Consider the following 144,179-nt stretch of genomic DNA (forward strand, 5'->3'; position numbering starts at 1 on the left):
ATTCCCGCCAGTGGCTGTGCAATGACGTCAGCCAGTGCCTTCAGTACCCTCAGATGGAGCTCATCCAGGCCTGCCGACTTAAACGCATCCAGTTCCTCCAAGTGCCTCTGCACCATCTCAAGGTCAATGCTTGGTAGTCTGGTGCCCTGCTGCTGCCTCGCTACAATCCCATGGTGAGACTTGTCTTGCGCCTCGTTTAGGAACACTGAGGCAAAGAACTCATTGAAGAGTTCAGTCTTGTCCCCCCTGTCTGCCACCAATTGCTTTTGCTCATTCAGTAGTGGTCCTATGCTGCCCTGGGCCTTCCTTTTACTCCCTATATATCTAGAAAACAACTTTTTGTTATCCTTAACTTGGGATGCCATCCTCAGCTCCTTGGTAGCTTTGGCCTTTCTAACTGCCTCCCTACAACTGCGAGCTGAGGAGGTATACTCCTCTTTAGTAATCTCTCCCTGCTTCCACTGCTTATATGCCCCCCTTTTTGCCCTTAGGCTGCTCTGGATTTCTCTGGTGATCCAAGGAAACCTCTTGGCCCCTTTCCCTCTTTCCCCCCGCATCGGGATCGTCTCCCTCCATCTCCCGTGGCAACCCCACTTTCCAAAAGGAGTATTTCTGGGGGGCAAGGGGAGAGACTTCTGGTGGCAAAGGTCAGGGGCTGGGGGTGGGAGGGTGGGGTGGGATTTCTGGTCCCACAATGGCAACCAGGGGGTCAGGGAAAATGTCAAGGGGAGGGGGGGGCGCTACCCCACACAGCCCTTGACAGCTCACCAAAACTTGCTAAGCAGCCCTCCACCCAAAATAATTGCACCCCCTTGTCCTAAAATCAGCTCTAATTTATATTGGCCACCTGATTGTCTTATGCAGAGTCCTATGACTGAGGGAACACATACACATAGGGGAAGTGGCAGTTAGGATGCCTTTAAAAATAATGTAGAAACTGTAGCTCAGTGGTATCATACAGTGAGAAAAGGCTGTCTTAGTCGTAATGGCTTATTTACTGTTCTATATTTTTTCATGATAATACTTCTTTGAAGATGTAACACTGACAGCTTCTCTGTTGTATTTTTTTGTGTGTTTTTGTATTATTACATCAATCAGTTATTCTAATAACATAACAAACCTTTGAACATGACAGCTAGATTGCACCCTGTAACACAGTTTCTGTATGCAGTTGGAGTAGTAATTGGTAAATAAATGACAGGATAATATAACTAAGAACCCAGCCAAGTCACATGTTATATTGTAGCTGGTATTCTTCAGCATTTTATGGAGAGCTAAAGAAAAATACCTGCTTTATTAAATATGATCATTTGGTTCTCCTGGAGGTTAATGTTGCTAGAACTGGAAAATTAATGTAACCATTTTAACTCATATAAAACTCTCCATACAAACATTATCTTTCTTTCCCACCTTATATGATAGGAACAGAATGTCAAAGATTGTATATTTATGAATAATGCATTTGTTGTGATGAATATAAGAAATCAATTAGTGAGGAAGAGCTTGACAAAAACAGGAAGAGAATTGTCACTAATTCTATTCATACTGCATTTTCTCACATAGCCCACCTGGCTTTGGGAAGGCAAAAGGTAGAATAAAAGGTTCTTTCCAAGTTATGGCTGACTGTGACATAGAGTAAGTCCTTCTAGAAACACAGAATGTCCAAGAACTATGGCATCCCAGATAGCAGTCCGGGTGAGGCTGCAGAAACGTCCTGATGCAGCGGGACAGCAACAAAATCAGGCCCTAGATCAGGGGTGGGCAAAATATGGCCCACAGGCTGGATCTAGGCTGCCAAGGGATTCCAAGGGGTCCCTCAGCCCTGCTCAGTCCAGGTGCAGGGAGCAGCCCAGACTGTGGCGTGTGTGGCCAGTCCTGTCAACTCTGGGCATGGAGGTGCTGCTGGGCACAGCCTGCCCCATTCCCATGTGTGGCTCCTGGGCATGCTAGGAGCTGTAGTCTTTGGGGTTGGGCAGCGGGACTACGGGGTTGGGGCAGTACAGCAGTCAGACTTGGTTTCCTGGCAGCCCCCACTGCCCCCATCTGGGAGCAGGTGCATGCTTCGCTATTGCTGCCAGCCCCAGCCCCACTCCTTGGGCATCCCTGGCCATCCGCCCCATAACCATCACTGGGGGCACTAGATGGAGCAGGCAGGTGGGCAGGGACTCCATGGAGATTGGCCTGGGACTCCCGTGGGCAGGGCATACTCAGGCAGGTGGATGGGATGGGGCCACATGTGGGTGAGAAGCAGCATCTGGGAGCAGAAAAGGTGGGTGGGGCTGGGATTCACAGGGAATTGACAGAGCAAGGCCAGGGCCTGGGACAGAGCCACGATTGCCCCCCATCTTGCAGTTGCATTGGGCCAGGTCAGCACCTCCCCCTCAGCCCACAACAGCTTACCCAAACTTCTTAAGTGGCCCTCCAGCCCAAGTAGTTGCCCACCCCTACCTTAGATCCTTGCAAAGGCAGTAGCAAGACTCATTTACTGTATTTATATGAATCCCTGCAAATAATAAATTGGTGTTTCCAGGCTACAAGCCTCATCAAGATATTATAGACTGCATGCAGCAGTTCATTTGCCCTGAATCATCTCAATTTGGTCATGTAGGCACAACATACAGTGCTGAAAGGGTTAATGTAGGACTTTACTCCTTCTGCTTGCTGGGGCCATAGAAAGGTTCCAGTCATGTTGGCAGCATTACTGAACAGTGTCTGCATACTTCTATTGCAGTATAGAAAAATCAGCTTTCCTGCTTAAGACACAAAGCCCAATTCTACAGGGCTGATTTTGGGAGGAAAGGGTATGTGTGTGGTATGCAAGTAAATAAGATAGTAATTAAGTGTACTGAAATAAAGGCAAATAAAGTTGTATGTATCTAATAGCATCCTCCTTCCCTCAAACTCTAAATGCTAACTGTCTTGTCTTGTAAGCATTCTGGATAAAGAGCAAGTTTTCATATGCTTGTGTAGCACTTATTACCTTGGGGCCCAGGTTCTCACTGGTGCCTCCAGAATATGTAAAATAAATAATATAATGAGTTGCTGTAGGACAACCATAGTAAAAATCAATACCCAATGTTTCAGTACAGTTTAAACACTTAATTTTTATTGTACATTAAATAAAACACTTTAATTTCAGTTGAGAGACTTGATTTATGGGCGAGTCATAACAAATGAATTTTTTTTCAACTGAAATGACCATTAAGTACATGTATATTAAACACTTTATAATGAAACAGTATTCTGTTAAGCTACTGTTAGATGATTAAGTTCCATTATCAAAAGAGGTATATGTCAAGGCCCTATTGCATTGCCATTGGTTGCTCAGTATACTGTCACTCTAACAACAATATGCCTTGCACTATTGAGAATAAACTATGATTGTCTTCTCATGCTTATTACAAAGCTTTTCTCTTTCCTCATTAAAAAACAAACATAATATCAAACAGGAAACAATGCTGAACATTACAAAGTGTGTGTTGGCTTTAGTTATTTAATTTCAACCCAGAAACAACCCATGCATAATTTTTCTCTTTACTGCAGCAGGTAGGGAAAACAAACGCAACATCAAAAACAACCGCCCACTTGTGCTGCCATTGCAAGAATTAAAATGTTGTAATGCTGGCTACCAGTCTCCAGTGCAGCGGCAGGGAAGCACTGTGGGTGGACTCTCACTGTCACTCAGGTTTGCCTGCTTGCACTTCTCGCATATATGAATCAATGATATGCGGTGGCACCCCATCCATTAACAGCTTGAAGAATGAAAGTCCACCTGTGGACAAGAAATTATAACATTTTTAAAATTAAAGCTTTTTTTTTTTTTTTAAATACTTTTAAAGTATTTCCTGGCCCTCTGCAAAATATGGACAATGACATAGATTTAGTCCATACCTACGCTATGTTTATTCTTGACATAGGAAGAAATTCACCCCTATGCCAAAGGCCAATACAAGAGTTATTCACTACATAAGCCTTCTAATGAGAATTGAAGCACAGGGCTTAATTTCACACTTCGTAGGCCAAATCTGGTCATCTGTTGAACTCAACAAAACCCCCTTCATAATTCTTTACGTAACCTTCTCAGCACTGAAACTGATTTTAATGGGGCTCCATGAGGCATAGCTCAGATGAAACTTAGACCAGAAAGTTAACTGTAGAAAACAGCTGATGTTCTTAGAAATAAGAAAACTTGTAAAGAACAGACAGGGAGAGTCTTAATGAGACCTACAGTGACCTAGTGTCACCAGGCATGAACCGTGATGGCAACACTACTGCACAGTAGCATCTGAAAAAAAAATGGTGATGGGACCGCGCAGTAACACCCATTACCTTGCAGTCATTTAGTACTTGGTCAAGCAAGTACTAAGTGACTGCACAGTTACAACTGTGCAGTCAGCCACTTATGTAGACATGGCCACAAAGATTATTATTATAAAGCTGTATTTTATATTCCCCAATATGTAGCAAAGTATTTACTATGTCTCTTGAAATATTTGATGACAGTGTATGTTACTTAAGCATGGGGAAGAAGTGTATAAAAAACCCATGATTTTCAAAAATAGCTGCTTCAATTTAGGTTCTGAAGTAGACATAATGAATGTAAAAAAAAAAATTAATTCTGTGAGAAATTCTGAAAAATGTCCATTCCATTTTGAAATAGAAAGAAACTGTGGAAACCCCTGTGAAAATGTTTTGAAGTAGCATTTAACTTTAAAATTTACTAACTTAAATTTAATTAGTGGACCTGAGCTTTAAAGTTCCTGAATCAGCTGTGGCTGCTACAGACTCTATGCCCCTGCTTCTTGGCTGCTCTCAAGGGCTAGGGAAAGACATTCAAAAAGCCTGAGCCTAAATTGATTCAATCTTTGTAGTTTAGTCTAAGCTGGCTAGGCTAAATCACTTTGTAACTGTACAGACATCCCAGCACATGCCTGCAGTGGCTCAAGCTAGAAGCTGGGGGGAGGGTGCTACAGCAGCCCTCCCTTCCCTTGTACAGTGCTGAGCTGAGAAGGGTGTGGCCAGGCCCCAACAGGTTTAGGGAGAGGTTCCCCCCCCCCCTTGATAACAGAGATAACAGAGCATTTATCAGCATTTATCACCCCATCAGAAAACAAAACAGACTCTCATTAATTCAAGCTCTTCTTAAACAAAGAAGGAACAGAGGGACATTACTAGCTGAGCTGTTGATTATCTCCAAAAAGCCTTAAGTTGACACTGCTGTCTGACACAGCACAGACCGTAACCACCATGTGGTCTGCTAGCTAATGCTGAGGTGTCTGTGTAAGGCAGAGGGAACAGGGGATCCCTGCTTAGCAGGGAGTGGTGAGGGGAGGGGGAAAGCAGGAAGAAGCAAGGCAGATGCTGCTGTGCCTGCAAGTCTCTGTCAGAACTGCAGCCAGGGAGCAGAGTGGAGAGACCAGCCCTGCTGTGGAGCAGAGAGCCCCACCCAGCCTGGACAGCATGCCAGGATGCTGGGGGAGTCTGGTTTATGTTAAACCAGCAAGGAGTCTGGGACAGACATTGCATAAACTGGTTTGACCCAAATCAATTAAGTCTGATATTACATTCAACCAGGTTCATCTCAAACCGGTTTCAGCCATTTTCAAACCGGTTTATGTGCGCTGGACATCTGTTCTATTACAGGTTTAAAGCAGCTTCTGATCTCTTAAACTAGTTTATGTGTAATGTCTGTCCCTAGCCAAGGAATGACAGAAAAAAGAAAAGAAATCCAGGCACTACACCTGAATCATGAGCCTTTGAGCTAGGAACCTGGGGCTTTCTCGCTTCAATTTTTGGAATGGAGAGCATGGAAGCCCTGAAATTTCACCTTAAGCTGCTGTTTTTAGGCCTTTCTGCCCCCAGCCATGGATTCCACTCCTTCAGTCCTGGGATTATCCTCATGGCAGGACTGCCTTGAAGTTGGGTACCTGGTAGATCTGAAGCCTCTCAGGGCTTTCAGATTTCCTGCTGCAGAACATGGAAATCCTAGGATGGGTTTCCAGTTCTAGAGCTGTGGGTCAGCCCTGCCATGTAGCAGGGTTCCCTGTTATAGAGCCACAAGCCAAGAAGATCTGGCTGTAAGTTCCTCGCTCCACAGAAAAAAGCCAAAAAAACAGAGATTTTTGGCTTGAGTTGGGCTTCTCAGGGTTTCAGGGCACCAAGTTGCAGCATCTCAGCTATAGCCAGGCTCCCAGGACAACTGGTCTGAGAGTCTGAAAGCTGTGAGGCCCCTGGCCTTCAAGCAGTCTGTATGGCAGGGCTCTGAAGTCTCTTGACTGGGAAAAGGCTTCATTTTGGGGCTTCCCCAAAGTGTTGGATGATGGGTTGGCATGTAACCAACAGTCTTACTGTCCTGAAATTAGCCTGGATTTCATCAGAAGATCGTTCAAACTGCTATGGTTTATAAAACATTTATGTTTGACAAAGTTGGCAGCATCCAATGAAACCCTGTTTTGTAGGCCTGCGCAAGTAGGCAACTATTTGATCGGGCTTCAGATCTGGCCACTTTGGATGCCAGCGATCCGATCTGGAGCTCCGGACTGGGTTTCCGCTTTGATCCGGCCGAAGTGGCTCCGAAGCTTTGGAGCCACCTCAGAGATCTATAGGGTATAATGGGGAATCAATGAAATATCTATAACTTTGTTGTTTTTTGAATGATTTGCAGGGATGGTAGCCTCTGCTGAGAGCATGAAGCCTGCCAAGTTTCAAGAAGATTGGTGTAGAGGTTCGGGGGGAACTGCACCCCAAATTCTTGAAAGTAGAACTCATGTCACGTCTATGTGTTATACCACAGGGCAGTGAAACCTGCAGGGGTGGTAGCCCCTGGTGAGGCTACAAAGCCTGCCAAGTTTCAAGGAGATAGGTGCAGGGGTTTGGGGGAAACTGCACCTCAAGCTGCGGACAAGCAAAACTTGTGACATGGGTGACACTGTGTGTGATGAGGCGCAGCAGGGTGAAAGCTGCAGACCTGATAGCCCCTGCTGAGGCCACGAAGCTTGCCAGCTGTCAAGGAGATAAGTGCAGGGGGGTTCTGGGGCCCTGCACCCCTAGCAGCTGACAGGCAAAGCTTGTGACATGGGTGCTTGTGCAACGGACTGTCTCTGTCTTGGGGCAGTTGATTGTCTGTATTGGTTATTTTCTCTCCTTAGCCTGTGGTTCTATGAGTGTTAATCCTTGCTAACTAAGGTGATTACGAGTTAATTAGCAAGGATTAACACCTACAAAACCACCGACTAAGGAGAGGAAATAATCAATATAGATACTCAACTGCCCCAAGACAGAGACAGTCAGTTGCATAAACACCCATGTCACGCGTTTTGCCTCGTGGCCTCAGCAGGGGCTAGCAGTCCTGCAGCTTTCACCCTGCTGCACCTTAACATGCACAGTGTCACCCATAACACGAGTTTTGCTTGTCCGCAGCTTGAGGTGCAATTCCCCCCAAACCCCTGCACCTATCTCCTTAAAACTTGGCAGGATTTGCGGCCTCACCAGGGGCTACCAACCTTGCAGTTTTCACCCCCATGTGGTGTAACACATACACATGACATGAGTTTTGCTTTAAAAAATTTGGGCTGCAGTTCCCCCCAAACCCCTGCACCTATCTTCTTGAAACGTGGCAGGCTTTGTGGCCTTACCAGGGGCTACCATCCCTGCAAGTTTCATCCAAATCAGACAAAAAACAACAAAGTTATAGATATTTCATTGATTCCCCATTATACCCTATGTCCGGATCTCCAAAGCCGCTCTGAAGCTTTTCCGAAGGGGTTTGCAAGCTCTGAACTGCTTCAGAAAGCCTAACAAAGCCAGCACTTTGATCTGGACATGCTGCTTCAGACTCCGAAGCGTCCAAAGCTTCTCTGGATCTGAAGCACAGTCCAAAGCCTCGCACAGACCTACTGTTTTGCTAGATAATTCTCAACCAGCCCATATTTAGTCACCTATATATATATAGCCTGATTTTAGAAAGTCCTGTGGAAATCTGGCCAGAAATTCAAAATCAATGAAGTTGTAATAAAAATGTTCTTATCTGTGTTAAAAGTCTCCTCTACTAAAATTCAGTAGTGACATTTCATTTTAGCTTTAGAAGCTTTAATGGGGAGAGGGGCTTCTCTAGCACTATGACTAAAGAGTAGGAGCAAACAACCTGAGATCTCAATGTGTTTCCAACACATTGTCCTTAAGGAAATCCCAGAGGTCACATGCTCTCCTTCTGCATTGTATGAAGGGGAGCAAACACGCAGGGAAATAATCATGGGGTAATTCTGGAAGGAAGCTGTGTTTACTATTCATGCCCTTCCAGCACTGGCAGCTACTTTCCTCAAGTAAACAGCAACAGCTGTCCTAAAAACCAAAGATATTATTGTCAGAGCTGCTCTTTGAGATCTCTGGAGCCCAATTTTGGGGAAAAAACTGAAATGGTAAGATCAATTTTAGGTTTTTATCCTAAGAGGAGTTATGGTTAGCACCCTCTGTGTGTATCTACACATACAATTAATACAAAGAAATAAACTCTGGTGCAGTTCACACTGGACTCAGCTACTCCTGGGCACAGCATCTGCATGTGTACTTGGGACCACAGCACTTTGAACCAGGGCAGAACAGCCTGGGAGACCCAGGGGGTCAGCCCTGGGCTCTGGATGGTGGCTCTGGGTGGTGGAGGGACTGGCTGGGACACAAAGGTGGTCCAGTGTGAGGCTAAGTGACTGGTAGCCCACACCCTTTAGCACCCTTGTGACCCAGTCATCCCTGTCACAGTGTACACATGCATTTGATCACATGTAATTACTCCACAGTAAGATAGTACTAGTTCATTAATTTACTGCACCCTAATACTGGTGCACATGTAGACTATGACACTTTATCACAGAGCTAATTAGTCAACTCCACAGTAAAATATATGTGTAGATGCACCTTCTGTTGCTGACAGCACTTTGAAAATGTAAGTCAAGCAGCAAACAGAAGAGCAGCTCCCCATTGTCCCCATTTGCAGGAAGGTGTCATGAGTCGCAATGGTCCCCCGGACCCAACCAAAGTTTGCTGTTGAGTCTGGGAGGTTGGGGAATCCAGCTTTTGTGAGCGGGCAGCCACCTTCCCTAGCAATGCCTCTCCCCATTCCCAGCCCCAGTGCTATTTTCAGAATGGGAGTGGGGAAAAGGAGTGGAGGGAACTCATAACCCACTCCACTCTCCAGCACCCACTAAAAAAAATCCCAGACTGAAATCCTACTTCTCCCTTTCCACTCTCCCATTCTAAAAACAGTGCTGGGTCTGGGAGGCAGTACAGACACAAGTTACTGAAGATGCTTCATTTTGGAGCATCTTTATCTGAATCCTCATGCAATAAGGGTTCAGATTTTCATGGGATTGGGCCCTTTTGAAGTGCTCTGCAGCTGTGCACTTCTGTTTGGTCACAGCTGTAAAGTGCTTTCAGGGGCCAGAAAACTTGGGTGAAAACTCACTTCTGTTTGCACTTTCACTTACTACAGTTCATTTTGTCACAGTGCTTCCTCCCACCATAGATTAAGACACATTTATGTTCTCCACTACAGACATCTAGTGCTAGCCACTGGAGCTAATGAAATCCATAGTTGAAGACACCCCAGACCAATTCACAAGAAGGAGCTGCCATGGATGAACAGATGGCGGGGTAAATTTGCACCCTACAGACTAATCAAAGTAGATTAATTGATCGCTTGATCTATCTACCTACCTACTTTGGTTAGTCTATAAAGGTACACATCTACCCTGCCTTCTGCTTGACTTCAGAGTAATGCAGCTCACTATATTGCTCTGCCATTGATTGGGTCAGGTTAGTTGGTCAGCTGCCTGTAGTGCCCACAAGCCCCAAGGAAAACCAGGGTTTACTAGTGCAGGGCATTTCTTTGCCCTCTCAAATCCCTGTAAAGTTGTTTCTTTTCTCTGTGAATTTGAACTTTGTTTGGAGCTCACTGGCAAGCTACATTATCTGTTGAACAGCTATCCAGGGGCAGAGTTGGCATCTTCCACTATCTCAGGCTTACACGGTTTGGAAGGCATGTTGTTTTATATCCAGTACTGTATGGGAACAAATCTGCTTTTAGTTACACAAGCAAAATATATCTGGGATTACCATGAAACCAGCAGAGCTTTTTAGGATTTAACTGTGTGTAATGGAGAGTGGAATTTGGCCCATGATCTTTCAAGTAGATTTTACTCTATTGAAAAGACAAGAAAATTTTCCTTTTCCTATTGTACTTTAGAAAGTAAATGTGGTTGTGCTATGCCTAGCACAGTGAAGTGTACCTATTTCTGTTGCATCCTGTAAGCACTACTATAATTAAATAATACAAGTAATGAACAACATATCTAGAACAATAACTGACATTTGAAAATAAGTGAGGAGAATTTGTAAAGGAAAAAATGATGAGTGTATCTTCTAACTGTAGTGAAGTAAACTAGATTAGGAGAGGAGTTTGGAAGGACAGTGGAGCACTGATAAATATTTTGCTAAAAATGTTAGGAGGTCCTCCCTCAGTGAAGAGGATTGATGTGTGTGATACTATAGCTTTTATAAGCCTACAAGGATATTCATTTCTACAAGGTGCAAAAGCAACCACTAAACTCTCACTTACCTTCTGTAACTCTTCTGAAGTACACCAAGAGTTTTAAAGCATACATACATTTTCAGATTGAATTTATTGTTATCTCCAATTGAGAAAAATGTGCTTCAGCTATATATAGCCACGGGATCTGATATTTGTATAAATTTTATTCTGCTTATACATTTTTGGTCAATCTGCTATATCTATTATTAACATTATTATTGTTATCATCCAGCTAAAGCAACATTATTTAATTGTAATTTTAAGCAACTGAGCTACCTTGTCCAACACTGTCGGTTTTTCAGAGCTGTGCTTTTCCCATCTTAGGTAAATGCACAATACAGACAAAAATGGCATGCTTTTTAGCATTCTTTAAAACGTGTAGTACAGATTTTGAAAAGAATCATTCATTTTAAAGTAAAATTAAGTGATAAAGAAATGTAATGTATTTAGGCGTCTATCCCTAGATGCAAATAACTGACTGTAGATGCAGAATGCTCTGAGGTTACTTGCATTTTTATCAATATTAAGTAATTAACCTAACTCATGCTATTTAAATACAATTGAGGCATTTGCGCTGTTAGAAAATAAGTAGATGTTCTCCTAAAGGGAGTTACTGTAGCAAGCAATTATTTGAAAGATTAGATGTTAGCTGTTAGTTGAGGGATACTGTAGAATAAATAAATGTTACTAGGTGTTATTGAGATAAAAAACATTTTCATTAAGTGACATAATGAAAATTAAGCCATACTTGGAAGGCATTGTATGACATGAAAACAGACATAAGCTTCATATGCAAGGACCATATGAAAGCTTACCTTAGATGACTATATACATTCAAAAATCCTTACTGTGCAACTAAGGGAGAGAGAGAAAGAGAAATAACCATTTAATTGCCAACACAAAAGTAGAGAGAACTTTTTGTGTGAAATGATGTTCACAATTATGACAAGATGATGTTTTAATCCTTAGTCATGTAAAATATGTAGGAATAGAAACACATGGAAAGTAGAAGGCAGGGATCCAGTACCACTTCAAAATTATCATTAATAAGTGAAATCGTTATTCAGACGTACAAATATGACTGGCTCTGTAATTAATCTACTGGAGCCAAACAATGCAACTTACTTTTATGATAGATGTTTCCAAACTTAGCTTCAGAAGAAGCTAAAACATATATACATATATATATATAGCATTCTTCACCAGAGGAAAATGCCACACACAAAGCACAGAATTATATATATAAATATATATATATATATGTTGAAACTGTAAAAGGCAAAATTATCAAGTACAGATCAGTTATATACCTGTACCCTATCATATACCTTGCACGGATCCATATTTATATTATTTAAGGCATGCCATTTACTCCATAGGAACCCTTACCTTTAATTATTCGTATTAACTATGCAGTACATACATATGAGCACTATACAGGTGGAATTCTAGCAGCCATTTAATGCTTAAAATGGTAAGACCATGTTCTAGCCTAATAGTTTAGCAGATTTTAATTTTGACGATGCAAGTCTGCAAAACTGTAATATTAGAAACTTCAATGTTTGGGCATCCTTGTATTTTAAATAGGCTATATTTTTTCCGCAATTTTAGTGAGGTCAAATAAAGCCAAGTTCTCTGCTAGTGTAAGTACACTAAAGCTAAGAGTAGAATCCTGTAAGATTCGATGTAACAGAAAAATCCTAGTTTTGCTAAAGTCAATAGCAAAACTCCCATTGACTTAAGTAAGACTGAGATTTCCTCTTTAGGCTTTGTGTATTAAGCACCAGCACAGATTGACATTCTCAGCACCAATTCTGAATAGAAATCTCGTCTATAAAGACGGATGATTTTAAAAATAAATGGAGACCTGGGTGATACTTCTTTTTTCCAGTAAGTGTACAGGCCACATAAAACTATTGCATATATTAAATAAATTCTTTACCTATATATGTATTATTATGCCTAGTGACAGAGTAGAAATATGTCAAGATCTTTTATAAGTCTGAAGTTAGTTCCTGCTTTCTTGATTAATTTGGCCTTCTTTGCTCATATGACATAGCCAATCTATGCCATGAGACACTATACAATCTAAAAAAATAAATTCACACTTTACATGCAAATGCATTTTTATGTAAAAAAAAAAAAAAGAGGAATGGAATGGAATGGAATGTCCAGTGGAGAATGCTGTATTGTAAACCTGTTTCTTCCCCGCCAAGAAGAATGGTTCTCCTGGGTTAATTATTCCATGATATATCACTGCAGAATTAGAATATTTGTAGTGGTATTTATTCTCATATGAAATTTTTGGCAGTTAACTGTTAACAACTTATTTTTTTTCAACACAACACCAATTGTAACTTTTCTCATAATTCATTACGATCTATTAAGTTACAAGTGGTAAGCATCCTTGGCTTCATTCTTAAAACCTCTCTCTAAAGCAATCAATTATCTCATGACAACAGGATCACACAAAATATCTTCTTGAGGCAAATCCAGTCTTTCCATTGGCTTCAGTGAGCTTTGAATCATGTTCTTATTGCTTAAAAACACAGCATTTACAGAAAGCAAAACACGGAACCGATTACAAAGTCTAATGACAAATCAGCAACCATTTGAAATCATGCTCCAGGAATTTTAAATATATATATAATTTATTTTCCTTAGGAAGAGGAAATATTATCTTTTTATATAATAGTTTAAATTGAATTTTGTGTTTGTATAGTCTGTGCTTTTCCAAAACAGTTCAGGTAGATCTATTTTTCTTAAAAACCATCTAGTACAAACTACAAGGTGAACTTTTTAGCATACTTGTGGAGAAAGACAGCTTGTTATGCTATTGTAGTAAATAGCTTATATGTTCACAATTTTAAGTACATCTAATTGACCAGGAAAAGATTAGTTTAGTACTAGCTGTTATCAGGAATAAAGATTACTGATCAAAAAACATTTCAATGAGAGTAAAGGAAGATTTTAAAATGAGACAGTTATTTTATCTATTGTGTCTATTATTGTCAATAAAAGAGTAAAGAAATGAAAGGTTAGTTTGTAAGAGCTGATAGTTTGGATTTGAAATGTAATACATTTAAGCAAAGTGGCAAAAAAACTTTAAAAAGTTCAGTGTAATACAAGTGCACATTACTTTCAAACTGTGGCATTTAAAGAAGTAAAAAGTAATAGTTATAGTAAGAGACTATATCCAAAATACTTTTGTGACATTCCTAAAAATAATGTTATGTATATATTATAAAAGAGATTGCCCACAGCTCAGAAACAGGTAGATAAAATTCTGGCCTATTTGAAAAAACCCCATCATTTAGTGTATATATACTTTTGTATAAGGTAACCTGAATTGTTATCCAAAGACCTACAGCTATAGTAGTGCAACTGTGAAGCTTACCAGTTTGATTGTAAGATCAGTCCCTAATTTTTACTAATTGGAGTAAAGCTGAAGTATAGTGTTAAATTCACACACGTGCATATATGCACACACACAAGTCTGTTTCCAGTGATTCTGAACACCATCCCTCCAAAAATCACCTTTTTTCTGTGTGTGATTGAGCTGCTTAGACATCTCTTGCTAATGCAGCATACAGGCTGGGTGAGTTAACAGAGTGGCACAAGCCAATGGAGAAAGGCATTGTAAATGAATGGGGGGGAATGGATTAAGTTACTTTTTAAAATCTGGCTGTGTGATATCTATTTGCATTTGTTTATATTTCACATAGTAAATCTAAACTGGGCATTGGTTTGCATATAGTACAATGGCTAAAAGTAGGCTTGATCCTACAACCATTGTATGAACTAGTTAAACTCTCACTGATTTTAGCAGCAGCAAGCATAAGCCTTCATAGGACACCTACTATATTTGAGCCTAACAAGATAAAAGTTCAAAAATCCTTTTGAAAGGTAGATAAATAAGTGATCAAATATGCTGAATTCAGGACAGGAATATAAATAAAGGAGAGGATTCATAGCTCAGAGTTGTCGGGAATTAGGAACGAAATAGGAGTCACATACCAAATAAGTTTGGCAAGAAAGGCCTGGACACTACTACCCATTAAATAAATGTACAACTTTATGAACAGAGCAGTTAATACGCTCTAAATTTACACCCTAGGTTGCCTCATACTAACTTGCTCATGCAGCCATACTCTTAACTGCAGTTCAAAACAAATAGAATGAGCTCTATAAGAATATACAAATATTAAATGTTTGCTTCATTACCTACAAAACCATGACACAAACAGAATAAACCTTTTTATTAATAGACACTCTTCTAAACATATGCTTTTCGTACTATTTGCTACTGGATCCCATTGACTTCAACAGGTGTTGGGTTGGGCCTTAGGAGCATTTCAAGATACACCAGCCCATGGTAAGCTATCTAGCATTCATGTTTATGAATGAAATGTTCATGAATGAAAGTAAAGGAATGCCCTCAAGTTTGCAAATGACTAGCCTACTACTCTTTCATAGCTTTTTCAAAGTCTGTATGGAGTCGTAAGGTTGAAAGAGACCTCAAAGAACAACTAAATCCAACTCCCTGAACAAATAGGATGTTGCACAAATACTACCTATCCAACTTTTGCTTGAAAACCTCCTGTGAAGGAGATTCGACTATTTCCCTAGACAGCTTGTTCCACTGTCCTACTATTTTTGCAGTTAGGCAGTTCTTGATGTTTAATCTAAACATGCTTTGCTGTACAGTAAAATCATTGTTATCCGGCATTTAAGTAACCGGAAATTCTTTTAACTGGAATTTCTGGCCGGTTGGCCAGACATGGCGGGGAGGCCAGGGGAAAGTTTGCATGCGGCAGCCTTCACCATCACCCACCACCCTGCACTGTTGCTGCTCCACGTGCGGCTGCCGTCACACAGCCCCCTACCCACTCCATGTGTGGCCGCCATTGCCCCTTCCCCCCACCACTCTGCATTACCTGAAAACCTCTGGCAGGTTATTTCAGATAACTGGATTTTTTACATAACCAGCAATCCCCTTACCCTGGGTAGGGATGCCAGATAACAAAGATTTTACTGTATTTTAAGCCCACTGCCTCTTATTTTGCTCTCTGGCAAGGAACAATACATTTTCTCCTCCTTTTGTATGGCAAGAATTCCTTCTACAGTATTTACTCTCATACAGCACACACTTAAATACCATGCACTTTGTTTTTTTGGAAGGCAGTATGTGGGAGGAAAAGTGTTTTTTGTAAAAAAGATTTCATGAGGCTTCAGATGAAGGCGCTCCAAAGCGAAGCGCCTTCATTAACTTGTGTCAGCAAGTGCTGGGAGCAGGGCTGGCCTGATATAGCCCAGCCCTACCCCTAGTGCCCAGCCTGAGGTGGGGGGCTCCAACCCACTGCCTCACCCTCCAGTGCAGGATGGGCAAACCCAAGATTGAGCCCCCTCTGTTCCCTTCCCCTGCTCCCATTCTGAACACAGCACCAGAGCTGTGAGGGGCAGGGGGGAACAGGACTAGACACACAGTGGCCTTGATTTCCCAACCCCCCAAACCCAACAGTGAACATCTGTTGGATCTGGGGAAACGCTGTAACTCATGGCTCTTTCTACGAAATGGCATGAGTTACAGCAGGGAGTGTATGTCTGTCAGCACCCTCTATATTCCCAGGAGGACTTCCTCTGTGTTTCACAAGGCCAGGCCCCAGACCCTTGCAAGGGCAGTAGCATGACTATTAATTCTTTCCTGTAAGTAGTGTTTTTTTAATAAGTTCCTATAAATATAGTGTTATTTACACATCAGAAGATACTACCAGCTGCTCACTTGCTGCTTCAGGCACTGCCAATAGCTACAGCTGTGGGAGAGTTAACACAGGACTCCAGCCCTTCATCCTTCTGAGAACAACACAAGTGGCAGCTACTTTGGTAGCTGCATGGCATGCATGGTGTTTCTTTTCCAGGAAAGAAAACAGCTTCCCTTCTTAACACATAAACCTCAATTTGGGTGGACTGATTCTTGTGGGAAAGGTGTGTGTTATATGTGAGAAAAAAGTGGTATGTATTCTTTTTAAAACAAACGCAGCAATTAGATCTCCTAGCCTATGGGAGACTCTCCTTCAGGAAGAAGTCGTAGAAGTCCCCATTACAAGAGGTTTTAATAGCAGATTGGGCAAAACACGGGGAATATACTATAGGAGAAAAGTGACAACTGGAAGAACTATGTAGATGCAGATAGGTCCTTTCCATCTCTAACTTAAGCAATTCAACACATTTATTTTCATAATAAACATTAGTGTACTTTAGCTAAGGCATGATTGCTGTATAACTAATTTTAGATAAGTCTAATGAATCATGGTTTCTAGCACAAAAATCATAATAATCTTACCTGTCACCCTTTCAGATGCCAAAACTCCTATATATTTCAGAGGAAATTCTACAAGCTGAAGCTCTGCACAGATAGGCTAAGTGTACTCATACTTTTCCTATAGTACATCTTTCCTTGAATAAGTACAGATCACATTTGAAGTCCTTTGTACCAGGGAACAGTATTGCTAGATTTGGTCTGATCTCACAAACAGCTAAAATACTATCAACTTCTGTATTAAATTAGATTCTCTACTGCACTGTAATGTGGTTGGTGCAGGAAAGCAAAGTGATCTACATGGAAGTGATTAATGCTCCACAATTCTATGGACCAGTCTGTGCTTTTATTGGCTGGGCCCCTGCCCAAAGTTAAGACTAGATTCCCATAAAGGCTCATTAACAGGAAATTACAGATTAAGGGCTCAGTATCATCTTTGTATAATATCTTAACACAATTTTAGCTGATGGTATAGACAAGGTTCTGGGGAGCATGCTTATTAGGTATTACATAAAGAGTAATTTTATTTTCCTTTTGACAAAATAATAGGGTTTTTAGCAGAATATCAGGGTTCTGAGACATCCCAATAGGTGAGAGCCATTGTAAAGCAGATACCATTTTCTCTTTCCTTTTTTTTCCCCTTTTAACACTGACAAATTTTATTGACATGTTTAATTTGATTCCTTTTAAGTTTGTTTTAGAAACACGCCTGTCCTCCGGACCTCCTTTGTCTAATCCTGAATGTATTTTACAGTACATCTATGAAGCTTGCCACAATAGCAGTACCTTCTGGTCCCAAAAGGGCATATCTTGTCACTGCTCCACTCATGAAACAACTCTTGAAGTCAATGATTATTCGAATAAAACAAGTAGATTATATATTATAGACCTGAGAGCACAAATATGCTGACATTCAATAATAAATCCACCAATATGGTTTACTTTCTCTTATGCAGTAAACCAAATTCTTGTCTTTGTTTGATGAGAAAAAGAAAGTTTCTATGCTTCCCTCTTATCTTGCTTTGTACATAATTGAATCATACATATTAGATACCTCAACAAGCAGTGTATTTGAACTGATTGAAACAACTTACCTTTCACTTCCAGTTTGCAATCAACTTCTGCTTCCCCAAGTTGATTGACTGCTTTGCAAGTGTAAGTGCCTCCATCATAAGGGCTAGGTTTGCGGATATCCAAGGTACAGACACCTTGGTTACTAAACATTCTGTATCTTGGGTCATTCAGTATAACCACTTTGTTTTTCATCCAGCTTATTTTAGGCTGAGGTAAAAAACACACACACAAATATATTCACTGAAATGTTGTCTTTTTGGTGACCTTGCGTTCAAGTTGAATGATACATTAAAATGATATGCAATGAAAAAATGTTGACAAAAAGAAAGCTGCAGCCCATATCCAAGAATCAACTGAGGCCATATCATGCCACAGGTCTTGCCTTGTAGCCTTTATTCTTTAATCTAATTGAAGCAAGATAATTATTTAGGTAGTATACAAATGTGGATCAGTTATCAATATGATACATGTGCCATATAAGAAAGAGCTGAATAGTAACTTCCAAGATTCAGTCATTCTAAATTGGTCAATAAAGTATTTTTTTAAAATCATAATCTTTCTATAGAACATAATCAGAATCCCTGAAAGTGAAGAGTGGACTAGAAACCCTTTCTTAAAAAAGCAGAAATTATTAGTCATTATTTTACAGGGTCAGTTCAATTTTCTACTCTGTAAAATGGATCAAAGAATGTCAAATGGATCAAAGAATGAGCAGTTGGAATGTCTAGTGCAATGGGACTGGGATCCTGAGCCAGGCTTCTAGGTGATACTCTAATGTAAATAGTCTAAAAAGGTTGAAAACTACTGCCAGGGACTCAGGAAACATATTATCCATGCTGCAAGTGGGTAAATTGTGGGGTGGAAGGAAGTAGGACTTCCCGTGAATATGGCAAAGCAGGGAGGAATTCTGACTCCTACTCCTAATTGTTCATTTTCCTTAGACCAAGTCTGTGAATTATAAAAAGGTGAAAAAATAATAGAAAATATTTGTGCCTGGTTAACCATACCTTAGGGTTTCCTCTGACACTGCAGTTCAAAGTAGCATTATAACCAGCTACAGCATATGTGTTAATTAAAGGCTGAGTAAACATAGGTGCTTCCGTGAAATCAAAGTCTTCATAAACTGGATTTTTGTAGACTTTACCTATAAAATAAATATGTGATTTCAGTCAATGTTAGAACAAAGCCAAATGTTTACGTGTTTTTCAAGGGAAGCCTGAACCTACACTGATATGAGCTGCTTTAAATACCACTGCAACCCTGTTTTATTGCACTAATTGTTACTGATGTGAGAGCAGAATCAAGCCTGAAGAGGTACTGTAATCTTTGTTTATGTTATATAGATTGTGCATCCTGAATGTAAAATTATTTAAAATCATTATGGAAACAATTTTTACTTATTCTGTCCAGGTGTAAGTGACTACATCAGATGCAAATAGTGGAGAATCAAGCACAAATTCTCTTTGCCTTTTATCTTTCATATTCTGAAACCACCCTTTCCCTTCAGATAAATAATAGCTAGCTAACCATCCTTTGCAATCACAGCACTCTCTCTGGTCATTGTTGCATCATCACTGAGGCCACACATGTTTTCAGAGAAGATCCGGAAATAGTATTCATTTCCTATGATGAGTTCAGTAATGGTGGCATTGGTTCGGTTCCAGTGTTCAATTACAGTAAACCATTCCTGGAAGACACAAACACCGAGTAAGTTTTTCTACAGTGCAGTCCATTTGTCAGCAGTGACCCATTTGGAATGGCCTCCATACATATGGAAGTGTAAGATGATTTTTAAAGAAATTTATATGAATAATAATAAAATAACTAAGCTACTTCCTGGGGATCATTCCACAATAACAGGATGATTTAAGATGCCACATTCTGTTTATAACTGAGCAGTGACGGCTAAATGGAAAGTGGACCCTATGAAATTGTCACTTTCTCTTTGTTATCCAGGTGGCATCACCCTAGGAAATACAATAATACAAAGGTCATCTTGTGCAAGAGAGGAAAGGCAGGATCTGTTATTTAGGTTTCATACTGATGATAACATTTAACTGCAAATATGAAAGCTAGTGACCGAGCTGGGAGGGGAAGTGGGGAAGCAAATAACTTTTCAGTGTGTCACAGGCCAGTACCCTCTTTTACTAATGTTCTCCTCCTCTAACAGCTTACATAACCAATTGATTATGGGGAACAATCACTGGATGTAATCACAGGTGATTTCCTGTGATTCAGTAAGAGTTTATAGAGTAGGAAGAAGTGTGCATAAACCCAAAGTACAGATCAAGGGCCAGGTCTTTGAGGCTGTCTCATAGCAGCAGCACCAGTACAATCTAGCAAGAATAACGCATAAAGTTCACCCAGTAGCCAGTTGATATGTCTTCCAGTTAATTGTTAATTACAGTTATGAAATAATTTGCAAGAGTACAATGAGAAGCTGACAAAACTTAGTGTAGTGGCTTGCTAAAACAGTGGCTGACAACTCTAGCAGGCAAAGTTGGACAGAAACATGCTTTTACTGTACAGTATGGCTTTTCCCCTCTGCTAACAAAAGTCCTGCAAATGTGACTTCATCCACTCTGAATTCCTGTGATTTCTGGCAGGGCACTCCTCCCTTGGGAGGTCTTAAGTGCACCAGTGCATATTGCTTCAGGCATCTCTCTGCATAGCTCTCAAGAGACCCATGTTTAGATGAAAGCCATCTCTTTAAATAGCAAATTTGAATTTGATCTTGGTAAGCAATGTCTACATAGCAAACTGAGAATAAGGGGCCTAATGCTAAAAATGTAGTTAATATTAAGAAGAATATGACCATTAATCATTCTCTTAAATTTCTGCTGCTCTTCCATGTCTTCTCCATTTCTCACAGTGTATATTTGTGCAAGCATCTTGTGTTGGTGTTTGTACTGGAATTTACTAATCATTAAGAGCCACACCAGTTTAGACTTCCCAGAATTAGTGCTCAGAAATGATTTTCCTCTCCAGAGAAAATGGGAGTTTTCTCTACTCCTCAGAACAACCGGTTTTAAATTAACATTTGGAAATTGCTGTTATGTAGCAATCCATCTGTGCTGCAAGAGTAGAGTTCCTGCCTAGTAGCATAACTAGGCTTGGTGATAGGGCCACCAGCCCCTGGTGCCAATTCTGAGGGGCACAAGAATAGCTGTTGCTAGGGCTGTGGAAAGCTTCGGGTGGTGATTTGGAGGCTTCAATTCGGAGGAGATTGGGCCCAATTCGGTGGTTGAATCTCTGAATCTGAATCAAATAAGGGGACCAATTAAAAGGCCTGAATCAATTTGAAGCTCTCTGGATCTTTGCAAAAGCCCCCTGCCACCCCGCCGACCCCCGTCCACTCCCTCAGCCCCCCTCGCAAAGCTGCCTCCATCCTCCCCAGCTCAGTACTTTAAAAAAAAAGCCCCGGTGCTCACGGGGTGCTGCTGGCCAGGGGGGGTTATCTCTGCTGTCCCCCACTGCCCCACGCGGCATGGGGGGGTTCTGCCATGAGCCCCCTGCCTCCCCTGTTCCCCCAGACCCCCCATGGGTGCCCCACCCAGGCCAGCTCCAGCCCTTTAAGAAAAAAAAAGCCGAGAAAAGCCCTGGGACTCACTGCTCCTGCAGTGGTCTCGGGGCTTTGGGGGCTCATGCAGAGCATGGCACAGGGCAGCGGGTGGCAGTGGGGATCACCCCCTGCCAGCAGGAGTGGTGAGTCTGGGGAGTTTTTCGTTTTGTTTTTTTTTTCTTAAAGGGCCAGAGCTGGCCTGCACAGGTCACCCGTGGGGGGGCTGGGGGAGCGGGGGGGGGCGGTCAGGGGACTCATGCAGAGCCCCGCATGCAGTGGGGGGCAGCAGGGATCACCCCCCACCTGGCAGTACCCACTGAGTCAGGGCTTTTTTTTTAACAAGTGCCAGGAGTTGGGGAAGCCATTACTGGGCTGGGAGAGTGGGCAGGGGATGGTCCTGGCCTGGCTGATTCAGAGATTCGGCAGCAGCCAAATCTTCGAATCAGATTCAGCCGAATCAAATTGGGACAGTGATTCAAACCACTGAATCAAATCACTGTCCCCCAAATTGGCCGAATCTGAATCCAAAGCAAATACTAGCCGCTTCGCGCAGGCCCAGCTGCTTCCTCTGTCTTCCTGGCTGCTCTGGCTGCCCCTGCTACCACCAAGGGCATGGAAGCTGCTTGTTATGTCTCTGTTCCTGCACAGACAATGCAAAGGTAGCACGGAGTGGCTGTCCCACAATCCCCAAGAGGACACTGGTCAGTTGTTCATAGATTCATAGATGTTAGGGTCGGAAGGGACCTCAATAGATTATCGAGTCCGACCCCCTGCATAAGCAGGAAAGAGTGCTGGGTCTAGATGACCCCAGCTAGATACTCATCTAACCTCCTCTTGAAGACCCCCAGGGTAGGGGAGAGCACCACCTCCCTTGGGAGCCCGTTCCAGACCTTGGCCACTCGAACTGTGAAGAAGTTCTTCCTAATGTCCAATCTAAATCTGCTCTCTGCTAGCTTGTGGCCATTGTTTCTCGTAACCCCCGGGGGCAGCTTGGTGAATAAATACTCACCAATTCCCTTCTGTGCCCCCGTGATGAACTTAAAGGCAGCCACAAGGTCGCCTCTCAACCTTCTCTTGCGGAGGCTGAAAAGGTCCAGTTTCTCTAGTCTCTACTCGTAGGGCTTGGTCTGCAGGCCCTTGACCATACGAGTTGCCCTTCTCTGGACCCTCTCCAGGTTATCTGCATCCTTCTTGAAGTGTGGCGCCCAGAATTGCACGCAGTACTCCAACTGCGGTCTGACCAGTGCCCTATAGAGGGGAAATATTACCTCCCTGGACCTATTCGTCATGCATCTGCTGATGCACGATAAAGTGCCATTGGCTTTTCTGATGGCTTCGTCACACTGCCGGCTCATGTTCATCTTGGAGTCCACTAGGACTCCAAGATCCCTTTCCACCTCTGTGCCACCTAGCAGGTCATTCCCTAGGCTGTAGGTGTGCTGGACATTTTTCCTCCCTAGGTGCAGCACTTTGCATTTCTCCTTGTTGAACTGCAGCCTGTTGTTTTCTGCCCACTTGTCCAACCTATCCAGGTCTGCCTGCAGCTGTTCCCTGCCCTCCGGCGTGTCCACTTCTCCCCATAGCTTTGTGTCATCTGCAAACTTGGACAGAGTACATTTGACTCCCTCGTCCAAGTCACTGATGAAGACATTAAAGAGTATCGGTCCAAGGACCGAGCCCTGCGGGACCCCACTGCCCACACCCTTCCAGGTCGAGACTGACCCATCCACCACGACTCTTTGGGTGCGACCCTCTAGCCAATTCGCCACCCACCGGACTGTGTAGTCATCCACATCACAGCCTCTTAACTTGTTCACCAGTATGGGGTGGGATACCGTATCGAAGGCCTTCCTGAAGTCTAAGTATACGACATCCACCCCTCCTCCTGTGTCCAGGCGTTTCGTAACCTGGTCATAGAAAGAGACTAGATTGGTCAGGCACGATCTGCCTGCCACGAACCCGTGCTGGTTTCCCCTCAGCATAATTTGCCCTGCCGGGCTCTCACAAATGTGAGCCTTGATAATTTTTTCAAAGACTTTACCAAGGATGGAGGTGAGACTGACTGGCCTATAGTTGCCTGGGTCCTCCTTCCTCCCCTTTTTGAAAATGGGGACCACATTAGCCCTTTTCCAGTCCTCCGGGACTTGGCCCATGTGCCACGAGCGTTCGAATATTCCCGCCAGTGGCTCTGCAATGATGTCAGCCAGTGCTTTCAGCACCCTCGGATGGAGCTCATCTGGGCCTGCTGACTTAAAGGCATCCAGTTCCTCCAAGTGACTCTGCACCACCTCAGGATCTACGTATGGAAGTCTGGCGCCTTGCTGCTGCCTCTCTACAACCCCAGTGAGAGACTTGTCGTGCCCCTCACTTAGGAACACTGAGGCAAAGAACTCATTGAGGAGTTCAGCCTTGTCCCCCCTGTCTGTCACCAATTGTTTCTGCCCATTTAGCAGTGGTCCTATTCCTCCCTGGGCCTTCCTTTTACTCCCAATATATCTAAAAAACAGTTTCTTGTTGTCTTTTACTTGGGCTGCCATCCTCAGCTCCATGGTAGCTTTGGCCCGCCTAACTGCCTCCCTACAAGCACGAGCAGAGGAGGTATATTCATCTTTAGTGATCTCACCCTGTTTCCACTTTTTATGTGCTCCCCTTTTGGCCCTTAGGCTGCCCTGGATTTCTCTGGTCAGCCATGGAAGCCTCCTGGCCCCTTTCCCTCTTTTGCCTCGCTCGGGGATCGTCTTGCTTTGTGCCCGAAGGATCGTTTCCTTAAGGCACAGCCACCCTTCTTGGGCTCCCATCCCTTCAAAACTCCTACTCTGCAGTGCGTCCTTGACTAATCGCCTGAGTGCATTGAGATCAGCTTTCCTAAAGTCTAGCACTTTCACGCTATTAGTTACCTTACCCACTCGCCGTCTTATGTTGAATTCTATTATAAGGTGATCACTGTCTCCCAAATGGCTACCGATCTGGAGGTCCCCTATCATGTCATCTCCTGTTGCCAATACCAGATCCAGTATGGCATTCCCCCTAGTGGGACCATGCACCTCCTGTGTCAGGTGGAGGTCCTGTATACAGGTTAGAAACTTGCGTGAGCGATGGGACCTTGCTGTCTGCGTCTCCCAGCAGATGTCCGGGTAGTTTAGGTCCCCCATGACTACCGCCTCTTTAGCTTTTATGGTCTCCGAGAGTTGCCTCAGGAGCCCCGCATCTATTTCTTCCCCTTGGTGTGGGGGTCTGTAGCAGACCCCTACCACCAAATCCCTTTCTCCTTGCCCCCCATGTAGCCTAACCCACAATCCTTCTACTTCCTCAATAAGAATGTTCCTCACATTCTTATTACACCAATACGTAGAAGCCTCAAAAGAGACTGGGAAGTGCACAAACAAATAGTAGAGACTATTCCTGGCCCAAATAGCTTACAGTAGAGCTGTCCAACTTCAGAGCAGATGGGGGCCACAGATTATGGGTCTTGGGCTGCACACTGTGCAGGCTGCATGCCACAGGGCCACATGGGTTTCCTGGGACCCCTGCCATGTGTAGCCCCCCCCTCCACATGAGCATCACAAGCCCTCCACTGCCACATTAGTATCCCCAATGCTATCACCGTGTGAGCAAGCCCCCATCCACAGCTACCACCACATGGGCATACCCCACCTCACGGCTCTCCTGCGGTGTGAGCCCCCTGCTGCCACTACAAGGTAGGCCATCCCCTCCATCCCACTACTGGCACATGAGCAATATGAGCCGCCTGCCTGAGACCCTCTGTTAGTGCTGCCAAATGGGCACCAAGCTCACCAGGGCTCTTGTCACGCTATCCTGCCCCAGAGACCCAAGCCTCTGCCTGCCACAGTAGCCAGAGCAGTGGGGGAGTGGCAGCCAGGTGGGAGCCCACAGGCTGCACATTAACCCCTCGCAAGCCAGATGTAGTCTGCTGGGCACAGGGATCTGGTACAGAAGTTCGATAGACCAGTATAACCTAAACATTAAATCTGATACTACATCCATCCAGGTCTATCTTAAACTGGGTTCTGCCATGTTAAACCAGTCTATGTGCATTAAACTTCTCTTCTGTTACAGGTCTAGACTGGTTTTCAGTCACTTATATTGGTTTATGTGTAATGTTTGTACCTGACCTAGGTGAACAACACTGGCCTTCAATGTAGAAAGAGACAAGAGACACAGGATTGGAGGTGAAACAGAATAGCAGAGAAAGGCAAACTGACCTGTCCACCGTCACATGGCAGGTCTGTGTATTGGTATTCTTGCCATGCAAACTGGTTCACATCTCAAATTCACAATCTGAATTTGCAGTACATATTCAATATAGGTACCCAATCATTGTTTCTTACAGAGCGTAAAATAGGTGGTTGCTTTATGAAAGAATGATGTTTTGCTCTATATAGCACTTTTCATCTGTAAATCTGAAAGCACTTTGCAAATGAGGTAAGTGTCATTTATTCCTATTGTCATGACCCAAAGGGCTGATTTTGTGTGTGCTTCGGCACTAGAATTATCCCCGTGGGATTACAGCTTCATTGCACGGTGGAGTTTTGCTGCACAGAGAACCCGCGTGCAAAGGAGAGAGTTCCCGCCACTTTGCAGCGGTCTTTGCAGGGTGCATTTTCTTTGCAACACAGAAATGCACGGTGCAAAGAGTTCCCGCTCTTCAAATGCAAATTTGTTTCCCACTATTGGCTAGTGCTAAATTATTCCCACGTGGCGGCTAGCGATTGGCCTGCTAGCCGTATAAGAGGCTTGAGCAGTTTCCGCCCAAGCCGAAGAGGACTCCACATCCATCTCGTGGGGACTTTGGGTGCGCGGCAGGGTAATAGAAACCCTGTGTGTTATTCAGAGGAGTTTGGCGGCCTGATCTACCACCCACCTCTTCCCGTCTTTGAGCGGTAACCTTTTATAAGACGTATCGACGAGTTTTGAGGCGCGCTTGTCCTAGACATCCAGAGTTCTGTCTGCGTGGAGCCTAGCAAACTCCACGTGATTGTTCGTGTTCTTTCTGTTTGTAACCGCAACTCAAGCAAGTTTTCAGCCTGCATCACGACCATCTCGGCGTAAGTAAACAATCTTAAAATCAACCATTAAGCGTTTGTGCCTAATTCTAGCTCGGCGCCCGCCCTCTCTGGCCCGGCATGCCCGGGCTGCCGGCCACAGCCCGCGTGCAGCGCGACAAAGGGCCACGGGTTCACACCCGGCCCGCACACCTATAAGTAGCAGTGACATGAAACGATTTGCCAAAGGTCACACAACAGACCTATAACATGGCTAAGAAGAAAATCTGGGATTCTTGACTTTCATCCAGTGGTTTAGCTCCTATATCTCTAAAATCCAACTCTGTTCTGGTGCCCCTCATTCTCCCAACTCTAATCTGACTGAAAAATTATAAATATGCAAGTATCCATTTATAAATTGTAGGATTTTCAGGAGACTTTTTCAGATTTTCTGAGCAGTGGTGTTGTTCTGTAAGAATGCCATGCCTTGCCCATCTATATTTATGTAAATTATTAGGGCTTTTTATATTGAAAAGGATTATCTTTGTGGTCACCATGTGAGGATATATATATATATATATATATATATATATATATATATATATATATAATACTTACCATGCTCTTCTTATCTGCTTTTTGAATTGTATATCCAGTAATGGCAGCATTGCCATTATCTTTTGGCGGCTGCCAAGATAAGGCAACATTTTCTCCCCACACATCATCAATCTTTACAATCTCTGGTGGTCCTGGGCGATCTGTAAAGATAATATGGCAATGTCATCTGTCATTTCTTTTGTTCTTTCTCTAGTTTTAATATAATCTATATTATAACATATATACATGTACACACACAAATAAAAACACTGAAAGGACACTGAAGTTGCCAAGTCAAGGATTCAAAAGTTAGGAAATATCAGGATTAAGGTGGTTCAGGCAAACTTAATATGACCCCTTTTTGCCTATGCATTACAATGCCATTTTTGATCGCATGATCATATGTTACCTTGCAGAAAGCAGGGCAGCATGGCACCTTAAAGACTAACTCATTCAGAGAGGCATAAGCTTTTGTAGGCAGCAGCCTACTTCATCTGATGACTATGTTATCTTGGCAATGTTAAAAGCGACTGATAATATGGGCTTAAAATAGGAAGATTCAGGCAACCTTAAATATATGCTGTGCTTCTATCTCTGCCTATAATATATAAAGATAGTAGAAATACAGATTAATAGTATTTGAGATTTCCCAGATCTCTCTTTGTTCCATCATAGCCTTTTAAACACTGGAGGAAAACGGTAACTCTTATTACACAGAGTTATGCCAGATCTGACCATTTAACAACCATAATAAAGACCGTTAGTGACTAAAATAACTACTAACAGAAAAAGCAACCTAAACAACTGAAACAGGACATGATTCTGATGTAGGACTGTGATGTTCAGTTTGAGTACTGACATCTTATTAGAAGATTCCTATTTACACCAGCTGAAACCTGGACCAGAAGATTTGGCCAAGTGGGCTGGAGGAGATATGTATAAAGGAGGAAGTTCTTACAAGGAATCTCTAATTATCCTGCTACTGAGTAATATGTTTTGGGAATCTGTGTGGCCACGGTGCCCTTATTTATTTTAACGTACCAACTATTTGAATATCTATTGTAGCTTTGTCCACCAAGTTTTCTACTTTCACTTTCAGAACGTAAATTCCAGAATGGCATCTCTCTGCCTTTCGGATAAAGATGATAGTGTCGTTTTCACTGTTGCGGATATTGATATCATTCTTGTCTACGGAAGCACCATTTTTCTTCCAAGATACCCTTGCCTTTGGTTTTCCCTGTAAAAAATATTATTTTTGGATGGAGTGACAGTCACAAAGAGAAAATAAATATCTCAATGAATAAGAATGGTAGAAATTTAATAAAATAAACAACCCCCCAAACAATTCAGAGGCTACCAAATATAAAGCTGGAAGCATTTTTTTCCCCAGCAAACAGTATATTTATCCAACACTGTCTTTTTGGAGGAGACTAGTAGTATCTATACATTCAGGATGGCTGCAACAAATAGTTTCAGTTGAAAGAAAGTAAAGAAAAGGATACAAAGACATAGAAACAAATTGTTTTCCATTTTTAAACAAAGATCTTTGACTTTTCATTTTGAAACAGTTTTTTTTCATTTCAAAGTTGATTTTTTTTTTTTAAATAAAGGAAGCTATAAGAAAAAGGGGGAAAATCAGTGTTTTGGAGTGACCCAAAATACTACTTTTGTTTTCTTCATTTTGCTTAACAGTTTGAAACATTTCTGTATTGGTTTGACCCAAACTGATTTTCTTTTTAAAAATTTTGATAATACAAAATACAAATAGAAAAATCTATATTTGTACATATCTAGTCTGGTCTTTTTCTTGTCTCATTGTTAAAATTAAAAGGTTGTTGTCTTGTAATTTCTCAGGAGCAGTAATACATAGAAAGCACATCTACACATGCAATTAATGTGACTGAATATACTCTGGCTCAATTTAAGATGGAGTAAACTAATTCCAATGTCACCATCTACACATGTGTTTAAGCACAGTAATTTACTGTGCTGCCAGATACCATTTGTATCTGATGGGACTACTCAGCAGTGCAATAAATTAGTCTACTGCACCCTAAGTGCCATGCACATGTAGACAGTGATGCTTTACTGTACAGCAAATTATCCTGCTGTGCAGTAAAGTGTCTTGTGTAAGCGTGCCCAGAGTGTACTAACTGAAAAACTCTCATTTGGCTTCCCAGTGACTCCTAGAAGCCTGGCTGCACTTTATATCTGTATGTGTGCACAAGGGATTGAACAGGCTGGATGCAGGAGTTCTCAAAGAGCAAAGCAAGTTACTGGTAGCATATGCCTCTTCAAAAGCTGCAGGGACAAGGACAGGGTTCAGCCCCACCACTATCCAGTCACAATAGAAAGTACCTGTTACACCCTCAGATGTGGTAATATAGTAGCTTTGCTCCTGAGAAGTATACAGAGGCTCCGTAGCATAAAGTAAGGGTGGGTGAGTGGGACACCAGTCTGAGCACTGATTTAGAGGGGGTTCAGAATGATGTTGGGCCCTGGGAAACCTAGTCTGTGGTGGTAATAGGAATAGCCTGTACAGGGACCCTGTGTGGCGGCTACAGCAGTAGCCGCCACTAGAATGCAGGGAGCCCATGCATCAGTGGTGGCAGAAACAGCACCCAGTCTGGGGGAAGATAGCACTGTAGCAGCAGAAGTAGTAGCAGCTGGGGTCACCCTCTGTCCTTCACCCTCTGGCCCTTGGCATGTAACCCTACAACCCAGAGCACCAAAATTTCAAGTGACACCTCCACAGGTGTACTGCTGCACACAATTGCTGCCTGGATAATTTCACTTCATATTGCCTCCCAGAAGCAGGACAAGCTATTAAATATTACAATCCAACCTTAGAAACTGTCTCATTAAAGTCAATGTCTGTTTGTTGCAATAACCAAGTGCTGTATGATCATTGTGTGTAAGGTTGGTCCATTGTAAGGGTTTCTGGGCATTCTGTGTACAACAAACAATGGATCAGCAGCTGTATGATAGCTACAAACATTTGTCATTGGTGAAAAATAGCTTCATTCAGAAGGCAGGAAAAGCCTGTACCTGTAGTGACTCTCCAAGTATTTCCATTTCTGCTTAATTTAACTCAAAGCCCCAAAATTATAACACATGCAGTTCAAAAACTTGCAATATAACATAAATGAGCTTTAATATCTCTGTCTTTATTTCTTACCTGGAAAGGAATAACAAGATTCACAGCTTCTCCAACCCTTCGAATATAAGTTTGCTTTAAGTGCCTTGGTAGACGAATCTTTGGAGGTTCTAAGAAAAGAAAAGAAAAGCTTGTATGTATGCATGTGTTTAATGAAACAGGAATACTGTACGCAAGACACAGAAGGTGATAATACAACTGTACTTTGTTAAGGCCTGAGCTGGAGTAGTGTGTGCAGTTGTGTGTGGCTCTCAGTGTTTTAAAAAGGTTATAGAGAAACTAGAGTGGCTCCAGAGCTGAACAATAAAGATGATGAAATGATTCTGAGGGCAAGTCATACAAGGAAAGGTTGAGAGTACACTTAGTACATTTAGTTTTGAGAAAATGAGATTAAGTGGGGACATGACTGCTACCATCAAGAAGAGAGAGAACAACTATTCTCTCTTGCTACAGGACAAGACATGAAGTAGTGGGTTTAAATTACAGGAAAGAAGATTTTGAGTAAATCTCAGGGGAAAAAAATGCCTACTTGATTATCAGAACAGCAGGACAGTGGAAAAAAACTGCCCTGGAAGGTATAGAATCTCAAACTGAAGACTTGATAGGAATGGTTTTGGCATAATGTATCCTCCATTTGTTCAGGGGCTTGGACTAGATGATGTTGGAGGTCACTTCTAAGCTTAAAATTCTATGGTTTTAATTTCAGCACTGAATTTTACAGGATTGGTAAGCACCATCAGCAGTACTGGAATGTATCTTAATATGTTTTTCAAAAGTGACAAACAGATTGGGATGTCTCAGATTTTGGGTTCCTAGCCTGGGACACCTTAAAGAGGCCTTTTTTCAGAAAAAAAATTCACAACCATACACAAGCTTTAGCAGATGATAGTGCATTGCAGTTTCCAGTTACAAGCAGGTATTAGTCACATGAAAGGAGGAGGCAGGAATGGGTCTAGAATATAGGTGAGAGATGAGAAACCCTTGAGGAGCTTACCTATAACTTGTTTGACTAAAATGGGCTGTGGGTGTAACCTAGGGTCACTTTCACCAGCAGCATTCACCGCTTTTACTCTTACAAAGATCTTCGATTCAGTTGGCAGGTCAGTGATGGTGAACCTTGTTTTGTCTGTCATTTCTGGGTTGGCAACTATCCACTCTTCCGCTGGTTTTGGGAAAAGAAAAGAGAGAAAGAGAGAGAGAAAAATAGAGAATAATATATGTAACTAATGCTCCAACAAGAAAACTTACACTACAGTGAATAATTGTTCTGAAACTGCTGTTGATTGACTCTAATTTATTTTTCTAATTACACTATCACATGGAAATGATTCAGATTAATCACTGAAGGAATATGTAGGGCAGTGCTTTTCAACCCTTTTAGACTCAAGGCACCCCCTCCATAACTTAATTGAATTTAGCAGCACCTTCAGCAGATGCAGGCAGAGGCAGTCCTTCCTTTTCCCCTGCTCCTTCACACCTTTCTCTAGATTAATGAAGCCCAGGGGCACTCCAGGTAAGAACTGCTACTCCGAGTGCTCCAGTTTTTTCAGGGTTCATCTGAGACCCTTTGAAGTGGCCTGATTTTCCAGAAGTGTTCAGCTTCTGCTCTTTGACCATCAGGGCCCCTGTCTACAAGTGGGGATGATCCTGCCTAAATCACTCCTTTTACTCCCTACTACATGAGCTCTTGTTACCTCTCCCTTTCTCTCTCTCTTGCTCTCCTCCAGCCAGTCCCAGTCCGAGTCCCAGGTATTGATTAAATTAGATAACACAGAGCAGCAAGGAGGGGGGAGGGATGGGGCAGGAGGTTTTCTCAAGTGACCTTCTGCCCTAAGTGTTCCTGGTCCTTAGGAGCCCTGTGTCCCTTTGGGGGCTTTGACTGATGAAAGAGGAGGCTGCCTTTCAGCAGAGTCCTGCTGTTGGGACTCTTCACCGCCGTTCCACCAAGGGCTGTTTCCCCATTTGCTTAACGCTAGTCAGGGCAGCACCATTTAGAGAGGGATTTTTCAAAAGCACTCAGCATTGGTCTAAATGGGGAATTTTAAGGTTGACTTCAAGGGTGCTCAGTACTATTCACCCAGTAAAAATGCTGCCTGTTTGATATAGATGTGCTCTTTATGAAGCACCAATTTTCTTCCTTTGCAGGTAACTTAGTCCATGGATAGATTCCCCCCCCCCACCAAATTGGGCATTAGGACATCAGGAGATCTGGGTTCTACTGATGTGTTGGCTGCTGACTTCCTAAGGCTAGTCACAAAAGCTCCTTGCACACATGCAAAATGGAGATAATGATCTTCCCCAGTCTTTGTAGAGTGCTCTGAGATCTCAGCATGGTAAAGGTGCTCTATATGCTGTTTTTAGTTCTAATGCTAATTATTAAGGCGTGTGTAGACAAAATGGGGGCCCTAAATTGAAGCGGTGGGTTTAAAAAACACCACTTCAATTTAGGGCCGATTAAACCCCTGTGTTGTGCACACACCCTGCTGACTTACCTGCCTCTCCGGCGGGGAGGGAAGGGTGAGCTGCTGGCTGGCAGAGCAGTCCCTGGGCTGCAGAAGGGGCTGGTGTTTCCCTCTGCGGCTGTGGCGGTTCCCCACCAGGCAGCACCCGCACACAGGCACCTGGCTCAGGTGGCCTCTGGGGGCACCACAGCCACAGAGGGAAGCACTGGGCCTCCGTGCAGCTCAGGAAGGCAGGCAGGTTCGGAGTTGGGGGGGGAGATCAGGCTTGCCAGTTTTCTTGGGTGGAGCTTGCTTTCCCAGGCTGCCTGCAGGGCTTCCTGCAGAGCCACAAAGTTGCATGGAGCCCAGTGTTTTGCTCCACAGCTGTAGGGGCAGCAAACTAAAACTCCTTGAGGGAGTTTTAGTTTGCTGTGCCCCATGTTATTTAAGATGCATTACACTGCCAAATTTCCTATGGTGGCTGGAATTAATGCGCAATACCCCTCCGAGGCGTGCAAACACCAACACCATTAAAGTGGTGCAAAAGCATTTAGCCTGCTTTAAAGTGTCGTGTACACACGCCCCTTGTTTCATCTACATATGGCCCTATTTGCTAATTTAGCTCTTTTAGAATGGTAAGAAATAGGAATGAAATGAAAAAAAGACTCCCTCCTAGTCCCTTTTAAAAAGACAAGGTTTATCAAAATCCTTCAAATGACTCCAGTTTTCCTATTTTTTTTTCCATCACTGTAATGCAATTACATATCATTTGTGGATCCAATACTAAAAGACAGACTTTTAGAAAAGTCCTGATTAGAAATGGTGCAGTGTTTCCTATCAAGCCCTGCCTGTCCTCTAAATCTGGATCACTTAAAAACCTCTGGCATTATGACATTCAGAGTCAGATTTCTACAGTGACAAGTCAATAGTTAACAGCGCATTCCATGTCTAATAAAGATAAAAAATATTGCACTATAATATTGGCACTGAATATTAGTAACAATTCTAAAAACTTTTGTGAACTGCAGAGTTATTGCACAATACCATGACACAATTTTACACATGTGGATCCCACTCTTAGGAAGACATTAAACACAGTTATGTTTAAAGCTTGTTCTTCTAGGGCATTTATACATGTACTCCAGGAGTTGCGGGGGGGGAGTGCTTTAATTAGAGGGACTCCAAGAGCTGCTCTAATTAAAGCGCCCAGAGCAGCTCGTGTATCAGCATCCCTGCACTTAAAAATGGCAGCGGAGGCACTTTATCTAAAGCTTTTTGAACAAGCTATAGATAAAGCGCCGCTGCTGCCATTTTTAAGTGCAGGGATGCTGATACACAAGATGTTGGAGTCTGCTGGAGCATGGTAATTATCACTGTCCAGTGGACTTGATTAATCGAGCGCATTGGAACAGTCTCGCTGTTTATATATAGGTGCCCCTAGTTTCTAACACAAGTTGTGGTCAAAGGCTCAGTTTCCTGAACCCCTTTCCACTCAAGTGAATAATGCATCTACAACTTCCTAAAGGTAAGTAATATAGCAGGTTTTATAGACTGTTGCCCCCCAAACCCAGTTCTGCTTTCAAGAATATGTCCCTGTACATGAAAAGGTTATAATCTTGATTGAATGCCATACCTTCCAGGTTATAAGTTGTCTCCGCCATGTCATCAGAGAGATCTGCTGATATACCTTGTGAGAGTCCATCATTACAATTAATCAGAGACACCCACTTTCACACAGAAGGAGCGTTGTGTCAGTAGTTAGCATTCCCTGTTAGTATGCAAAGATATATACTGCAGCTTGGAGATGGAGAGAAACTATTTGGAGTGGTTGGAGAGCTAACAGACAAACTGCTTCTGGGTGCTGGCAGTAGGATAAAGCTATGCCTATTCATCTAGGTAAGCAGAGCAGCTTACCTCATTTCTTGTGTGGTTTACTTAAACTGCAATGCCAACCACATGATGAGAGGAAAGAATAGAATAAAGAAGGAAGAGACATGAGTTGACTGAACCAAAAAAGGACAATTCAAGAAAGTGATTATTGTGCTCTCTTCTCTTGGTCAGATATCTGTCTTGTTTTGTTTTTCTTTACAGACCACAGCCTTGCTTTTCCCCTGGACTATGTAGTTACTAACTAAAACTCTTAGGCCATTTGTAGATGTGCTCCCTATTTTCTAAACTGTGTTAACTGACTCACATCACACAGACTGTTTTTCCTAAAAGCAACACTGTATATGCATGTTAAATAATATATTATTTAATATATTAGGAACTGCCCTAGTCTGCATTAATTTTAATTCTCATTCAATGAGGATTAGTTAATTTGGACTGGAGTCAGTTTTAATTCGGACTGCAGATGTCCATGTGTATATAGTGATGGCTGTAGTTTGGATCAAACTTAGAAAAACATAATGTCTATACATGGCCTTAGAAGGCTAGAAAGTGCCAGCGAGTATGTGGACCTATGCACAGCAAGGCATTTACTTCACTTCATTTGAACATCTACACCAAAAATCTCACAGCAGTTCAGGAAAGAGTCTCAATTCCTAATAATGATCAGTTTGTGCTCAGGAACAGAAATGATGTCCTCTCTCAACTTAGATGAACACCTTGGCTTTAGGTGAGAGAAACAACCTGTTCTTTTGATTAGCTACAACTTTGAGTGTGGGTGCAAGCTACCCAGGCTGCAGTGTTATTATACTTGAAGAGTCAGAAGATGAGAGGTATTCATGGTGCTGAAACAGAAGACATAGGATAGTTTTTGGTCTGATCATAGTTCAGAAAAGGGAGAGGACAAAGGAGACTTTGAGAGAGACAATAATAAAATAAAAGGTGAGGGAGTAAGGATGAGAGAAAAAAGGAAATATAGTATATGGGGGGAAAAAAAGAAGGAAACTGAGAAGAGAGAAGTACTGAAAGAAAGGAAACAATGAGAGTCTATACAAGGCATGAGAAAGGTCTGAGGGAAAGAATACACTTAACTAAAGTAGATAGAAGGGAAACCTTTTACTAATGCTGACTTGACACAAGGAAGCAGGTCAATAAAGTAAGGTATATGTTCTCCAGGGTTGATGAGGCTTCTCTCTCCTTTGAGGGAGGAAGAGGAGAAGGAGGAAGTAGAAGGAGAAGATGACCACAAAATATCTTTAAAAGAGAATCAAGTTAGATATTAAAAATGGGTTTTAGTATGAGATCTACTGTGTTAAAATTTCTTTCATATTATCATAGTGCAAGTTCAGTTCCAGATAGTCATACCAAATAGATGGTATGGTGGGAGCATGCTTATATCTACAGGGGCTCTAATTGAAGCCAATGAGTCTTTGAACAGGTACAGGGGCTCACCTGTGCATATCCAATTGTAAGATTCAGGAAAAGGGAAAACAGATGGTGGGAAACAATTTGAGATCTACACCACCTGACAATTCTAAATGATATATTACTATGAATTTTGCCCTGCTCCCCTTGACCACCTAATGACTTTTTCTAAAATTCCTATGATTAAAAAAAATCCTTGTGTTCAAAGGCAAAAAGAGAGACTGAGTGAGACAACACAACCGAAGAAATTAGCAAGAGTCTAGAAAGTCAGAACTGGAAAATAAAAGAACAGATGAAAGAGATGGTCATATGAAACTTGAAATACAAGGAATTATTAAACATAGAAAAAATTAGTCTGAGAGAATAAAATGATATTGGAAAAAGACTGAAGAAGAGAGACATGAAAATACTGAAAAGAAAGCAAAAAGACAGAATGAAGAAAAATGTATGCATAGTTAGTTCAATTCCTATATTTTTTTATTTTCTATTAGCTGGCTTCCTAAATGTTACTAATATATATTATATATATATACATAAGTAATACTGATTGTGTATATATAGATGCATATGTATATATGTGAGGCATATATAGATATACATAAACACAAAAAGCTATGTAAAATACATTATATATATTGTATTTTATCTGAGGTGGGTAACACCAAAATGACAGATTCAACTGTTATTTTGTTGTATCTTCTTATGTTTTAAACCTATCTGAAAAAAAAGTAAAGAATTTGTTCTGTTTAACAGGCATACAACGATATTTTTTTTTGCTGCACCTTTAAATATAGACTTGGAAGATTCCTGTTAGTATTATAGTTGGTAATATCATAAACAATGTATTGACCCTCTAACTTGGTTCCAGAGAATTTCTTGTCTTGTTATACAGTGTGGCTACACAACATCATAGAGGTTTTTTTTTCACAACACTTGAAAGGACTTTAATGGGAGCTATGTTTACAGGCCAAGGACATCATATACAATGTCCCATAATATAATTAAATCACCAATTGACTTCTTATCCCAGTATATTTCAAAAAGCTTTTTAAAAATATCCATGATTGTTCAATGGAACTGTTATAGGAATATATGAGTATTGTATGTATTTGCTGCATCTGGACCTAGTATTGTGTTTTTCCTCTTTCCAAATCTTTCCCATCTCTCTCCTACCATATAAGAAGGAAAACTGCTCCAGTTATGCCTGTTTTATGTTATCTGCAGCAGGCCTGTGAGCATCTTTCACTCTGTTCCTGTTCCTTATGGATAATGACTTCAAGGTGCTGAGTACTTTCAGAAAGGTGCTGATGTTCCTCTCTTTTCATTGAGTTGCATGAGAATTGAACGCACTCTGCTTCTCGCTGAATCAGGCTGCTTTCTTTGTACTCTTGTTTTCCTCTGATACTTGAAACCTAAATGTCGGGCCACAATTTCTGTTCTGTATTATCTCTTGTGTTCAGGCTGCATCCCATAGAGTGCATCCATGGAAACTTTCTGTTAATTTAAATGTCCTCTCTGTCCTTGATTTATAGAAACTTGCACAATACATTTGAACCAGCATTTAGATTTACAATATAGTTAATATCAACAAATGGTCAAAGTGAACATATTTGCATCCCACTCCTTTAAATATTCAAATATTTCTGGAAGAACTTCTTTTAGATCACGTTTCTCAACCCGTGGGCAGCGACCCAACAGTGGGTCACAAGAATATTTTAAAGCAGGGGTTTTAAACCTTTTTGGATCAATGTACCCCTGGTAGCTGGGGTATCGCCCTGCCGGACATCGAGCGGGGGGCGGTGTGGCGTGCAGGTGAACGTGGAGCGGTGGTCACCACTCCATGTGATCTTCCCCTGCATCTGGCTGGGCAGGCGGCACCCGTGCAGCAGCGTGGGATAGTGTGTGGCAGTGCTCTGTATCCAGCCGCCTGCATGTACCCCCTAGGACCTTCTCAAGTACCCCCATGGGTATGCGTACCCCTGGTTGACAACCCCTATTTTAAAGGATTGTGAGTTGTGGCAAGGCAGAGGAGGAGCGAGAAGTTGCCTGCCCCTTCCAGCAGGTGAAGGGGGTGGGGGAGAGCTGCTTGGCTGGGCTGGTGCCACCAAGGCCAGTGCCTGTGCTCGCAGGGGTGGGGTGGCTGGGAGACATTGCTTGCGGGTGGGAGGAGCCAGGACCAGGGTACCTGGTGTGGTGCTGCAGCCCCAGTCCAGGGCAGGGCGGGGGGTGCCACAGGCCTCTCCTCCCCCTCCCTCCAGCCCGTGCCAGGGCTGGATTTGCTCAACTGCTGCTCCGGCCTGAGCAGGATTGGGGTAGCTGGGGATCCTATCCGCTGAGCTGGGTTGGGATTGAGGGACACCAGCATGGCCCAGGTGGCAGGGGACTGGGGGTTGGGCACCGACAGGGCCAGTGGGGTGTAGGTTGGGACAAGCCATGGATCTTTGTCAATGGTTCCTGGTAGGAAAAAGGTTGAGAACCACTGTTTTAGTGGCTCCACAATTAATCATCTTAGATGCACATGGTAATGAAATTTTCTGTATTCCATTATATCAGCTGTTGCTTACCTGTCCAAATGACATTGGTCTTAGTTTCTTTTTGAACCCACACTCCAGCTTTGTATTAGTGGAAAGATTCCTCTAAGTATGTAGCTGGGAAGTGTGTATATAAAGGTTCTACTATGTGAACACTTGATACACTAATACTGCTACTTGTATGGTACAAATTGTTTGCATTTCTCCTTCTCACATTACATTTCTTGACTGAGCTTTTTTTCCCCTTTGCACACTTACATTGTTCTTATCCATGTGTTCACCTCTGTTTTCAAGACAGACTGAACAAAAAATCCTGGACCCCAAGCCCTTTGAATGTTGAGGGAACTCTAAATCCAGATCTGAATTTGGTGGCTTCAGACCTTTTCCATTTTATAGCATAGCAGAACCACAGGGCATAGCATAGCCCTTCGAATGTTGAGGGAACTCTAAATCCAGATCTGAATGTGGTGGCTTCAGACCTTTTCCATTTTATAGCATAGCAGAACCTCTGTATCTTGATGTGGCATTTGAGGACATCCCATGATTGTTTTCAAACATAGGGAAACCCTTTGGTGGGCATTTCAAACAGGTTTGTTTACTGCAGGCTATACTATCTCCATATGACTGGCCTTCATGCAGAATTAGTCCCAATGGGGGTTTTTAATTTCCTCTACTCTCCAGATTAGAGGATCATTTTTTAAAATTTCCCTTTCCACTTATTTTAAGTGCTAGGAGCATACTATAGCTGTTGTCACTTACTTCCTTCAAAGCAGTACTCTACAATATAGCCATCTAAACCTGCTGCTCCAATATGGTCTGGTGGCCGCCATTTCATTGTCACTGTAGAATCAGTTACTCCATCAACAGCCAGCATCGTTGGTGGACTGGTAACAGCTAAAAATAAGGAAACAATGTATTAGCATTAAAGTTGGCATTTATGATGTACAGTAAATGGTAATCTTCTAACTCCTTCCCCAAATGACACCATAGGTTCTAGGGCATCGATATCTCAGAGGTTAAGTCTGTATGTCTCTCTTTTGTGAAATGTTCAGGTTTTATTCGGTCCTATTAAGGAGTAAGATGCCCCTGCCCAATAGATGAAGTCTGTCTCCCTACCAAGTACACCACCTGACAGACTCTGCAGCACTGCAGTATATTTGGACAGACATGAAATTCCCCATTATATCATATTTCTCCTCTCAGAAAAACAGAAGGCACTGCTGCACCAGCACTCTCTCCTTACTATTTCACAGGGTTTTGATTGTCCTTTGCATCAGGCAGAAATCTCCTCCTGGACTATGGTGCTTATAATAATAGGATTTTGTGTTTCGTCAGAACCATTTGATAACCTGCTTCTATGTAAAGAGGCAAGCTTGCCTTTCTGTATCAATAACCTTTAGCTCTACTGAGATTAGGCTAAAATAAGCCCCTTATCCATGACTAGGGTCCCTAGATGTTAAACTACTGCATAAAAAAAAGTTTGCAAGACTATTTACTGTACGGTTAGACACAATTTACACTTTGAAAGTATGTTGAAATCAGGTTACACCTCCTTAGTAAGAAATCTGAGTATGCCTATACTTCTGCTGTGGGGAGAATTGAAAGCTCACCCTAAACTACCCTGAAACAAAAAGGTATCCTTCCCTCACCCCTATTATTCTGCTGCTCTCCATACATGAAGCACAGAGGGAAAGACAAGTAGTGAGCAGAATGATTCCTAGAAGGGCTTCACTGGAGAGGAACAGGATATTCGAGCAGTCACTTTCTAGAAGTCATGCCTATGACTTGTCTCTCCTGGGATTGGCTCTAATCATGGGCACTAAAGCCAGGAAGAGGGGTGGAGGAGGTCCACTGGGGGGCCTGGCTGTAGCACTTGGATAATTACTGAACATGACTCAGAGAGTGGCAGGCTTAGAGGAAGCTTAGCCTTGGTCTGTGATTCTCAGGAGGGCTACTGGGAACAGACTGGCATGCTCCCCAGGTGTGGGGAGACTGAGGTGGTCAGTATGTTAGGGCTAGAAAGCAGGCCTGTGAGCTGGCTCAAGTAGTATAGATATAGCAAGCTTTCTTAGCAGGAGTGGTGAACAAAGCATGAACTAGAATCCAGAAGATCTTTAATTCCTGATCCTAATTCTGCTGCTTAGTTTATTGTGTGATTTTAGGTGAATCACTTAACTTGTTTGCCCTTTGGAGTTAACTCCCGTTTGTATCAAAAGGTGTTGTGAGAATTATTTGGTAATGCTTGCATACATTTCTTGTAATTGAATAGCATTATACAAGAATTAAGGATAAACATTAAAGGGGTAAGCTTGAACGAAACTCAGATCTTCACATGCCATGAAACACAAGCCATTGAGCTACTCAGCGTACTTTGTTTTCCCCCTGACTTCTCATTTGTTTCCAGAGTCTGGTTGTTTCTAAAATGTAAAAGTTTTCTAAAGAACATACCTAGAAATGAACGCTGTGTCTGATCTATAATTCTGTAAGCTGTATGTCACAAGTTTGACCTACCGCCGAAAGCACTCTAAAGCTTTATAAAGAATACATTGGACGCATAAAGTTAGGACTTTTGGCTGTTGCTCTTTAAAGTTCATAAACCACTGCTTTTCATGTGGATCAATATTATTTTACTGTTTCCTTGTATTTGCCCATCTTAACTATTTGTTGTCTTTTGTATTAGACCAGTGGTTTTCAACCTTTATACATTTGCAGACCCCTACAAATTTTGAATGGAGGTGTGGATCCCTTTTTAAATTTCAAATAGAGGTGTGGACCCCTATGAATTATAAATGTATTTATAATTCACATTCTTTTGATTGATCATAGTCATATTTCATGGGCCTCTTAGAAATAATCTGTGGACCCCCAGGGGTTCACAGACTACAGGCTGAAAATTGCTGTCTTGGACTGTAAACTCTTTGAGACAGAGACAGTCCTTTTGCTCTGTGTTTGTACAGTAACTAGCACAGTGGTATCATGGTCCATAACTAGGTCTCTACAGTCGTAAAATAATCATAATATGATACATACACTAATTTTCTAAATACATAGATATTTCTATATTCACATTTACTCACCTAAGGGAGTAAAAGGCTTTGAAGGCAGACTTGGTTTGGAAGTTCCAACTGCATTAACAGCAAATACACGGACCTCATAAGCAACACCTTCAATCATCTTCTTTGGTTCAAAAGTTGTTTCTTTAATTAGTTCAAAATTAAGTCTCATCCACCTGGAGCTTTGTTTCTTTTTCCTTTCAATGAAATATCCTATTGACCAAACAAAGTGGTATAAGATTAAATAAAGAACTAGCCAGTAGCTCAGTGTTTATAAAATCAGCTACAAATCAATGTCATCTTTCTAGGTGGCCACTAACCCTTTTTCTATATACAAATCTATATCACTTTCTGATCCCTGGGTGACTTACATGTAACTGTCTTAGTTTTTTACAAATGAAGGCTTTCTGATTGTAAAATTAGGTTTTCTTCCCCACCTCCCCTCAAAAACATTAAACTTAGCTTTGTAACACAGCAGTATTTAACTCAAAATTAGTAAGGGGTTAGCCCTACCAGCTTCCGAGCTCTCCTAACTCCCATGTGCTTTAATATACTCCAAGATGCTTAGGAACTCATCACCTACTTTCCTGTGTCTCCGTGCTAACACACAAAAAGAATAGTCTTCAGATTTGGTGTTTATGCTAAAAAATATGCAAGTTTCTCACTAAACTCAGTCATCTAAGAGAGGGGTTTTCAACATTTTTAACAAGTGTACCCCTCCTGTCTCAAAGCTTTTTTTCTTCTTTTTAAGGGGGGGGGGCAGATCAAGGCCCCTGCGGTGAGGGAGCAAATGGGGGAATGGGGTTGAGGCTGGAGCAGCGGCAGGTGCTGCTTAGGCAGGGGGAGAAAAAGTTATTTCAGGGGGCTGAGTGTGCGCATGCATTTGCCTCCCCCCCGCCTGCAGGTAAGTCTGTGGGGGAGGGGAAAGTGCCGTGTGCAGGGTGCAGATCAAGGCCCCTACAGTGAAGGAGGGAGCGGGACACAGGCAGGAGCAGGGACTGGGTGAGTGGGACCCCAGCTGGGCTAAGTGGTGCCCCTTAGGCCTCTGCCTATCCCATCACCCATCCCAGCTGGGGCCCCACTCACCCCTGCCTCACTCCCTCCCTCACCGCAGGGGACTCAATTTCCCCCCCACCCCCACAGTGGTGAGGGAGGGAGGGAGTGGGGCTGGGGCTGGGGATCGAGACCCTCACAGTGCAGGAGGGAGTGGGGCAGAGGCAAATCATTCACCACTGCCCCTGCCCCTCTCCCTCCTGCACTGTGGGACAATCGGAGCCCAGCAGCTTGTCCAGGGGTGTGGTGCAGGGGAGCCAAGGGGTGGGGCCCATGCCTCTCCCCCTTGGCTCCCCCACGGTGCATCCAGCAGTGGGAACCACCCACCCATGTCCCTGGATGAGTTGCTGAACTCTGATTGTCCCACGACCCAGCCCAGCCAGGGTTCCATTCATGGTGAATGGGGCCCTGGCCAAACCAGGTCATGGTACAATCCCCACAGTGCAGGAGTGAGTATGTCAGGGACAGGGGTGAATAATTCCTGCTGCTATGCACACCTCTAGGAGGGCATAGGGGCATGTGCCCCCCCGATATGTGCAGGAGACGGAGCGGGCTGTGGCTGCAGGCTGGGGCTGGGGCTGCACTGGGCTCTTCCTGGTGGGGGCTGGGCTGGGCTGCACTGAGGGCGGGCAGCAGTGGTACTGGGAGCAGGGCTACGGGACGGGCTGCAGCCACCCCAAAATTTGCCATAGTCCCCCAACATCCTCCTCCCAGCACATCCTGGCCCAACACCCCTGCCAGGAACAGCCCAGCACTACCCCTGCCACAGCCCGCTGCAGCCCGCACGTGCCCCCCATACCCTCCCAGGGGTGTGCGTATTGGTGGCGCTGGGAGGGGGTGCTGAATGGGAGAGCTTGCACAAGGCGGCTGCCACCACCACCAGCACTGCCGCCCTGCTTGGCTTCAGGCCACACTGCTTTCCCATGGCTGGTCACAGCCCTACGGGTTGCAGATGATCCAATTGTGTGCTGCTGGGGGCAGGCACAAAGCACACTTCCTGCCCCACACTGCCTCCCCCTCCCCCCTGCCATTCAGACCCTTGCAGCTCTGCTATAAAGGGGTAGCAGCCAATCAGGATAGCGGGCTGGGGTGGGAGGCGGGGAAGAACCACAGTGTGCTGTGTGGGGCTGGCAACTCCCAATGCCTCTCTCCCCCTCCCCCTGCCCTGGGTAAGAGGCAAATGCAACAGGGGAGATGCCACCACTGTGCCCCAGGGTACACACCATCCCCACCCACCTACTCATATGTACCCCCTACAACCTTTCTAAGTACCCTTGGGGGTACACATACCCCCAGTTTATAACAACTGATCTAAGGTAGGAAGGACATTCTTTTGAGCCTCAAAGGCCTATAATCCAGATATATAAGGAAATGCTTCATGGAAACTAAGATATGGGAGGGTGCACCTGGTGTTGATTTTAAGTTTCCAAAACCAGAGACCAAGCATCTTAGTAAAGGGTCCCACTCCTTTTGCATTCATTTCCCTTGGCCATATTACAGGGTCACCAAACAAAAGAAGAGCATTTACCTAAGATAGGAGAGCCTCCATCATAGGCTGGAGGTTCCCAATTCATAACACACCAATCTTCACCTATTTCAGTCACATCTGGTGCTTGTGGAGGGTCAGGTATATCTGTTGCAAACAAAGTAAATATATGCTGAACCAAATAAAGTTAAACTAAATAAAAAAGGGTTTTTTAAAAATTAAAATATAACAGAGGACAAAGTGCTGAATAAGTAGGGACCTACCTAATTTACAGAAGCTGCCCCCCAATTTCATGGTCCAAGTATAGTGCTGGTCACCATTTTTGCAGGGGAGTACAGTGCCCCACCTACACCTCTGATTGGCTGGGGGGGTCCCAGAAATCCTACCCCTCCCCAGATATTGACAGATGGTCAGTTGTCAATCTCTAGGGATGGGTGGGTCTTCCAGGGCTCCACAGCCAATCAGAGGAGGGGGCAGATGCTATATTCTACCGTGAAAATTAGATTTGGTAGGCCCATGTTCATAAGATACAAACCAAAAAATCCTATTTTTAAAGTGCACCTGTGATAGAAAAGGAGCACTCAAAAATAAGTACATCATAGTAATCAAATATGGAGGAAATCCCCTTCCTTTTCTCTCCCAGATTGGCTTATAACTTAGTAATTAGGGGCCTTGTTGTTGGAGGTGGAAAACATGTTTCCATCCATTTGGGCAGAGGAAGATACTGAATTCAGTATTTGGGTGAGTACTGTAGCCAGTGAACTGCTGCATAATAGGGGAGTTCCCCCCATTGGTTTTAAAAAAGCTAACTGTTTTTGTATAGATTTTGTCTGTATCCTCATTAGGGCTGTACAAAATTTCACTGGGTGTTTCGTTTCAATGCTGTTTCGACTCATTTCAAGCTTGAAACAGTGAAATTGAAACAAAATGAAAGGCCTCGAAACAGCCTTGAAACTAAATGAGGGCACTTGAAATGTTTTTAAAGTTTTGAAACATTTTGAGTTTCAAAGTTGGGCTTGCTTGCAGGGAAACAGAAAGTAAGGAGGGGGAGAGGGAAGACGGGGGAAGGACTGCTCTGATATTGACGGTGTAGCTGGCCAGTGGCTGTGATCCTTCCCTGAGGTCTCTTCCAATCCCAGTGCTCTTGGGGAGGGACAGAAAAACAGCTGCGCCTTGACACACACAAACAGTCACACATGAAATGAAACGGAACGGTGCTTTGAAACAAAACGAAACTCGAAACGAAACACTGTCCTGTCAAAACATCAAAATGGAAGTAAAAACAAAACAGTGCTGTTTTGCACAGCCCTAATCCTCATGTGGGAGGCATTCTCTGTGAATGTCTGCAGGATCAAGTGGATGGGGAATCCTTTACAAAACCTGCCACGATTTAAGCTGAGATAGATATCAAATTATTGAGCCTTGCTAAGACTGAGGCACCGCTGGGCATGTGGAGAAGCAGATCTTTAGACACTTAGGAACAGGACTGTGAAAAACAGAGGTATGTATAGTCTTGGCATCTCTAGGGTGAGGTGTGAACTGAAAGAAGGTTTTGAGGATTGCAATTTTAGCCTTAAACCCTTTAACCCACTTTAAGCATCAAAACCCTTTTGTGGACTTAGCTTGTGCATACCACAGTTCTTAAAATGGGGATGATAGAACTTTCCAATCTTGTAATGGTATTATGAGGATGAATACATTAAAGATTGTTACTTGCCCAGATACCACAATGCTGGGATCAGTGATGAGAACTTAAACAGATTTCATTGATGGTTTTGATGATTACAGAGGACAGCCACTACATAGGAGGCTCTTCAGATATGGGGAAAAGAAGCTGATCTAGGCTAGGAGCTTCTTTAATAAATATTTATTAAAAAAGAGAAGAACGTGATAAATGTGTCAGTGTGACAGAGTGGTCTCGTGACTTACCAACCACTTTGATGTTGATTAGAGCGCTGTCTTCTCCAGCCTCATTCTTTAGCGTTATTCTGTAGGGACCTGAGTCATCCCTCTCAGCTATATCAATTACCAAACAGCTGTTATCTGGATAAGTTTCTGATCGTATTCTGCCACTGTCTGTGATCCACTAGGAATTAAAGTTGGGGAGGGAAAAGTAGCATTATGATTTGAGAACCAGAATGGACAAAGAGTGAAAAAGCAAAATGCAATATAGTACTTGCCAAAAATAAGTACAGGCACTATTTTGAACATTATATAAAAGCCCAAAGTTTCTACCACTTACTGTGCATAAGAATGACAAAACAAAAAAAGGGATAGGCAAATGAATAATTATTTGATGCTGCATCATTTCAAAGATTTTTATGGTTTATCTAAATTTTAAAAATAATTCAATTTAAGGTACGGTATGAATTTAATTCTGGAATAAGTGTCCAAATAATTATATATGTGGACACTTATTTCAGAATAAGAGCTATTCTTGAACAATTCCCAGTATAGAGAAGCCCTTGGTCTTGACACATTATACATTAAAACAGCAAACAATGATTTGACCATGTAGTTCCTTCTGAAGTTAATGAGAGCTGCATAGCCCAATCTCTGCAGGCAGGGCTGGAAATTAGCCCTCAATTAATGAAGGTTCAGATAAAGGTGCTCCAAAACAGAGCACCTTCATTAACTTCTGTTTCTTCCTGTGTATGAGCAGGGCTGGGCTATGTCACCCCAGCCCCACCCCCATATCTGAAGAGCTAGGGGGGGGTCCCCCATGCACCGCCAGCTCAGCAATTGGCCACAGGAGGACCCCATGTGCCCCCTCAGACCCAAGAGGCACCAGTCGCTGAGCCGGGGGGTGGGGGAGGGGTCCTCCACATTCTCTGCGGCAGGCCCGGAAGTGGACCAAAAGTGCTTCTGGTCCACTTCCAGGTCCACTGCTGAGCATGCTGGGGACTCCCCCATACTCCTGTGGGATGCTCCATCTGCCCCAGCATCTCAGCATTCACTCACCTCCTGGTACCTTGAGGTATGTAGAAAAAACATTTAAGGCTGTGTCTATGTCCAAATCATGGAATCTCTCTGAATCAATTCAGAGAGATTAAATGGTCTCCTGATTCGATTCAGATTCAGAGATTTGGCCACTGAATCGGGCTGAATCTCCACCAAATCGAATCAACAACCGAAGTTTCACACATCCCTATCCCTCACCCATTCTTTCAGCACTGAGAGCTACTCACCTCCTCCCTAAACTGTATGGCCTGGTGCAGTAGTCTGGGAGCTGAAATGTAACACCTGGCCATACCCAGATAGATAAAATATACGTATAATTGCCTTTCTTTGAACAAGAAGTTATGGAGACAAAATGTAATTCAGTAAATGGCTCCTTATAATATTTTCCCAGGGCCAGAGCCACAAAAAACAATTAAAACTTACTGATTCATCAAGCCAAAGTCTGTTTGAGAAGAAAAGTTTTTATATCAGGTTGCAGAAATAAGGATATAGAAGCATTAACTGCCATACCTTTTCCCCTTTACTCCACATAACTTTTGGAGTTGGCTCTCCAGAGACTGGGATCTCAAGTCGTAATTTATTTCCTGCTACAACTGTTACTGTGTTATTTTCACCAAGACCTTCCAGATGGAGTTTAGGTGGATCTGAAAATGAAGATTTTACCAAGTCCATTATAGTGCTGTCACACTAAGAGAACATTTTGATGAAGACAGTGACATGGATGTAGTTCTGCAATACTAACCTTTTAGACTGTAGATAGGAACTTAAAGACTAGTCCTCATTTATGTGCTTTTCTGATGCTTTCAATTCAACTGTATTTTCTTTGCAAAAAAAATCTCTGACTTCCCAGCATGGTCCTTGAGCCACCAAGCCACAGGTTAGGCATTATCCAATCCATTCTCCAGCCCTCCTTTAAAAGCTGTCCTCCTGGGCAGCCAAGAGAGGGAGATATGTGGGTGCAGGAGATGGATGCCCTTGTAGAAGAGATAAGGTCCTGAGTCCTAGCCTGGACATTGCTACCAATGGGGTAGAAACTTCCTCACTGCTCTCCATCCATTCATCCTGAATATTAAATACAATGTGCAGTGGCTCAGTTTCAAGAGGAAGGTCGGATAATACCTAACCTGTGGCCCAGTGATTATAAACTGTGTACCTTTTTTATGATATTTTACTTCTGTTTGAAAAGCTAAGCTAAGTAATACACGTATTTTTTCTGATTGACTGAATTTGGATTAACCGAGTTTCATACATTAAATGAATGTTGATTTAAAAAATAACCAAATGAATGGTGCTTCATATACTTAGTATGTGGGGTAGAGTGTAACAGTATCACTATTCTTGTTAAAAATAAAACAAGTCATTTTTTGAAATACCATATTTACTCAAATACCAGATGAGTTTTTTTCAGCTCAGTGGGGAGGGGGGAAAAGCCCCTCTTCTTATAGTTTCACACAAGGAAACTTCACCTGTGCTAAAACTTGTAGCAGTGTTTTCAAATTTGCTTCTCACTTCCATGTGTTCAGGGTAAGCAGGGAGTTGGATTTTCACCCAACTGGCCATTTTTAAGTTGTCTGCAGCCATGCACTTGTGTTTGGTCATGGCTATAAACTACTTTCTGTGGCCAGGTCAGGCAAAAATTGTCACTTCTGTCTGCCCCCAGGGTCTGGCAGTAAAGAGACAGCAGAAGCAGCTGCAGAGGGAAGAAACTTGGGGGGGGGGGTAGAAGTCAAGACGGTTACTTAACCGCCCCCCCTCCCCCAGATCTATTTTCCATCCTGTACAAGTGGTAGGGGGACAAATTCATGGCAAACCTCTGATAATTATTTATATGCCTGGAAAATTATAACAAATTTATAAATTTTCCATATATGCAGTAAATATAGTAAGTCAGAATTCAAATGGGTTGGTAAGTCAGCTTTTCAAAGAACACTATGCTGCATTCAGCTATCATAACACGTTGCAAAGAGAGTCAGCAGAAGATGTTTTAAAAATATCTTAATGCTTGCATTTAATTCAGTGGGAGCCTTTCTTGTAGTTTGAAGGGGCTCTGAATCAAACCTTTAAACCGTAAGGTATCCATGATTTGTGATAAAATATTTTCTATTTTACTTGAACATTGTCTAATTGTTAGACTGAATAAGTATTTGAAGACTTCCTGATGAAAATCTAGCTATTTCATATGGTATTCATTTTTCATTTTCCAAACGTCAAAGAAAATAAAACATTATAATTTGATGCACCATACACTTACCTACAATATGAACTTTACATGGTATGTCAATTTTATAGGCATCTGGTACAAAAGTGTATTCACCCTCATCTTCAACAAGGGAGTTTGATACAGTCAACCTGTGGATTCTGTGAAAAATAAAGAAGAAATCCATTGAATTATATTGAGTAGACTGTAGGCAGATATAAGGAAGATATTATTATATCTTAAGTTACAAGTTCATGAAATCTGGGGTTAGTTTTGAGATTTCTGGCTAAAAATTCCAGATTTCATGATTATGCTTGAGGAAGTTTCCCTTCATTTTTTAAGATGGTGAAAATAATATACAGGCTCCCTAGAAAATCATGAGGACTAGCATTGACCAATTTCAAATGCATACACAACTCACATAGGCAGGGATGCAAATTCTGTGCATAGTACATGGAAATGGTGCAGAAATGACCCAAGAAACAGAAAGATTAAAATTGCATTTTTTCTACCAGTTCTAATACTTGTTTTAACCTTGTACTCCATTTCCCACAGTAAGTGAAATAGAAACTTCAAGCGATATGAATCTCTTAAATGGAGCTACATTATGAGACTCCATTATGGCTCATTACCAACTTGAATACACTGACCAAAATGGAAGACAAAAAGTAAACTGATAGCCAATAAATCCTGCTCTGCAATAGCATATTTTCATATATATGGCACACTCCAAAATAAGATATGCACCTTGTTTTTAAAAGTAGAATGAAATAAAAACATCTTTTGTTGTAGCAACTCAGTAGTAGGGGTGTGCAAAGTGGGTGCTATTCGATTTGGATTCGGCCAGAATCAGGGACAGTGAATCAATTTGTTGATTCGGATCACTGTCCCTGATTCGATTCAGCCAAATCCAAATCTGAAGATTCGATGCTGATTTGGAGAATCAGCGATTTGGACATAGACACAGCTTTAAATGTTTTTTCTTTGAGGTACCAGCACGGTACCAGTGCGGCTTGTGATTGCTGCTTTGCTGGGGCAGATGGAGCGTCCCACAAGAGTACTTCTGGTCCACTTCTGGGTTTCCCGGGGAGCGCGCCAGGCCCCATGCCCCTCCTGGCTCAGCAATTGGCTGTGGGGGTACCCTGGGTGCCCCCCCAGACCCAGGAGGCACCAGTCACTGAGGTGGATGGATGCAGGGTGGCCCCCTCACGCGCTCCCCGGTGGACCCACAGGTGGACCAGAAGTGCTTCTGGTCCACTTCTGGGTCTGCTGCCAAGTGCGCTCAATGCGCCCCAGCATCGCAGCATTCATGAGCCACCTGGTACCTAGAGGTATGTAGAAAAAACATTTAAAGCTGTGTCTATATCCAAATCTCTCCGAATTGATTTGGAGGGTTCTGATTTGATTTGGAGAGACTAAAGGATCCTCTGATTTGATCCAGATTCAGAGATCTGGCCATTGAATCAGGCTGAATCTCTATCGAATCAGGGACCGAAGCTTTGTACAGCCCTACTCAGCAGCAGTAGCTAGGGAGATAACTCTGCTTATTATTCTGCTTCTTGGGGATTGTGTGCACAATTACTTTCATTTTTGCCTGACAGAATTTTAGCAGCATAAACTGCTGTTACCATATTTCCTCACCCAGCACAGCTGCATTTTTGGGGGAGAAGGTATGTGTTGTATGCAAGAAAAATATGGAAATAAATATAAATATAACTGAGTGATAAAGGGGAAGAGTGGAAAGATATCAGATGACAATTCACAGAAAATATATCTTGATGATGCCCTCCTATTACAAACCAGTCCATTCTAAGTAACATGCCTACCTTCCCTTGTGATATATTTTTACACGGTCACTAGGTTGAAGAGGTTGACCATTTCTGTACCACTTCCCTGGTATGTTCTCAGATATTTCACACTTCATGTTGATATCTTGCCCAAGCCTTACAGTCTGGTCTTCTAGTGGATGTATTATTTTCAGTGGTCTCACTTAGGAAAACAAAACCATAAAAATTATTGCTGATGTTGAATAACAATTCATGATTCTATCTGTGAGCGGCTACTAACCATTGTAATGAGTTGCCTGACTTGAGGCTGCAGATCAAATGCTATGCTATTCATTAAACAGAATCCTTTCCAAGTGGTTAGAGTACTCAAAGAGGAAGTGGGCAGTCTTAGTTTGAGGTCTTCCTTAGTCTGAGCGGATTCAAACCCACAACCCTTATGTCTTGACAGAGTGCCCAAACCATCAAGCTATAGAATAAGTTAGAATAGAGCCTTCATTGGAGCCTTTCCACTATGCAACCAATAGAGCAAGTGTCACCAACATTTTGTATGAAAATGACTATGGGCATGTCTACATGTCACCCTACGGTGACATAGTGATGTGTTATGTCACTATACAGTGTGCTACAGTGATGTAGTCATCACATGGGTCTACATATTGCTGTCACATGCGTGGCAAAGTAACCACCCATACTGCACCAAGCTTTAGTACTTTCAAAAGGAAGTACTAAAGCACAGCAATGTGTAGACGCACCCTATGGCTGCTGCATTTTTGTTGAACTCAGTGCTGTGTGTTACATGTGTTCAGACCATGCTTCCTAGAACAGGCTCCCCCTGGGACTTAGGAAACACTTTGCCTCGTGCTTCTATTGCAACAGAGTTTAGGTACTTAGCTGCTCAGACTGAGATACACCTGAACATATGCAGAAACCTAAATTCAGGTGCATAGAGAATTTTCCAGGCCAAAATATGCTTCCTCCAAAATGTGTCAGTAAGAAACCAACTCTATGGGACAGTTCAGTTTCAAGGTCTATTTATCCCTTGTCCTCCCTAACAAAAAGAGCAATTGATGACCGCCTTTTTGTCACATTTGTTCACTTAAATTTGTGTTCTTAATATAATTCTATTTCATGTATAACAGTGACTGCTTATAAGACAGATAGCTTGTAAAGTTACTTCCTCTCAGTTGAAGCTTAGACCAGATTCAGACTGGTGAAAAATGTCAGCAATTCCCACAGCTACCCATACTAATGCAAGCTAGCATCTTGATTTATTGAAATAGACTCATCAGAAAATGCAAATACTGCAGATCTGAATGTATTTCAACATGTCCACAAAAAAGGCAGTGAACTTTGTTGAGTTGAAGTTTATAATAAATGCACTACATTTACAAAATAAGTAAAAGTAGTTTGTAATACCTTCTGCCCTGACCCTCACTGCAATAAAATTTTATGCATACATTTGGCTAAAAAGTATAAATACTCTCCATTTAAAAATATGTATTCTACAAATCCCCAAATGTTAATTATATCTATTTCTTGGAAATATGCCAACATTGTTTTTATGTTGTTTGATGGTGACAAGTGTATGGGTTCAGGACAAGGAGCATTAGTGCCTTTAGCAATACTTACAACTTAATTACAGAGTTGGTTGGAACATTTTAACTTTTTTTTTTAAAAAAATGAAAACAAAAACCTTCTCTGGTTTTGACTGAAAACCTTTTCCTTTGGTTTTCCAAATAACTGAAAAAGTTTTAAGGTAAGCAGAAACTTTCCCTGTAGAATTTTATTTTCTTGAAAATTTCATGCTCCAGTGAGCAAGCATTTAGATAGAAAAAAAGTGATGTGACCTACTTAATTACCTATTAATTAAAATAATGCCCAGAAGAAAGACATGCAATATATTCATCTTAGATACGAGCAACAGAAAAATCAGTATGTTAAGATTTCCCCACAGACTCCTAGGAATAGGCAAATAGTAATACTCTACTAGGAAAACCAGTAGATGATGGTAAATCTGTTATCAGGAGTAAAATTTCACATATAGAAAAGATGTACAGTACTTACAATCAACTGAAAGCTTAGCAGCTGATTGTCCTCCAGTTGTCATTACTGAATAAGTTGCAGTGTCAGCTTTTGTAGCTTCTTCTATGATCAGAGTGTGTTTTTTACCCTCAACTTTAAGTCGGTAGCGAGATCTAGGTTCATTGCCCAGCTCCACTCCATTCTTAAACCTGATCAAAGATAACAAATCTTATTTTCCCCCAAAATGTACCATTCTAATACTGGATTGGGTAACTTCAATATGAATGGACATCCTCTGAACTGAAAAGATCTAGAGAAGCTTTTGGAGGAGGTAGAGCAAACAGGAAAGATTTAAATGAACTAATTCATTAATGCAGTCATTACACTAAAAGCATGTTATTGTTGTCTCAATATTTTGGAAAACATTATTTTTATGATATTTTAAACTACATTTCAGTTTTGGTTACATAGGAGATGGCCTCCCCTGTTTGCCCTAAGCCACTACACTCTTCATTTTTAGGAAACCAATATTTACTCTAGGGCAGCCAGAAGTGGCTTACCATTTCACATTTGCATCTTCTTCAGATACTTCACAGACTAATTCTACTCTTTCACCAACATAGGTATTCGTATCTTCCAGGGATCTGGTCACCAATATTGGCGGCTCTATGGTGAGGAAAGATATGGTTTTACAATTTCAGAAACAAAGTTATATGAAAAAGAATAATTTTTCCTCATAACACATTTTTTTTCTAAGAAAGAAATTCTAACTAAGATCAGTTGTCTTCATAAGAGTATTGGTGAATACTACAGTTACTGCAGGTTTTTTTTCTACTTGAAATCAGAAAGAAGCTGGCCTATGCACAAACAGCAGGCACACTTACTGCAAAATCTTGAATTGGTTTGAATAAAACTCTCTCTCTCAATCCCTTTGACTGGCAGTTTGCCAATATAAGTTGCTTATGGACAGACACCAAAATCTGCGATGTACTGTCTTCTCCCAGCACAACATTTTCCTCAGGTGGCACACTGGACATGACATGATGATGAGCATTATAATACTATATCCTTATAGGGTTTAACCCATCCATTTTAAGAGTAAGAGAAAATTCTGCCTGTTCAGTGCATACATTTTAAAAGACACTGGGCACATCTACACATGAAATTAGTATGCATGAATAAACTCTGGTGCATTTCATGCTGAAGTTTATTACTTCTGGGCACAATGTTTATATGTACACCTGGGACTGCAGCATGTTGAGCCAGGATGGCACAGCCCTGGCTGGCAGGGGGCTCAAGGAGTCAGTCTGCCAGCCCAAGGCTGTTCCACCCCAGCTCAACATGCTTTGGAGGGGCTAGCTGGGGCATGTGGGTGCTACAGTGTGCAGCTAGCCAGCAGGCAGCCCCACACTGTAGCACCCTCATGCCCCAGCCACCCCATTCACCATCCACATGTGCATTGCCTGTGCAAAGTGGCTAGTATTTGCATTGGATTTAGATTCGGCTGATTTGGGGGACAGTGATTCGGTAATTCAAATCACTGTCCCGAATCGATTTGGCTGAATCTGATTCGGAGATTTGGCCACTGCCAAATCAGCCGAATCTCCGAATCGGACAGGCCCCATCCCCTGCCTGCTCTCCCAGCCCTGTTAAAGGCTGCCCCTCCCGGCCCCAGCTCCCAGGTCTTTGAAAAAAAAAAACAACCCACTCACCAGCAGCTGCCAGGTAGGGGGCAATCCCTGCTACACCCCACTGCCCCGTGCTGCATGGGGGGCTCTGTCATGAGCCCCCATCCCCCAATCTCTCTCTTGGCCCCAGCTCTTTAAAAAAAAAAAGCCCTACTCACTGGCTCCTGCTGGGCAGGGGGGAATCTCTGCTGCCCCCCACTCCCCCATGCTGCATGGAGGGCTCTGTCATGAGCCCCCAGAAGCCCTGAGGCCAGTGCAGCAGCTGGTAAGTGTGGAGCTTTTTTTTTTTTTTAAAGAGGCAGGAGCTGGGCCAGGTCGGGCAGCCATGGGGGTGGGAGAGTGGGTGGGGGTCAGGGGGCACTCAGGGGGGCTGGGGGAGCAGGCAGTGGATGGGGCCTGGTGGGGGTCCCCCTATGGTCCCCTTCCCTCTCCTCCAGCACCCCCTCCCCTGTCCCTTACTTACCAGCACGGAGTCCGGGTCCAGCTCCCTGCAGCAGCGAGCAAAGGCTTCCTGAATCTCTGAAGCTCTCCAAATCTTTTCTGAATCAGTTTGGAGAGCTTCGAATCATTTTGGACCTTTTAATTTGTCTCCTGATTTGATTCGGATTCGGAGATTCAGCCGCCAAATCAGGCCAAATCTCCTCCGAATTGAATCAGCACCTGAAGCTTCACATAGCCCTACTAAATAACTCCGCTGTAGGATAGTACTTGTGTCAGGCGGTGTTATCCCATGGCAGAGGTAATTAGTTTACTCCAGCTTAATAGCGCCACCCTTGTAGATGGTGATGCTTTACTGTGGAGGTAATTAGTCAGCTCCTCAGTGAAGCACATGTGTAGATACACCCACTTCATATACATGAGATGCTGACTGCACAGTTTTTATTGTGCAGTCATTTATTACTTGCATACACAAGTACTAAATGAGTGCACGGTAACGAAATTTACTGTGCAGTAGCATCCCCAAATAGCTTTTTGGTGATGTTGACTGCATAGTAACTTGTTACTACTGTGCAGCAACATTTTATCATGCTTCAGGCCACACAACACTACTGCGCAGTAGTAATAAGCTATTGTGCAGTAGTAACGAGCTACTGTGCAGTAGTAACGAGCTAATGGGCAGTAAACTTCACTAGGCAGCTGTGCTGGTATACTACACAGTAACACCGGTTACTGCATAGTAATTTAGTACTTGGTTATGCAAGTACTAAATGACTGAGCAGCAACAACTGTGCAGTCAGCATCTCATGTAGACATGGCCACAGAGATTTGAAGAAGTACGCACTAGTCCATGGTTTTGACAGAAGTTTGTCATAAAACTAACAGCTGGAAGATTAATTTGTGACTATTTTCAAAAGATCAGTTGTCTCGAACATACTGATATTGTCAAGCCTGTGCACTGTTAGGGAAGGCTAACAAATTACTCAGTGTTCCCCCAAAATGGATTGTAATCACAGACTCATGATGTTCCAGTGTGCTGTACCTCATGAACTATATTTACATTTCAAAATGCGTCATGAAACCAATGGAGGTATGAAGAAAGGAACCAGCAGCCTGCCACAGAAATACAGAGGAATCCTTTGGTGGTACATACACATAAACCTAGACTGGACCAAATCTTCAGCAGCTATAAATCTACATGGTTTATGAAAACCAGTGGAGCTACATCATTTTACAGTGGCTGAAGATCTGGCTCACTGTTTAGAAACAAAAGCAATCTGATGTGCACTACCTCGTACAAACAGTTCTGTAGAACATTTCTCATCACCGGCTGTCACGTGGTAGCGGGCGTCATCAGTCAGTGAGCAGTTATTGATGAATAAAATTCTCTCGTTACCTTTGTGCTCAAAAATATATCTGTAGACACAGAGCAAACTTATGTTAGCAAAATTGTTGGCCTTTGTTCTTGTTTTTCTCGTTTTTGTTGCAACTATGAAATTCTGTAGGGATTATTCTGGGGAATATCACTGTCTGTGTAGAGAGTTGGAGTAGACAGCTTGCAAGATCTTTCTGGAGAAGGATGGAGAAGAACTGTTAATGCTCAGTAGCAAGAAAGAACAGAGATTAGTTTGGCACCAAACTCCCTTAGGCTTCTCTGAAAATCCCAGACATGATTATGTGGGGAAAAAAATGTAAACTGATTCTTGAAGACAGCTGAAGAAAATGCTGGCTGAAATCCTAGACCAGTTAAGACAAAAATAAGCACTGACAGGAGTTGAAGCATCCTTCTAATGCTCTTAATATTTTTACATGTACAATAATAGCTGAGATACACTGATGTTAATGGTAAGCTAAATGCCTCAGGGGATTGGTAACTGTATACGGAGCTTTGGTAAAGGGAGCCTTTCACCTTTATATCACTGGTTCAAAGTGGCTCCAAGTTTGTCATGACCAATGCTTATTAACATTTCATGATTGTTCAGCAGCTTGTGAAATAAACCAAGGCACTCAGCTGAATTTCTACTCTGTAGGAGTCCACGCTTCAGTTTATGGAGGACCCCACTGAACATTCACAGCAGATTAAAATTATTACGCATTTTCTTTTGCCCATTAATGCTGGGCTAAAGCAAGGGCCGGCCTGTCCTATCCTGTGGAACCTGTGGCCACAGAGGGCCCTGCAGCCAAGGGGCCGTGCCCTGCTCACCCCCCACTGCCTGCATCACATTTAAAGGGCTCAGTGCAGGCAGGGAGCCTCTTCCTGGCTGGAGGGGGGTGGGGGGAGTTCTTGGCTCCACTCCTGCCCCAGCCCCAGCCCTGGCCCCTGGGAGGAAACCCAGGAGTCCCCAGCATGTGCTTCCCCCACCCCGTGCCCCCCGCAGCACAGCCCACATGTGCATAGCCCAGCCTCAACTATTTTATTTCAGTGACTTTATATTGCAATTAACTGTAATTTTGATTTTTCGATGGCTCCGGGGGCCCCAAAAACTATATCTTGCAGGAGGCCCTAAAAAATTGTGGGCCAGCCCTGACTAAAGTTTGCATTGGTTGGTGCAGTAAAGGAGATGAAGGAAGTTGCTCACTGGCCACGTCTACATGAGTTGCTACTGTGCAGTCCCGGCACTGTACAGATTGTTTCCGACCCTACTGTGCAGTAGCTCATTGTTACTGTGTAGTAGTGGTGGTGTGTCACAGTTTGTGCCTGCTGATGCTATGTCACTATAGTGATGAGCTACATTGCTACAGCGACATAGCATTTCATGTAGACATGCCCAGTGAATCCTCTAGTAGCAGGCTGGCTTGCCACCATCTGCATGGCAAAACAAGCAGTGCCATGGTGCAGGGATTTTAATCTGCCAAGTGCACTTTGCTATTCTTTAGAGCAGGAGCACTATGTGACAGTACTCCTGATGGTTAATGAATGTAGCTGATCCAAATATGAACATTAAATGGATAAAACACCCCTTTCCTCCCTTCCTTGCCAACCACAGCTCCATGCTCTTTTAGAGGCACAATGAATGAGCTAATATACAAAGTAATGGGACCAAGCAGGTAAAGCCAATGGTATTTCTGATGATTCTGCTATGGAAAGAGTCTGGTTTTCTGCCTGTACAGGGCTAGAAAAAACTAGCTCATTTTCAGACCAGGGCAGAGCTAATAGTACCATATTTATTCACATGCCACACACCTCCAAATAAAACATGCACCTTGTTTGGGAAAGGCAAAATTAAGACCTTTTTTTTTCTTTTTAACCAAACTACAGGTTTCCCTTGCTATATATGGGTTCTGTATATGCGAATTTGCTCTTATGTGATAACCCTTTTTATACCAAAATTAGTTATATGCAAAGTAAAATCACTCTTATACAATTGGTGTGGTGGAAGCCCATAGTCAGCTGCTTTGTGTGGTGCATTGTGGGAGTGACACGCAGCAAAATATAGTCTCCTGTGTGTATCTGTGCTCCTCACTTGTTGTCTGCAATACGTGTTTCTGTAGTTGCCATCCCCATTGCAGTAACATTCACCACCCCCTGTGCTTGTGTGTACTGTCTGCTGTTGGTGAGTACCAAAATTGTCTTGTAAAAGTGGTAGAAATGGGTCTGGAGGTCAGTACAGTTGAGGTCTTGGAACACATCCCTATTTGTTACATTGTAAAGTGGGTTCCCTTTATGTAAATTCGAGTTATGCACCCTTTTCCAGGAATGCATGTACAGCATAAATCGAGGGAAACCTGTATTTGGAACCAGCTGCCCCATTTAAGACACACACCCCAATTTGTGATTTCTAGTTTCCATGAAAAAGATGAGCATGATATGTGAATAAAAATAGTATATTTGGTTGGGAATACTGGCGTCTTTCATTTACCTCTCTGTGCTGGGGGGTGCAGAGCACATTCTAAATTAAGATTAGCATCCATATTATAATGTGACTTTTTCTTTTAAAAATATAAATCAATATTACCATTAGTATGTGTATAACTTGTTTCTGGTTTCAATATAATAAAATGTCTGGAAAGAAAATTGGTGTAAACTTGTTCAGAGAGAGAGACAAACAAACACAAACCCCTTCTCAAGGGAACAAATGGTATTTTGCTTCACTGAGAGTATAGGAGAAGAGGGTTTTTATCACTATTCATATTCAGTTATATCACTTACTTTGTACTTGGTCGGATTTCTTGGCCGTTTTTATACCACTTCAGCTCCACTGTTGGATCTGCCAGCTCCACAACAAACCTTACTCTACCTCCTTTGTCCACTTGATATGCGGGATCTAGAACTTTGGCAAAAGCTGTTATGGGGTAGTGGTGTTATTTAAAAAGAAAGAAAGGAAAGAAAGAAAAAAGGATAATGAGAAAGAAATGAGAATGTGAATGTTATCTCCACAAAGCAAAACTGAACAAACATTGTAAAAAACCCATTATTGCTTCAGACAAAAAATTATTAATATACTATAGGTATTATAATCAAATCACTGGCAGTGAAACTCTTTATTACTGTTACTTCTAGGTTTGCCAACTAGGAAACCCTTACCAAGGTAAAATTCTTAATGAATATCTGTTTGCCTGAGTAGCCGCTCTGTGATTTAGCTAAAAGTTAATGATATCCCAAATTGTTTCATTAGATTGGAATATGCAAACTGGCATTCCATTTGTAATTAGAACTGTATTTGCAAAACATTTGTAAAAATATGATGTCGGGCAAAATTAGCCAAGTTTCAGATCCCAGTATAAGCTCAAAATGCCAATGAGGTTTGTCAAAATGAGTCATTAAGGTATGTAAGCCTGCTCAAGTGAAAACTAAGCTATAACCCTGGGGTGACTTTTTGCAGAGATCATGTGAAATTTATGGTTCAGTTAATTTAAACCTAAAGCCAAGTAAAACTTGGGGATTTCAAGAGTTTCACTTTGAGTTTTCAGTTGTTTTTGAACACAAAAGAAAGGCCCAAGAGAGCATATACATAGTAGATTGAAAAGTAAATGCACTGTTCTCACAACTAATTGCCCATCTCTAATTTATCAATTTAGGAAAGGAATTAATGATGTGGTTGTCTCTGCTAGCAGGTGACAGGATTCAGTGACCTAGGAGGTTCTTTAGGGAATGTCTATATTGCTATTTATCCTGTATCCTGTAGCCTCGCCTTTAGCTCAAGGCCACCAACTCTCTGCATTAAAAGACCCTTAGCTTGTTTGCCAATGGCAATCCAGACTGCCCCCAAAGGTTTTCCTGTGTTCAAAGCCAGAGATCAACCCTGGGCCTATTTTATCAGAACTCACCCAGCCATACAATCTTATTTGAATCATAGAAAAATAAGGCTGGAAGAGACCAGAGAAGGTCATCTGATACAACTACCTGCTCAGGACAGAGTCCCTGTTCAAACTATCACAGCCAAGTGTTTGTCTAAACTGCACTCAAAACTTCCACAAAGAAGGAAATTTGCGCCCAGCTGTCCCACAGCTTTCTACCATCTTCTTACCCTTGTGTGTCCCACTTCCTGCTTCTATTACCTACAATTAGAGCGAAGTAAGGAAGCACAGACAACCAGTGGGCAGACTGATTCCTAGAAAGGTTCTGCCCAAGACAACTCTCTATTCCTCAAGTGGAGCTCTTCAAGGAATCAGTCTGCCCACTATTTGTCTTTGCTTCTGTGCTTGATGTGTAGCCACAACAAGATAATATAGATGGATAGGGTAGGCTAATGTGTCTTAGGCCAGATGAGAGTGACCCAGGGTCATTCCTAAATATCACTTGTAGGCATCTCCTTGCAATTCTGTTTCTATATGTTCCTAACTACTGTGCAGCCAACCTCAGTTTATAGTGTAGCTGGGGGAAGATGCTGCTCCTCCCTGTTCTAGCCCTTAAAAGATTTCCACAGGAAGAAAGGAACAGCCATGTTGGCTCACATTAAATTCCCATAAACAATCAATTGTGCAATTACATGCCTATGGCAATGGAGACACAGGTAATTTCTTCATAACCCAAAGCAGTTGATAATTGTCTTATTTCTAACAAAGTTTGCTCTTCTATGTGCATGTTTTGTCCTAACTCAGAGCAAGTTTAGCTATTATATTACTCAACTACATGCCTAATCTTTTTATGAATCATCTTTTTTGAATTATCAACTTCTTTGTCCCAACGACATCATTTGGACAGGGTTCCTTAAAGGCTTTGTTTAATTAAAAAATGCAAAATACTTCCTTTCCTTTTGTCTTTAATTTTGCTGCTTTTCATTTATTTTGAATGTCTCTCTTTTTCTTGTTTAATGGGAAGGTAAATAGAAGGGAGAGAGTGAATTTTTCTACACTATTGGAGTTTGTTGTAACTGAAAAAGTGACACTGTGGTATGGTGGGAGAGGTTTTAACAGCAAAGACAAATGATGGACTTCTGACTGCCCAAATGACTGCAAGTAATTTTAATTTTCCAAATGAGACAGCAACAAGCATAGCTATGTATTTTGATTCTAGTTGCGACTGGCAGAGTTAAATAAATAACTATACATAGCTTCTGGGTTTTCTGGACCTGGGGAATCTGGTATGGGTAAACCGGGTTGAGAGCAGATTATTTATTATCCCTGGATACTAGAACCTGGCTCTAGCCCCTGACATAACCAATCTAGCTAGGGAGAAAGAGTCTGAATCAGCCTACCCCGAACAGAACTGAATGTACTGGCATCCACAGGGGTTACAGTGAACCTGCATGTAACTTTAAAATTCTTGTTTTTATAACATGCCTTAATAGGCTTAATAGCATGGTCTCTAAATTCTACAGTCCTTAATCAGGCAACACTCCCTTTGAAATCAGTGCCAGTTTTGCTGAAATAAGCACTGCAAGTTAGCCAACTGAAACAGAGATGTTTTTAAAAATACTGAACAGGGCACAGCTTTACGTGAAGCAAAATCTGCCCCTGCTTAGTCTCTTTCAGTACCTCTGCACAAAATCAAGGTAGTTTTTGTCCCTGTATATTTCATGGTACTTCCAATCATATTCTTTCTCTTGAGCTGACAACTCCTGTTTGACCATTAGATGTAAGAATACTCTGCCTTCCTCATACCTGCACTCTTCTTCACTTCCCTCTTCATGCGCTTCAGACGTTTTAGCATGCCTCTCAGATCAGTGATACCATACTGAAACGCAATCTTCTCATACTCATTGGGATTGGCATTCTTCAGGAGCTCCCACACATCTATCTCAGGCTCTTCCTCTTGTTTAATCTCCCTAACAGTAGCAAAAAAAAAATGTTGTAGCATATTTAGTGAGACGTCACTGAATTAGAAATAAGGGACCAGAGGGACATTAAAGTGCAATGTTATGCTAGAAAGGTTTTGGCCAAGTTTGTAGATTTAAATCAAAATTTGATTTCACTTAAGAATGGGCCTGAGCAACCAAGGTCTACTCTGAATTCACACTTCTTCAGGGAAATAAAATCCAGGAATGCAGTTTGGTCCTTTCTAGACAGAACGGAAATTCTAACTTCTCAAAAGCGTAGGAAGAGTTTGGGTCTTGGGCTTTAGTATGGGCAACAGGGAAGTGGCAGCACTTTGTGGGAGTTTTTATATTTCTTCATGAAAAAATCCATTTAAAAATACTCCAGAAACATAAGGGCTAATTTTGAACTCATTTAAGCAGGTCTAACTTCACTGATTTTGTTGGAGTCTGATTCACAAGAACATAACTAAGATCAAAGCCTAAGCTCGAGATTCCTTAATTATCATAAAAGAAGACCATGATTCTATGAATGCAGACTCTGGTCCTGCAACTGGTTGCTGAGATCAGGACATGCAGATCCTCTTTCTCAACCAGAGCCTGATTTAAAGGGCAGACATTACCATTATTAGCACTAATGAGAGTTGCACAAAAACGTCCATGTAAAGATGGTAATGTCTGCCCTTTAAATCAGGCTCTGGTTGAGAAAGAGGATCTGCATGTCCTGATCTCAGCTGTTTAAAACAGTCTTTCTATTCCCCTTGCATAAATGGAGAACAAATTTTGACACTGAGCAAACAAACCTTGTTCCAAGACTGTAATATTTGTACCTGTGCATAGTGGGCAAACAATATTTATTATTTTCTTGATAGGCTTGCTGTAAATCATTTGGGCCACAAAATCTCATCCCATTTTTTTTCAAAGATGTGCATTGTGTTGAAAAAAGTTTTTTTTAAGCTGTAACGTTTGAGTTTCTATGGGTGCGTCTACATGTTGCCCTACATCGCTGTAGCAACTTGCTGTATAACTGTAGCAGGTCGCTATGACAATGTAGAGTGAAGTGGGTCTACACATGACCAGCAGCAACTTTGCTGGAGCAGCACGCTTCCCCGTTTTAGCGTGCCTCTATGGCAAAGTAGAGGCAAAATCTAACCGTGTGCTGTGCACACAGCACAATATGGCAATTATGACGCAGTAGCATCATTGCCATACGGCGACGTGTAGCTGTGCCCTGTGAGATCTTATGCTTTTGGGACTTAACAGCATTACTGATGCATTGACAGTCATGAGACATACCCAGTCACACAGTATGTCATTAAGATAACTAACTCATTTGTCTTCCAATAAGACCAGCACAAAGCTAAAAAGCAGGCAAGATTCAGGTTTTAGGCATTTTAGACTTTGGGTAAAATATATATACACAATGTACTTATGCACCCACTGGTAAAAAAGACCTAGCTTGTTTTCTTAAGTACTGTAGCAAGCCAGTAGACTAGGAACACATCTGAATACTGCTTCCAAACATACTGAAACATGTATGTTTAATTGTCCTATCAGTAGTAATGGTTGGTTAAATCTGACTGGGAAGTAAGTAGCAATCATACTTCTCAGTCAGTTAAACTCATAAATGTAAGATTGCATTTCACCAATTTAAACATGGGGGGGGGGGGGCAAAACAGTCAATATACCTTTTTTAAATTACAACATTTAAAAACAGGTTCAATGAAAAGTTTGGTTTGCCCATTAAACACAACAGTTTTACTATGTTTCAATGGATATATCATTTTATCATAAAAATAATGAATTTATGTCAGTAGAATGATAAAAGATACTGTTTCACATTACCACAGAAACACTGAAACTTCTTCACATGCCATCCATATATTAGTAATAAAAAACCCCACACAGAAAGTCATTAGAACCGTTACATTATTCTTGTATTAGTATGATAAATAAATGAACATCTTTAAAATAAAAGATTCTAGTTAGGGATGAGAAGAGAGTAAAAATAGAGACCTGGTGGATATGAATTTGTTCAAAATTCTTTTGCTTTCAGTTATTACTATAAGATTGATGGTTGGTTCAATATTCTGGTCCCAGCACGTTTTTTTTTCCTTTGTATGAAACAACTTAGATAATTCAATAGCTAAGTTACTTATACAGTCTCTATTATCATACTACTTAAGCACCTCAACTTTTTTTTCTCATTCAGGGGTAAATAATAGTGGAGATGAAGGCCCAAATTCTGCTTCCAGGAATGCATACCCAGCTCCCATTGAATTCAATAAAAGTTGTACTGTTGTATCAATAGCCAAACAGGTCTGAAGGTTTACAACCCCAGTAGGGTATAGTTGTCTTAATAGTGCTCAGATCTTAAATGAGCTATTGAAATAATGATGCATAGTTATTTAACTGTCATCATATAAGGGGAAATTGAATATACCAACACTTCTATCCAGGTGTTCTTGTACTGGAACAAACAGGTGGACATAAACTCTTCCTTATATACTAGAATTGCAAAGCCATATCATAAGCCACCTGAAAGCAATTTTCCCCTAATTTTGTAAGCTGGTATCAAATTTTAGGTACATTTTCAGCATCCCATAAAGATATCCAACTGTTCTTTGTTTTTTAAGTCACATCATAAAAGAACACATAGTTAGTGTAGGCCAGGGGTGCTCAACCTATGGCCCACAGTCTAGTTTTGCCCACAGAGCTGTGTCATGCTGCCTGTTGTGCTCTCTACAGGTCTGGAAATTTGGCAGTGGGGGACTGGTAGCAGTGTTACTTGCTGCTCACCTGCTGCCAAATTTTCAAACCCCTGGGGAGCCTGCAGACAAGATAGTGTGGTCCTGCATGCTAAGTCTGATGTGCAGGGCTGGGATAGTACAGAGCCAGATTCCAACATATGGGGCCTGATCCAGGCACATGGGCTTGGGATGGTGTGAGGCCCAAGCAGGACTACATGAAGCCTGATCCAGTTGGCACAGGGCCTAGTCCGGATGTGCAGTGCCTGATTCAGGTATGCGGGGCCAAAACCTGTGTGCTACCCTTGCAAAGGATCCAACCTGCAGACCAGCCCTGTGCCACTCATCTAGCCCCTGGAACCAAAAGTCAATCACCACTGGTATAGAATAAATAATAATTGTACTGAATTTTCTAGTTGAACCAGAAAGAAGGAAAGAACTGAAAAGCCAGTGTTCAATTAACTTAAAATCCTCTTCCATGGTGTGCATGCACTGAGCAGGAAAACTACATGGAAACAATGTCAGTCCCTAGATTTTGTAAGCACTGGGAGTATCTACACATGCATTTATGCCAGCTTAAATTTACTGCGCAATAAGCAGGAATAGGCCGGCATCTACAAGTGCAGGTGGTCAACCTCATTAACATTGTGTATGGAGTGACTTGGGACTAAATTTAGTCTCAAGTCGGTCTGCAAACACAGTGTTACTGAGCAATAACGCGTCTACACATGTTACTGTGCAGTAACTAATTGGGTGTAAATTTAATACCTGCATGATGCAGGTATCAAATTTACTCTCAAGCTGGCATGACTCGGCATATTTACTGCACAGTACAGGCATGCATGTGTAGACTTGTGCCTGTACTGTGCAGTAATTTTGGTTACTGTGCTGTAAATGTGCACGTGTAGACGCACCCACTGTGTGCAGTTTTTAATCTAAAAATACTTAATAAAGTAAACTGAAAATGTACCCAAAGGATTAACTTAACCCCTGTATTTCCTTATGTTCACACCAGACTCAATTTTCTGAACTGCTCATCCCTGCATAGGAAAAAAAAACCTCATGCAAACAAAATAGATAGTCTATAGACTAAATACTATGGGTCTCTTCCAGTAAGAAAGCCTACGACAACCTAAAACATTTGACAGATCTGAGAACTTTCTTTCCTCCGTTATATTTACATGATAGTTAGCTCAATGTTTGCATTTTCTATTCTAAGTATTAAAGTTAGAAATACCAGAAGAAAGTAAAAATATCAAATTCCTGAGAAATGATTAATGCTAAACCTAACTCTTTCTGTGTGAACTTAAAGATTTCCAATCCACACCTGCTCACTTCATCACTTGGTTCTCACCTACGTTTCAGGAGACCACTAAAGTCAAGTTCTCCTGCATCGTCTTGTCCTTCACCGCTGTTATTAATAAAGAAAAATCAAATGTTTGTTTAATACAGAGAGACTAAAACAACACACATTGCAAACACTCTAGATATACTGTATATGCAATACTGTCTAGGCACACAAGTAATTGTATAAAATCAACACAAACTTATGTTCTTTCCCACACAGCCATGTTTCCATAACAAGCACCTGTGGAAAATAACACAAAAGGTTTGTATTGTTTGTTGTTATACTTATCAGACAAATTTTTGTAGCGGCATACATAAATTTGCCAAAATTTGTGTTACGGTTCAGTAACACAAATGTACTTTAGCCAGCCAACACAAAGGGCTTTGTTTTTGGGTTCCAATAATATGTTTATATAAAAACAAAGGACTTGTGCTGATCTTTGCTATGAATGTAAAGCAAAGATTTGCATTGTTGTGTATTCTGCATTTAACAATGCATACCATGTCAAATACCAGATAGCACAGTGTTATATACTGTGTGTGTCAGTGGAGGGAGAAGTCAGGAAAAAATAGTATTTTGTACTCTTAAGAGAGGAATTGTAGCCTTTTTAAAAGATGCATTCCCTTGTAGAAGGTGTTCCATAGCAAGGAAACTTCATTACAGCTATACACAGAAGAAAATGCTCTGTTGTCCGGTGATCCCTGTAAAATGAGAGGTAAAATCCTGGAGCCACTGAAGTCAACTGAAGTTCTTTCAGTGATGCCAGGGTTTCAGTTTAGATTTTTCATAAAGTAGTTTTCTTAAAGTTTTCAGAAATATCTTCTTCTGTTTGCAGTGTTGTTGCTGCTGAGCCATTGTGCTATATTTAAAAATATACCCCTAGAAAGGAAAGCACCTTGAAATTAATATCTTTCTGAGCACGCGTTTGCCCTTTATAGCTCATATTTTTAATAAAAAAGAGGTACTTCTTAGTGACAGTTATGAAGTTTGCTTATATGCTTAAATTTAAAAAATAACATTGGTCTTCTGTGTGTAAAATTAATTCCACTATTTATATTTATTTTTTATAAGAAAAATGATGATGTAAGAACTATAAAGACCACATTATATCAGTGGTTTTAATGGTTATTTGATCCCAAATACAAATAATTTAGGAAAAAATATTTAGAACTGAATGCTTTGTACCAAGTTGTTTGAAATGTGTGTATTGTAATGTTACTGTAAAGATGAATCTGTGACATGCTTTTTTTCTATTCTGAGATAACATGGGCCCAATTTCTATCTTATTTAAGTCAATGGGAGTTTTGCCACTGGCTTCAGTGAGTGCATGACTGGACCCACAATAGCTTTTATGTCATAGCTTGTAATTTTCAAGAAATATATGGTAATATATTTTATTGAATAAATAAATAAATAAATAAAATACATTTACTGGCTTCTTTTTTACCTGTTAGAAATTGCACTTCAATCTCATTTTAAGGTTTATTCTATTATACATGATATCTATGATATAAGATTACTGCATCCCACCCACATCCAACTGTTTCAAATCTCACTTCTGTCAATTTTATTTATAATGCCACCTATTAATAACACTTGATACATTTGGCTAGCAGAGATGGTGGTGGATGAATGTGTGCTCATAACTTATTGACGAACTTCATAGGATCACAAGTTAAAGTTACCTTCTTTTGAAAGCAGATCGGATGTCAAGGGATGGAGCAGCCTGAGAAGATTCTAAGAAAGCAAAAAAAAAGTTTAAAAAGTTAATAGAAATATTTGATTTTCTTGTTTAAAATGAGTTCAGTTCCACTTTTCAGTGGACACAACATATGTGCTCTTCCAGCACTAAAAGCTACCCAGTGCAAGTCTGCTCAGTGCTGAAGTAGGTGTTTTTTAATACTTTCCTCTAATCTACGTTCTCCATTCCCATACACGAGACTAAATTGTGTGATATTTCTCTCACATTCCCTCCCCACCTACACACATGCATGCATGCACATACATACAACCCTTTCTCTCTAACTCACATCCTCAACTTTTCTACATATTCTTGCTAAGCATTTTACAGGATAAATGATGACCTTGTGTACAATCATAGGCCTTGTGCTGGCTTCTGGCACAGGGATGCACCTGAACCAGGGCCACTCCGATGGAACAACACTGATCTATATTGAAGTAATGGATGCAGATAGTTTGGCTTTTTGGCTAACATGCTAGTGAATACATACAGACTACTAGGCTTTTTGGGTTAATTGACAGTCAGCTCCTGAACATGCCCTTAATTGTGGCCTGCTTTCCTTACTGATGAACAAATATTCTGGCCTTGGTAATTTGGTAAGCTTGTTTTGCTAGGGAGGAAAAAATATTCTATTAGCTGCCAGAGTGCTGCTGGTCCTAAGTATTCAGGAAGGTTGCCTGGACCTGTCTTGTCTAGCAGCTGAAATTACAGGATTAGGCAACCAACTGTACATTTTAGGATCAAGCAATAACTTTTTGGGGGATCAATAGGTTTAAATGAAAAAAGTTGAATCTTACCATGGACTTCAAGATCAAAAGTGCAGCTATCAAATTTATCCTTATATGTTACTTCACATCGGTAGTTCCCAGCATAATTTTCCTTGGCTTGAATGATTTGCATCTCAAATGTGTAAATCTTAAAGTCAAACATAGGGTACAATAAGTCTTTTAGTTTGAGATCCGTGTCTAAAAGTCAGAAGTTAAAAGCTGTGGACTAGATTGAGGGCTTGCTCTCTTAGCCTCGTATCAGGATGAGGCCTAGCTGTGTTGACCATATTCCAAGTTCTGGCTCCTTCAGAGCCTGTTATATGCTAGGGAAGGTAATATGATACATCATGTCATTAATGGACAAAACATTTTTTGGGAAGTATGTGGTAGAGCCAGGTACTGAATGCAGTTCTCCCAAATCCCTATCTACTGCCTTAATTATGAGACCTTCCATCCTTAGAGGAACAAACAGTTAAGAATAGCTTTACAGGGTTTTGGATTTCCCTCTGGAAGAATTAAAAAAAAAAGAAATTAAAAAGAAAAGTACCTTGGTTTGACGTTCAAATGTCTCCTTCAGCTGAAGGTGTTTTCCTGCTTTACTGGCTAGATCCATCCATTTACCTTTGAACCACTTAACATTTGGCTTTCGAAGAAGATCTTTGGCTTCTACTTTGGCTACAAATGTAATATTCCCCCCTTTGAAAAAAGAAAAAATAATATAGTTGTTAGTAAAAATGTGGCTGTCTATCATGTAAAAAAATTCTTGTATTACAGTTTTGTGGGGTTCTCAGTAACAGTGTCAAGCTCATGAGAGTCAAATGCATTCAGACAAAGGGGTTGTTTAAACAGAGGACTTCAGTGTAGTATAGAGATACCCATCTGGGCTTTGGTTGAGCTAGTTTGGATACTGCATTCCAGATAGTCATGGCAGCACATTGCTCTGCTCAGTCTACAAAGCAAAATTAGTCTAGCTCAAGCTCCAGGCTACACCAATCTTGACAGCAAGCTAATTAGCCTATCTACAACACTATATGGAGACATTACACTGCTTTCAATTTGGGAGGTAGCATGATAGGCAATGTGGCCTGCCGCACAATAAGCTTGTAATGAGAACTGTTCTGTTAGTGACAGTGCAAGAATAAATAGCACAATTGATCATCAATGTCCTACAATAGACCAAACCTACCCACCTTCACTCTTGGTACATTATTATTCAATTTAAACTGTGTCTTGAATTAATCGACTGAATATTTTCTTTAGAGGAAGGCTAGATTTGGCCTAAAATTGGAGCATACAGCTCCTACTGGAATCAATGGGAAAGATATGTATCTGAAGGCAGAATCTGAATGTTCTGCGAACTGCACATATGTTTGCAGAGTTCACTTGTGTCTTAAAACCCTGCATTTAATTTTTTTTTCTAGGCACTTACCAACCCTTACTGTACCACCCTGTGGTTTTTCAACAAATAATGTGGATCTCTGAGAATCATCGCACTTCTCTGTTTCATCTGGAGTTCCTTCAGACCATACTGGTATGCAGAAAAAAAAGGGGAAATATTACTTTTCAGCCTGGTTTATTCTCTCCAAAGAACACTTACCTGAATTCATTAATCTCTCTAAATGTATTGCCTCTTCTCTTCAGACCTCCTCAATAGCAGAAGTAATTGACATCCCATTGTCAGGGATGAAGCTGTTATATTATCTAGAACTCCTTCAGGAATACCACCTTTGTGGTGGAAAATGAGATAACATTGGTTGTGGGGGAGGACTGGAGCATCTGGTACAAATACCGAGAACAACTTGCATTGCACCAGAGATGTGCCTAGAAAGCAGTTGTGGCTGAATATGTGAAAGGGTGGTTCTATATTTCTTAGTAATAAAGTAGAAGGTTTGAAAAAAAATTATACCACTTCAGTGTTAATGATGGATTGAGCTTCCTAGTTTGTGTTAGAGTAATTTCAGGCTGCTACATAGAGATAAAATAAGCAATTTGCAATCCTCCAGCAACCCAGGATGCACCACTTTCAGTCCCCCCACCTTCCACAGAGCAGGGTTAAAGTTCAGGTGTCCTGCCTCCTAGCCACATCCCTGCTCACTAGCCCTCAAATGGGAAGTCAGAGCTCTGCAAACAAGAGACAGTATTAACTTTTAATGTGTGCCTGTTCACAGCACATTCTAACTTTTAACACCTTTTAACATTGCACAGATTTAGGATAGTCTAAGTATCATGTCTAACTTCATGCTTGCTCACAAGCAAGACAAGAGTCACCACTAGGTGCTTAATTTGTATAGGTTTCTCTCAATCCTGCAATCACTCAGCAGTGGGTACAACCCCATTGTTCTCATTCACCTGGAAGACAAGGGAGGAAGAGGCATGCCTTTGCATTTTGATCTTTCCTTACAGAGACGGAAAAGGGGAGTTTGAGCTCAGCATATAACGAGGCTAGCCCTGTGCACTGGTTGATGTTCAAGGAGAACTAACTACACCTAAATGTTTCAGGCACACCTTCATGGTTCCATTTCTTGTTGAAGTCAGTGGGAATTTGGAGTCAAAGTGGGCCACCATGACCAGAAAGGAAGCACATGCAGAGCTTCTGGAGACTTTTCCTCCGTGAGACCTTCTACAGTCCCTGGGTGTGGATTAAACCTGACTTCCAATGGAAAACCCATGGACAGTGAAAAGAAAACATCTGAGCCAAATGCTCCCTTCCTAGAGATAAAGTAAAATATGTGTCTTTGAGTTAGAACTTGTGGAATAAATACTAGCATTACCCCTCCCCAGATGAGAAGTGTGGGCTGCTGCAGAGGTGAAGATGGGTACAGCCAGTAAAGCTAGCACCACTATAGACATGCTGAAATGGCAGTATGTGCAGAACTTCAGGGATACTGTGTGTCTAATCCCCTTTGTGCCAGACTCAGAATCCCCCTTTCCATGGTTCCTCCTGGAAAAAAAATGCCTTCTAGAGGTTGCTGAATGGGAAAAAAAATAGCACTTATGTCTAGCTTGTTCAGTGCCTTTCAAGTTTTGGTCCCATCTTGTTGCTGAAATAAAATATTCTTTTGAATGTACAGTACCTGTTGTAAAAGACCATTTGTCAAGTGTCAGTATAGTCTTTACACTCTGTAAGGATTATTACTAAAATAATTTTACAGTCTGACAAAAACTGCCCAAATATCTAACAAATAACTTCATTGATCATGGTTCATTACCCAACCAGAAAAATGTAATTGAATTGTTGTATCTAATTAAAAGCTATACAATATTTCAGGAGATCTAAAAATACTAAATGACTGTTTCTAGAGTATATAAAAGAATGTTGTTTTCAGTCTTTTGATGCACTCTAGGTGTGAGAGTATCCAGTACCACTGGACATCTTTTTGTATGTTATTTCTTGCATGCAGACGCACACAGAACAAATACGTTGTGCATAAAGACAAGTGGGAAATGGCCACTAGAGTAAATACATTATGTAATACTGGCTGACTCTTGAATCTGTAACATGCAGACAGCAGTAATCCTAAAAAAATCACAAAATGATACTGAAAAAACAACATTATCAAACAACTTTAAGACTGGCTGATAAGTTACAAAATTTCCAAACAGGAAACATGTTTGGTATGAATCAAGACTGGCAGGGGGCGATTATTTCAGGTAAATCAGTGGTTGAAGTTCCAACTCAGCATTTCATTTAAGAGACTGCAACCCCTGCAACTGCAACGACAGGGGAGTGGCTTTATCTGCTCAAATGGGAAGAAAAAGGTCATGGTTCCTTAAAAGTTTCCTGCCCTTTTGGCTGGAAGAAGGGGGCAAGAAGGGAGGGCATCACCTGAACAAAGGGCTGGACATAGGACACATGTAAAGCAATAGCCTTTTGCACATTGCACTCGGGCAGACATACACACACACTCTTTGCCTGATGGAGTCCTCTGTCACTCTCAGTTCAGCAGCTAGTGACCAATTTCCTTTGTTTAAAAGTAATAAAAAAAATTATGGTTGAGTGTTGTATGAAAATCTGTAATAAGAATTAAAGGTAAATTAGCTTTAAGAAATAATTCATTAATGATAAATTGCATTATGCTAGGATTGGAATGTTTCATTTTCTTTTTTTCCATCAAGAAGTCTCACCTGAATCTTTTCTCTGTCCCCGCTGTGTAGTCCCATCTGAAAGGAAAGAGTGATCTGGATGATACCAGTTTGGAGATTAGAACCTGCTTGACCTCAGAAATTATTGCTTCTTTAAAAAAATGTTGCCTCTTCACATGTTGGAGGATTGGAATACAAATAAAAATAAATACTGGCCATGTCTACATGAGACGCTGACTGTGCAGTTGTTACTACGCAGTCATTTAGTACTTGTGTAAACACATGCTAAATGACTTTGCAGTAACTGGAGTTACTGCACAGTCGCTTCAAGGAACAGCTGTTTTGTGATGCTGACTGAGCAATAGCTCATGATTATTGCACATTAGCATTGCATCATGTTTCCTGCCACGTGATGCTACCGTGCAGTTGTCATGGGCTACTGCACAGTTAGTGTCACGTGTAGATGCAGCCACTATGTAGGACCTTAATCGTTGGGATCTGGGAAAGGTATAACTAGGACTGAATCTCAAGAAGATGACATCCTGGTTCATTCATAGTTTATGGTCCTTTTGAAACAAATGAAGATGTAATATGGGAGGAAGGCACAGGTGTGGAGAGCATGCATTTTTGGTGACTTCCCAAAGCTGGTGGCATCAGGATCATAAGCTGCTCCTTTGCTCCTGATGGCCTTTTATCAGCCAGTTGACTGATGGCCTGCACTGAAAAATTCAAACCATGTGCCTTCAGTGGGGCAGCAGCACAAGCAAGCAGGCTAGGTAAGATAGCACATAGAAAACTACCATATTTTCTCACAAACTACACACCTTAGAATATAATGTGCACCTTGGTTTTGAAAGGTGGAATGAAGAAAAAAAGAGTTTTCCAGAGTTTTGGCTACATAGAGCAGGGACAGAACCTACTCTTTGTCTGATTCACCTTCCCATTCCTGCTTAGCTAAAGCCAAGCTCCTGCTAAAGACTGGTGTCCATGGGTGGATCTGTGATTTGGAAAAAAGTTAAATACTCTCCAGCACTATGAAGTAAGAGGAAATAGAGCAGGAGCAACTAGCAGACAGCAAAACTGTGCTAAGAAAGGATATTTTGATTGATGAATCATCAAAACCATTAAAAAGAAGACATGATTGTTAGCACCTGTGGAGTGAAGAACATGAGCTATTAAGCCTATGGACTCCATCAGCTCCCTGAGGAATAATACTGTAGCTTCTAGACTGTGGCTCAGGCATCAAAGCAGGGTGCTTCTAACTCAGACAGAAAATAAGCTTAATACATGCACCTCAATTTTGGGAGGGCTGATTTTGGGGAAAAATGGGTATATTATATGTGAGAAAATATGGTATTTTAAATTCATAATGGACTTGACTTAATAGTAATGTTGAAATCTGTTTTAGGTTTAACTCTAGAAAAGCACTCCATATTTGTTTATATGAAAGCACAAGAAGTACTGAAATGTCACATAAGCCTTTAAAATGGGTTTGAAGAATGGCTGTAGTAGAATAAAAAGCTTCAAACTGGTGCTCTGCACACATGTGTGTCTTTCTCTGCATTGGTGGAAAACTGCAGAACTGGGCCTCTAGTGAATGAATAATCATTAATGAATGAATGAATGAGTTAATTAATTAAAACAAAAGCATTATAATAATCCTAACCTGCTGGTGGAGGACTAACAGAAGAGGTTTCATCTTCATCTGTGAAAAGAAATATCAATTTTAAAAAACTGTGTAAAGAAAAAGAAACCACTGGAGATCATCTGTTTTAGTACAAGCAAATGAAAACTTAAAACCTGCAAAAGAAGGGGAAAAATCATGATTGTCAGAATCACTCATAATGGCAACTTCAAACTGATGAATAAAGCTTTGAGTGATTCAGTAGCTGAAATGGTAAACCTTAATGATCTGAGTAAGTTAAAAAAAAGGATGTGAAAATGTAAACTGTGATCTATTATTAAAACATGGATTTATATGGGAGTTGTTGAAGTGATTCCATTTGTTAGATGTAATCCACAATAAATACAAAAAAGCAACAATGAAATCAAGGTCAACCATATATCTGACCTTCTGAAGAAGATGATGTTTCACTGGTGTTCGCGTCTGCAAGTAAAATGTGTAGCACATACGTTCAACATAAATAATTTCATACATTTAAGACATCACTCTTAAAAAAATGCCATTATATTTACATTTTGTAACTTCCATATTAGAATATTAATTCAAAATATAAGGTTCAGGCAACTGATTTTTTTTCCATATAAAAGTAAAACTTTAAAATATTGAAGCATTAGTAGACCACTGGGTTTTAATGTTAATAACAATGAATATTTATTATGGTATTAATAAATCATGTATGAATGATTCCATGTCTAATTTAGTAATTGTACTGTTATTTTGAAATCTTAGCCCATATACACTATCATGATTACACATCTTTAAAAAATCTTGGCAAACTGTGAAAATACCATTAAAACTGTAACATTAAAGGCTAGTGATAATACTCATGATTCTGAAAAAAACCCTTAGAGGCAAGATAAAAAGCCTTCTCTAAAATAGTCCAGGATCTTATTTAGCTAATCTGTTTGAATCTTACATATTGAATTGAACACACTCAAAGCTCTAACTCTTTGGGGAAAATACTGGGTGTATCTACACATGTGCTTTATTGCACATTAGTCTCTTTTAATGCACATTAAAGGGGCACTTAAAAAATCATGCTATTTAGTTAATCTGTATTAAAATAGGCTAATGTGCATTAAGTGTCACTTTAAAAACATGCTATTTAGTTAATACACATTACAAAAGGGTAATGTGCATTTCCCTAGTACCTCACAGTGGAGGTACTAGATTTAATGTACACATTAAAGCGCATTAATAGACATGTAGATGCACCCAGTGGGTTTGTCTACATGAGACATTTACTGTGCAGTAGACTAATTAGCTGTGCAGTAAATGTCTTGGTGTCTACACATGCAACCCTATTAGGCTGGAGTAAACTAATTTACAGGTACTATCCTGCTGCAGAATAAAAAAAACTCCACAGCAGTGCATGTGTAGATGCTGACCTGGTTGGCTGGGGCATAAGGGTGCTTCAGTGCAAGGGGCTGCCTACTGGCTAGCCCCATGCTGAAGCACCCTTATGCCCTAGCCATTTCTTCCACAGTGCATTGAGCTGTGGGGAGCAGCCCCCTGAACCTCCTACCAGCCAGGGCTGCTCTGATCCATGTGCACATGCAAACGTGCGTCCAGAAGCAATAAACTCCAGTGTGATAAGCATCACATGAATATGCATGTGTAGATATGCCCAGTGAGTGTTAATATTTTTTAAATGAATGTTAGTAAAAAAATATAACTTTTACCTGTACGCATGTTGAAAAGCTAGAACAAACTAGATATAATTATAGTCTTTATGGCACACACACATGTTGACAGTTACGTAAAGCTGTTCAATGGAAGTTGTCATTTGCAAATTACTATAAAACTTCAGGTAAGTTCCTAAAGGGTGTGTCTACATGTCGCCTTATGGTGACATGTTTACGGTGCCATGCTTCAGTACTTGTAAAAGGAAGCACAGTATGGGTGGTTACTGCACCATATGCGTGGCACATGGGTAAATATTGTTGCTACATCACCATATTGGCATGCTGTACCTGGGGAGCACACCGCTACAGCAACGTAGCTGGCAATTGCATGTAGACACACATGATCACAACATAGTGAGTCACTACATTGCCATAGGGTGATGTGTAAATGTACCCAAAGAAAAGGTAAAAGATTACTACCTGAGGTAAATTGGAGGGACGGAGAGAGGGGCAGGGGGAAAGGAGTGGAAGTGAATATTTTTCAGAGTAAAATAAATATTTAATTTCTGCCCAGGACTCAAGAGCAACAGTTTAATTATTTATTTCCTTGAATAAAATATTTAAAAAACATTGTTGCTTAATAAAAGCATTCGTAGCATGTTCTTGCAAAGCTCTGCTCATATGAATACTTCCTCCTAATGTGATTAGTCCTAGTGAATCCAATGACGTCTATTTTCATGGTTAAAGATTTGCTAGATCAAGGCCGCTTTTAATATATAAATTATATGTACTATGAAAATAAATGTTTAAAGAAAGTATCAAAAAGGCATGACATTATTCTTTTGCTTTAGTATAAACATTCTAGTTTTCTTTTTCTTTCCTGGGATGAGTTTAATGATCCCTATTAAACTGCATATGAAATTTAAGGACTAATTAAACCATCTTACATTTAGATTGTGTCCATTTCTGTAAACTCCTAGTCAAAGGTAGGTAATTTGAAGACTGATAATTTCAATCGAGCTACACCTTCATAATACTTATGTAATTGTTATTAATTTATTAAACTTCTCCTTTTAAAAAAATCCTTTGGGAAAGGATGTTGACAATAAAATGTAGACCTTTCATATAAAGTAAAAGGATTTCCCAACAAAAATGAACACAACACAAAGATCCTGGGAAGGTGATTTGTTATTCAGAGTAAAAGTTTCAAAGATATGCTCAGTAGGACAGACCCTGATGCACTCTGAGCACCTGCAACTTCTATTAGCATCAGTAGGGATTGCAGATTCTGGTTTCTAATGGAGACATGATAATAATAAGGTCATGACAAACATATTAAAAATTCAATATTGTGCTGATTGATCAGTAATTAGAAGGGATAATTGATTCCAGCGCAAGTATGATACCATGTTATATAAGAATTCAAAAGCATATTTCTTCCCCCTCCCTCACCCTTTTTGTTTTTGCAATAATGCCATTGTGGCTGATGAAGGCTGTGAAGAGGAAAAGAATACAGTTGTGGCCTAAAAAATATTAACTTATCTCAGTCAGCACAATATGTTGGATGTAGTACATGTAGTTATCTGATGAAAGATAATAATCATGTCATAAAAGGAATGATCTAGCTTACTGCCATTCTATTGAAAGACTTGACAAACTAGAAGAACAAAAAAGGAGTTATTTGGTTTGCAAGCTGATGACTGTGTTGTCACCAGTGCAACCTATATTTCTTTCCAAACAAAATGTTAACGCAAACCACACCGTACATGTCAAGGCTAGTAAAATGTGATGACAAGGGAAACTAATCTAAAACAGGAAATGTCAGTGGGGCTATTTTGACTGATGAAATTAAAAAACTACCAGTCCATCACCCCTTAAATTTCTAATTTGCAGGATAGGATGGACTAATTATTAAATAAACAGGATGAATGGTTTTATAACAATGATTTATTTGTTTTCTATGTGAAAGTGATGGGCTAGTCTATGTTAGAAATACCATCTATTTAAAAAATGACAAAGACCCAAAAATATCAGACCTGCTGGAAGGATTACGATCATTATTTCACTCTCCTTTTCCTCTGTAAGTAAAATTTTAATGGAATATATTTAACAATTTACTGCATAAGAACTAGATAAGATGAAACCATATGGTGCAAATAAGTTGACTCCCTTTATATATTTGATATATTTCTCTTCAGACTTACACTATATTGACTGGCATAGTACATAATTCAGTACAGGTTTTCTCTCTTTGGTCTATGTTTATCACACACATTTATACTGACTTAACTGAAATATATCATGTATGAATTTACAGCCTTGTGTTGACATGGCATTCACTGAAGATCAAAGTCTTAAATCTTTAATAGGACAAGTTCTGTGCTGGGGAAAAAAAACAATTCATCCTGCAAAGGAGTTCACAGAAAACTTTCGCATTTATAATTTGATTTTATTATTTAGGTCTGAATGTTGAGATTGTCAGTGTGTAAAAAACAGCGAAAGAGTAATGACTTATTTATGTATTGCTGAGATTAAAGCCTTGGATCCATTTTCTTTCTGTAAGATATATTGCTTTGAAATGGACAATACAATAATACAGTTGTAATTCTACACTTAGCCACAACTTTAACAATTTTACAATTCTCCAGGAGTGCCAAAATTAATCAAAATAAGTATTATATTTATTGTAAATAAAAATATACCATAAGGCACGTGAAAATACCTGGATGTAGAATAAAATCCTAGCCATAATGAAGTAAGCAGGAGTTTTGCCATTACTTCAACACATCCAAGATTTCTTTCTCACATCAGTATGACTGTGGTGATAACTTAGAGGAGCTCATATAAAAACAGCAAAATGGATAAAGATAAAAGTATCTAACTTTTGTTGTATGTGAACATGTTGAACTATTCTAATTTAGTTTGTTAAATGGACTTTTAGCATTGCTTTTTAGTGTGCATAGAAATGAGGGAAAGGGGCATTTTATTGTATTATATTCTAATTGTATTCACTTTTTTTTTTTAAGTTGATCAATATGTTTCTTTCCAGGGAAGGATAAGTGGGTTCTGGTGACAGCCACATTCTCCTGGATGAGAGAGAGAGAGTGTACATGTTCCCAAAGCTCATCTATGCTGTCCTTCCCATTTTGGGAGGGACAGTAAGGGGAGAGGGATGGCCCTGCTTCTGAGACAGGGAAGTGGGAGTGGGTGGGAATAGGAGGAAATCAGGGCGGGGTGGATTTAAATTTTTTTTTTAGGGTGGTATTGAGTGTGGTCTGAGAAGGAAGGTTAGGTTGGCTATGTGAGGGGATGGTCTTCTTAATCAGGGGAGTGGAAGAAGGGTGGATTGTTTTGAATTTGGGGTTTGTCTGTTTGTTTTGTGGTACCTTATTATTTTAATATTTTACTCTTTTCCCATAATTTTTGCCCTTCATTGTAAGATGCCCTAAACTTTTCTTCAAGAATGGTGGCATATCAATCCAAAAAGTAAATATGCTAATGAATTAATTTACAAAAAGTAATAAGGCAAAAATATTTCCATATATTACCATGTGATATATTTCTCTATAAAATTTTGTTAGCTTAGAAGAAAGGTTGGTAAAGTAATTAATATAATTCTTGTGAAAAACATCATATAGTATCAGAACTAGAACAACTATAAGCACCACAGATTAGAAAAGAACCTGGAATTTACCTAAATATTACCTTTAGTATTGATACATGAAAATTTACTTTCAGTGATCCAATTACATCCTTAATCTTGATTTATAAGACATTCTTATGAACTTTATCAGTGATACATATTAAGTATGTGATGTAGGTATTTAAAAGATGCATAGGTAGGTCCTGGGGGTGAGTGTTAAGGTTATTAGAAGGTTTAAAATAATGTCAACACTCACTAATTTGAATATGTGAATGATCAAGTATTCATGGAAATTCCCTGAATACTTCATGCCCAGTCTTGTAAGAAAATGTTGTACCTTAAGTCACAGATCTATTTGTGGGTTGGCCTGTACATGCACTCCTCCTTGAAGAGCCAAGGGAGCACAGAATCTGCTTTAGGGGAAGCAATTTGTTACAGCTACTTACTAGGTGTAGCATGTTCTCCTCCTTGTGCCAACTCATTTTTGCTGGTCATCAAGTTGTGGGAGTGGCAGAGTCATTTACACTCTACTTCCTCTCTGCCTCCTACTCCTCTCGCACTTGCTTATGAAGTAACAGATCAATGGCCATGTGGATCCTTCTCTCTCTACTATGTCAGAAGCCATGATACAAAGAGGTTGCATGTGTACACATGGTGGTGCATAATTTTATCTTTTCCAGTTTACATCCCCTTTACACTAATTAAGACCTTTCACAATTTGACCCATATCTTTCAAACTGAGATCAGTACGTGGCTGAAGTTACACTAATTATTTTAGCAAACAATGCTGAATTAATGTTGGAATTTCCTTCTTTTTCAAAAGAAGAAATACTATTCAAGGAGCCCTAATGAGACTAGGGGAGAAAATCTGTCATGTGCATTTCTTTTATTGAAGGTGCCAGAATTCTCATGGCTCCTAAGGTGCAGGATGGAGGGCTAAGTGGGTCTTCTGTTGTGCAGCTTCCCTGATTAGCAGGAGATGAAGTCAAGCACTGTGGAGCTAAAGACCTCTGCTCCGTACACTTCAGGAGATGTGTCTCTGGAAAAAGTGCTCTAACCTACCCTGCTTCTGTGGTGCATTAAGCTCTATGGGGAACCACCTCTTTGTCTAATAATCAGTCCTTACTGATCTGTCTATTAAAAAGTCTCTTAAAAATTTTTAAAAAGCCAGGAGTTTTCTTGTGTGAAACTCTGTACATCAGCCGTTGACTTCTAATCTTCTAGGACAGGCAGATTAATTAATAGGGATTATGTTTATAATTAAGGTGTTCACATACTTGCACATCTACCTATTTCCCCACCCCTGCACTACTCCATATATGAGATTTTGTTTGGTTCTCTCTCTCCTGTTTAGGGCATTACAGTGTGATCATTTGTATATGATAATGTTTCCTCAAAACATTATGCAAAACCCTAAATTAAATTTTCTTAAAATCATTCAGACTCCTAACAAGTAAAAGGATTCACATCATATTTCCCCTTCATACAGTTTCCAAGTAGAGTAATTCTGTTTCTTTTCAGCTTATTTTCATATCCAATAAAATAATTCAGTGTTGTACTTTAACTGAAGGCAACCTTAAATCTGTAATGAAAGCAACTACAGTGCTTCATAATAAAGCAAAAAGTAAATGGAATAGACATACAGTATAAATAAAATACATGAAACTTTTGTTGAGTGTGGGAACAGTAAAAATTCTGGTTTGTGGAGGAAATTTGGTATGATAAGTCAGTGCCCTGGATTTCGACAGCTATATGATAAACAAGTAAAGAATAGGTCTAGGAATTTGAGAGAACTGAAGGTGCCAGGTACATGCAGCAAGTTACACAATTGCAAGTAACTAGGTGCAATGGTAAATCTTGTCCAGTCTGTGCTATGGAACAAACACTTCTTGACCCTCACATGATTTAAGAATAGACATAGGCACACTTAATGCTGTATTTAAAGGTGTCATGTCTCAGTCACAGGAAAGTGAAATGAAGTACATGGGAATGGGCATTCTTACATAGTATAAAGTAACAGCAAAACTAAGAGCTGAATTTTTATCTCATTTGTATCACCAAAAATCTAGAGTAACTCCAAAGAAGCTGGTTATGTCATTCTAGATTGATGTAACTGAGAGCACAATTCAATTTCAAAGCTGGGTGCATTAAGTTACAGTTCCAAAATAGGTGGTCTGGTTTTGAACATGCTGAGCGTTTGTCAGCCCCCACTGATGTTTATGCCAGCTGTTGGGTACTCAGCACTTTGGCAGTCCTAACCACTGTACATAAGTGAAACAGCTGAAGTTTTATTAGCAGGTTGAATGGTTGAGTGAAACCTAAAGAAAATACAGAGATAAAACATGCAGATATTTTAGTAGATGGCTGGGTAGAACCTAGAGAAAAGATATTGATGAAACATGCAAAAGCTTTAGCAGGCATCTGAATGGCTGGATGGTACCTAAAGAAAGGGATAAGTAAGCTAAGTTTAGATTTGAATGATTATTTCAGCAGTTGAGAAGACAATGGAAGCAATATTTAATGCACAAGATGATGCTGCATTAAAAGGAGAAAAGAAAAGAAAAGAAAAGAAAACTGAGGAATGGACAATGGTTCAGTTTAAGATGACATGGTAGTAAATCAAGTGGGACCTTCTGCTGATTCACTTCCTGTTCTGTAAATAAAATGAATACTCAACAGCCAGAACTCAGTTTCAATTTTCCCTTAGCATAAATCAGATATCCATGGAAGGAGAAGTGCTGTACAAAAGTAGAAAATTATTCTTTTCATTTAATGATTTCCAAGGAAATACCTAGAAAAAGAACAGATTTTTCCACATGGTGACCCATTTTATTATCCACTGTTCCTACAAGGAACATAATACAGACAACTATTTAACCTTGGACAGACAAAAATTACCAGTTAGTAAGTAAAAGGACAGTTGCACAGACACAGAGATAGTTATACTTTATCTTCCTAACTTCTGCCTCAATGCCTCAGAAATTATTTGGAACTTGTGAAGAAAATGGGTTAGATTTTCTTGATTAGTTACAGGATTCATATATAATGTGACCTCTCAAGACGTCCCATGTGCCAACGGTGGCTGATTGTTATAAACACAGTGGCAACTTGCCACACACGAGTACTGTGGAATTCAGAAATTACAGAAAGTCCAGTAAAGGATATCACTCAAAAAATCCTGCTTGTCGTATTTTAGACTTTGTTTGCTTAATCTATAAAGCTCCCAGTCTTTGTGCTAGCTAGGCATGAAATCCTTCTCCTTTCCACATGTTTCAGAGAAGGAAGTTATGGATGCATTTTTATAAATTAGTAGCTTGTTGTTTTCTGGATTTCTTTGAATTTCTTTTTGGAAAAGTATCTTTTAAAATCTATATGTTGGGGCAGTCCTTTAAAGATCTAGGTGTGCGGGGAGGCCAGAATCAGAGAACCTCCTCCTGATCCTGTTACTCATGTGCCTGAACCTGCAGAAGGAAGGTTGAAAGTTCCTGGTGCCACACTTCCCACAGCATCCCTTAAACCAGCAGCTCTGCAATCCTGGGCTCACTGCATGCTGGCAAACTTAAAGTGTGCTGAAGGAAGTATGGAATCAGGAACCAGTTCCCTGATACCATGGGGTGTGTGTAGATGAAATGGGGGCCCAAAATTGAAGTGGTGGGTTTTTAAAAACATTGCTTTAATTTAGGGTCCTTTAAACCCTCGTATTGTGCACACACTCTGCTGACTTACCTGCCTCTCTGGAGGCAGGGAGGGAAGGGCAAGTTGCCGGCAGGTGGAGCAGTCCCTGGGCGGGGGGGGGGGGAGCTGGTGCTTCCCTCCACGGCAGTGGCGGCCCCCCCTACCCCAGGTGGCACCTGCCCACAAGCACCCAGCTCGGGCAGTCCCGGGGGCCACCACAGCCATGGAGGGAAGCACCAGGCCCCTGCACAGCTCAGACAGGCAGGCTCCAGGGAAAAAAAACCCAAAAGATCAAGCTCCCCACTTTTTTTGGGTGGAACCTGCCTTCCTGGGCTGCTGCCAGGCTGCCTGCAGGGCTTTCTGCAGAGCTGTGGAACTGCATGGAGCCCGCTGCTTCACTCGCGGCTGGTAGGGCATCAAACTAAAACTCCTGCTTCTACCCTGATCTGGCCCCCTTCAGCAGCCAGGGGGACCTCCGTGCTCCCTCGGGGTGCATGCTGTGGGGTTGGATGAGAGCATGGGGCTGGTTCCTATGTGTTTGGGACCAAGAGAAACCTGCCAGTTGCAGCAGTAGTTGTCCTCCTTGCCCCATACATAGGGGAGGGGTCCTGATGTGCAAGCGGTCAGGAGATAGCTGCCACTGCAGAGCTCTACCAGCCCCAGACACTTGAGGACAAGCCCCATGCCCATGGGACTTATCCATGCAGCCTGTGGCTGGCTGAGAGCTACCCCGCTTTTGAGGCAGCTCCTAGCCAGCCCTGGGCTGGGTGGGGATTTCCCCAAGCAGCCCAAGGCTGGCTAGGAATTGTTCCCTGTCTGGGGCAGCTCCTATCCAGGTCTGGGCTGGGTGGGGAAATCCCCAAGGAGCCTGGAGCTGGCCAGGAACTGACCCTCCCGGAGGAAGCAGGGAGCTTCCGAGTCCCAACACTGCTCGGCTTTCAGCTTCTGTGGGGAGCCAGGAGCCAAGCAGTGCTGGGATGGGGGTGGGAGAGGAGGCATGGAGGGTAGAGAGCTCCACTGTCTGGGTGCTGTGCAGCTTCCAGCTTCTGGGGGGAGCCAGAAGCCCCCTAGTGTTGGGGCTGACCGGGAGCAAATTTGCTCCTGGTCAGCATCTACACATGCACTACTGTGCAGTATGTACTGCACAGTTGGTTTACTACCTGTATTTAAAGGTAGTAGCTAACTGCACAGTAGAAAAATTCACTGCACAGAAAATGATTCACACATGTAGTTGCTGACACTTTACTGTGCAGTAATTAGTCTACTGTGCAATAAAGTGTCTCATATAAGGCACACTCAGTAAGAAGCCAGATGTTGGGAATCTACCCCCAGTTTCCACAGCACTTGGAGACATGAATGGATCTGGGAATTTTATTCCAAATCCCAAAAAGCATGCATCTTGCCATGCCAGATCTTGAATGTCTGGCATGGCACAATGAGCAGGTTTTGGGGATCTGAGAAAAAAATCCACAGATCCCATTAAGTATTTATATAAAAATCTGCCAGGAGCCTTAAAAGAAACATATACAACGAGTTCCTTGTTTCAATTGCTTGTGTTTTGCTATATTAAGGAAGCATCTAGATAATGAGAGAAGGCAATCTTTTTTTATTTAATGCTACAAAATCTTGATGTTTCACTATTCAATTTTTATTGGAACTTTTATTTAAATGGTTGCTGCCAGATTAAGCAAGATTAGAAATGTATACACTTCTATTTTTAGTTGTTTATTGAAATCCTAAACAATGTTTTAAATATAAAATTATCCATAGCACTAGAAGTAAATAGGTCAGTATCTGGAAAGACAGCTACCCTGCAGCAAACTCCTTTGCTCTTTACTGGCATGAAGATTTAAAAATACATATTAAAAACGTGTAAAAAGATAAGCAGTAGCATTTGAAAGGACACTTACCATGGTTTTCTTTTAGTTAAGGAAAATGTTGACTTGTAGGCAGAGGGAAAGGTACAATACACATTCAATGAATGAGCAAAATGCTTTTCGGATATCAAAATTCAGGCAGGGGAAACTAACTTCCAGGATGTAAGGCAAAAGCCTTCACCTTAGTTTCTATATGTCCGGGGTGCACAATGCCCCAGAAAAGCATATGAGTTGCTAAGAATGACAAATTTGAGCCCCTTGCACAATATTTTTGTGGCAAAATAACAGTGCTTTGCAAACAACAGGTAGTAAAATAACATGCACTGAAGTTCTGTCCATCATGAATATTCTGCAATTCATTCTTTCTTAATATCTGCATTCTTATTTTGTTGACATAAATGGACATGCTGTGCTGCACACACTTCCCAAATTACCCTGTATACAAGTCTGAGATGCCATGTAATATCTTTGTATAAAGGTAATCCATAATTTCCCAACTAAAAAAACCCAAAAAAATCAGAATGTATTTTCAAGATTTTTTGTGATGGGCCAATAAAAAAAAACAACTTTCAAATAAATAATTCTTAGGTCAACTATAAGCAGATCTTGGTCTGATTTAGGCTTTTATCAGAATAAAAATTCTCCAAACTTACACTTGAATGAATCAATAAATTAGATTGTCCATTTCAAAGTGTATTTCAAAGTGAATATAAAATAAAATATATATTATGTTTGAGCTTTCTTTCTCATTGAGGGGAATACAATTTGACCCAATTATCCTAAATATGTCTTCCTGAATGAAAGAATTGACATCTGAGGACCCCATTCCAATTTCAGCTGTGTAGCAAAATACTTACGCATCTTGAAAATGTGGCTTTTTTAGATGCATGTCTAAGTGAGCCTCTGTGTGTGTGTGTGTGTGTGTGTGTGTGTGTGTGCATGTGCATGCACAGCAGTTGATTTTTCAAGGAATTTTTTAGAACTACAGGTAGCATTCCGGTTGTTTGTTGGGCCCTAAGTAAGGGCAAATTAAAAATTGTGATGATTTACATACTGAAGAATATATGAAAGTTGGTGGAATTTGTTGACCATTGGTCTACTGCAAGAATAGTGTGTGATACTAAGTTTCTGAGGTAAAACAGAAGCAGCCTGGGATGAAAAAATGGGATCTACCTCATTTAAGAACTACTAGTATTCCCTGATCTGAGTTTCAATCAACTCTTTCAGTGTCCCAGCCATTCCTACTTGCTGCTCATACAAGTTGTCGGAAAGCTGATCCATGGAGAGGGACCTTTTTATCTATTGTTACTAAGAAATGCTGCTTATCAAAAGTTAGGGAGTTTCTTGTTTACAGAACTTTTGAAGGAAACTCATAAGCAGCATCATTTCCTTGTACTGAACAAGTCATGCAGAAACAAATAATCCAGGAAACTCCAAACCATACTAATAAAATATGCTTCAACCAAATGCTAAATAAAAAGGTTCAAACAAGCTAGCATCAGCACAGCATTTGATGTTTTCTCTGCTTTCAGCTTTTGTGGTATGTTTGAAGACTCACCTTTAGCCTGTCCAGTTTCACCCTCTTTTGGTGCTTTTTGTTCTGTGTAGGAAGTACAAGCACATTTTTGAGAGAATCTTAAACTAAACAGAAAAATTTATATACAAAATTTACAAAAAATTACATTAACATTTTAGATCAGGACTGTGCAAACATGGCTACTTCTTGGAGCATTAATGATTGTAGAACAGTGGGGCCAAATTCATCTGGTACCATGGGCTTGATGAGTGGTGCAGGGTGGTCAATAATCCTGAAACACTATTCAGGGCTGGTTCACAGAGCTGGATCATTCCCATGGGTCTGGAAATTTGGTGGTGGAATGAGTGGTGGTAGCAGCAATTAACATTGCCACTACTCCCCTGCTGTACCTTGCTCATCCCTGTTGTAGATCTATACTTTTTCACAACAATGTTACATATCAAAATGCAAGTGTAATATTGGTTTTGATGTTACTGGATGATGCACCATTTAAAAGGATTTTCACTGTTCTGTTCTATGGAGACACGATGTCACCTTCTTTGAAAGCAGTGAGTCCTAGACCTTTGCTCTCTTTGGAACTGATACACAAACCTTTGAAGCCAATTTTAAGATTGCAGTTGGAAGACTAAAGTAAGACTAAAGATGACTATAAAATCAGACACTGATTCTGTCACATTGATACTGACTCCTTAGCTCCCCTCAATTTGTTTTTAGATATGGATACAGTACAAACAGACAGTGCTGCATGTATTGGCTGATATTTCTTTTTTTGGGAAGGATGACAATTAAGTCTACATGATAATTTTTCTCAGCTATCTGCTTTTAAAATTGTTGACAGTGTGGTTTTTCCAACTAGTTCATAATCCCCAGCAAGAATATGTAGAATAGCCATTGAGTAACTCTGATTTAAGCGTGAGAAACTACAAAGGTTTCTCTACTCCAGTGGTTTTCAATCTGTGGTCTACAGAGTATGTCTAAGGGATCCACGAAAGATGATTATGATCACTCAAAAGTATATGAATACCCACACTTACAATTCAAAGGTCAAATGATAAATTTCCTATCTTAGTCTGAGCCTAAGTCTATTGACCTTCAAGACATGCTATCAGATCTTTTTGTTGTACTGCAGCTTTAAACAAGGGAATGAAAATCATGAAGAGTAAATGATTTAAGGGAGTGATTTTATGTTTAACCTGGTATGATTAAATGTCATGGAAAGGGGTGGTTTTTTAATAAGATAATATTTTTAGGGCAGTCACTCCCTCATTTAAAAGAGCCAATATATTACTGAATTCCAATTTACACCCTAATCCAGAGCTTGAGTGGGACTTAAGTGATATATGGTGCTTGGGGTACCTTTCTATGTAGGAGTGACTTTCACCTTTAGAGTGGCCATTTAGCTGTATTTGGAATAAAATGTGTCTAAATAAAATGGTGCATGCATGTTAGCAATAAGGTGCATTAGGCCATGTCTACACAAGACACTGACTGTTCAGTTGTTACTACACAGTCATTTAGTACTTGCTAGGGCTGTGCAAAGCTTCAGTTGCTGATTCAATTTGTAGGAGATTCGGCCTGATTTGGTGGCCAAATCTCCAAATCTGAATCGAATCAGGAGACCGTCTGGCCTATGGCCAGATGGGACTGATTGTATGCGATCTGGGAAGCTAAGTAGTCCCGGGCCCAGTTCGTACCTGGATAGGAGACTGCCTGGGAATTCAGGGGGCTGTAGGCTGCCTGCCCTTTGGCCCATCAGTCTTACCTGAATCCTGGGGAAACTCTTTGAGAAGATCATCAAGGAGCACATCTGAGATGGGCCGGCATCAGGGATGATGCTCAAGGGCAACCAGCATGGTTTCATTAGGGGCAGGTCATGTCAGACCAACCTGATTGCCTTTTACGATCAGGTCACAAAAGCATTGGATGCAGGTGTCACCATGGATGTAGTCTTTCTGGACTTCAGCAAGGCCTTTGACACTGTCGACCACCCCATCCTCATTAAAAAACTAGTCAACTGTGGCATCAATGCCTACACAGGTAGATGGATTGCAAATTGGCTGAAGGGTTGTACTCAGAGGGTGGATGTGGACAGGTCATGTTCGACCTGGGGGGAAGTGGGCAGCGGAGTCTCCCAGGGCTCAGTCCTTGGGCCCGCACTGTTCAATTTCTTTATCAGCGATTTGGACAACGGGGTGAAAAGCAACCTGTTCAAATTTGCGGATGATACCAAAATTTGGGGTGAAGTGGGCACATTAGTAGGGAGGGAAAGACTGCAGAAAGACCTGGATAGGTTGCAGGGGTGTGCTAACAAAAACAGGATGCGTTTCAATACTGACAAGTGCAGAGTGCTGCACTTGGGCAGTAGTAACTGGCAGCACACTTATAAGATGGGAAATTCCCTTCTTGAGAGCATGGAGGCAGAAAGGGATCTTGGAGTCATCATTGAGTCCAAGATGAACATGGGCCGACAATGCGAGGTCACGGCCGGCAGGGCTAATCAGATCTTATTGTGCATCCACAGGTGCATCTCAAGTAGGACCAAGGAGGTGATCCTCCCCCTCTACACGACACTGGTCAGGCCACTGCTGGAGTACTGTGTCCAGTTCTGGGCACCCCACTTCAAGAGGGATGTGGACAACATTGAGAGGGTTCAGAGGAGGGCCACCCGCATGATCCGGGGACAGCAGGGCAGACCCTACAATGAGAGGCTACGGGACCTGAACCTGTTCAGCCTTCACAAGAGAAGGCTGAGGGGGGACCTGGTGACCATCTATAAACTCACTAGGGGGGACCAGAAGGGTTTGGAGGAGACCTTGTTTCCCCTAGTGCCCCCCGGGATAACAAGGAATAACGGCCACAAGTTGTTGAAGAGTAGGTTTAGATTAGACATCCATAAGAACTACTTCACAGTTAGGGCGGCTAGGATCTGGAATCAGCTTCCAAGGGAAGTGGTGCTGGCTCCTACCCTGGGAGTCTTTAAGAAGCAACTTGATGCCTAGCTGACTGTGGTCAATTGTGGTCAGTTTTCCTCCTGCCCAGGCAGGGGGTTGGACTTGAAGATCTACAAGGTCCCTTCCGACCCTACTTCTATGATATGATTCTATGATTCTATGACCCATTAATGTCTCTGAATCAAATCGGAAGACTCCGATTCAATTTAGAGAGATTTAGAGAGATTCAATGATTCAGCCATAGATACAGCTTTATATGTTTTTTCTATGTACCTCGAGGTACCAGGCATGGCTCATGAATGCTGAGATGGTGGGGCAGATGGAACATCCCACAGGAGCATGGGGGGATGCCCCGTGCACTTGGCAGCAGACCCAGAAGTGGACCAGAAGTACTTCCCGTCCACTTCTGTGTCCGCTACGGAAAGTGTGCCCCCCCCCCCCCGCTTGGTGACCGGTGCCTCCTGGGTCGGGGGGGGGAGGGGGGGGCAACTAGGTTCCCTCTACAGCCAATCACTGAGCCAGGGAGGGATGGAGGGGGTCCCCCACATGCTCGGCAGCGGACCCGGAAATGGACCAGAAATTCATGAGCTCCACCTGGTACCTTGAGGTATGTAGAAAAAACATATAAAGTTGTATCTATGGCCAAATTGCTGATTCTCCAAATCAGAATCGAATCTTCAGATTCAGCTGAATCAAACTGGTACAGTGATCTGATTCAGCAAATCCCCTGAGTTGGGCCGAATCCGAAACGAATACTGCCCGCTTCACACATCCCTAGTACTTGCATATACAAGTGCTAAATGACTGCACAGTAACTGAAGTTACTGTGCTTACCGTGCAGTAACATTGCCAAATGGCTTTTAGGTGACACTGACTGTGCAGTAGCTTGTTACTACTGTGCAGTAGCATCACGTCACACTTCGTGCCATGCAATGCAACTGCACAGTACTAACAATCTACTGCGCAGTCAGCATTTTGTGTAGCCGTGGCCTCAGAGTCTCACATTAGGCACAATGGAGAAACAAATCAAAGTAAAAACAAAGAACAACAAGAAATACATTTTATGGGAATAGGCGGAGCAAAATGGTAAAATAAAATATTTGGAATTGTTCACACCAAAATTCCTGCTCAGTCAAATGCAATAACAGTCGTGTATGAAATTAAAGTGCTTCTCCAAATACATGCAGGATGAAATTACCATAAGGGGAAAAAAATTACTGGACACTGTGGGTGGCTCCCCATGTGTAAAGGCGTGTGCTTGAAGAGGCACAAATAGAAGTGGCACAAATTTGTGCTGCTGCTTTGTGTCCCATCACATGACCCTGCACATGCGCTTCAGCACACAGCAAATTGTCCTGGGTAGGAGTAGGGGAGGCCCCAGCAGTCTTCCATGGTGGCCTGGTGGCATGCTGAAACAGCAGGGGCAGCATGGAGGCCTGGTCAGAAGCCAGAGCATTGCTCTGGATAGTCCATAGTCCATTTGTGCTGATGCACCCTTTTTTGTGTCATTTTTTTGTTCCAGTGCTTTTTTTTTTTTTGCTACTAGGATTTCCCAATAGCAAATTTTGCAGCACGGTACATGTTTTCATGTTCCCCGCATGTGGTACCACAAACGGTACACCCTTGCATGTGAAGACCCATGCTGAAAGTCTGGAAATTAGTAGCAAAAATAGTAGCTTCAGTCTTGGCTATCTCTTCTTGGAAAGGTCTGGTTTTTTAATTTAAACAAAAATAAGTTCTGCATAAAAAGTAAAAGTAGGTGCCATTTGTCATAGTACGTAAACAAATGAGGCTTTCAAATGGGAGCTAAATTAACTATGGTTATTTTGCTCAGTAAAAAGGATGACTGATAACCTGTCATTTCTGTATTTCTGCTTTGGTAGTCTCATGCATTCTGGAAACTAGAATTGATCTAATGGGTAAATTAAGCAAATGCATGGAAAATATATTGATATTTAGATCATTGTATATGTTGTTCAGGCAGGCATGCAAATGAAAAGAGTAAGTGCCTGGGCCCTTTGCCCAGCAAGTTTTCACAAAAGAAAATAGGGCAGCAATGTTCATAGATATAAATCAATGTTCATAGGTTTACTTGATGCCTTATTCAATAACAGCTCAAAATCTCCATCCTCACCTACATTATGAGGCATCTTCAATGGGAAATGAATGGGATTACTTCTGTAGTATGATGCATCTCAGCGCAAAAGAGGATGGCAAGTCCCAAAATGTTATCTTCCCTTATTTTTCACTGTGGCCTCAAATATATCAGCAGTGCTGAACCCATATCAGTTCTCACTCAAGCAACACTGAGCCTGAGATATTAGAAATGTTTGTGAATGAAGTGCATAGCAAATGAAGATGACACTCTTCTGAGTTAAGTTCCCTTCTTACTGTTCAGCAACTGTCTGTTTTTCAGGGGACAATACAAAGAGATGCCATATCACTGTAGCACAATGTAGACTCATGCACTTCTGTTAGTAGTACAAACCTAATTCGGTGAGGAGGGCAAATTCTTTACTAACCTGGAGGGGGTGTGCTTTCTGCTTCCGTTTCATTCTCTAAAAATGAGGAAAGAAAGAAAAAAACAGAGTTGTTGAAGCTGAAGTAAAATGAATATTTTTCATATATGTAGGGCCGTATCCTAAGTCCTAATGGACTTGGGCACTTGAGTGTGATCCTTTTCTATCCTGCTCTAGTCCCTGAAAAACTGTTAACTCAAAAGCTAGGTGGGTCCTCCTCTTCCTCACTGTTCTTTGTGACTTAGTTTTAAGACTAAGATGACAAAATGTTATAAAAACAGATACAGTCTTAGATTTCCCAAGAACTGAACAGAGTAAGATCTGGCACTTGGTGCAGATCTGGTGAATCCACACACATTTAGCATTGGTTTAAACATTCAAACATAATTTGAAAAAATCAGCTTATGTTTTCATTCCTACAGCACACATCTTTCCACAAATCTTCCATCATTTCTGTATGGCAGCTTCTTCACAATACTAATAATCCTATACATTTACATTAAAAATCTATGTTGTAGAGCAGGGACACAAACCATGGTAGGGTCCATCTGATACTACAGATAGAGAATTTCCATATTCCCTCATTATACCATATTTATTTACATACCACACACACTTTTAACAAAAATTAGTCAGCCAAAATTGTCCATAAATATCTGTGGTTTCAGTACAAGTTGGAGGCACAAAATATTGTCTTTAAAAACCACCAAATGGATTACAGGAGAGAAGTTGTCTGTCAACCATTTCCTGAAAATATTGTTATTGCATTGTCTAAGCTAGTTTTATCTTACGCTGTTCTTTTCACATATGCAGAAATACATCTACTTTTATGTCTCTCTCACATGTGCCCAGTTTTGTAGCATATTGAATGTAATATACAACCTATAGAGTACAACAGGTTGAGCACATAAAGGATGCTACACTGTTGTTCACCATAGTGAATTTCCCTCCATAACACTTTTTGATTAAGAGATCAGTTCCATTCCTCCATGTTATTATTTGATATGGAATATATAGAAGAAAATGTGCTCTTAGTAGTTGTATGACATGGTATCAAATTTCCTAACTCATTTCAGACTTCCTTTTGGGATCATATATGGTCCATCTTGGAAATAACATAATGAAAAAAACCTATATTCATGAGAATATTCTTCATAGTCATTAGAACTCTTTTCAAGAGCTGATCTTTAAAGCAAATTAACATAGCTTGTTTCCAAACTATAACTATCTCAGAATACTTATTGGAGATAATGTACTAAATTCTAGCTTGAATTTTTGAGCAAGAGAAAATGTAAAAGGTTTAATTGTTCTGTGGCAGAGCACAGGGTGTCTCTGCCACTTTAAGGGCTTGGGGCTGGCAGCCTCCAGGTGCCCGATTAGGGCAGCCATTTTACAGACATGGGCTGCCTATATAAACAAGGCAGTTTGGCTGCGGGGGGGGGGGGGGGGTAGCAACATTGCCTGGCTGTAGGGCTGCTGTGAATGACCTGGAGGTAAGGGGGAGCTGCAAGGGGTTGGTAAGGAAGCTCCTGGTCCTGGGCATGACCTGAAACTGCACCCTGCCGGGAGTGGGTGGCCTGGTGGGGCTCTCAGTGGCGTGGGAGCCCCCAGGAAATGCCAGGCCAGTTATCACCCTGGTGAAAGGCGGGTTGGGATGCCTTAACCCCTAGCTCCCACCACCACCAGGTGGGTTACCCATGTGTCTGTTGGGGGGCCCAGATGGGCCAGTGTTGTGAGGGGCCCAGAGAGGGCGGACCCTGAGAGTGGGAGTGATGTGGGCGTGGTGCTGCGGTTGCCCCCGAGAGGACGGGGAGTAGTGGCACGGTGAGGCCCAGTGACAGAGTGAGCAGCTAGAGAGACCCAGCCCGAAGGGGAGAGTACCCTCGACTGGCCCAAGCTGGGTCCAGGACTACGGTAGTCAAAAGGGCCGGGGGCCCACCGCGAGGGACGCCTAAGAGCCGGGGGCCTGGGGACCCGACTGGCCTGGAGGTGGGCCAGGGCCAGGTAGCCGAAGGTTCCGGGGGAACCACACCCGAGAGGGGAAGATAGCTTCTGGGGGGCGAGGTAGCCCGGATGAAGGCGGAGTGGCCGCCTGATAGGAAGGATCAGAGAGGGGTCCTGTTAGGGCAATTCTGGGGCCCAGTATGGGGCCGGTGATAGTGTTAACACCGAGATGCCATCTGCGAGGCTTAGGCTGCGGTATTAGGAGAGGTCGGAGCCGCAGAGCGCCCCCTGGCATCGGGGCATTTAAATGGGTAGCCTCCCGCTTAATTGACATCGATATATGAATCAATTATCATCAAAGGCGTGGCGGGCGAGATAAGTGGGCGGTTGCCCAGAGACAGGTGGGCGGGCCACAAAGAGCTCGGCCCTGAGTAGGCCTGCTGTCACGGTGACAGGCAGGCGGGCCACAGAGTTCAGCCCTAGGAGGCCCCCTGTCACATGTTCCAATTGTAATAGCGGACATTAAAGTTGGTGCATACCAAGCCCTGTCATGTAACAGGGTATTAACCTTTGGAGCCCTGACCCAGACCAAAACCAGGCACCAAGTTTCAGTTCCTGAAACACCATGTAAGACTATTCCCCTGCCACTAGCTCTAATTATAACTAAATACATACTACTTATTCTTAAAAAAAAAAAAAATCTAATGTTTAAAAGGGAGAAATAATTTTAGTATGGAGATAAGCTTGAGCCAAATAGGTATGGAGGGATTTATAAACTTTCACTAGTAGAAGTGGTCAGTATATTGAATTAGAATAATGAATACATAACAGATATTGTAGCCACTACCTACAGGGATAAAGACCAGGATTATAAATCCTGAAGTCACAAACATCTTCCATATAATCTAGACATCAGAGACTCTCCATTAGATGTCAGTAGATATGCAGTTCAAGTAATAGCTTTATGCAGTTTAAACCAACTTTTTTTTTTTCTGGATTTCTTCTGACTTCTTGTGTTTTGCTTTGAGTTTGACTTTAAACAATTCTTCCAGCTAAAAGCAATACTTCCCCTTTTGCTTGATTTGGGTTTAAGAACCATGTGAGGCCAGTCACCATTTCATAGTGGGTGCATCTACACATCACCCTATGGCGACGTAGCGATGCATTACATCGCTGTACAGCATGCTATGGCAAGATAGCCATCACAGGAGTCTACATGTGATCGCCAGTTATGCCTCCATAGCAATGTGCTCCCTGGTTATAGCATGCCGCTATAGTGACATAATGGCAAAATCTAAGTATGTGCCATGCGCACGGCACAGTAACCACCCATACTGCACTATGCTTTCGAACTTCCAAAAGGTGATGCGTAGATGCGCCCAGTGTGTACTATATTTTAATACAGACAAAATCTCTTGTAACATCTCCCCCTCATGACTGCATAGACACTCTTCTCACCCACTGGAAGTAAATTAACATATCTGTGACAATCCCATTTAATATCAAAGCAATATCAGAAAATAACATAATATACATTCAACTGTTTGACATAAAGAAATTGAGTGCTACTATCAAGCAATCAGTCATTTCTCCTTGGATCACCAGCAACAATGTACTACTTGTGGGCTATGGACAACAATTTATAGATCAAGACTCATTTTTCCAAACTCAGTCCAGGCTCACATGTGATGCACGTACCTTTCAGTGAGTCTAGCTTGAGTTTTGGACTTTATTCTTAAGGCTTTTAGCAGCTTTACCACTAAATTATACCTTATAGGTAACAGACTTTCTGTTTTTGATTTCATAGAATCATAGAAAAGCAGGGTTGGAAGGGACCTCAGAAGGTCATCTAGAGTAATGCAGGGCATGATTTCAAATCTCAAGTATTAATATAATATAATAATATTTCATTGTTTTAAATCTCAAGTATTAATATAAACTGGTAAAAGGCTTTTAACATAGTACAGACATTGTCTTATGCATTGAAACATGCAAGAGACATTGGCTGAAGTCTGAATCTCAAAGAACTAAGATGATTTTTTCTTAAATACTTTGCAAGCTGCTGTTGAGAGTCCTCAAAGAAGAAGAGAGCTAAGAAGAGACATGTAAGTATAAAGATAAAGGAACAAGAAAGGAAAGGAGTTCCAAGTGTAGGGGACAGCATAAAAGGTGGTGTGACTCCAAGGGAATCTTTTGGCCATGTGTGACCCCTTTAATGGTCATGGTTGGCCGACAGCTTCATTCCTCAGGACAGCCAGGAAAAACCCATTAATAGCATCCCAGTAGCTTCCACCTCTGCAAAGAATGATAGCCCTTTCTGGCTGACCTCTGGGAAAGAACTGCCAGCCAGGAAAGAGCTCAGCAAGTTCATCCAACAGTTACTGTTGTGTGCGTTCCTGATGAAGCATGCTCACTGGAGTCCCCACATGCCATTCTGAACAAGCCAGTTGCCTTATATGGCCCTCTGGCAGGGCATTGTCAGAGACATTACAGTGGAGAAAGCACTGGCTTGGGCTGACCAATGCAGTTTTCTACAGCTCCTAAAGAGAAGAAACACTGTTTGGTGAATCATAATGAGCTTGCTGAACTACAGAATCCAGAAGGCTGATGAAACCTCCGGGGATATGATTGAAGATGTTAAATTCCAGCTGTTTGGAAAGCAAAAAAACCTGTTCCTTAAAAAAGCAGGGTGGCGCACATGGTGGCTGCATGTGCCACCAGAAACCAGAGCCTAGGCAGCCAAAGCCACAGTCCAACTGCCGGCCAGGTTCCATGCTGCCAGATCACCGAAGCTGCTCCCGCTGAAGACCCTCAGCAGAAAAGTACCTAAGAGTAAATGAATAAGTTGAAAACAATGTTTTTCTTGTTACTAGCTAATAATGCCAATAAGATGCAATGGGACTGTATCATGGCTTCAGTACTTGTGACAGGCCATCAGTTTGCTGAACGTTTCTTCTATCCAGTAGCTGTGGAATAGCTCACTGGGCAACTCAAACCAGAGCTTTATCCACTGCCAGGTTCCTGACAATGCCTTGCCATGTAAGGGCCATGTAAGGCAACTGGGATGTTCATGGCACCTGGGGATTCCAGTGGGCATAAGTGGAAGCTAAAATGAATTTTGCTCCTTGTTGCTGTATCTGCGGCAAAAAACAGTGCGCTGAAACAAAGGCTTTGACCCCTTTCTGGCACCTATTTCAACAAAGCAACTTTTACAGAGTCTTAGTAGTACATGTTGGGTAAATTTCCTGGCTTGTTTTGTACTCTGTAGTTTGTCTGTTAGACATGAAAGGTTTAAGACAGCTGACTAGAAACAAGTAGACAGCAAGCAAGGGAGTTAACTTAGCATCACCACGTACAAGGGCTGCATAGAAAGGATAGTATGTCAAGAAGCATAATTAGCAAATAAAGTGAAAGCACAACTGTCACTTAGATAGATAGCATCTCCAGAAATGCTTTCATGTCTCAGTCATGTCATGAGGAGTATTATGGATTTGATTTGACACAGGATATGAGCACCTAGAGCCAAGACGTTTTTATTTTCTGATTTATAATTAAACAAGAGCACACGCAGTCTTGAAAACCAGCAGAGGTTATAACTTGAATCACCACCAACAATTTTCAATCAACTATTGGTAGCCACATCATAATTAAGATTGCATTCCATTAATCAGTTAAAATGGAGTTAAAACTCTTCTTATTATGTATGCAGTTAATTAAGTTTAAATAAGTCCCATGAAATCATTAATGTGCTAAAGTTAGGAACCTGCTTAAGAACCTTGCTAAATCAGGACCTTTATTATTAAAAATTTCAGTTCCCATTTAGGTATTGTCTGCAGTGGGATCAGAACTGCATTATCAAAAACCCATTAAACACAGCCGTGGCTCAAGGCTTAAATATAGTGACCTGACTTTCAAAAGTGCAAGCTATCCAGCAGTTTCCATTGATTTCAACTCCAGCAAGAGGCATAGGGACTCCATGAAACAATCTAATATATTTTATTTATTTCTTTGGCATACATCACCAATTATTCTACTTGAATGTCAATGTAAGGAGCTGTTGGTTCCTTTAAAGCCAGCCTTTGGCCCTGAACTATACTGATCTTGTCAGCAAAGTACGTGGCACTTACAGTTTAAAGGACTCCTAGTAACTAAAGACTATTAAGAAGCATGCTGGAAAAGTCTGCTATACAACCCTACTCATCTCTGGTACTCTGGTGTTAGGTCTGTTATAGATGGGCCAAAGAAGAAAACTGAAGGGGCATATCCAGATGAACACAGACGTGCACACTACACACACCAGAGATCCTGGTGTAAAAAACCTCCATGTCTTTAAAAAGTGGGGTGGCGCACATGACAGCAGCATGTGCTACCAGAAACCAGAGTCTGGCCAGCCGGAGCCACACTCCAGCTGCCAGACAGGCTCCGTCCTGTTGGGTTGCTGCAGCTGCAGCCCCCAAAGGCCCTCAGGACCCCAAATAAGCCCAGATGCTGGCCCCAGCCTCCCCTACTCCACCCAGGGGAAGTGTGTCACATGCCATGTGCCAGAGCACACATGTACAAGCATGGTCCAAGGAATCTTTGTCTGCAGGGAAATGCACATTCCCACTTGTGAGGATGTGCCCAAGGGCTGCATCTACACATGCAATTAATTTGAAACAATATACTCCAAAGCAGTTTACACCAGAGTAAACTACTCCCAGGCATATCATCTATGCAAAATTTGAGCTGGGGTGGAGCAGTTTAGGCCAGAGACAATCCTGCCTGGCAATGAGGTTGTAGGTCCCTTTGTGTGTCCTGTCTGGTCCCTGCCCCTGGGTGCCAGCTGATGTGGGGCCCAACATGGTGGCAGCTGGTAGCAGGCTCAGTGGGTGGTGGTAGATTCAAGGAGGCTCCATCTGGTGGCAGCAGGTGGCAGCAGTTGGCAACAGGCTTGGAGAGTCAGCCCCAGGCTCTGGGCAGCAGCATCTGGTGGCAGAAGGGCTGGCTGGATCATGAGGGTGCTGAAAGTATGGAGCCATCTGGATAGGTGGCAGGCAGGAGCTGGCCCCCGCTGGATGGCCTGACTGCGTGCAATGCATGCCTGCAGTCAGTGTCTACACATGCATTTAATCACAGTTAATTACACTGCTGTAAAATAGTATTGTCTTTGACAGTTTTATTTTATGCTGGCATTAATTAGTTTACTGCAGCCTAGTAGTGTAACGTGTAGACAGAGACAATTTACTTCACAGCTAATTAGTCTTCAGGTTAGTGCACATGTAGATATGCCAAGGTGTCTTAAAAAGAATAGTTTTGCTTACAATTTTTCCCCCTAAGTCGGTAGTTCCCAACATGTTTACAATCGTGGACCGGAAGTGATAGTGGACCAGCAAATTGCGGACTGGCATACTGCAGACCAGAAGTGACTGGCATACTGCGGACCAGCAGCCAACCCTTTTTATACTGAATATAAAAAAGGGTTGGCTGCTGGTCCGCAGTATACCTGTCACTTCCAGACTTCTGGTCCAGCAGCCAACCCTCCTGCGGACCGGCAGCCAACCCTTCGTGGCCCGGTACCGGGCCATGGCCCCAGGGTTAGGAACCTCTGCCCTAGGTGAAGAAGTGACCCTGGGCATTGAAGTATAACTTTCATAAAGTCTAAGGATACCATTTACCTTTCAAGGACCCAGGACTGAAACATCCAATAGAGAGAGAGGAAATCCCCTCTACAGTCCAAAAGGGATGGAGCTTATAGGGCTTCTTTGGCAGGCTGACAGTGAATAAAGCTAATTTGTTTAGCTTTATGGTGTGTCTGCTGCAACAATATTACAGTTAGAACCGCAGTAGGAACTGGCAGCCCCTTAGGAGCAATAACAGAACTCAGCTTAGAAAGCAGGATAAGTCACCTTCACTTGAAAGGGAAGGGAGTAGCTGTATTACCATGAATCCAGGCAAGAGATCTGTGGCATGCACCAACAGCTTATCAAGGTAACTTACATATGCTAAAGTGATATGAAGAGGACAGTGACCCTATACTCTTCATCATCCAGACCTGCCAACTTGTCTCAGCCTTGAAAAGATGGATTAAATTCATGGTCATACCCTTCATGGGTCAGACAAATATAACTATTGCTCAGGCATTCCTAAAATGCTAACTCCACTAGTCAGATGAAAATAAATAAATTATTCATTTAGGGAAAGATTGTGGCTCTCTGCATCCCATATGTGGCTATACTATGTAAAGATCCTCTAGCTCCTAGGTATTGTCTATGTAAGAGCTCAGAATGCCAGCCTCTGTGCTCGTGGTTGCAAAATGGCTGCAATGGTGCTTGCTTGGGAATGGCTTGATAGAGAAAGACCCCGATTGCACAGAAGGTTAAGCTATGCTAGTCACCGGCTAGTCAGCTACAGAGTAGTAGGTTGTACTTCTTAAAGTAGTGTGTATCTCTCTTTATCCCCAAATGCTTAAAAGAATCTGGAAAGCATTCTAAATCCCTCCAGTGTTTCCCTCAGGGCAATGCAGTGCTAGACCAACCTTATTACAGGGAAGTGACTAAAGCTAACATCTATTCTAGCCCTTTGTAAACCATAAGTTACTTAAGAAAACTATAAACAAAAACCAGCCATCAGGACCTGAATTAAACGAGCTCAGAGATGGAGGGCTTTTGGTCATCCAAAGAGATGGTCCCATTGCTTCCAATGGGACATGTTTTCTTGGCATTAAGCATGTGTTTTGATAAATTACAACCAGAGTCCTCAGCAGCTTGCAGAATTGACTGCAATGATCCTGTAAACTAAATTTCTACCTGTGCTTTAGCAGTGTAACTACTCAAAGTGAGAAATATCACATATGTATAAATTAAATGCATCTATGATTTGTATGTGGGATATATATATTCCACAAGTTATTCTCAGTCTGAAAGGAAACAGAAAATCATAGAACCAGGTAAATCATTACAATTCATTCTGAATATCCTCATATTCTTCTTTTATTTTAAAATTAAGGTTAATATGGTAACCTGAATAAATTAAATCTTTAGGTCCACGTAGAAAAATATCTGAAGCATTCATGGCTTTGTTCCAAGTCATGTGATGAACAAATAATTAAACTTTCTTGGCTCTCTGGCCCACTAGTTTGTGTTAATATACAATATTATTATTGTATATTAATAAGTATTAATATTCATGAATATATAGACATTTTAATCCTGGATTAAGACCTGTAAATAAAGACTGATGTAATGAAGTTCTGAAAGTGGACATATAAATTGTTCCTTTGTTTTTTATTGCACAAAAGCCACTGCTTCTGGATTTTTGTTCATGATCCACTGTAGTATTGGTTTAATAGCTGATCCTTCTAAAGTTAGGGGATCATTTGTAGTCAGTACATGGTGAAATGAATTTGTACATCTTTTAATTTCCAAATCTTACACTTTTTCATGAAAAAAATGAAACAGGGACCAACAAGGAAAAATAATGGAAATGTGGTCCCATTTTCTCAAGTACAGGAATTTATCAGTTAACCGTTTGGAAGCACATAGAAAAAAGGGCAATTTTCTCTTGTATCACACCAAGCTAAAATAAATTATTGCAGGAAACGGGGTATTTCCACCTGAAAATTGTCTTTAGTTTGCATGGATGACCCCTGCAATCAAAATGCCTACACTTTCCATGAGAAAAAGGCACTTTATATCCGGTAGGTAGGAGTTGATAATCCATTCGCTGGTACAAGGTTGTGAAGTCTTGCTCTCAATCTTGGGATTGCATATGTACTGTAGTTAGGAATTAGGAGGCTGCCAAAACGTTGTCAGAGACTGGATACAGATGTTCAGTTTCCACCAGGATTCACTGCTTTCTCGGCAGAAGCCAGAACTGTGCAGAAGCTCAGATTTTTTCTCCCGAAGCAAATATAACATTCTCATAGGTCTAGAGCCCTCCTAGCTCTACTGTGGTTGCCAACTGCCACCTGAAACCTCCCATACAGGGGAGAGGGTGGGCTGTCAAGTGATGTGCTCCCAGGATGGGGGTGGTCCAGAGAGCAGTCCTCTATTGCCCCCTGGCTGTAGAGCTTGCCTGTGAAACTCTCCAGCCATGAGACTGGAAGAATGTCTGTACAGTCCAGCTCCCAGGTTATTTTTCTATCATAAGAAATTTCTTCCAGTAGAAAAGAATGTCTGTACACAGCCAGAGTTTAAAATAGATAAATAAAGTAAAATTTGGTTAAATTAATCTAATTAACAAGTTCCTCATGCATTATCAAGCTCACTGCCAGACCAGAGAAAATGTATTATTTCTCCCTCCCTTTCCCCATCTATATTATTTTAAAAATAAGGACATGAACAAAAATTGGTTTGTGAACATTCATGCTTTGAGGAGAAAAAATAGATCTTTGAACTTCTTGGGTCCAAAGGTAAGCAGGAAACAGCGTTCCCTTTGAAGCCTAGAGCTGGCTAATTTTTTTTTTTTAACTGAAATTTTCCAATTGGGTTTTTCACTGTTCTTGTTCTTTGACTGGACCAGACATGGGGAGGTTAGAAATCTCATATTTTCCTGCATACAACATGACCCAGAATATAATATGCACATTGTTTTTGAAAGGCAGAATGAAGTGGGGGAGGAAAGATTTTTCCAGAATTATAGCTGAGCAGGGACAGAGCCTGGTCTTCGGCTGTATGAAGAGCAGGTTCCCTGCTTAGCCTATGAAGTAGGAGGAAAGAAAGAAGGAGCATATAGGAAACAGCAAAATTGCCACAACAATGTTTAACTTGATTAGTGGAACATCAAGACCATTAAAAAGGAGAGAGAGTCATTAACACCTGTGGAGGGGAGAACAAGAAGCCATTATATCAATTGATTTCCTCAGCTACCTGAACACTAGTACCACAAGCAGGTACTAGTGGAGAAGGAATCATATCAGAGTGCTTCTATCATGAGCAGAAAATCAGCTTCCCCACTTCATACTCACAGCCCAATTGCAGGGGGGGGGGGCTGATTTTGGGGGAAAGATGCACATTGTATGTGAGAAAATATGGTAAAATAAAATGAGGGAAGGCTATGAAGTTTCCTGAACATACACAAGAGAAATCAACTTTTTTTTCAGTTGCCCAAAACATGCAGTCAATAGCATAAAATTTCTACACGTGTAAGTTAAATTGATTAAATTCTAGCTGACACACTTTCTAGAGCTGTAAGATTGATGCATACTGTCCTTCCACTGCAAAAGTTTAAAGGTAGATCTTCTTTCAAGACACTGTGGCCCCTTTCGGAAATGCATGGGTTCATCATCATTTGTCAAGGCTATTGAATTGCTAATAATAATAAAACAAATGCACATGGTCTGTTGCATGGATTTACCATTATGAAGTTAGAACTTTATTTTTAAGGGTCACCAAAGGAGTGTATCAATTCTATTTCCCCCACTCCATTGTATTCTCTTACTAAGGTCTGCACAATTAGTAACACTGATAGCTCATGAAGTTGGATATCTCCATATTTCTTTCCTATTTTTCCACACAGAATGCAAATAACTGCAGTTTATAATGGTGGCCTCAGCACAGTACACTTTAGTGATTTATTTTATTTCTAATCCACAAAGTTTAGATTATTTTATTCAGAGCTCATCAATAGCTATTAACTATCATCAGGTAGTACAGTCACTCACCTAAAGATCAACAATACTTTCTTAAACCTTAAAGGAGTTCATAATATTTAGGACATAAACCTCAAGCTTGAGTCAGTTTTGGAAACAAGGATGGCAGATCCAGGATAGGCTTTGAGAATAAACTTGATCCAACTTATGTTTTCATGTGGAAACTATGTTAAAACTCAATAGTTTGGCTGACCTTTACTATGAGCCCTTGAAGTTCAAACATGCCACCCAATGTGACAACCATAGGTTATAAGGACACATGCACCCGTGAGAGTGAGTTTCATGCAGCTTTTGTTCTTTCCTTGCTCCTATAGTCAAACCAAAAAACTGTTTCCACCTTTTTTCCTTTCTGAACAGACACAAATGTAACATAATTTGGACAACCAACTGATTGCAGTATTTATTACACCTATAAAATTCCAAGTGCAAAATTGCCTCCAGAATAACTTTTACCTTCAATTTGAAAGTACTAAAAGGAAACAGGCCTTTTACATTTCTGGATGTAAAGTGTACTCTTTCTTAAGCTATCCTTGCCTTAAAAGCAAGATGCCAGGCTCGCTGATGCTAAATGTCTCTACTTTAAGTAAAATGGACCTAGTTCACCTCTGATATGTATCCTTTAAAATGGATAAAAATGTGACCCACTCTTAAAAAAAAAATTGTACCCCGTGTGAATCTTATTCCTCATACCTCCCTTCCCATGCTATTAAATATTCTGTTAAAGGAATAATTTCTCTTGTCAAATACATTGAATAATAATGGCTTTTTAATCCATACATGCATTGGAACTGAGAGAAAGCAGAAGACAGGCTGATATATGGCTATACATTAGGGCTGTGCGAAACTTTGGTCACTGATTCAATTTGGCATAGATTCGGCCCGATTCAATGGCTGAATCTCCAAATCCAAATTGAATCAGGAGACCCTTTAATCTCTCCAAATTGAATCGGGGCCCTCTGAATTGATTCGGAGAGATTCGGAAAGATTCTATGATTTGGACATAGACACAGCTTTAAATATTTTTTCTACATACCTCGATGTACCAGGTGGCTCATGAATGCTGAGATTCTGGGGCAGATGGAGCATCCCACAGGAGCATGGAGGGGTCCCCAGTACGCTCAGCAGCAGACCTGGAAGTGGACCAGAAGCACTTCCAGTCCACCTCTGGGTCTGACAGGGAGTGCGCTGAGGGGCCCCCTGCACCTCCCAACTCGGCAACTGGTGCCTACTGGGTCTGGGGGGACACCCAGGATCCCTCTGTGGCTGATTGCTGAGCTGAGGGAGGTGCAGGGGGGGCCCCCAAATACCCCTGGTCCACTTTCGGGCTCGCCGCTGAGCATGTGGGCCCCCCCCGGTGCTCCTGTGTTATGCTCCATCTGCCCCACCATTGCAGCATTCATGAGCCCTGCCTGGTACCTCAAAGTATGTAGAAAAAACATTTAAAGCTGTGTCTATGGCTGAATTGCTGATTCTCCATATCAGCACTGAATCTTTGGATTCAGCCAAATCAAATCAGGGACAGTGATCCAAATCAATTAATCAAATCACTGTCCCTGATTCAGGCCAAAGCCAAATCCAAATCTGAATCAAATACTGCCCATTTTGCCCACCCCTACTATGCATAGGGCTTATTGGGAACAATTTTCCAACTGAAAATGCAATTTCCATAAAATTAAAAATTTCCCAGGGAAATATAAAATGAAATATTTTGTTTGGATTGGGTCAATTCAAATCAGAATATATCTTGTTCTGTTGAACTGTTTCAACATTCTCTATTTTGCAGGGGAAGTTAGGGAACAATGTTTTATGGGAGTGGTACTTTAAGCCCTGTTCCCTCCTGTGGTCTGAGGTCTTTGGAAGACTATATTGCCTATAAGTAAGTTGGCCATATTTCCCAAATCTCAAAATGGGATATCTGGCAAAGCACTTGTTACTTAAGCAATTCCTTCTTAAAGGTCCTCTGGAATCTCACAGGACCCTGCTCCCTCCCTGCCCTCTCATATGCTCAGCTGTGTTCAAGCTCTGATCTCAGCTGAGCATGCCAGAGAGCATGCGTGTGTGGGGAAGGGGCAGAGCACAGAGATGCAGGAGAACAGGAAACCCCTAACTGTGCCCTCTGGCTGGAAAGCACTACTGCTGTGTTCAGTCAAAGGACAAAAATGTTTATCTGAACAAATTAATGGGATGCCTAGGACAGGTGTTAAAAATGGCACTGTCCCAGTGAAAACAGGATGTATTTTCATCCTACCCCATAATGCAATGCAGATTTTCCTCTGACTAAACTTTGCATGAGTTATCATGAGTCTCTAATAGGTATGAATGCACCAAGGAAAAGGCAATCTATTCCAGTAATCTCACCCATGCTAGAAAAGTGAGCATTAATCTTCCAAATTAGAATACCCATATGGTCACAATGGAAAAATGCAGCTTAACATTGAAATAACTTGGGGAAAAAGGGGTAAAGTTTAATATCAATAAACAAAATAAATCTTGAGACTGCTGTGATATTTCATTCTGAGCAAACTTCAAAATAAAACCTTTCAATATTTCCAAATCAAAATCATATGGAATTTTCTTTATATAGATTTAAATTTCAAAGTTTTCTTTCAGACTTAAATACGAGAATTTCCACCAGTCAGAAATTGTAAATTATGGAGAGCTCTTCTTCAAAATAAATGGTGTAGTCAGGTCATGTCTCTCTTATGCCTCTAGTCTTCTTTCAAATGACTTATTTGCTACTGTATCACTATGTAAAAGAAATTACAAGCTCCACTTATCCATACCTATCAAAACAAAATCCATGGTAAGTAGAAGTGTATGACCAGGAAGAAGTTTGGGGTTCTACTCACAAAGCTTTATGAAACAGAAGAACATCTCAATGTAGTAGTATTTTCATAAAACTGCCTCCTGATGCCAGACAAGAAACACTCACATTTCCAGTTTATCTGACTGGAATAGACATATCATCATCTGTTTCTCTCCATCTCACTGATCCTGTGGCATGGCCTCGGAGGAAAATGCCTCTCTAGCTTCCTCCACAAATGAGGCCTCCTCTGCCCCCTGCCCTCCATGCATAGGAGTAAGACTCTTTTTTTGGTACGGCATTACAGTAGGAAATGGTACCACAAAGACTGTCAAGGGCAAAGTTGGCCAGATCTAGTTTGAGATCTTGCCTTGGAGCTAATGTAACTTGGGGGAGGGTTTCTTCTCTAATCAGTTCCAAAGGGTAGTTTTCCTAGAAACCTGACTTGCCACTGGGGAAACTGCTGAGAATATTATTCTAGAAAGACAGCCTTGTTGCTCCTATTAACTTGTGTAAGCGTGTGTCTACGAGTGCACTTTAATGCACAATTGCCTATTTTACTGGGCATTAAAGTGTCATGTAAAAAACAGTGCAATTACAGTAATGCTCAGTAAAATAGGATGCACATTAAACATTACTGAAAAACTGTGTACAATTGTTACTGGGCATTAAGGTAGCCAAATGTACATTTCTTTGCTACCTTAAATTGGAGGTACTAAATTTAATGTGAATTTGAAAAAGCACCTTAATGCATATGTAGATGTGCCCTAACTGATCCAAAGTTGAAGTCTTGCCTTCTCCAAGCATTAGAAAATCATGAGTTGGGGCCCAAAATCATGAGGTTGGCTTAAATAATAAGACTTCTAAATATAAACTGGGGGTTCTCTTGATTTGTTCTTGGGTTTGTAGCTCTTTGGCCTCAGTGCTGGCAGTCAGGCACCTCATGCCTGAGGGTCTGTGCTTAGCCTTTTCTTTTCCCATGTTACATTTTCTATATTGCATGTACTTCCTGCTTCTGTGAAGGTGAAAACCTGCTAATTGTGCGAATCTCAATTCTTTCTTGGACTTGACCAAAAATACCTTATCATAAGACTCGCGATAGAACTATGAGAATGAGGGAGTTAGTAAAGTGCTGTGGGCATTGGAAATAGTTATCATACAGAAATGCACAAGCTATTTGAGAAGACACTTCAAATCACAGGCTTGACTAGATAAATGTACATATTCAGTTGAAAATATTTTGTAGGAGAACAGAGAAATCCTTTCTGCAAAACAGAAAAAGAAAACAAGGGCAAAGAAGAAGGGCCAGAGGACAGAGGTCAGATTTCCTCTTTAAAAATAGGTCAAAGGAAAGCTTAGATGGAAGCTTAGTAAGACTGGAGAGAATGTCATGGAAAAAATGTTATCAGGCATCTGACCCTCTGTGCCTTCACTGGAGTCTACATCTGTATATGAGCAGCCACAGACCCTGGGATGTTTAGTCTTTTTTATTTCGTGCCTTCACATTCAATTCTTAAAGAAGGAAAAAGGCCATGCATTATGTCTGCGCCTCTCTCTCTCTCTCTCTCTCTCTCTCTTTCTCTCTCTCTTTCTGTCTCAGTAAGGGAAACAATCAGTCAATCAATGGGTGGGGATCTTTCTTCTCCTTTTACCCATGCAGAAGTGCACAGCCTAAACTAGAATCCCCTTTTCAAATGTATAACTTAAACTAGAAAGAAGGCACTGCAGAGTAGCACCTTATAGACTAATTCAGAGAGGCATAATCATTTGTAAGCCATAGCTAACTGTCAGGTACTAAGCATCTAACTAAGATAATAATGAAGATGATAGCATCCGACAAAGAAAACAGTTGCTTATAAAAGCTTACACCTCTCTGAATTTCTGAATAAGTTAGTCTATAAGCTGCCACTTTTTCCTACCTTTTGCCTGACTTCAGACTAACACAACTAACTACATCTAAACCAGGAAGTTTGGATACTGCCAACGTCACAGGCTAAGTACAGTCCTAAAACATGAGGCTGAATTGATTCAGTCTTTGCAGGTTAATCTAAACTGCATAGATTGAGCCAATAAGCAAGTGAACAGACATTCACTTTCGATTCTGGAATTGACTACAGTGGTCCAGGCCAGAACCCTTGGGGTGCTAGAACACATCTCCCTACTGGGCTAGAGCAGACAGCTTGAGCCACGGCTAACACACCCATGCTGTGAGGTGGGGTTTGCAGGGGAAGTGAAAAACATCCTGGGATACTGGGGACTGTGAGCTAACCTGAATCTGGAGGGGATTTGGAACAGAAGTTCAATAAACTGATTTAATCTAAATCAGTTAAATCTGATACTATAAAAATCCAGTTTTATCTTAAACCAGTTTCAGCCATTTGAAAGTGGTTTATATACATTGAACTTCTGCTGTGTTACAGATTTGAACTTATCTGATCACTTATACCAGTTTGTGTGTAATGTCTGTCCCTAGCAATAAAGGGTGTATACTTTACAACATGCCTATTCCTCATCTAAATGAGTGTGCAACCACTCTAAAGGGGTCCTCTCCTCCTCTATGAATTAAGTCAGAACAGACCCCTTTGGTGCAATCATATGATCAAAATAACTAGCATCAGGCCTCACATACTGATGGAAGAGCTATGGCAACTGATTGCATGCTACCCTCTGTTACATGTACTGACAAACTGTACAGGAACATCTTCAGTGACGAGATAGCAGGGACCATCTTTGCAAACTTCTGCTCAAGACCCTGTGAGAGCCCTTTTGTGTTGGAAGAGATTCATCATTTTGAGAAAGCAGAGGTGGAGCAGAGAAGGAGAGGGACCACAGAGCGATCACTCCACACATCATGCTGTATGCCTTAGGTCCTGGGAAACTGCTGAGCAAGAATCAGGCTGGTAGGTGTTGCTAGATGATAATAGCTAACAGTAATTCCCTTTCCACATCTGCAGCATCTGAAGAGCAGATGGGAGTTCAATGCAGCTGCTGGTGGAGACTGCTTGCTAAAATGGTTTCTTCAGTTGCTATGCTGCCTCAGCAGAGAAGAGAAAACCAAACCTCTACTCCAAAGTTCCTTTGCTCTGCAGTTTGTGAATGTTTCTGGACAGCCATGAGTTTAGGCATCGTACCTTTGACTAATTTAGAGGGGTAAAAGGGATCAGACTATCCCCAGTGAACTGACTGGGAAGGAACTCTTCAGATGGAACTTATGGAGCCTACTGACTTTGAGTATTGCACGAGGAAGATGAGTCTAAAAAGAAGTGTGATCTTATTCAAGCTTGAAAAAAAAACATTGTGCAATAGAAACATCCCCCCACCCTATGTATGAACAGGCCGTAGCGTGAAGGTGTGAATATGTGTCACATTAGTATGTAGATCTGCAGATCTGTGCTAGAAAGTACCACAGATAAGTAAGGCCAGATTAACGGACAACTGGGGAAAGTGTGGAGACACAAGGAGAGAAACATGGGTTTTAAAATAGCAGAAGAAAATATGATCATGAGGAATGAACTTGGCACTATCAATTTATTGTTTTAGCTGCCACATCTAAAATTAGGGAGAAGAGTTTTATCTGAACTAGAATATGTTTTTGGTCACCAAAAAGAAAACCTACAGCTTCAAGTCAAATGAAATGTTCCAGTTCAAATTGGTACAGCTGAACCAGAAAACTCTTCTGATCACAACAAAAATGAATCATTTTCCCCTTTTGCTCTTTATTGAAAATTCCTAAGTACAGTGCAAATGCTAGCAGTGTATAATAAGTAATTAATTAACACAACAATAACTATATAGGACAAAACTTCACTGAGATTAGGGCAAGCCATTTTACCCTAAGGTGCTAACAGATGTGACTGTCACATGATTGGCCACTGAAAGAGCTTTACAGCCGTGCACTGGCAGATGTGCACGGCTGCAGAGTGCTTTAAAAATGCCTGCTTGCACAACAATCTGCCATTACATCAGGGTTCAGATGAAGGCACTTCAAAGCAGAACACCTGCATTAACATCTGTCTTCATGCCAGGAGCAAGGCTGGGCAGACATAGCTCAGCCCTGTCCCGGGTGCTTTCTTCAGAATGGGAGGGGAGTAAGGAGGGGGATGAGTTCGGTCTGGGGGTTGCTCAGCCAGCGCTGGAGGGTGGGGCAGGTGGGTTGGAGCCCCCTGAGGTGGGGGGCTCCAATTCACCTGCCCCCCTGCTCCAGAGCAGGATGGGGAAATCCCAGAATGAACCTCCGTCTCCTGCCTTCCCCCCCCCACCCCATCCTGAGACAGCATGGGAGCTAGGAGAGGAGGGTGGGGCTAGGGAATAGACACTGCAGATACACAGCCTCTCTTCCCGGATCAGTTCCAAAGTGGAGCTTGATCACCCACCCTCCTGATTCAACAGTAAATGTCTGTTGGGTCAGGAAAGTAGGTCTAACTCATGGAGCTTTCTGTGAAGCGTCATGAGTTAGAGCGGGGAGCTGCACATCTGTTAGCACACTAAGAGGCTGTCTATTAAGACAATCTGCATTGTGGTTGAGGAACCTAACCACCCTCTAAATTTTTAATTTGTTAAATCAGGATCACTAGGTTAGTGAAATCTATGAAAGTTTTTCCTGATTTGGTCTTATTAAGATTTGGCCTATTCTGTGAGAAACTCCTCCAAGCTTAGTTTCTCTGTTCCAACCTGTATTTAATTATTTCTGAACTAACTAACTAACTTCACTTTAAACACTTCTCATATAACTCGTTACTGCTGTACCACACAAATTCCCATAGACTTATTAGATTATCTGGTGACTGCAGTCTTTTGATAAACAGCGTTTTACCAGATATTTGTGCCCTCTTGTTGCTATTTGACTCAAACCCTGTTTTAGGGAAAGACCTAAGCTGAAAAGCAGAAACTCATCCAGTTTGCCAGTGAAACAGAAGGAAGTGCAGCATGCTTTAAAAAAAAAGCTTTCTTTAGGTGATATATTTAGGACTTAGGAGGGGAAAGAATTGGACAGTCCTTTATTTATCTACACAACAGGTGCAGTATAAGGAAGCATAAAAGCAGCATTGGCTAATTACATTTCTACCAAGTAGAAGGTCCCCTCTAGTTCACTGGGAAGAGAATTTTCTTTTGCAGCTTCCTTTCCATAAATATATATATATATTCCATATTTATATATAACCATTTTAAATTTACAGTTTTACATTGTTTTGCAAGTAGGACAGAGTGACGTTTGAACTGAGATAACACCAATATCAGTCCAAAATGATCTTGCCTTATCCATTACTATTGTCCTATAAATGTCAACAAGATTTACGAGGAGACAATAGTTAGTGCCATTTCTTCCATCCTCAGAAACACCTCGGGTTCTTTTGCCAATGTAAACGGCTTTTCAAGCATATTAAACCAGTGGTTCTCAATCTTTTCAGACTCAAGGCACCCCTTGCTAGACTTAAGGCACAGCTTGGAAAATGTTAGCTCTTAGTTTTCACTTGACTGTTGACTACAGAAGAATACTAGAGCAATCCTTCTGTTGCAAAGATTCAGAAATACCACAATAGGTCAGAATGCTTTGAACACTATAGATTCCTATTTGAAATCTCTGGGTTTATCTTGTGAATCATGTTTGCACATCTAACTGGTAGTGTTGTGAAACACTCTGTAACACCCCTGAAAGGATCTGAAGGTACCCCAGAGTGCCATGGCACCCTGGTTGAGAATCATTGGATTAAGGATTCTAGAAAACACAGTCATAAACATCTGAGAGGTGGAGGGTAAAGGTCAATATATGCATTCGAAAGACTGATATCTTGGGAGGGCGCATGGGAGCAATGCTTGGAAATAAGTTATGAGGTGCCAAAGACAGCCTAAGAATAACTTGGGTCCCTTCCCACAAATGGATCTGTGCATGTAGACCCCTGCTCAGTAGAGCTCAGCATGGGCATAATGAACCACCCCTGAGGATTCAGTTCTGGTGCTAAGGCTTAGGTTTGTAGCCGGTTTGTTGCAAAGCATTTATAGTTGTTAGTTAACGGGAGAAAGAATTGAAGAAGAATTGACAATGAAAATAAGTTCAGGATTAGGGATTTTTTAGAAGACAGAAACTGAGAAGAAACCTAGCAAATCTAGTGCCACTAAAAATAGGAAGAGAGTGAGCATGTCTACACATGCACTGGATTGTGCAGTGGTTACTGCACAGTTATGTAGTACTTGCTTAAGCAAATACTAAATGAATGCACAATACCGATGTTACTGTGCAGTCCCGATGCACAGGTCTTTTCCAACGCTACTGCCCAGTAGTGTCAATGTCACAGTTCATGCCTGCTGATGCTATGTCACCGTAGCAATGAGCTACAGTAACATAGCCCACCACTATAGAGATATAGCATCTCATGTAGATGTGCCTGCTATTTATCCACCCACATCTGTATGTTCATAATGACCTGTGTGTGTCTGGGTTCTGTGCATGAATCCTGCCATGGGAACCAATACTCAAGCTGGCTCTAATTAAAGGTGGAGGGGACACATTTTAAAATCAAAAGAAAAAAATGGTGATGCAAAATATCTGTATGCTTGCCCTATGCCTTTCTGCAGCATTTATCTACATAGGAAGAACAACATCAGCTGCATTAGTCATTTTGGGGCTATATTAAGACTCATATCCACATCCAGACTAAGGGTTTAAACTAGGAAAGAAGATAGTGGTAACACAGCAGTTTATGATCAATAAAACATTATTCTTCAGAGGCAAAATTCTGCAGCAGTTACTAGGAGGACTAGGTCTGAATGAAGTGAAAAATATTAAGGCTAGTAAGAGAAACTCATACTGTATATCCACTCAAAATGTTTCAAAATTGCATTTTTTCAAGTTAACTGGTTATTAGTACATTGCATTTCAAAGAAAAAAGAGAAACGAAAAACCCCAAGCCTCAGATTTTATAACAATTTATATTACATATTTATTCTAATTCTTTAAAAAGTTGTCAGAAAGTGAGGGAAAAGAAGGGAGGAAAAAAGGTTGTTTTTCTAGGATTTTGTGAAGGTGATCTAAGGTCTGGTCCATTGAACTTTCCTATTATTTCTAATCCATAGGAAATTGAAATACTCTATAGAAGCAATAAGCATCTTTATGCCATTTTTAGAGACTCATTTTGCTACAGCAAGCAACACAGAATTTCTTTTTTAGAGAAAGTTGGGAGCAAGCCTTGTTGGCAGGAGTTTCTGGAGGCATTTTGAGGGAGAAAGGAAAGAGGAGTTCCAGTTAGTGCTTTATGGAGAATTAAACTCTGGTTCTCCCTTTGGCTAAGTACAGACAGTAAAAAAACCCAAGGCTAAATCAATTTAATCTTTGCAGGTTAGTCTAAGCTGCATAGATTGAATTGATAAGCAAGTGAACAGACATTCACTTTGGATTCCAGAAACACAGGCATATCCCTGCAGTGGCTCAGGCCAGAAGCCAGAGGGTGCCAGAGCATGCCTCCCTTCTGGGCTGAAGCAGACAACTTGGGCCCAGGCTAGATTTTGCACCCTTTAAGGGGGTGGCTTGTGGGGGGTGGGGTGCAAAGCACCCTGAGATACTGAAGACTTTGAGTTAACTTGAATCTGGAGGGAATTTGGAATAGAAGTTCAATAAACTGATTTAATTTAATTCAGTGAAGCCTGATATTACATCCATCCAGGTTTATCTTAAACTGGTTCTGGCCATTTTGAAAGCAGTTTATGTGTACTGAACTTCTGTTGTGTTACAGATTTGAACTGATTTCTGATCACTTATGCTGATTCATGTGTAATTTCTGTCCCTAGCCTAAAAAACAAATCACTATTAAGAGTATAGTAATAACATTGATATTCAACTGCTGAACTAGTTCCTGATTCTGAAAATTCTTACTCACGTAAGTAGTCTAATTAATTTTAGTGGGAGTATTTATATGAATGAATAGTCCAGGATCAAGCCCTCAGATTGCCTCTTTTAAAAATGTTGGGGGAAACCTATTGTTAAGATGCTATTGTGATGCAAAGCCCTGCATCTGAAGCGTTTCTTTTCCCTTCCTCTTATATTATATTCAGCCTACTGCTTTCCAAAAATGGTAAGTTTTCTGAATGAGTCTTTGCAACACCTACCAATGAGTAGTGAGACTTGTGAGTGCAAGGGCAATTATAATTAATTAATTGTTTTCAGTCCTTCACACCCTGAACATTGTTTTGAGGCATTTACTGGACATGTGGATCTGAAGCCTCACATGTTGTATAGCTGAAACTGCTGACCTTCCAAGAAACATTAGAAATCAGCCAAAATCTCTTAAGTACTCTAAGATAAACATATTATCACCCTAAGCTGCCTGCTGTAGATGAGATGGGTGTGGGGATGATAAAGCACTATGGATGTATACATTTTTTCATAATTCATTCCCATTTCTGAAGTATTTTTCCATTTTCTTTCAAGATTTAAAATGTTTATGTTATTACTGATATATGACCTTGAAAACAGGTTGATACATTTGTTTGCTCTACCATCATTAATTTCTTTTGTGCAAGCTTTATCGGCAACATTTGGAACTACAATAATATTATATTAAAATCAGATATGTTTTAATGTTTTTGCTGAACCTGATCTATTCTTAACCAAAAATATTCTCTCCAAACCAAAATCTGCTTGAATATGTTTGCCTAAATATTACCTAAATGTTTCCATTTTTGTCTCAACTGAAAGTCTTTGAATGCCCTCTCATTACATTGCATTATAGCTATTCAAATAGAAGATCAAAAAAGAACACTTAATACATGTGTAAATAATTTGCATTACAAATAAGATACTTTAGAAAGGGCTTGGCTCTAGGTTTAGCATAGGGGATTAGGTTCCCATATTAATACAAGCATTTGCTGTAGCTATTTTTAGTGGGATACTTCATCCATCATTGTCCTCTGGCACTAAGGAGAGCTAGCAAGTAAACTGATCATCACAGCATGTCAATACTGTTGCTTGAAGGCTCAATCTTGCAAAGTGCATAGCTCCCCTGGTCAGGTGCTGAAGCCCTTGTATCACTTAGGCAGTTGTTCAGACCCTTGCTCTTAAATCACACACGTGCACAAGCACACACTCCAAAAAGTCTCTAAACTAATGAAATTTCTACTGATAGGTCAATGTCAAATTAAATGGCATAATGGTCAATCCTGCACATGCTTATATATAAATGGACTTTTTCAGATTTTCAGAAATTGCAAATCCCCCTTATTCACTCAATTTATCACCAAATTATCTTGATGAATATATCCAATTTTATTTGTGAGGGTGGTTTTTATAAGTAAACTGAAAAAAAAAAATAATTCCCATTCCTGTCAGGGGCTTAGCTTTTCTTATGAGGTGCTGAATGCCCATAATTCCATTGAAGTCATTGTGAACCAAGGATACTTAGCACCCCAAAGGATTAGGCCCTAGGGAAGAGGATATAAATTAGGAAGAAGATTCTTCTCTCAGTTAAACAAGTGTAAAACAGCAACCTCATCTGATTACAGCAGACAGAAGTGAGGTCATAATCTAGCTTAGCATGTCTAATGAATTGTCCTAAATAAGTAGGTACCACTACAAAACATCGCAGCTTTTTTGAATTATTAACGACTAAAATATATTTATTCATACCTTCTCTGGGTGTTACAAAGTAAAGGCCTGATTGAACCTGCAAAACCTTTGTTTTGTGAATAAGGATTACTTGATGTATAAGGCTTGGAAGGTCATTACCCAAACTTTGCAAAAGAGTTTGTGTTTCAGTTCAGACTGTAAAGTTTGTGCAGCCTATCTACAGCCTTATCGATATTGTTTGTAGCCTATCTACAGACTTCTTCTTAATCATGGTTCAAAGAGTATCCAGTCCATCTTTATATTTATGTTTATACAGGATTGGTTGCATTATACATGCTAAAAATAATGAGAATGAAAACGATGTGACCCAAGACCATTCCACCAATCTAGGTGTCCCCTGTGGTTCAGTGGTAGAATCCTTGTCTACCACATAGGAAAGCCTGGGTTTGATTCCCAGACACTTACACAACTACGGTACCTCACATCTGGACTCTGCCTTGTCTTTGGATTCTGTCTCAGTGGCCTAGGGGGAGGATAGAAGGTCTGGGAAGCCTCCACTCTGCCAAAAAATTCCTGCCCAGGCATGTTCCTGGAAGGTCTGGGTGGCCCTCATGCATATACCATGATCCAGGAGGACTGACAGTTGCCACATCCCATCAATCTAACCACAAAAACAAAACAAAAATCCCAACCACCAGATCTTGACTGCATAAATAAATGGGCAGAAGGCAGAGCAGGGTGACACCTTAGAGAATTAACTGGTTCAGAGAGGCATAAGCTTCTGTAGTGACAGACTGCTGTCAGATACTTCATCAGCATCTGACAAAGTAGGCTGTCACCTGCCAAAGCTTGTGCCTTTCTAAACCAGTTAATCTTTAGGGTGTCATCCTGCCTTGCTTTCTGCCCATCTTCAGACTAACACAGCTGACTGTTTCTCTCTGTGTAAATAGAAGTATGATATATGCAATTCACTTTGCTTTTACTCGTTGAAAAATTCAAAATAATAATAGATACATTTTTAAAAAATCAAAAGACAATATTTATTAAAAATTAAGCCATTCCCAATTCTCTTTAATGAGCCAAGACATATAGTGCTAACAAGCTAAAGAACTAGGAACTATTATGCCAGCAAAAATCAGCAGGGAAGTGGCCTAACTTTGCTGTCCTTAAATGTTCTTCTCCTGAAACTAGCTATAACGATGTCTCCAGTCCAGCAAAACATACTGTAATGTTTCGATTTGTACAGAAAAATGTATGTATTTTGTTACATCTCACATGTATAGACTATAGACATATAGGTTACAAACATATGCATATGTAGATGATAGACAATTAATATATGCCATTAATAGGTACATATATTAAAGCAGTATTATTCAGTTACATCTTGCACATATAGAGTATATGTGCAAGATGTAATAAAAAACTATTATGTCAATATATACTTGTTAATATATATGCATACAATATATATTATGCATAGTCTATACATGCAAGATGTAACGGAATAATTTTGAGTTGATATATATACTTACTGTATATACATTACTCATACACACACACACATCAAAGCATTTAAATTGATTTATGACTGCATCCTTTAAGAGCGCAATAATATATACCCTAGCTTGATGATTTATTGACAAGCCATAGCTTGATTTATTAACAAGTCATCAGTTTACATTAGTTAAATGAAGTTGAAATGAGAACAGGGTAAACAGGCAGCTGGAAGAGGAAAAGAAAAATCTTAATAGGCATGATTTTTAAAAACACAAAGGTATATTCATGTTCTGTTTTGCAGGTCAAGATGATTTATAGACAGAATGAAAAAAAATCAGGTACTACACTTCAAGCATTTTGCATATTTTTAGAAGAGAAGGCAGTAAGCTCTTCCTTGCTGAACTATTTTTTGTTCTTGAAGACAAGTGCAGGTCAATTCAATTTTGTAGTATATTCTATTGTAATCCCCAAACATTTAATAATTAATGATATAACTATGCACTAGTGTAATGATGGCACAATAGCTAAGATGGTCACTCTAGGATATCATTAGTTATTCCTGTGCAAGATTGTTTGAAGGGTATCCTCTGTGTTCTGTGAAGATACATAGTTTAAAAAGAAAAGTGTTCTGGTTATGATGGTTGTGCTTACCAGCTTTCTTGGTGGGTTCCGGCATTGTTACAATAATTCTTTACTCCCAGTGAGTTTCAGCCTTTCAGATACAACAAGTAGTAGCCCCAAGTCCAGTTGAGAGTGTACAGATCAGTGTGACAAGCAGCAGGGAGAAGAATTCCTCTGCTTTATATACTGCACTGAAAAAATCAATCAACATAGCACCTCCTCTCTTTTCAAGGCAAACACTTTGAAAATTGACAGTTATGGGAACCCCTCTCACATCTGTTGTCTGCAGCCTCTGCTCTCTTGGCGTTTGGAAGGAATCTCCATTGCATTTCATGTGGCTGATGAGAACATCTATAACTTTCTAAATTCAGCAGCACTGCATTCTCTCTCTTGCACAGGCAGAGAGGAATAAAAAAGGATTGCCAAGCTATCAAAGGGCTCTCTAGCATGCAGAACTGATATGAACTATTTGTATACAATTACTTTTTTTCCATGGCATAAAAACTCAAACATGTATATGACAAAACACATACAGCAATGAATAACTTTGGTCCTTTTTTGTAAAAAAATGTTGCTCAGATAAAGCAGAAAGAACTGGGAAAGGAATACTTCAGATCACTCTTTTGCAAGGAAAAAAGGATCCCTCTCCATTGCTTTTTGAGTCAGAAAGGACTCCTCTTTTACTGCCTTTTTTTTTTGCCTGGATTTGCACCTTTACTACAGAGTTCTTATCACTACTGCTTCTTTGTCAGCTAGAGAGGGCACTACTGAGAGACAAGATACCCTGTTGCACAAGTTGGAGATGCAACATTCCTAGCCCATGCCAGCCCAGGAAGCAAGGTGGCAAAAATGCAAATCCAATCCCTATCACTTGCAATGGGAGTTCTTACCTCTACCACTGTACTAGCTACTGGGATTGACCCCTTTTGTATCACTTTTACCTAAAAAAGGGAACACATGGGCAGCAGAAATGCATCTCCATTTATACTGGCTTCACTGATGCTTTATTTGCTACTTGGCTTTCTGGGATTTAAAAGGCAAAATTGTAGTAATTGGCTGAATAACATAGGCCTCCCAAAAGAGATTTTTGTTATTAATCCTTAGGCACACTGGAAATCATAGCAAGTAATTACAGTGGGGAATGTGCAACTTTTCTAAAGTTTTGGATTAATAGCATAACAAAGGGTAGACAAATGCAGCACAAGCCCCAGGCACTGCCTGGAGTAGGGGGAGGGTACCAAAATGGAGCTAGGGGACATTCCTTATCCTCCCATGCCCTGTTGGCCCACCCATACACCCTGACCCATCCCTCCAATGGCTCCAATTCTGTTTCCAGTAGAGATGATGTCAGCTCCTCTTTCATGCTACTAAAAATCAGTGTCTAAATAGTCACTTGACACATGTTGATGGAAAAAAAGGAGGTGCCATCTCCTCCCACAGCAGCAAAATTGGAGCCCCTGCTCCTGCACTGTGTGCTGCCACCACTCAGGGGATGCATCTACACAAGACACTTTACTACACATTAGACTAATCTAATGCACAGTAAAGTGTTACCAACTACATGTACACAGCAATTACTGCACAGTAGATTTGTCTAACATGCCATTTTCTAGTACCTGCAGATACAGGTACCAGAAATCAGTGCATTAAATCAATGTGCTGAAGCGCACGTGTAGACAATGACTGGGAGAAAATTGCTCCCAGTCAACCTAGGCAGCAGGGTGTCACAAGGAGTGGGGAGAGCTGTCCCCACTTGGCAGGACACTGCCTACCAGCCACAAGGAGAACAGGAGCCATCCAAATCTCTATGTGGCTGGGAGAGCTGTCCCAGCTGCTGGTCAGCTGTCTCCCTGCCCCCTGGAAACTGGGACCTGATCTCCAAGTGGCTGAGAGGCAGCTGCCCAGCAGCTGGGACAGCTCTCCCAGCCATTTGGAGATCTGGATGGGTCCTGATCGCCGTAGGGCAGGGAGGCAGCTGCCCGGCAGCCAGGACAGCTCTCCCAGCCATGTGGAGATCAGAATCAGCCCCTGTGACCCCTGCCAGCCTGGGACTGGTACCCTGCAGCTCCACCTGACTGCTGCAGGTGGGCAAAGCAGGGCAGGAGCAGACCTAGACTGAATTGCTCCCATTGGGTGCATCCAGACATGCACGGATGTTTGGTTCCCCAGGGACAAGTAGTAGCAGTGCATCTTACCTCAGATCCTGGGGGCTTCCAGGGCCTGCAGCTGCGGCAATTCTGCTGCACGGAGCCTGGCTGGCAGCAAAGCATGACTCTAGGCAACCTGGCTCCACTGTTCAGCAGCATGTACTGGCAGAGCTTGCATTGCTCCGGGTTTTTTTGCCCATGTTTTTTTTTGGATCCAAGCGTTAAAAAAAGCCAACAGAAAAAAACCCTGGTTCAGCGCACAGTTGGCCAGCACGTTCTTGCAGCACAGAAAACACTGGACTGTGTGGCATGTGGTGCTGCAAACATGTTTGCAGCGCCACTTACCGCATGGCCGTGCTTGTCTGGACACACCCACTGGGAGCAAATTTGCTCCCCATAGGTGCGCATTCAGATGTGTGCAGGGGTACAGTTAAATATGCCTGAATTTTCTGCGTGAAAATGTAGGTGCACTAATTGCATGTGTAGACACCCAGGGTGCAGAACTGGTCAGTTAACTGGACTTATTTAAAGCTATGTTTATATATGTCAGTGTCCAGAAAGTCATGCCAATAGGCCACTCAGCTTAGTATATTCCTTTTTAATTGTGCCAGATCCAGCAGCATTATGGGTAAGTACCACCTCTTCCATCTTGTCTTCTTACTATGATGTAGATGGACCTAGAAGTATCCAAAGAAGTTTCAGAATTTCCCGCTCACAAATCAGCTTGTTTCAGAGCTACTTGTTCCAAGGTAACAGCAGTGGTACAAAAGATTTTGAAAATGTTTTCACTTATTTTGACCAATTATAGAACTGGTTGAAATTTTTTTTTTAAAGGGGCGGTGAGTGGGAAGCTATAAGACTGGTCTTGTTCTCAGATTTGGTCAATTTCTTGGTTAGTTCCTAAGGGCTCTGGACCTTGAAAGAGATACCTGCATTTGACCAAGGATGATATTTATACAGCAGTTTTGAAAATACCTATCTAAGATAGGCTATCTTGTCTATCTACTCTCTGTAAACTGTGCCCACCACTCTAACTATTGGGACATATAAATAGGTGCATCTACACACACGCTTTACTGTGGAGCTGACTAATTAGCTCTGCAGTAAAACATCACTGTCTACACATGTGCCCATATTAAGGCACAGTAAAATAATTAACTCTGCTGCAGAATAGTTTTGTCCCAGACAAGTATTATCCTACAGCAGAGTAGTTACATGAGCTGCAATGCACATGTAGATGGTGACCAGGACTGGCTGGTGCACAAGGGAGCAACCGTATGGGGACTGTCTTCTGGCTAGCCTCTCACTGTAACATCCTTGTGCCCCAGCCAGCCCCTCTACAGCATGTTGAGCCTGGGGAGAGCAGCTCCAGGCTGGCAGGCTGACCCCCTGAGCCCTCTGTGTCGAAGCTTATTGCTGTGTGCTAATTGCATGTGTAGATGCACCCAATGTTAAATTGAATTGATTAACTGGGATTGTATCTGACTTTTTAATCATTAGTATTTGCAGTTTCTCTCTTCCTGTTCCTCTGCCTGTATGTCCTACTCATTCCATTAGTTTTTCTTTCCAGTAACAGCACTGCTTGTAAATTGGCTAAGAGACAGTAAGAATAGTTTTATCCTGCTTCTGAAACTTGAACGCACATCTCTAAAACAAGTGAAAATGCCAAGAACCAAAAGGCCGATGATCTCCAACAGCACTTTCCTATATCAGCCCGAACATAGCACTTTCCTATATCAGCTCAGGCCAGCCACATAGCAAAAATTCTTAGCCCATGTTTCAACTAGGCTGTACTTTACTTTCCCCAGGGCAACCTGTATCTCACTAGATAGAACAAAATGTTGTATTTCGCCACTGATACTTTCACTGAAAGACTTTAATATTAAAGAGCATTTACAATTTTGTAGACTGCCTTGCATCCTATGATAGCTTCTCTTTGGATGAAAAAGTTGCTTCTAACATAGAAATTCACCATCTTCTTTCCTAATTTAGCTTTTGACCTTCTGTAAAGTGAACAGCTTCATATTAACATCCTCCTTCATCCCTCCTTAAGTTCTTTTATATCTTCATAAGATCCCTTGTTAGCCACCTCATTGCCTGAACATGCTAAGCCCCCTAAGCTTTTGCTCATCCATCCCTTTCCCAGATGGTTGCATTCCCCTCGTCTAACCTCTTTCCAAGATACGGGCATCCTTTTAAGTCTGGATGGTCCCATCACAAAAAAAAAAAAAAAAAAAAAAAAAAAAAAAGTGACTGTTTCCAAATATAACTAGCCAGGGCTTCAGATAATTTAATCATTATCTCATCTGCTTTTTAATACATTTCCTTGCCAGTGTAGCTGCAAAATTTAATTTGCTCTTGCACCTGCTATGCCTGCATCCATATACTTCACATTTACTGCTATTCCTAGGACTGCATGCACATGTTTACATCAGCCCCATTCCAAGAGGCTGTTGTCTAAATTTGTTACTGGAGAAAAAATTCTTAGCTCATCACCCAGCCAGAGGGATAAGGCTGAACGCTGGGGACGCTTGCAAAGGGAGTGGAGGAGGAATCCACAATACAGTTTGTTGGGAATTTTCCTGTGAGATGGCTCTGTTGAAAAGAAAGTCTGTCAAAACTGAAATGTTTTGAAGAATGATGTCAGTTTAGAGCAGAGATGTCAAACATGTGGATCCAGCCCTCAGAACTGTTCCATCTGGTCTGCTGGTAGTCTGATGGACTCCTGGAAGTTAGGGGTGAGGCTAATGGGCCATGACTTGCCAAAGAGTTTAAGGTCCCTGGGCCCTGATGAACATGGCTGTCAGTGGCAGGGGGCAGGTGAGGGCTGTGCAGATACAGTCCTCCCTCACCTGGGTACCAACTGATCCCTGCCACTGTCCCTAGACCCCATCACTGCTGCTCACCACCCCTGGACCCTCCCTCCCGCCAGAATTTGGACCCCCCACTGTCACCAGCAGACCATCCACAGCTGCCATTGGCCCTGCAGGTCTGGCCTGGGAGATGCCTCCACTGTCTGGACCTGGCCCAGCGTATGTTTGACACCCCTGGTTTAGAGGAAATGTTCACTAGAAAAAGATTCCTCAGGTCCAGAACATGATTTCTAGGAGAAAAAGATAACTAACTCTGAGCTAGCAAGCTGTTTGAGAGCCAGGTTCAAGTCCCTGCTCTCTCTGATTCAGACCAGGGACCTGAACCTGGATCTACTATATCTCCATTGAGCATCCTGAACACTTGGCTGTTCATATCTCTGGGGCTAGTTGTTCTGAACTTCTCTTCCTGAAGTTGTTACACTTTAAATAAATAAATAAAATCTCTTAGAACAAGAACTTGAACCTGGGTCTCTCCCTCCCCTACGGACTACCCTCACCCTGGGCTACTGTATATTTGGTGTGTGTGTGTGTACATGTATGCACATACTCTTATTTTTCATGAAAACTATTGTGATCATAGTTTTATCCCAATGAAGAATGAGACCCTTTATGAAACCCTTACAAATTTCATTGGGTGGGAAAAATTTTCCCCATACCTTTAATCCTCAGGACCTTATGGGAAGTACGTCCCCTACTCTATGAGCTCAATGGATGATAGAAAGGAAGAAATGGTAGATTCATGGGCTCCATCCTCTTCCATCTGAAAGAACCAATGGATAAGCATTTCAGGAGGACCTATAGAGATTATGGTATCCTATCCTTTCTAATATCTTAGTCACAGTCAAGGCCTGTTTCCCCTCCTCAGCTGCACAATAGTGTAAAATGCTGTCCTGCTCCACCATACAGCAGAATCACACTAGTATCATGACCTTGTAAGAAACTACTCAGCTTGTCATTTAATTTCTGTGAAAAAAAGCCCTTCAAAAAGCCTTTTTGTGTATCTAATTCTTATAAGCATTTCAATGGGTAGGTCTACACATGCATTAATGTGCTTTTCCTAATGCACATTAAATATAGTACTTGCAATGTGAGGTGCTAACTAAATGAGCATTAGGCTGCCCTAATGCATAGTACTGAAAGCATACATTTTTAAAGTGATGCTTAATGTGCAGTAGCCTATTTTACCGCACATTAGCGTAATTACACTTTTTTATGTGATTCTCAGTAAAATAGGCTACTGTGCATTAAAGTGCACATGTAGATGCACTCAGTAATTCAAAAGAATAACAAAAAAAAATAATTCCCTAAACATCAAACTTGTCAAACTAAGAGTATATTGTGAAAAAAATACAGCTTTCTGACTTTTGCTGAAAAGAATCACAATGGTTGACCATGGAAGAAAACTCTATCGTAAGTTCTATTTGGCTTTAGGTTCCAATCTTTGAATTTGATCTACAAAGGCAGAGCATTATGCCTCATACCTTTGTTGATAGGTTTCATGGCGTACCTGGCAGCAGAGGCCTACCTACCTACCTGGGCAGTTTTGCACCTTGGGGACTGTCACATGGGTATCAGCAGCGGCTGCTCTGGCAGTTGTGATGGCTGCTATTTTTGTACCCCCCAAGTTGGCATCCCAGGCTTATGCCCCACTTTCCGACCCTTAGTTATGTTACTGCCTAGCAGTTCAGTGCAGAGTCACAGCCTTATCCAGTAAGCTAAGGATAAAGATTTTTTTTAAGCATAGGCCCTGATCCAGCAAAGCAATTAGGCATGTCTTTAAGTATGCACTTAGGGACATTGTTGGATCAAGGGATTAAATGAATAACAGGAATAAAACTAAAGTGCCCAGGATAGTTTAGTCTGAATCATGTGCTATTGCTTGCATTATGTTCAAATCTCTTAAATGTGTTAAAAGAGCATATGAAGGAGCTTTACACGATTTACAGCTCGCTGAGATGAGCTGTTCCCTCCACAAAAAAAATTAAAAAATAAAAAAGATGTTGTTTTTTTTTCCTGGACCATTTGGATCCTCTGGGCATACAACACTCTAGCTATAAAAAATCAGAATCTCTCATAGTATCTCTCAGACACCCAAGCCTAGCTGCAGCCAGCAAGAAGAGAAATGCAAGACAATGAAAAATAATGAAGGGGAAAAACTATTCCTTGAATTTTGTTCCAAGCCTCAGAAACAGATCATTACATTGATTTATACCAAATAACTCCCTTTAAATCAGATTGGTACCATCCGAAGATCACCCCGTTATTTTGAAAAATAGGTAAAGGTTAGCATCATTTCTTATTTTGTGTTTTCCATGTATACAAATCTTATTTTATACATATTTGGATTTTTTATATGAATTTGGATATGTATCCACATCTTATTTTATGTTTGGATAAAGTGCAGTGAAACTCTAGTTACCTGAATGGTGTGAGGACATGAAAGACATTCCAAATTTGGATATGTGAGAAAGATGTTAATAGAAATGAGAAATGACCTTGGACAAGAGGGACTTTTTGCCCCTGTATACATAAAGATGCCATAATTGGGGTTTTACTCTAAACATAAAGATGAGACCAGGTTAACCTTTGGAAGCAATATCACACTTTTACTCCAAAATTACTAAGCCCTGTGATACTTTAAGATATGTGCTAGTGTTGTTGACAGATAAACGGCCCTCATCAGCATTACCTTCTGTCTGAGAATGACCCAAAGAGTGACATTTGGGTAGAAGCAACACATGCCCTATGGTGTCTTATAGCAGTCACAGTGTTTCGTTTCTAACAGTAAATTCCTGCATCCTAGGCACTCAGAACAGAGACCAACCAATAGGATTGCTTCAAAAAGCAGCAGACAAATGTTAGGAGATGAAAGTAATGCAGTTCTTTCTTTTTCCCTGCCTTGGTAAATTAGTGATAAGAGATAGGCATACAGACCCTGAGAAAAGAGAAACTAGCGATAGACTTGAGAAAACTCCTGGCCCCACTGAGAACAAGGATTTTATTTTTATTTTCAATATTTACATTAGTTAAATAGAAGCTGAAATGAGAAAGGGAACCATGAAGCTGGAAGAGGAAAAAGAAAAAAAAATAGGCCTGATTTTTGGTCTCAGTTACACTCTTGTTAAATGGGAGCCAATCTAATGAAGTCAACTGAGTTACTGCAGTACAGGCGAAATCAGAACTAGGCTCAGATGTTTCACAGCACTATAAAACGTTTAATTTTAAATGTGTGATATAATATACCCAATGGAAAATGCTTCTTTATCATAATTTGATTTGCTTCATAAGTATGTGCTATTCTTTTGTGAACTGTAAAACTGAACACCTGATTTGTCACACCAGATCATGCTTCTTGTCCATGTATCCTAGTAGCCTAACTCTAGGATCGGCCAATCAGGTTTTAGATGAAGGAAACACCCCTACTTCCCATAATCCATCAAGCCAAATATGCAATGCTATGACCCATCTGTAAAACATTCCTTTCTCATCTACAGGCTGATTGCTTTACATGAGCATGAAATTTATCACCTGGTCATCCTATTGTTGCTTTCTAAAATGGAGCACCTCTCCCATTAACCTTTAAATAAATGCCATTTGACTGTCTCACTGCAATAAGAGCAAAAGGAACTTTAAGAACAAACTCTCTCTGCCCCCAAAAACAAGAAATGGTGAGCGAGCCTGAGAGACTGTGACAAAATAAAGCAAAACTAAAGCTCCGGTCTTTGATCTGAACAAGAAAAAAAGCTACAGACAACTGCTTCATCATGTCATCACAACATATTTCTCAAGGAAATGATCACATCAGTTACAGTTACATGAATACATTAAAAGTATTCACCTTAAAACATTTCCTGTATTTCTGACTTCCCAAATTGCATTGCATGTGTGATAAAAATAAAATAAATTTCAGGTCTGAATAGTTACATGTGAATTCAAAACTGGTTATGTTGATGAAAACAAAACAAAGCAAAAAACCCTAAATAAAAATAAAGAAATATTCATATCACGGCTATTATGCAATCCTAAGTACCAACATTATTCAATATGCAAAAGAGTGCACTTGAAATATGGTACCTTGCAGTGTAAAAGCTACTATCAATTTCCTGCATAGCCACAGTAAAAATGCTGTAAAATATTATGCTAGGAAAATAATACTGTTCTTGGAAATACTATTTGACTCAAGGTATTACAGAATTTGTGATCCCTCCACCTGACTATAACTAAGTATCCAGAACATGTGTAGGGCCTTCCTTGATTTTGGTTGGCATTTTAAACCTCTAGTATACTACCAGAACAAATTTTGGCCTTCTATGGCCGCGTCCAGATGAGCGCAGCCATGCAGTGGCACATACCGCTCATTCAGCTGTTGTCTGCAGTGCAAGGTAGCAGTGTAGGTGGGGTTTGGACCCTGGGAGATCCTGCACCAAAAAAAGTCGAGTGATGCATGCGGGGGCAGTGTGCGCTACCCAAAACAGGAGCCTGGCAGGCCAGAGCCACACTCTGGCTCCTGGCCAGGCTTCAAGTGGCAGAACTGCCACTGCTGCAGCCCCAGGAGGCCCCCAGGGCCCCAGGTAAGGCTGCTGGGGCCAGCCCAGCTGGCCCAGCCTCCCTTACCCCCACCTGGGGTAACCTGCTGCATGCCAGAAGGTGGTGGCACAGGCATTCCCTGGGGACAACTAGCAGCAGCATAAGGTGTGCCGCTCCTTCTTGCCCCCGGGGAAACAGATGTCCATGCTTATGTGGACACTGCCTATAAAAACAAAGAAATCTGCCTGAAGTTTCTCATTAGAGGTCATCTTGCCGAAGAAGAGAGATGGGAATAAAAAAAATGTTCTGCCTTACGCTGTTGCATATACATGACTAATTTTAGCTATGTAAGTGACATTTTGAAGTACACATCTTATCCCATCCCCCTTTCCCTCACCCCTCCATCCTGCCAGGTCCTTCTGAGTTGGACACTACCCTAACAGGGAAGGGTCATGGGTTCTGGCCCCTTCTCCAGTCATGAGTGGGGCAAAAGCTATCCTGCTCTATAGTCTATCCACTTTATCCAGGGCATTGAAAACAAAATGTAGAAACATCGTGGAGGGGCCAGAGACCAAATCGGAGGCAACTTCCCTCTGCCTTGCTCTCCTTTTAGCTCTAAGTATCTTCTCCTCTTGTAGCTGGCCCATTGGGCAGCCAAAAGGAAGAATGGAGGGTGCACAATTCCTATCCTATGGCTTGGTAGATAGGCAAGTTCACACCCACTTTGGGCAACAGGGGCCTAGAACGTGGGTCTCCCACTCATTCAGCAAATACCCTATCCAGTAAGTTACTGGGTTAAAAAGGTGAGAAGAAACTTCTTGAGTATATTAAAACTTTCATGGAATTCTGTGCATCCCAGGGGAGTAGGGTCTAAAATCTGTATAAGCAGCCCCAAGTAGTGCCTTTTACACTGCTAAGTTAGTTGTGTAAGTGCTACTTACCTGTCTAGAGACAGAGCAAGATTTGAATTTAGGTCCTAGTATTAAAACAATCTCTTAGACTCCTGCAAAGATTCCACCTACTTCATGAAGTCCTTTAGATATTATACATCCTGTATGGTTGACTGAAGGAATCATAAATCCCCTATAAATCTTGAAAAAGCCTATACCACACTAACACTCCCCATAGGTAGAAACCTACTTCCCACTTTTCAAAGGTGAATAAGAGCAATCCATTGGAGTTGAGTATCTTGGATCCACAAGATCCAAAATGCCCCAGTGCCAGGAAACTGAAGATAGTGTTATAAAGCTCCCCTCAAGTGCTTGAAAGCATGTAGTTGCACAGTGGGACCCTGACCTTGGTTGATTGAGGCTTACAAATACTACTGTAATACAAAGAAAAAATTAAAATGTATATTGATTGACAAACTATAGTACATCAAATGGTAAATTTAGTAGGGTATTCAGAAGTATTCTTCTACTTTATCCACTGGGCTGGTTTGCTTTTAAGTATAAGGGCCTGTATCTGCCACCTTTTCCCCCTATTATTTTTTAATATGATCTGTTCAGATCACAGTTAAGATAGTAGCAATCATTTAGCTAACGGAAATTGACTGGGCACATCAACTTGGAGACCTATATGCCATATACCTTTTTGGCTTCTTTAAGTGGATTGCTTAGTCTACTTAGCTTCTGCAGGCAGGTTTTGCTCCCTGAGGAGCTCCTCAGCCAGTCCTGTCAAATAAAAGTCTTTAAGCAACAAACAAGCAATCAAACAAACAAAACTGAATCTTTCTGCTATGTCCTGGGCACTAGAAGGGAAGGTGTTTGGCTCTGATCCTAACACAGCAGCCTGAGCCCTTCTTGGTAGCAAGCTTGTTTTGCTCACAGCTTACCTCCTGCTTGCTCTGTGCTTCCTCACTGTTTGCTTCCTTTCTGCTCTCTGACCTGGTGTTTTAAACTCCCAACAGGACACTCCCTTGTTATCCAAATGCCCTGCACTGAACTCTCTCAACAGGGCCAACTGTTCCCTCTTAAAGGGACACACTGCCATGTTACAGCTTCCTAGTATGAAAGGCTGTCTGAACACCTTGCAAAGATATGACATTAATTATTATAATCTAATAATTAATTTGTTGGCAGTTTATTTTTATATCTGCGGTGTGTGTTGGTCATGGCTTTTTGCTGTTTTGAAAAGGTGATAAAATATTAAAAGAAATAGTTTATTTTTAATTGTACAGAATACTTTAAAGTGGCCATATGCTGATACCACCACCTGATTCAGCAATGGTTAAACAATATTTAAACTGTCAAGTTTCATCTCTAAGATTTAATTACTGAGGCTGGTAAAGCACGTGGTCTATAAAAGAAACAATTAGAAAAAGGAAAGCCATCATCTTCGACTACAAACCAACCTTATAATAAAAGATTTCTTCCTTTTCAGTGTCTTTCTTCTTTATGATGGTCAAATTGCTGGCTTTATCTGGTCTCTCTTATTTCCTTGGATAGGACTTGCCTTGTTATTTTGTACTTTCCCTTGTACTGTGAAGGATTTAGATAGTATCCCCACCCAACTCTAGCTAACTGTTAACTTTTCCATGTTAGACATGCTTAATATGAAAGTATCACATGAATACTTGAATGAATTTGAGGGGAACAAGGAAGACAGGAGTAGGCTCCAAATATTACCTTCCTTATTTATATTGGCATTTGCTTGTAAGTCATTACTTTAAGACCTGAATTAGTATTATGATGAAGTAAGCAGTGATTTTACCTTTAAGCCAGTTTTGCTTGAAAAAGGATGCCTTAAAGGTCAAGGGATTGTGCTGAAATAAACATAGAAATTTCTGGATGAAGGACATTATCGACAACATTTATGAAAGCGGAGGTTAAGGAGCAATTTGATAACCATTAGAACTGACTATGCAGGGATACCTTACAGGGCTTGTTAAACTTGCAGACAAAGAAATCACAGGATCCAATGGCTGGAAGCTAAATGCAGATAATGCAAACTGGGAGCGAAGTACAACTTGTAATTGTGGGTAGTGACCCATTAGAAGAATTTACTTAAATATGTGGTGGATTCTTAAGCAGCTGGAGCTTTAAATTAAGATTGGCCACCTGTCTGAAAGATTGCTGTAGCTCAAAACATTTCAAAGGTCATGCTAAATAACCATAACGGTCCTTTCTGGCCTTCAGATCTCTAATGCAAGATGACATATTAACGTTGACTAAGCCTCACAATCAAATCTGTGAAGGTAGGCAAGTGCGGTCATTTTGCAGATAAATGAAGGAACGGATAGGTCAGAGCATTGGTTCAATTCCACATAGGGTGCTTGCAGATGTAAAGAAAAAAAGAAAGAAACAGCACTTTACTTTAAACTCGGAGCATTCCTGCACCGAGTGCCATGCATGCCCAGAAGAGGCAGCGTATTTCTTCAAACTGACTCACCAATGTCTATAAAAATCAGGTGCTTTAGTGGTGCTTTTTTTGGTGCTTTCATTTAATAGCTGATTGAATCAGCTTTAGGTAAAAGCACCAAAAGTCCTGACTGAAGTGCCCAATCTTTACAGATGCTTCGGCATCAGGTTGAAGTAATGCACTGCCTCTTCCGGTAAAGCACATTTTTTTGTTCTTTTTTATTTTAACATCTGCAAGCAGCCATAATGTCAGATATAAAAACTGAGGTCAGGAGACCTATGTCCCAGGCTTGTTTTCTTACCACCAAGCCAGAATTCACTTTCTTTGTAAGTTAACACACCCTGGAGAAAAATTCCATATAGGCATGATTCTTCCTTACATTCCAGACAGAAAACACTCTTTTAAGCTGTTATATCTGTCAGAGATATTTATATTCATGTCCTTACAATTACACTTTACTGGAAGTTTTTCAGTCTTGCATATATAACTCTTCTAAGCTCCACAACTCCCTGGCATACCATGTCCAGTACAGGCAATCCTCGACTTACAATGTTTCAAGTTACAATGTTTCGTACTTACGTTTCTAAATTGACACCGTTTCAACTTTCTGACATCAGTTTCGACTTTACAATACTTGATCTAATGCGACGCCATACCAGTGAACAAGTTCGCTGTGTAGCCCATCTCCCTGGAGAACCTCTGTCCAAACTTCCTTGGACATTTTCTTTAAGAAAGCAGATGAGACTCGAGAAAAACCTGTAGCCAGGACTCCTGAGAAGACTCCAGCCAAGAACCCTTCAAAACGTCCAACCAAAACACCTCAGAGAAGTCCTTCCAAATCAATATGATTGCTATTTACGATATAAATGCATTAATGTAGCTATATTACTCGTCTATAATTGATCGAGTACAAAATTCTGGGGTATTTTTGGTGAAAATAGGGTATTGGGCCTTGGGTCAGGAACTAATCCCCCCTGAACCAATATTTATAACATTGTTTCTTATGAGAAAATTGGTTCTGAGTTACAATGTTTTGACTTAACACTGGTTTTCAGAAACCAATTGTGTCGTAAGTCTGAGGACTGCCTATATAACAGGACTAGGTACATCAGCCTTAAGGCCTTGGTTCAGTGTACAGTCATGTGCTAGGTGGAAACTTCTTATTTTACCCTAAGCTTTACTCTATAGTGTATTTGTATTTAAATAAGAACAACAAATGCCCGCGTGGACAAGTTCAGACCATGTCCCCATTGTTGAATTGTGCCCATTTACTATGCTACCTGGTGGCCTTCAAACTCTTCACGTTGGTGATGACATTGCATTAAGATGGTTGAAACAATATGCCGAAACTGCATTTGCTAGATAAATAAATTTAAATGAGGAAAAATAGGCTTTTGGGTGGAATCACAGGCACTCATCTCTGGGAAAAATTCTTCTTCTAAAAATAAATTCTTCCTGCTCAAGTTAGAGCCTGAGGCTTAAGTTAGAGCTTGAGGCTTAAGATATTAACATGTTTGTATTGTTATGGTTCCAGACTGCTAAGTCCAAATGAGGCTGAGTAGCATTTGAGCATGATGTGGTCACTGTTTTGTTATTACAAATTCAACAACCCACTTTGGATTTCTTCTGCAAGATTATTTTTAAGAGTATCAACTAAATAAACAGAGAGACTCAGTGCCATCTACTGGTAGCTAGACAGGCGTGCAAGCTTTTTTTCAATTTGTCCACTAAACTTTCTCTAAAAAGCATTTTTATAACTTATCCACATAAAACACATATTATTTGGATTAGCATGATAGTTCATAAAAGCTTAAATTTCCTGTTATGTATACCTTTAGGGCAGATTGTGAAAAGGAAACAGATATCTCTTTTCCTGAACTCCAGTGCAGGGATTATCCACAATCCCAGTCTTTTTAGTTATAATTTTTCTCTTTCAGACTGAGAAAGTAATCAATCCTTAATGTATTTTGGCCAAATCTGTAAGACTGGACCTGGCAAAAACCATTGCTGCATAGACCCACATGTCTCCTACTACCATCAAGGCCCTCCACATCCATCAGCTAGGGCTCTGATTTAGCAGTCCTGCTTGCTTAATTTCAATGTCTTCATTCTCATATGAGTTTTAAATACATTCTGAAAATTAAGATGTCCAGTCCCAAATCTCTCTCCCTCTCTTTCTCTTTGGTTTCTTGTATTAGTAGCCTATGATTATTGTGGTCATTGTGCTTTAGCCAAGGTCTGTGGTGACGAGAACTACGAAAACAGAGGGAAGAAAACTATCAGATTTCTGCAATATCTAAAGAAGCACTTAGTAGGCACTGTATATCACTATCACTTTTCCAATTAGAGAGTTGGCATTAAACACTATGAATAAAGCATTATGACATTTAAGCAAATGTCACATGTTTTCATTAAAATACTTTGGCAAAGATTAAAAAAACAGAACCTAAAGTTAGATTTCTATGTTCATCTTTAGGCACATGCCTAATTTCAAAGCCCTACTACCAATGGAAGCTGTTGAGTCCTCAGTGAGTTTGAAAATTCAGACACAAATATATATGTAGATAGGAGACGAACTCTGGGTTCTTGTTTTTTTTAAAAACGGCCTTTTTATTTCAGGAAACAACTTCAGCACCAATATTGAGAAAGTCAATGTGAGTGACAGCGAGGAACTGAGTGCTACATGTGTCAGAGTTGTTATCCCAGTTCTACCACTGGCACGCCCCAAGAAAGCTTCTTACCCTCCAGATATCAGTATTGCCTGTTCTCTGAAAGGAGATCAAGAAGAATACTCTGGTCTTGGTTTTTGCTCAGTAAAAAAAAATACTGCTGGAACAAATTTATCTAGCCTTGGACCTCCCCTACTTTACCACAGGGTCACTAGCAACTTCACAGCTGCTGCAGGTCATAGAAAAAACTTTTCCTGATACATGGTAGCAGCTGAAGTATAGTGAAGTCAGTGAATTCCTAATCTGTGCTGGTCTCGGAGGTACAAACTTCAGAAAATCAACAGGAGTCTAAAGGTAGCCAATAGGAAATGCCAAGTCTCCTCTCAAGAGCTGTTTTTAGGCTGTACATTAAGGGCCAGATCCTGCTATACCTACTAGGTCCAATAAGTTTGATCGTAATCCAGTCTTCCTGCTGACACTAGTCTACTGGACAGCCAAGAATGCAAAAAGCATGGAATCAGAAAGACAACAAGCAAGAGAGAACATCCTTCCACAGCCTAGTGAATGTGTCACTTTCTTTGAAGAGGGGTCCTGGGTTCTGGTCACTACTTCTACATTCTGAATTAATTTTATATTAAACAGTCATTGAATGAAAAAAGGCAGTAACCCAGATCATAATGATGCTTAGCAGGAGTTAGGCATCTAAGCAATGAAATTGGATCATATCTGAACTTACTGGGAGAAGCCCAAGCAGAAAAACCTTTGAACTTGGAGGCCTACTGGGTTTTGTGGCCTGTGAAGGAAGGTTAGATTTGCACCTTATAGATTAAATAAATCAGCAATGTATAGCCAGAGCATTCATGAGCCCAAACTCACTTCATCAGATGCTGTGAAGTAGGGGGTCCCTGTGGACTCCTAATTCTACCTAAATTTCGGTGCCTCTGGGTGCGTCTACACAACATGCTTTACTACAGAGCTAACTAATTAGCTCCATGCTAAACCATCACTGTCTATACATGCGCCCATATTAGGGTGCAGTAAATTAATTAACTCAGCTGTAGGATAGTACTGACTGGGACAAGTACTATCCTACTGTGGAGTAGTTACATGTGCTGAAATACATGTGTAGACAGTGACTGGAGCTAGCTGGGACATGAGTGTGCTACAGTGTGAGGGCTGCTTCCTGCCTAGCCCTGCACTGTAGCACCCTTATGCCCCAGGCAGCCCCTCCACAGCACGTTGAGCTGGGGCACACCAGCCTCAGGCTAGCAGGCTGACCTCCCAGACCTCCTGCCAGCCTGGGACTGCTCTGCCCTAGCTCAAAGCACTGCAGTCCCAGGCACATGTGTAAAGACTGTGCCCAGGAGAAATAAACTCCAGTGCAAACTGCATTGGGGTTTATTGCTATGTACTAATTGCTCATGTAGATGCTCCCCCTGAACCAAATTGAACCTGGCTTTACATGCTGCAGAAATTAATATCTGAGTAAAATAGCATGCTACTGAACTCTAGGTAGATAGCTTCAGGTAAACTTGACCAGCTCTGTGTTGCTGAGGACAGAAAACAAACAAGATTGGCTATTTAAGCAATTATCATTGAAGTATGAGAGGTATTTGTACCATTAGTTCTAACACTGGTGTTCTCCAGTCACACTGACACTACTGTTATGGAGTTTGCTGTAGAGACAGGCTTAAAGCAAGATCTCCTCTACACAACTTGTAGCCAACTTCTCTTTCCCGCCCCCACGTTTTTATAAACCCATGATATGGTGTGTTGCAGGCAAGCCGGGTAATGATTTAAAGCAGTGGTTCTCAACCATGGTGCTGGGACACCCAGGGGTGCCACGAGATCCTCTGAAGGGTGCCAGGAGGGGTGAGGAGATAATCAAATAAGGGCAGGCTCAGTCTCAGCCCCTGCCTGGCTGTTTCTCTGCACCCACTGCCCAGCCCCTTTGCAAAGAGGTAAGCCCTGTAAATTAGATTTTGACATGGGGTGCTGCTCAGTTCACAGAAGTTGTGGAAGGGTGCCTTGCATCTATAAAGGTTGAGAACTACTAATTTAGAGAAAGCTAATTGTGTGGCTCCTAGATACTCTTCCATAATATAAGATGAAAAGGGACACAACGGCACACATTAATCAATTTAATATTTGATATCATTTATTTTTAAACACTGTTGATTGCGCTACTGCAAGATATTATCCTCAGAGATTAACTGATTTTAGAAAGTTATTAACTAATATTACAAATAATATCTACATTTCCCCTAGCTAAAACAGTTACAGGATATCAACTGTCATGCTTCGAGACAAAAGCCAGACTTTAACTGTCTGGCATTAGGAGAAGACTGTCTCAATAATTCAATAACAATGAGTTTTTAAACCTTCATCGGTGTCATACTAATCAGGGTACTGTTGTCTGACTTTATATGGAATCCTTTGTTCCTTTAATCCTCTCTTCCTTCTACAGACCTTAGTATTTCCCCTCTGCGCTTGTCCTTTTGCATGGGAAAACTGACTGATGGATATTTGCCAACAAGCACATGTCTATTGTAAATAATACTACTCAATGATTTTGTTGCTGTTTAGTAAAAAGAGCTCCTAAAAGTCAGTACATTAATGCTATGATGTGATTTTCCTGGCTCAGCAAGTGAGAGCAGAGTGTCCTTGTTGGAAAGGAGTCAAAAAGTACAATGTGTTGCTACTTCTCTTTGATTTCAATTCAGTTCCCAAATGTACATGGACCTTCATCTGGGACTATTAAGATATGTACTCTTGGGGCACCTGTATCCAGCAATCTCAGATTACTCCACCCATGTATTAAGTGAAATATGAATTGCTAAAGGAATATCATGTTGGCAGCAAATCTTTTTCCAAAGGCTACCAATAATATATAATAGTTAGCTAATGAGTGTAACTTCAAGTTTTTACTTAACTCTACATATGCTATTTTATTACTGTCTTGAACACATCATTTCTTTCTTATTCCCATTCTTCCTCTTTTTCTTCTTCCACTGCCTGTGAAATAGGATTGCTAACTGTGTGTGTAACTGTCAAATAGACTGCTTACAGATGTAAAAAGCAAAACAGTGCTTTACTTTAAACTGGGCGTGCCCCGCCCTGAGCCCAGCACATGTCCAGAAGAAGCATTGCGTTAGTTTGACCGGGCTCGCCCAGCGTCTGTATGGATTGGGTGCTTCAGCGGGGCTTTTTTTTGACACTTTTATATAATAACCGATTGAATTGGCTTTAGATAAAAGTGCCAAAAATCCCTGCTGAAGCATGCAATCTATACAGATGCTGCAGAGCCATGTTGAGGCCTTTTCTGGTAAAGGACAGGTGGTTTTTTTCATGTCTGTCAGCAGTCTTAGATACTATTGAACAGAATACGCGTTCACCCTTGGTGGGGGGGAGGGGTGCAAATCTTAGACTGGGTTGCACCATTCTTAAACCAGTTTCTGTGTGTCAAATTTCTGTTCTGTTACAAGTATGGATCAGTTTTGTGTGCTGAACTTCTGTTCCATTATGGGCACAGACCAGTTTCCAATCATTTTTACTGGTAAAAGTGTAATGTCTGTATCTGTCCATAAAGTGAAATGAGATTCTGTCCCGAGGAAACACATTTAGCAGTCAAGAGAGCACTTTGGTCTTTGTAAGTCCATAATCTTTGTCTGATTTGGACCTCTTTTGGGGCCTCAGAACTGAAGATTTGGGCCTCTTTTTCCAGAATGGGCTCAGGCACATATCTAAAATATGCTTCCATAATAATCATTGGCTAGAGATGTGTGTGTGGATCTCATTAGAGTTTAACATATACATGTACCTAGTAATAGCTGTTGTTCCATTAAAAACTAATGAGATGCAGATGAGGAGAAATCCAGACAAAAAGATTTAAATCTAATAACTTCCTCCCTAGGGTTCTAGCTCCTTTCTTGAGATCTGTCACTGGGATGCAGTTGGCTCAACTTTTATGGATACCTCCTCTTCACTCAGATTGATTTCCTCATTGGTGGTATCACAGAGGTTGTATTGCATTCAATGTCCAGTGTCACAAAATAAGTCTTAGTGATTGCCTCATCTCATTACAAGACCTGCAACAGCTGCAACTGTTATACATTCACAAGCTACTTTGAAATGCTATGGTAAAGAACTATCTGTTAATTTTATTTAATTGGAGCACAACCTATATTCTATCACAATACCCAAAGAAATCAAATATCTTAAGGGCACTGTTCTACAACCACTTACATATGTACTTAACTCTGCTACTGCAGAATATAGTAATCTTCTATGGTGGTAACTTTAAGCACACTTACATGTTGGCAGGATTGGGATCAACACAAGAAAGACAGATATAGAAAACACTGCTATACAAATGTGCAATGAAATCAAGTGTACTGCTTTACATATTGTTATTTCCTAACTTGTTATTTTAATTGCATATCTTGAAAGTTGCACAAATATAGTATTTCTGCCTTTAACTCCTTTTAAAGGGAACAGAAATTTAAAAAAGCAAAACATCCTCCCCTCCTCAGTCATATGTTTCTTGTAAATATTATTGGTATCCTATATATACGTATCAGGAGCACTGACTCTTTGACATTATTGTATTTTCTTGAATACAACATGCCCCAAATAAGATATCTTGTGTTTGGAAGGCAGAATGAAGAAGAAAGTATATTTCCTTGGAAAATACTAGTAAGTCTGGTATTTTTTTCCAGGGAAAACACAGGTGGCTACATTTGGGATGGGGAGGGAAGAAAAATATAGTGGCTGTTCTGTTAACCTCCTAGCTACAAGATATCACCGGGCATCTAGCTGAGCTAAACTGCCTGGCCTCTTCATGAGCTGAGCTGGGTGGGCAGCCAGCTTTTGTAGGATGAGTCTCTGTTGGGGGAAAGAGAAAGTGTCCACAGCCTGCAGCTAGGGAGCCCTGTGTACTCACTGTGCTGTCCCCCTGTACAGCACATGCAGCACTATTGCCTCTTTCCTTGAGCAGAGGCTTGAGCTGCAGAAGTTGCTATTACCATATTTTCTCATTTAAAATGTGCACCCCAATTTCCAGCAGCTGATTTTTGAAAAAAGATTCATGTTGTATGCCAGAAAATTCAGTAAGTATCATTCACTTAATTGAGGGATTACTGTGACATTTACCAAAAAGAGGGCCTGTTCTGCAAAATTTAAGCATGAGAGTAACTTTTCTCACAGGAACAATTCTACTGACTTAAATAGACTGAGTCACATTGATGGTATGTTCACATTGCAGCCATTACTTGATGGCAGCTCATATACAGACATACCTTAGCAAGTTTTAAAATATCTTATTCAGGTATTAATAGCAGTGCAACTGCAACAGGAACTCAGTGCAGACAGTAAAATCTGGGTAAATATACAGGCATGGTTTATAGCTGATGCTAAGCTCTACACCAGGGATGGGCAATGCTTTGGGGCAGAGTGCCAAAAACACCCACAACCTTGACTTGTAAGATGTTGGCGTGCTGGGGTGGATGGTGAGAGAGTTGCAAGGGCCCCAATCCTTGTTGTGGCAGCACAGCCCCGGCCCCTTTCCTGCAGCATGAGTGCCAAGCAACATGCATTAGCGTACTATGCTCTCACATGCATGCTGAGGGTTGCCTACCCCTGCTCTATGCTACTGTGGCTACATCATTGCTATCAGTACCTATGCTAGGTAGTTGAAAGATTGCTTGGGTATGTCTACATACACTGCAGAGACTGCAGTATACAATTACCCTCAGATTTCCTGGTCAGGTTCTGAACGTGTCCTCTGAAGTCTATTAGATATACACTAGGACTTGCTTCCTCCTAGGAATAAAACTAAAGGGAAGGGTCTAAATTCAGAGTTTGCAGATCTGTTTTGCTTTTTTTTTTAATTTGTTTCTAAAAGGATGCACTTTTGAAGCCCTGTGTATCTCCTAAAATGCACTCTTCCCGACTTAGAAGACATTCTAGCACTCACGCTCCTCCAATTTTCGAACATCAGTAACTGTTTGGATCAAGCCCATTTTTTTCCTAAAGCCAGCCCAATTTCTCACAAAGCAGTCAAAATCATTATTTTTATTTTTAACTGAGGGCTATGAACCAAGATACACAAAGTTTCAGAGTTAATTTCAGATATTAACTCTAGCAGTGTGTACAAAAGTATAGTCATTTAGTGAAATAATCAGTCATGTTTTAAGTCATTTTTCTATAACTCAGAAACAGCTAGGCTGATTTTCCTCAAATTTTCCTAGTGTCTTTTACATCTGGACACAGACCAAGCTTGGAAAGTTTCATTCTCAAAGTGAAGGTTTCAGAAAATTAGCAGCATATGAAATGAATGGAGTTTTATAATAGAAAATAGCTTTCTGAAAACTGCTCTGCTCACAAACTGGGTTCATTGTCTTTCTACAGCGACTTGTCTTCTATCTAGATGTCATAAACATTGCATCTGTAATCAAAGCAGGAGAAACCACTTAACATGTTTTGTAAGATGAGTTAATTGCTAACCAGGAAAAAGCAGGTAAATGTTGTTAGCCTGGTACACTCATTTGGGGTTCTGTTTATTATGATTTATAAAACATAATGTGAATAGAAAACTGTGTGAAGCAGTAAAATTAAATTAATATGGGTGTTTGGGGCAAATAGTTAAATGTTCCCTATAGTGTTTTATAGCCCATGTGCCCATGGGCAACTAGTGCCACCTTATTGGGGGGGTGTATGTACCCCCCCCAAGCAACCAGTCAGCAACTGGGGGGGGTCCCCCCCACAGCCCATCTTGCCAACCAGGGGGAGGTCCCCTTGCGGCCAATCTTGCCGACCATGAAGCAGCTGTGGCGCTTCTTCCAAGTGCTCCCAGTCCCCGGTTGGTACTTGCAGGGGGGACACTGATGCTCCCGCCTATCTCCCCTGCCTGCCTAAGTGGGGAGTGCAGCCTGTCAGGGGATGCACCAATGCTCTCAGGGGGTGCACGTGCACCCCTGTATACCTTCTATGCGTCACCATTGCATGTACCAGCACCATGCTACTTAATGAAAAACAACACAAATGACTGGAAACAAAAAAAAATAAATTGATTCAACTGTTTCATTGCTCCAGCAGAATGCAATGCCAAAAGTAAAGAATTGTCATAAATAATAAAAATGATATTACATTTTAACATGTGAGATTTCATGCCTTAAGATGGATTTCCAATGCAGAGAATGAAATGTGTTTGCTTTTTAATGATTTTAACTGGACAGCACATCCTTTCAGGAGTAAGGGGTTTTATACAACATTGTTTTATTTCTGTGAACCATGTACCCAGCCAGCTGACATTTAGGTTGCGTCAGAGTAATGTATCATGAAGGAAAATGAGCAGTTGTTCTTCCTGTTGATACAAAGGTGATTGCTCGATAAGATATGTCATCCCAGTCCTAGGATCACAAGACAGGGGAGTATTCACTGTCTAATAATGCAGGGTAAACACAGTACTTAGAATAGCAACCATCATGTTCATGCTTAAGGGTAAAAGATGGATACATGGGCCAATTTGTATAAAATAAAAACTGACTTGAACTTCTGCTGAAATCCCGAAACAACCCTCCAAACTTGCTAGAAAGTTAATTTAAATGTATTTTAAAGAAACCAGACTCTTCCTTTTCAAGTATCCCTGTGCTCCTCAGTTCTGACCAGTTCGGGAATACTGTGAGAAGGGCAGTCTCTTCTATTTTTGCTACCTGAGTAGAAGCAATATACCAGAATACTCTCATGATATTTCCAGGCCAGTTTTGCAGCAGCTACAGGTTCTAATAAGTTCTGAATAAGCATCACAACTTTGAGTACTTTTCCATCATAACCAATGACCCATCTGACTCAAATTAAATGGCCATCAAAAGAGTAAGGACTCAGAACCCTCTTCCAGCCCTCTCTGAACCATGAATCTGGGTACGAAGAAATACATTCAAAATAAGTGGCAGGGCGTGGAAAAGGACTGATCAGCTCAGTTCTGCCAGTCACTATTTATTGGCTAGAGTGGCTGACCTAATGTGAGGAAAGAAACTAGTAACATGTTACTACCTCCTGGGAGTAGAAATGATGCAAGGAGGAACTGTGACACTGAGTCACAATGCCCTTCAAGGGAGCAGACAGAAGGGCAGCTCCCCACTGTAACTGATGGAGCTTTGCAGGAAACATTCTGAATTTCAACAATCCCCTGGAACAAACAGAAGTTCACTCTTGGTTCCAGGGTGGAGGGGAATCTAGCTGCTGGCTGCTGCAGCCCCTGTCCTCTAGCAATGGGCTCTCCTCTCTCCCAGTGTGCCCCTATTTCAGAACAGGAGATGGGAAAGGGAGCAGAGGGAGCTCATTCTAGGGGTTCCCCAGCCAGCATGAAGGGTAGGGTGACTGAATTGGAGCCCCCCGCTCCAGCAGATGGTGAAAAAACTCCAGACCAAACTCCCTCCACTCCCTTCCCCCCCTCCCATTCTGAAAACAGCAGTAGGCTAGGAGGCAGCACAGACACAAGTTACAGAAGACGTTCTGTTTTGAAATGTCATTATCTCATGCAATGAGGGGTCAGATTTTTGCCAGACTGGCCATTTTTTAAGCAGTCTGCAGCCATGCCTGTCTGTTTGGTCATAGCTATAGACCACTTTCTATGGCCGGATCATGCTAAAATTGTCACTGCTGTCTGCACCCCAAAATTACTACTGGACCCGTACACCACTGCTTCCTTGAAGCTGTGTCCCAAAATCAGCACCTAACCCAGTTCTGCTTAAAAAAAAGGGAAAAGGTGGTGAAGTTATTAACATAAATGAGGGGGCACAGGTAAAGCTTTGTGCTTTTATTCAGAGGAAAACAAGAAAAATTAAAACAGGACTTTTGCTAAAAAGGAAACAATAAACAGAGGGCGAGGAATTCCTTAAGAATTAATCTTCATATGCATACAAAATACAAATAAGTATAGCAAGGCAAAGTGGGTGCCTAAGTCAAAGAACAAAGAGAGAAATAGCAATCTAGCAGTCATTAAAGAGGTTATAGGGAAAGGTTATTTAAGCAAACTTGATCCATCGAAATATAGAGGCTGAGAAGGAATGCTGCTTTGGTTTCTGTAAACATCAGATTTTGGGAAACAGATGAAGTACTCCAGAACTGAAGAGCAAAATAATGAGATTGTGATCTTTAAAAACAACTGAAAGAATAACTTCAGCAGTTATAGCCCTGAGAGCTTAGATTTAGTTCTAGGTAAAATATTAGAAAACCTAGTAGGGGAATATATTTTTAGCCATATAAAACAGAGGGACCTATTGACTTAAAGCCAAGAGGGATTTGTGAAACACAGACAATGCCAGCGTAATCTGATAACCTTTTTATTATGGTATCTGAGTGGGTGGATTTTAAACAGGACCTTTGGCATATGGAAACAGCTTAAGTAATGTCTGGATAAAAATGAAAACATGGCCAGTAACCTGTTGACATATATATTGCTTCCTGAACTAGTCCTTCTGGTGTTTTAGAGGATGACCTACTTTCTACGTTCGCCCTATGAGTAGCTAAGGGAAATGGCACAATGTTTTACGGGGTGCTCTGAATATGGCTGAGCAAATTGACTAAAAGAACAGAAGGAAGAAATAGGAACAAAACCAGGTGTTTTTGACTCCCTGTGCTCACTTTCAGATGTACCACACAGACACAACCTTACCAGAAAACTGCCAACATTTTTCTTGACTATAGGTTTTTTAAAGTAGCAGCCTTAAAGGAATGAGAACATGCTTAAAAAACTTCAAATCAAACATAAAAATCTGACATTCAAGAGATGGAATCAATGTTTACACATATGTTGCTACAGAGAAATCTTGCTTATCTCGGTTTCACTGATCCAAAATTGTTATCCCATTTCAGAGCCTGGATTTTTTGTGAT

General features: G+C 41.2%; 1 protein-coding gene across 2 annotated transcripts; it reads right to left on the reverse strand.

Annotated features, from left to right (window-relative positions):
- Window positions 1-3,084: 3,084 nt before the first annotated feature.
- Window positions 3,085-118,876, reverse strand: MYBPC1 (myosin binding protein C1). 2 transcript variants are annotated; one of them, XM_059726448.1, is made up of 31 exons: window positions 118,739-118,876; window positions 92,660-92,695; window positions 87,208-87,249; window positions 74,812-74,850; window positions 73,188-73,223; window positions 70,492-70,590; window positions 69,610-69,758; window positions 69,093-69,210; window positions 68,240-68,291; window positions 66,561-66,617; window positions 62,308-62,471; window positions 59,414-59,546; window positions 56,555-56,679; window positions 53,698-53,803; window positions 53,180-53,346; window positions 51,155-51,317; window positions 49,383-49,489; window positions 47,642-47,775; window positions 46,100-46,256; window positions 44,213-44,317; window positions 41,656-41,844; window positions 39,338-39,472; window positions 31,289-31,456; window positions 30,316-30,404; window positions 28,179-28,374; window positions 27,159-27,298; window positions 19,503-19,662; window positions 18,983-19,119; window positions 17,996-18,182; window positions 11,398-11,437; window positions 3,684-3,772 (listed from the first exon to the last, which is right to left on the reverse strand). In XM_059726448.1, exons 1-30 carry the CDS (start codon window positions 118,761-118,763, stop codon window positions 11,427-11,429), a joined length of 3,426 nt encoding a protein of 1,141 aa, XP_059582431.1. In that variant the 5' UTR covers window positions 118,764-118,876; the 3' UTR covers window positions 3,684-3,772; window positions 11,398-11,426. The 2 variants fall into 2 exon arrangements, with proteins under 2 accessions (XP_059582430.1, XP_059582431.1); XM_059726447.1 differs by lacking the exon at window positions 11,398-11,437 and having other exon boundaries at window positions 3,085-3,772.
- Between the last annotated feature and the right edge of the window lie 25,303 nt (window positions 118,877-144,179).

This window comes from Alligator mississippiensis, chromosome 4 (assembly GCF_030867095.1).
Source record: "Alligator mississippiensis isolate rAllMis1 chromosome 4, rAllMis1, whole genome shotgun sequence".
NCBI lineage: Eukaryota > Metazoa > Chordata > Crocodylia > Alligatoridae > Alligator > Alligator mississippiensis.

Excerpts from the sequence above, each read along its gene's own strand:
- MYBPC1 (XM_059726447.1), bottom strand. The coding sequence starts at position 118,763 with ATGCCGGAACCCACCAAGAAAGCTG. Across the intron at positions 70,591-73,187 it reads GGGACAGAGAAAAGATTCAG|TATGGTCTGAAGGAACTCCA; the intron begins GTGAGACTTCTT and ends TCTGCATACCAG. Across the intron at positions 19,120-19,502 it reads TGCTGTGATTGCAAAGGATG|GTAAAGTCTACAAAAATCCA; the intron begins GTTAGCTAGCTA and ends TTTATTTTATAG.